The 144,179-nt window shown below is 32.8% G+C and overlaps 7 protein-coding genes, 2 non-coding genes and 1 pseudogene across 9 annotated transcripts; 3 read left to right on the forward strand and 7 right to left on the reverse strand.

Moving 5' to 3' along the window:
* The first annotated feature begins 2,686 nt into the window (after nucleotides 1-2,686).
* LOC125817154 (dnaJ protein ERDJ3A) lies at nucleotides 2,687-8,276 on the forward strand. Its single transcript, XM_049496715.1, is given in 9 exon segments — nucleotides 2,687-2,882; nucleotides 4,054-4,109; nucleotides 5,551-5,624; nucleotides 5,998-6,027; nucleotides 6,030-6,550; nucleotides 6,634-6,975; nucleotides 7,103-7,340; nucleotides 7,343-7,455; nucleotides 7,568-8,276. Coding segments are annotated over 9 exon segments (1,752 nt in total). The 5' UTR covers nucleotides 2,687-2,792; the 3' UTR covers nucleotides 7,856-8,276.
* Nucleotides 8,277-27,702: 19,426 nt separating this feature from the next.
* LOC125817153 (pyruvate decarboxylase 1) lies at nucleotides 27,703-30,455 on the forward strand. The gene is made up of 6 exons (XM_049496714.1): nucleotides 27,703-28,221; nucleotides 28,343-28,506; nucleotides 29,048-29,698; nucleotides 29,797-29,914; nucleotides 29,998-30,186; nucleotides 30,285-30,455. The coding sequence occupies exons 1-6, from the start codon at nucleotides 27,703-27,705 to the stop codon at nucleotides 30,453-30,455; spliced, it is 1,812 nt and encodes a 603-aa protein (XP_049352671.1).
* A 9,358-nt stretch (nucleotides 30,456-39,813) lies between these two features.
* LOC125817078 ((-)-camphene/tricyclene synthase, chloroplastic-like) lies at nucleotides 39,814-43,136 on the reverse strand (annotated as a pseudogene).
* A 3,985-nt stretch (nucleotides 43,137-47,121) lies between these two features.
* Nucleotides 47,122-52,152, reverse strand: LOC125817141 (transcription factor bHLH140). Its single transcript, XM_049496704.1, has 6 exons — nucleotides 52,043-52,152; nucleotides 51,772-51,908; nucleotides 50,326-51,236; nucleotides 49,011-49,635; nucleotides 48,752-48,922; nucleotides 47,122-47,572 (listed from the first exon to the last, which is right to left on the reverse strand). The coding sequence occupies exons 1-6, from the start codon at nucleotides 52,068-52,070 to the stop codon at nucleotides 47,237-47,239; spliced, it is 2,208 nt and encodes a 735-aa protein (XP_049352661.1). The 5' UTR covers nucleotides 52,071-52,152; the 3' UTR covers nucleotides 47,122-47,236.
* A 1,570-nt stretch (nucleotides 52,153-53,722) lies between these two features.
* LOC125817079 (pyruvate decarboxylase 1-like) lies at nucleotides 53,723-56,045 on the reverse strand. The gene is made up of 6 exons (XM_049496656.1): nucleotides 55,590-56,045; nucleotides 55,306-55,469; nucleotides 54,503-55,153; nucleotides 54,281-54,398; nucleotides 53,986-54,178; nucleotides 53,723-53,925 (listed from the first exon to the last, which is right to left on the reverse strand). Exons 1-6 carry the CDS (start codon nucleotides 56,043-56,045, stop codon nucleotides 53,723-53,725), a joined length of 1,785 nt encoding a protein of 594 aa, XP_049352613.1.
* Nucleotides 56,046-68,519: 12,474 nt separating this feature from the next.
* On the reverse strand, nucleotides 68,520-69,023 carry LOC125817080 (secreted RxLR effector protein 161-like). Its single transcript, XM_049496657.1, has one exon. It carries the CDS (start codon nucleotides 69,021-69,023, stop codon nucleotides 68,520-68,522), a length of 504 nt encoding a protein of 167 aa, XP_049352614.1.
* Nucleotides 69,024-84,454: 15,431 nt separating this feature from the next.
* Nucleotides 84,455-87,770, reverse strand: LOC125817054 (receptor-like protein 7). The gene has a single exon (XM_049496640.1). The coding sequence runs from the start codon at nucleotides 87,747-87,749 to the stop codon at nucleotides 84,600-84,602; it is 3,150 nt and encodes a 1,049-aa protein (XP_049352597.1). The 5' UTR covers nucleotides 87,750-87,770; the 3' UTR covers nucleotides 84,455-84,599.
* A 2,196-nt stretch (nucleotides 87,771-89,966) lies between these two features.
* On the reverse strand, nucleotides 89,967-90,066 carry LOC125817184 (U6 spliceosomal RNA). The gene has a single exon (XR_007442280.1). It is a non-coding gene; the product is annotated as a U6 spliceosomal RNA (small nuclear RNA).
* Nucleotides 90,067-92,648: 2,582 nt separating this feature from the next.
* Nucleotides 92,649-92,748, reverse strand: LOC125817185 (U6 spliceosomal RNA). Its single transcript, XR_007442281.1, has one exon. It is a non-coding gene; the product is annotated as a U6 spliceosomal RNA (small nuclear RNA).
* A 19,758-nt stretch (nucleotides 92,749-112,506) lies between these two features.
* LOC125817055 (receptor-like protein 7) lies at nucleotides 112,507-116,224 on the forward strand. The gene has a single exon (XM_049496641.1). It carries the CDS (start codon nucleotides 112,704-112,706, stop codon nucleotides 116,118-116,120), a length of 3,417 nt encoding a protein of 1,138 aa, XP_049352598.1. The 5' UTR covers nucleotides 112,507-112,703; the 3' UTR covers nucleotides 116,121-116,224.
* Nucleotides 116,225-144,179: the final 27,955 nt, after the last annotated feature.

Consider the following 144,179-nt stretch of genomic DNA (forward strand, 5'->3'; position numbering starts at 1 on the left):
TCATTTTATTCATCTTTATATTTTTCATAAGTTAATTTTTTTTTGAAGTTTTTGTTTTGGTATTCCTCTTCATTCTTTGGATATAATTTTGGATTGATCGCATAGCATTGTTGTTTATCATGATTTTGTAATTTGTGATTTTTGCAACACTTTGACATGTAATCATAATTGATTTTAATACATTTTCAACAATCTATTCAAAATTTCTCTTCATTCATACGTTAATTCTTTTAGAAAAATCACTCTATTAAACTTCAACCTTAACACTAGCACATATAGATCTCATTTTATTGTGTGTCTTTATGTTTATTTGTAAAGTCTTTTCGTTCCTAGATACCAAAAAAAAGTGATGGATGTGAGGAAAAAGAGATTCATGTAATCACAATAACGATCTCCTCCACTAAATTAAATAATAGAACTCATTTTAGAGTGCGCGTTGAATAAACCCAATTAAAATATATAATACAGAAAATAGGCTTTGAAAAAAGATTGACGTAGTCTTTCAATATTGTAACATGAATCAAAACATACACATTGCTTAGTAATCATTTGTTGCATACTTGGATCACATTTTTTAGGAGTCAGTCTACGTAACAATTATAGATCTGGCTAGCCATTTATGTAATTTTAGATCTAACAATTTGAGTTTGAGTATGAACTTGTAATTATTTTAAATTTTATGGTCTATTTATGCAATTTTCCCTTTAAAATTATTATACTTAAATTTTGTTTTCTTAACATGAGCTCAAACGTATAAAGTACAGTGTTGGACCATGTTTAACACAAATATATCTGTCTAATTTTATTTATAAGTGTATCTCAAAAAATTGTTTATACTCCTTTTAAAATTTAAATTTAATTAGAGGCACGAATAACACCTTTCAACAAAGATGCTTATCATTTACTTTAAAAAAAATTATCATCTCTACGTAAAAAGAAATTGATTGAAAATTTTAATAATTATATTTTAATATTTTTATTTCACTAAATACTTGATATCTAATAAAATGAATTTTTTTTATCCAAACTTAAATAATATCGTATTCTATATAGAATAAAAGGCTATAAGCACACAAATTCATGCATAACGTCTGTATTTGAGTTATGAGCTTGTAACCAAGAGTGTGAGTCCCACTTTAGCACTCTCATCATTTTGATTTATTCATCTTACTTTTTAATATGTTATAGGTTAGAAAATTAAGTTAAAAGTTCTATAAATTATAATGATTAATAATTTAAAAATATTCGATTATATATTTAAAAATTATGTAAAAAAGTACTATAAAACACAATAATTAAAATTTAAAATTCATATAAAAATTTAGTTGGCTCTCCAAATTTCATATGTGCCACATAAATTGAAATAAAGGGAGTAATATATATTATTTGAAATGACATACAAAATATTATGAATAAAAAATAATTAACAACTTCAAAAATCTTTAAAAACATATAATTTTTTAGGGGAAAATTCACGTATAACCACTCAAAAATAGCTTAATTACGCTTCATAGTTATAGTTTGTTGATTACGATTCGTAGCTACATGTTATATGGAGGAGAGTGGCGAGCGAGATTGGGAGAGGGAAGAGAGAGGCGAGCGAGAGAGGGCAGAGAGTGGGAGATAGGTGAATTGTATAAGTATATCGGTTAGATAATTGTATATATGTAACTACTATGTATATGTATCAATTATTGTATCTGTATATCTACATACAAATTGGAGGAGAGTGGCGAGCAGATTGGGAGAGGGAGGAAATAGGTGAGCGAGAGAGGGCAGAGAGTACTGGGAGAGAGGTGAATTGTATATGTATATTGGTTACATAATTGTATATATGTAAATACTATGTATATGCATCAATTATTGTATTTGTATATTTGCATATAATTTGAATTTGTATCAATTGAATAGAGTTAAAAAATTTGAATTTGTATTTCGTATACAATTGAATCGAGTTAAAACATTTGAATTTGTATATCCAATCTCTCTCGCTTTATACAAACACAAAATATACATGTATTTGTATAATTTGTGTTTGCATAAAGCGAGAGAGAGAGAGAGGCAAAAGAGAACTGAGTAAGGAAATATTGTATTTGCATAATTATAAGTGTATAGGGCAGAAAGATATGTATTCGTATTTGTATATCACGTCTCTCTCGCTTCATACAAATACAAATTATACATTTGTGTTTGTATAAAGTGAGAGAGAGATTGACAAAAGAGTAGTGAGAGAGAGTCTAGGCAGGGAGATGAGAGAGGCGAGGGAGAGATGACTGAAAAGGGAGGAGAGTGGCGAGCGAAATTCCAGAGAGAGGGGAGAGAGGCGAGAGAGAGGAAGAAGAAGAGAGGAGAGAGGCGAGAAAGAATGTAATTATAGCTAGAAATAAGTTCCAAATTATAATTAATACAAATTGTAGCTATATTAGATAATTAACTAGTATATATTTAGTTAATGAAATAATTTCCCCTTTTTTTAATTAACTCTCCAAATTGTTTCTGTCACATGGAAAATTTGGGAAGCAAACTAAAATCAAAATAAATAAATAAATATTTATTACAACATAATGGAGAAATCTAAAATCTGATTGGCCAAAAATCGTGTAGCGCTGTCACAAATGCCACGTCATAAAAAACAGCCGAATGATCTGGAACATTCCCCAACCCCCGCAAAATCTATTAAGACCAACTTCTTCTTTTTCTTCATCATGTATGTCTCTCAAATTCACTGCTACGATTTCTGAAGAACAATCGACCCGACAAGTTGTATTTGGATCCGAATAATCGACCCGAATATGAAAACCCGACAAATTTCGATAGCCATTGTTCTATGTGCATCACTCTTTGTTCTCAACGTACAATCTAAAACTGTTGATCCTTATAAGGTATGTATGATTTTCTATTTATTGTTTTTTCCCGTTTGAATTTATGTATGATATATGTATTTTTCATATTGGCATGAATTAGGCCCGAATATAGTGGAATTTGAAATGGATATAGAGGATTTTAACTACATTGATTGAGCATCTTGAGGGCTAATTGATTTAAATTTTCACACTTTTAGATTTTGAACTGATTTTGGTGATTGAGTTTTCATGGGTAGCCCGGTGCATTAAAGCTTCGGGCTTTGTACATGGGTCTATTATACACAGCCTTGTCCTGTATTTATGGAAGAGGTTGTTTCCACGACTTTTGAACCCATGACAGCAACTTTACTAGCTATGCCAAGGGTACCCCTTTGGTGATTGAGTTTTCGTGATGTTTTTGATTTTTTTGTTTTTATTTGTCCGTTGGTTTTGTTTGGGGTTTATTGGAATTGCTCAATTTAACCAGTTTTTGTATATTAGGATAATGTTGTAATTGAGAAATTGTGTTTTGAAACTAGGAAATAGAGTAAATGAAGGATTGTCCCTTAGAAAGAAGGGAAGCAGACGATATCCTCAAAAAAAAAAAGGAGGGAGGCAGACGTATTATTGATTTGACAATGGAATAATATCTGTTTTTATGTAATTTTCATATTTAAATGATATGTAAAAGTTTAATGAGAATGTAAAAGGAGAAACTCCCAGTATGCTGATATGCATATGATGGATTCTGAAAAATTAAAATAGTCATGTTGCATTGGGTTTCATTGTTAACCCAGATTTTTCGTAGCAGACATATACACACATCTTTGTGGCACAAAGATTAGCAGATATATACACACATCTTTGTGGCACAAAGATTAGCAGATATATACACACATCTTTGTGGCACAAAGACAATCAATGTAAAGAGGAACCGCAAAAATACCGTTTGAAGTTAGGTGTGGCAAGTACTGAAATCTCAAATTGATCACTTTGTTTATATTCTTCAAAATGGAGACTAAATGAAAAAGTTCTGATCCTCTCGTTTTTATTAGTTTTAAGAAAATAAACCTGAAATATTCGGCATTGTTAAGCCTAAAGATTTAACTATGTGACGGTTCATAATGCTAGAATAGCTATATATCCTGAGTGTCCATGCACAGTGATTACCTCATCTTCCATGGTTAACAATGATTTTGAATTATTCCAGGTGCTTGGAGTTGATAAAAGCGCAAGTCAGCGTGAGATCCAGAAAGCTTTTCACAAGTATGTTCGCTCATCTTTTTTCCATTATCATTTTTTCTTTAAATCTCAATGTTTGTGCTTTTGTTGTTTCATGCTTACCATCCAGTAGTCAAGTTTCTCTTAGCCAAAATTTGGCATAACTATATCAACCGTTATCCTACCTACATGTTTTACTGGAGGTTCTGCCATGATTGATGTCTCTTTGTTGGTAGGAATTACCTTAACTTGAGGATTTGTAGTGGTGATGTGTATTTTCCAAGTACTTCTATTTGTGCTTCAAACTTTCACGTGTCTTAGAGTACTTGTAGTTTGGCCTTCAATTCTATTCATGTTTTACATGCTTCTGGGATGAAACCCCTACAAGTGACACACCAAGAGAGTGCCGAGTATATGTAAATTTCTGGGCTCTTAGTGATGAAAGTAAAGCAGGACTCTTCATAACTTTAAAATTACAGTTTTCCTAAGGATCCAGAATCTTAGGCCTGCAATAGCTGGATGTTTTCATCAATAAGCTAAGAGCTGAAATATCAGAGACAAAAAGTATGGACAAGTGCTAGGCTTTTAAGTGCAAGCACAATTAGAATGAATGGAAAAACAAAAAATGTGGATACTTTATATAAGTAAACAATATAAAGACATATATAAATTTGATAAAGATATTATGACTATAGCTAAACAAAGTATGTAGAGTGAAAAATCATGTTATTTCTAATTTATCAACCATTTCAATTTTTTGTTTAGATGTAAAGAAGTAGTTTTAAGTTCTCATTAACTAGTTTTAATGGTAAATCTTCAATTTATTATTCATTATCAGTTTATCACTCAATAATTCATCCAAAACTTTCTGCTAATGATTTATAAATCACTTTGCCAACTACATTTATTTGTTAATGCTTCCCTCTTAAAAGCTGAGACTATACAAATAAGGCTCATCCATAGTTCCTTGGTGCCGGAGGAGAAATGCCAAACTGAACTTTACGTAGCTTTGGGGCTTAAGCCTACCTCAAATAAGCCCTTAACAACGTTGGTTGAACTTGAACATAGCTTGTTTTGCCCGAGAACAAATGACCTTAGTATTGATCAATCTGATCCAATTGGTCTTAACTACTTATTCTTGTCATTGTCTTGGAATGGGACAGGATAAGTAGTTGGAAGTAAGACTATAAATTTGAAGGTAAAGGAACATATTGACAATTTTTTCCATGGCCTCTTTACTATCAGCATGCAGTAGGTTACTGGTATTTTCCTTAAATTCGGATCCTGCAATATGAGAGTTGCAAATATGCTCATGGTCGATTAGATTCTATGGGTTTCAAGGTGAAACTTTGTCTGAAGCTGTTTTTTTTTAAAAAATTGTATTTAATTGCTGCGTTTTTTCAATTGTTGAACTTCTCTGCATTAGTTTTCCGGCAATTAATGTTCTGTCCTTTTAATCTTCTCCTTTATCCCTCTTCCTTTTCAGGCTCTCACTCCAATATCATCCAGACAAGAACAAAAGTAAGGGTGCACAGGAGAAATTTGCTGAGATTAATAACGGTATAACAGCTTCTGATTTCTATCTTCCTTTTCAGCACTCTGCCAATTATCAAAAAGAGGAAAGAAAGAAATTGTAGTTGAGGAAATTAAAAGAATCGCTTTTGCTATTTTCTTTAAAATTCTTGCTAAAGTTATCACTAGAATCTGAGATCCAAAGATGGTGTTGTTTTTCTTATCTTTCTTCAAGGTGCTAGGTAGGTTTGATTTTATCTAAGATCCAAAGATGGGTGGTGATTAAAGGTTAAAACCCATGCAATCTGAGTTATCTTGATGTGTGCAACTAGTTACAGCATGCATTTTCTTTCTCTGGGTGTTTGCTTGCTTGATGATCAATATTATTAACTATCTGTATTATTTGTCTATCAAATTTCAGCTTATGAAATTCTGTCCGATGAAGATAAGAGGAAAACTATGACCTATATGGAGATGAGAAGGGAGCTCCTGGATTTGATGCTGGAGGCGCTGGAGATCATGGTGGATATACATACTTTACAAGTGGTGGACCAGGACAAAGTGGGTTTAACTTCGGGCCAGGTGGTATGGGTGGTGGACAAGGAGGTGCAAAATCATTTTCATTTTCCTTTGGCGGTCCTGGCAGCCAAAGCTCTTCTGGCTTTGGTTTAGATGATATATTCTCCAACATGTTTGGGGGTGGTATGGGAAGTGGGAGTCAGTTTGGGGGTGGTATGGGAGGTCGGAGTAAATTTGGGGGTTTTAGTGGCTTTGGTGGTTCAGGCAGGTCTCAGTCTAGAACCAAGAACTCTGGCAAGAGCATCCCTTCCGTAAACTCGCAGATGTATAAGAAAGAAATATCTGATAAAGGAATGACTTGGCTATTACTCTCTCATACATCTACATCAAGAGATATCCAATATTATGAATCTGTCATCAGAGAAGTTGCAAGCTCACTGGATGGGGCAATGAAGGTATGCATCCTTTTACTTACATCATAATACTTCTAGACTCTAGTCATTACTGTATTTCCACTGATGTGCTCTTACTGTGATAGGTGGGGAGAATAAACTGTGAAACTGATGCATCTTTTTGCAAGGGTCTTGGCATATATCCTCACAATGTGCCAAGATTGTTTGTGTATTCATTAAAATCAAGTGGGGATGGTGCGTTGATGGAGTACAGTGATGATTTAGATGTGAAGAGGGTGAAAAGTTTTTGCCATGATCATCTTCCTAGATTCTCAAAGCGTGTAGATTTGGACCACTTTGATTTTGTTTCCCAGACTGTAGGAGGTTTACCCAAAGTGATGCTTCTCTCAACAAAGAAAGATACTCCAGTTATTTGGCGTGCTCTTAGTGGCTTGTATCGAAATCGTTTCGTCTTCTATGATGCACAGGTTAGAATATATGACTAAACTTGTCCGTATGATTAGTTAAATACTGTACCAATTTGAATTTGGATTTGAACATGACTGCATTTGTTCTTTGTAAGTTTTTTACTAAAGCCTGTGTCGTGTTTAATAGGTTCGTGATTCTTCTGATCCTGCTGTCCGAAGGTTGGGTGTTGATGCTCTTCCTGCCATTGTTAGCTGGCTATCCAATGGGGAGAAACAGATTTTGAGAACAGGAATCTCTGTAAAAGATCTAAAGTCGGCAATTCAAGATCTAAGTAGTTTACTGGACAATTTTGAAAAGAAAAATAAGAAGGCAGCTTCAGCTCAGAGTAAAAGTGAGCAGAGTGAAGCAGAGGCTAAGCAAGTACCAGTATGACAGGCTCTAATTTCAATGACATTTGTGGGGAGAAAACTCCTGTTTGTGTGATTGGTGTCTTCAGGTCATCTAAAGCAAGGGATAAGCTAGAAAAAGTTCTATTATCGGTAAGTCATCAACTATATAGACTTTGTTCGGTGATTTATGATTTGCTCTCTTCTCTGGTATGAAATACAACCAATTTTAACTGATTTGTGACTCAAATCTTGCCTACTTTAGGTCTCTCAAAAGTCATTATCAAGACGACAGAATACTGCCTATGGCTCAAGAGATACAGTTTCCTATGCACTTTTGGATGCAGCAAGGCAGCAGTCTTTCTTGAATGCATTTGATAAATCAGGATATAAATCATCAGACAAGGTCCTTCTTGCATACAAGCCGCGGAAGGGTAAGTTTGCAGTTTTTGAGGGAGAAGTCACTTCTGAAGATGCAGAGAGTTTCATTAGCTCCGTTCTCAGTGGGGACGTACAATTTTCCAACACCAGACAGAAACCTATAGCAAAGTAAAAATTAGGAGCCAACTTCAGTGGAAACGAAAAATACTGAGATCTGGAAAACATGTACTGCCAGCCCTTCGTCATGAGCTGGAAGAAGTTGATTTAGCAACAAAGTTTATTAACTGTTGCCAGAGAAGGGTTCTTTTTCTTTTGGTTAACGGAATGCACATAACAGCAGCATACAACTGAACTGAACTTACAGTATAGCATGTACGTTGTGTCAAGGTTTCTATAGTCTGGTTTCTCAAGTCTATTGCAATTTTTCATGTATAATATAATCTTATAATCAGACTAGTTAGACTTGTTACTTTGTCGATGGATAAACTATCAATCAATATTTTGATAGTTGTATTAATTAGGACTTGTGAGTAGTAAAACATGTTAAGACAAGTTTTCTTGATTTAAGATCAAAATTTCTATGAGAGAAAAAAGGACATTTCATGGTTTAGTTTTAGTTTGATTTTAAATTTTATAAATAATCAACAAAAACTGAACCCAACCACCTATATAATACATATTTAAGAACTATGATTTTGCATACACATTTGTATGTAAAGATGTTTACCCTTGTAGTAATTGAATGTTTTGCTTTTACTATCTAGTTTGATTTGTAATTTTTATTTTGATAATGTCAAGAGTTCATTTCATATTTTTTTTAAGTCTGTTAATTAATAATCATTATTGTTTAATCAAAACATTATCGAGACATCTTGATATATTACAACTAAAGCTTTAATTTTTTTCACAAAAATAAAATCATTATATACTATGATGGTAGGCAGTAAACGCGAATTTTTAGTTATTATTTACTACATTTTAATTGAGTATAACCTAATATGATGAATGTATACTCATTATGTGGGTTCTGTTGTGTAGACTGAATTTATACTAAGGTGAATATTTAAAACTAAAACAACTACTCCCTCCGTCTCATTTTATATGTCATCCTTTTCTATAAATAATTAGTCCATAATACTTGTCATTTTATAAAATCAATGTATAAATTACCATATTGTTCCTTTTTTACCTTTGTGAGTTGTTAGCCTTGAAATATACATGTGACCAACTTAGAAAAGCTAAGTAAATGATTCAGGTTCATTGGTTAAATTAATTAATCAAAATAAATTAATTCATATTCATTGATTGAAAACTTGAGTTCCAAAAAAATTAAATAAGGGTAGAAGGGTAAAATTACATCATTTCTTAATGCAAGTGCAAAGTAAAAAGGTGACATATAAAATGGGACGGAGGGAGTATTTTAGAATGTCGAAATTTGAGTAGAAGATCAAAAATTATAATGAAAGAGTTCGAAAATCAAGTATACACGTAAAAAATATGAATTAAAATATGGAAGAACTATCTAAATACACAATTTATTTGACTATATTCTCTAAATTTTCTACCATTAGTGAAAAAATTACAAAAATTCCTACTTTACGCAATATATCGGTCGGATACATCACTTTATGTCATGTATCGATCGTACGCGATATATCGGGACGTTACTGTATGCAATGTATCAGTTGGATACATCACTTTACGCGATATATCGGGACGTTACTGTATGCAATGTATCAGTTGGATACATCACTTTACGCGATGTATCGGTCAGATACATCACTTTACGCAATGTATCATTCAGATGCATCACTTAATGCAATGTATCAGAACATATGCGATGAATCGGGACGTTGAGTGATGTATGCGAAATCAAAACGCGATGTATCAGGACGTTGAGGGATATATCCGAAATTGAGATGCGATGTATCGAGACGTTATGGGATGTATCCGAATTTCATCAAATTTAAGGAATTTTTAAAAATTTAAAAATAAAATAAAAAAAGAATATAATCAACTCTTAACACTGTGACATTTACTTAAAATCTACCTACAATATTCAAGATCACAAATTGGTCCATAGAATTGTGACACTAACTTGCAGAACTTGGAAGTTCTCCAAGAATTGGCAAAAGACAATTCATCTGCCTAAAATTTACTTGGAAATTCACCAAGAATTTGTTGGAGGAGCAATTAATGGGCCTAACCAAGAATGTGAGGTTCAATTAATATTGAGAAAATTTCAGAAATAACTAATATTAGGTTTACTTACTAATAATTGGCTCCATTATAATTTATAGTTATATTATTATTTGTTTCAAATATATTTAATGTATTATTTCAGTTCCATTGCTTTCTAACTCTCTAACTACTATTGTAAAAGTATAGCTAATGAAACAATTAATATGCACATTTTATTACTATCTAATAAAGGGAAATAGCAGGCAGCAGACCGTCAACACTTCTGCTTGTGCTGCCTGCTTATTCCCCTTGGCTGCCTCTTCTTCATTTAGTTAACTGCTATATGCTCTTTATTAAAATTTTAAAAAAAAGGCTGTTACATGCTGCCTCTTCTTCATCCAATGAAAATGGAAAAAGAAAATTGTCTTCTTCATCCAATGAAAAAATGTGAAATCCATTTAAAATTTCAATTATAAACTTACTTTCTTAAGATCCTTCATAAGATGGAGTCATGAAAATATTTTATGGGCTTCATTTATATTTTATATTTATCATTTTTTTATTAATTATTTTTAATATTATCATACTTAATTCTTGAAATTCTATCGGTGAAATATCACAAATAATGGTAAAAGTACGCGGTTAAGCAAATTTATACTACTTAATTACTCATCATAGCTATAGTTTACTATAATTATCACTCGCGACTAACATTATACATTAATTACGTGGGCTGACTTCGAGTTTGTATAATTAGTCACGTTTGTATATGTATAATTCACCATAATATACAAATACATATGTATAATATACAATTATCTAACCGATATACATATACATTTCACCTCTCTCCCACTCTCTACCCTCTCTCGCTCACCTCTCTCCCACTCTCTGCCCCCTCTCGCTCACCTCTCTCCTCCCTCTCCCAATCTCGTTTGCCATATATACAAATGCATATGTATAATATACAATTATCTAACTGATATACATATACAATTCAGCTCTCTCGCTCGCTTCCCTCCTCCCTCTCCCAATCTCGCTCGCCTCTCTCTTCCCTCTCCCAATCTCGTTTGCCATATATACAAATGCATATGTATAATATACAATTATCTAACTGATATACATATACAATTCAGCTCTCTCGCTTGCCTCTCTCCTCCCTCTCCCAATCTCGCTCGCCTCTCTACTCCCTCTCCCATTCTCGCTTGCCATATATACAAATACATATGTATAATATACAATTATCTAACTGATATACATATACAATTCACCTCTCTCCCACTCTCTGCCCTCTCTCGCTCGCCTCTCTCTTCCCTATAACATGTAGCTACGAATTGTAATTATCAAACTATAATTATGGAGAGTAATTAGACTATTTTTGAGTGGCTATATGTGAAAGTTCCTCAATAAACATTACGAATTTCAGATAATAATAATTGGACCCGTGCAAAGTACGGGCTTCCCCTTTCTAGTATAACATAAATGTGTATTGCCTTTTTAGTAATCTATTTTCAAAAAAGTTTGTGGGACCATGAATGATTAATTCACTTGTCAAGTAATGAATTACCTAACAAAAATAATGTTCATTCGAAAACATGAAAACAATGAGAGTTTATTCGGTATAAAAAAAAATTTGTTTTCAATTTTTTTTATATTTGATTGGTCAAATATATATATTTTTTTAAAAAAATAAGCTTCTTGTAAAAATAGAAAAAACAAACTTAAATTCCATATTGATTATATCTTCTTCCGTTTTCTCCGTCCAACACACCTCTTCTTCACGGTCCCCCTCCTCTCAATCCTCTATATCCTTCATTCCTACCATCTGATACATAGGGATGATAATGGGGCGATGTAAGGCGGAGATGGGATGGGTTGAGCTTAACCCGTAAAATTTTCAATTCGCCTCCGCTTTGCATAACATTTTTTTCATTTTCAACCCGCTCCGCATGAATCTGCCCCGCACAATTTTTTAATATATTCTTTTTCTAGTTAAGTTTGATACTTAAAATAAAATTCATAAAAGAAATTCATTATTTCATTAAGTTGTATTAATTTAATAAGATGGTGACTTAAAATTTTATTTTTAGAGGTCAATTGGGAAACATGTAAGAAATTGAATTGTTTTTTATTGAATTATTTTCATTTACTATCTTGAATATTTTAGCAGATTTAAAGAAATTATATGAATAAATAATGTGTTCACTCTTGTAATATGTAAAAAAATTTAATTTAAATCCACATAAAATTACATATACATGCAACTCACACTGTTCCACATTAATTTTTTTTAAAAAAACATTTCAATCCACCTCGTATTCCACTCACCCCGCATCTATCCCATCCCACTTAATCTTAAATCCGCTGCACCCCGCATCGGCCCACCCCAATTGCCATTCCTACTGACATCCTTGCCTCCCATAGTATTTTCCAAAGTGAATGCATTCCATTAGTTTTCGAACCTTTTGGCATGAAAGACTGTGAAATGTGCTTCAATTAATTTGCCTTGATACATTGGTCTAGATCTAGCTGAAATAAGCTATTATAGAGTACTTACCACTAAAATCAAAATAAGAAAATAAAAAAATGTAATGATTGACATCGAAATCTACTTTTTAAAAATTATTTTTCATCGTTATAAAATAAGTGACGTTTTAACAAAATATTGTTATTCGAAAATAAGTCATGTCACCTTATTTTGAAATATCATTTTAATTTGTCAAATTAAACACACATACTAAAAATCTTATTTTATTTCATGTTATTTTCTCTTTTGTTTCTTCTTTTAGAAAGATTGTTGCTGTTTTATAGCATGATTTTTGTTAAAATTACTATTATTATTATTATTATAATTATTATAATTATGTCCACGTCAGTAATTATTCTGATTTCGTTTCCCTTTGTCTCAACAACCAAGATTCTTGAATATTCCGTACGAAGGAAAACGTCTTTTTAAGAAACCAACTAAGTAATTTAATTTATTTTTTGTATTTAATATATAAATAAAAAATATTATTTTAAAAATATTGCATATGATCTTGTAGAAGGGTAGGTGTAGGAGTGTGGTGTGGGGAAGATGAAGTTATAAAGTGGGAAAAAGATAAGGTATGTTGAAGGTGAGAGGACACAATCAATATAAAATATTATTTGTGAAATTTATTTTTTATATTTTTACTCAACAAAATTTTTATTTTTAAAAAATTATATATCTAAAAAATATTCTAATTAATCAAACATAAGAATTTTTTTAAAAAAAAATTCTTTAGAATTTGAAATCCAGCTTATTCATATTTGTTGGGTTCGAAAATGATTAGAGCGTCATGTGAAAGCTTACAATTACAAATCATGACATCGATAAATCAAATGACAAAAATTTATACTAAAACTCAAAACTAACATATTTTTACTATGAAAAGAGCAATCTCGTTCTATCATTTTCTCATATTCATATTCAAAACTAAAATACTTTTACTAAGAAAAGAGCAAATATCATTCACAATTGCACGTGGATACTAACACTTGGCACAACTATTCTTAGAGAAAAAAAGTTTGCATGGAAGACAGGTGGAGAAGTGAATACATTGAGCTACAAGTCTAATCCATCGTTTGGCCATAAATATATTTGAAAATTAATATTTTGCCATATAATTTATTAGATCATTACTTGATAAATATATTTGGTAAATATCTCAAGTTTTCAAGTTCTAGAAAAAATTAAAAATTTAGGTTGAATTCTAATATTTGAGAATTTTTAAAATTTTAAAAATTACCTCAAATTTTTATATTTTATAAAAACACCCATTATTTATAGTTCTGGACTAAATTTCAGTACTAGTTTATTGTACAAATTTATATTGTTATATTCATATTTTATACAATTTTTATCCATGCTTGCTCTCTGAGAAATCACTTTCAATTTAGTTTTTCGTATATAAATCAATGATATTTTTCTTTTGTTTTCTTCCTCTTTTTTCAAATTAATATTAATTTTGTTCGTTGTCATGACTTTTTACGAAACGTGTTCATTATAAAATGATAATACAAACTTATGGGTATTTTAAATAATTTTTAGAACTTATAGATATAAATCATATATTTTTTTAAAAAAATTAAATATTTCTCCCAAAATCTATGGTCAATCACTCAGTGAAACTTCACCCAAAATTGAATAGCCAAAAATATTTAAAAATTTGTGGTCGAATGCTAGCTAAATTATTGGACTCCACTTTGCATCCGTCAAAGGTGGAGCTACGATGACGTCATAAAATTATACTATATATATATAGAGGTTAAATCTTAATTACCCTTAAAACCAATGGAAACTTGTATTGCGACGGTAAGAATATGCTCAAAACTTACATAGCTCCCAGATTCAAATCCTTTAAAGTGATTTTTTTTATTGTATTTCTTATTCAAAATTTGAACACCCTTTATGAAATTTTTTATTATTCCACTGACATCAGCCATATTGATTCACGAGTGCTCACAAAAATTATGAAAATAAAATTTAATGAGGGGTAAGATTTGAACTTTATAATTTGTTACAGTATTTTAAATTAATTTATAATATATTATTTAATTAAAAATATTTAATGAATATTACAAATAATTTTAATTATTTTCATGATTTTAAATTGTCACATATAACAAAATATCTTTTAATCTTAAGAATTTGAACATGACAAATGGACAAATAAAACTAAAAAATTACTAAAAAGAATCATGTTTTTTAAAAATAAATTAAAAAATAGTCCGAATAAATTGAAATGAAAGAGGTGCAGATTAGTACAAGATATGTGTGATTAAAAGAAACACTGAATTCTTAAAATTCGTACATAATTATATGGACCCACCCCTGCTCATTTTTGTATCGAAGTTTATTAATTTAAAAATTTAAAGAAACATCAACAAATTAGTATATTTAAAAAACGAATTCAACAGGTCAAATCATTAAGTAGTTATTTGGTCATGCAATTTCATATCATGATATGAAATTGTGAGATGAAATTAGTATTTAGATATGCGATTTACACTGATTTCATCTCATAGTTTCATATCATAAGATTAAATCCCATATTTTTCAAAAATCATGATTTAGAAATTTCAAATCATAATTTGGAACTTTTTTGAAATACAACAATTAACCCACAAATATATGTTTTGTACAAACAACCTCACATTTATAATTTATAATACTAACCATTTAAATCATATGTAAATAAAATTTATAATTCATATCATTATTTTTTAAATCATTTATATCTCATATAATGATTATTCTCGCCAATATAAAATTCATTATTACTTCAAATCAGTTCCTTCTTTACCATTTATATTTCACCAAATTTTATTACTTTTTTAACAAATTTACTTATCAATCAAATTGACAACCAATGGCTAAAATTAACTATGTTAGTTTGTCTTCTCACTCATATGATCGAGAAATGCAAATTCAACGTGAGAAAATTATTTGTACTATTTGAGAGGATTATTTTAAAGATTAGTACACTACAACTTATGTTCAATTTTATTTTTTATTGAATTAAAATTTGATAAATAAATATTGTATTTTTTAAGAATAACTTTGTGGTAGTGTATTATGTGATTTTATAAACTTTTACTTATTCCATATGATTGCATAGAAAATTGAGATAATTTTAATAGTTTTATAACTTACAAAAATTTTATAATTATAAGAAACATATCATATAAAAAATCCAAATTACATGTTTAAACAAAATTTTAACTCCATTTCATTATTTTATATCATGACTTCATATCGTCTGGCCAACGACACTAAACATAATTATCCGTCCGATCAATAAACTACCCTATTCATGAGTGGTATTCTGATTTGGTTGGCCTTTTTGTCTACAAGCAAAGGCGTATCCAAGATTTCCGCAAGATGGGTGCACAATTACAAAAAAATGTATCTTAAATATAAATTTGATCGGTCTGACTTTTAGGATTTTAATATGAACCATTAAATTTTAAAAATTATAGGTCCAAAACATATAATGCTACTAGTTTTAAATTTTAATATACACATTTGATTTAATTATATAAAAATTTTACAGTGCTAATTATTTTAGGAATTTTCAATGTAACACACTTGAAAATTTTGAAAGATTAAAGGAAAAAAACAAAAGAATAATTAGTTGAAACGCCAAAAGTGTAACCAATAACCACTTAGAGAGGTGTTAATAAAAGACAAGATAGAAATAAGATTTAAATTTATATCTTCACTTAGAGGGGTGCACCCAATCATCATCGTATTATTATATGATACTTTGAAAGTGGGTTCACACATCTATATTTAAATATTTTATAAAAAATATAACACTACTATATATGATCTAGAGAGGGGAGCATGGGTTCACGTGAACCCACGGCACCCCCTCTAGATGCGCCCATGTCTACAAGCAAGAATCTTTGAATATTTTGTTTCCCATGTGAGGGTGGGGGCAGCTAGTTTGACTGGTAGCAGCCTATTAGACGACGACACGTAGAGGATGCGCATGTAAGACACGTGTAAATCTTTACAGAAGAGAATACCTTGACCTACAAGTCTAAATCATGAGGAGGTCATAAATAGTTACTTTTTCTGTTACCCCAACAGGGACACAATTCGATATTTAATAAATTCAATATTTTAAAATTAAAATTTAGAAATTATATAAAAAAATTATAAATCATTTTGTCATATAAATATGATTATAGAAATTATCTAAAAAATATTGATTAAAAATTCATATAATTTGACTAAAAACTATAAATATATTAGAACGAATGAAATAATAACAAATTAAAGAAAAACAATTTGTATTTCAACGATGAATGGGAGTTGGCTGTCAAATAAGGGACTTGTTGGTGAGTGAATCTAAGGGAGTAAATGGTATTTGACCTTTTAAATAAAAGAAAAAGGAAAAACGTGTAAAGCAATTCACCGATTAAAGCGAAATATAAATCGATGCAAAATGAAAAATGAAGAATGGTATGTGATAAAATATTTCTTTATTTGAATTTATTTGTCTTACTTTACGAGAAATGAAAAAATATAAAACATTAAAGTACCTCACCAATTAGAGCTAAATATAAATCGATGTAAAGTGAACAATAATATTTGATAAAAATTTAACTTTCCTTATTTGAATTTTTATGTCTTACTTTACCAGAAAGGACAAAAGGAAAAATGTGTAAAACAACTCGCCAATCAACGCTAAATATAAACGTGCAAAACAACTCACCAATCAAAGCTAAATATAAATCAATCCAAATTGAAAAATGATACTCCATTTGATAAAAATTTACTTATTTTGTTTGAATTTGTATGTCTTGCTTTAGAAGAAAGGAAAAAAAAAACGTGTAAAGTAACTTACCAACTTACTCAGTAATCAATCAAATATAAATCGATGGTTGATCATGTTTCGTTGGAAAAAAAAAGGATTCAAAGTGAAAAATGATATTTGAAATAATTTAGTGTTTTTAATTATGAATATAAATTAGAGCTATTTTTTGATTTTTTGTGAGTAATTTAAACTGAAAAAATGAAAACACTTATTTTGATTGTTTTTTAAATTTTTGAAAATTTTGAAATTCAACTTCATATTGTGTTTTGTAGTTTATGACCACATGTGAAAATTTTGAAGTCATGATTTCCTTTTTTAGAGTCAAACGATAAGAACTTTGACTAACATTTTACGATGTATTTTTCATAATATTGATATGTAAAAAATTGCAATTTATACTACTTTTCGTATGGTTTTTGAATATCTAAAGTTTTTGTTTAAAATTATGAATTAATGTAATTTAACTTGAAAAATTAGTCAAATTGACTTTCGAAAAACACAACATGACAACTAAAAGTGGACGGGCAAGAAATTGTTTGGCTCTCGAATTTCATTTATATCACATAAATGGAGACAATAAATTAACATATATTGGATTTGGGACCGTGCTGGCACGGACACAAATACCTAGTAATATGAGAGAGTTTTATGTCGAAGCAGACACATCTTCATCGACGCGTCTGTCTCAGCAAGGACATTTTAAAAAAAAATATTTTTTTGTTTTTACTTTAATATAATTAATATACAATTTTGTTAAAATTATGGGACCTGCTTTAACTATCTTTAGTTATAACTTTATTATTTTGAATGTCCTTAAAAAATCAACTATCGATAATGAAAATTATTTTAAATGTGGACACCTCAATAGACCTCTACACGTAAAAAAAAGAGAAAATTTACTACCACACAAATATATATTATAATTTATTTCAGTATAAAAATTTAAAATATTTTAATCAATACCACTTAAAATTTATAAATATTAATAATATTTATCAGGTATATATTTTATATTAAATGGGATGATTTCATATCATCTAATTAATATCATTTAAAATTTATGAACAAATATTGAGCTCATATAGCGCAAAATTTCGTAACTAGTATTTCAGATAGGCCCGTCTTTGCGCTGGCCGAAAAACGGCTACGACCCATGTGCATCAGCCAAATTCACGAGAGAAATTATGGAAATAAAATGTACTCACTTTTTTCCTAATATTATTACGTCTTTCCTATAAGCTTTTACTACTATTAGATTTTATACATATATATATATATATATTTGATTTGACGTGCTATATGAATCAACGTTTTAGAATACCATGTTCAATTTGATACGACAATTCGATTTATAGTAGCACGTATTTTTCAAACTAGTGTTACGTAGAGGAATCATCATTTTAAATCGAATGAATTTCATTCAACCGTCTTAGCCTTTTAAATTTAGGAAAAAATACTTATTTTTGACCATTAAAATGGGATAATTTTAGGGAAAAAACGATCTTGTCCCAGTGCACAAACGATATGATATGGTGATATTTGACACGAGCATTCGTTTACGAAAGGTGTTGGGATTTAAGTAGTCTTGATGATTGATGAAGAAAGATGAAACACGTAAGTCAACATGGTCCAAAGGTACGCTGTCATGAGCAGATGAATTCGGGCAAGCTTTTAAAGTGAGTAAAGACAAGAGTGCAAAAATCAAGAAATGAATAATACTAATTTCGTGATAAGACTAAACAAATATATGTTGAATTGAAGAGTTGGAGTTAGAATACAACACAAAAGAATCAAAGAGTTTGATTTAAAAAAGGAGTTTCATATGAAGTAGAATTCTAAGTCAAAAGAGTTTGAATTGATGAGGAGTTTGTACTTGTGCTGAAGAGTTGGAGTTTGACTACAACACAAAAGAATCAATGAATTTGATTTGAAGAATGAGTCTAAAGAAAAGGGTCTATTTTTTGTTTGATTTGTACATGTGCTGAGCTGAATTGTTGTGCTTAAAAGAAGCAAAGTCGTTCATAATACTTGTGCACTTACAGAGCAAAAGAGGACAATTGAAAAATTGACCTCGCAAGTGTTACAAGCGGAAGGAACACATCGAAGAACCAAATCCTATTACAAAGTTTATGTATTAAAAGTTTTTCTTATTAAGTCTTGTTGTAATCTTAGTTCAGTGAGTTATAAATTGAATTAGGAGTGTTGTCTTCAAGTTGAGATAACTCAATCTAGGAGGATTGTATTGAAGTTTAGGAATTAGAGTTAGTTCCTAAGATAGCAAGAGTTGTAATTTGAATTTATCACTTGAAGTTTAGGAATTAGAGTTAGTTCTTTAGGTCACTGAGTTTGTAATCTTAAACTATTGAGGCTTAGTGATTTAGTGAAGTTGGAGTTAAATTATGTAGGGGCACAAGTAGTGATTTTTTACACCTTTTGAGCCGAGTGTTTTCCACATAAAAATATTGTGTCTATTTTTACTTATGATTCTTACTGCTTTGTTGGAACACATTATGCCACATGTTTCACACTTAAGCGAAAAGTTAAATTAGTAACTAAACTCTAGGTCTTGTACTAGATATCAAACTACACAACAATGGTGAACATCTAATCAAAGAACAACAGAGAAGCCATAATTGGCAATTGAGAGAAACAGTTTACAGAATCTGAAATTTGAGAAAATGTGAACTCACACTTTGTGTATTGCTCGATACAGATATATATACACAAGAATGTAATCTTGACAGCTGTATCCAACTAAGCAAAAGTAGAAGATAAGAGAAGAAAATATCCTAACTAACTTTCTGATTCCCTAACCAACTTGATGTGACAGCCTAACTAACAATCTAACTAATTGACTAGCTACGGTAATTAACACTAGTTACAACTAATTACAATGCATAATTAGATTGTTAATACCCCTCCTCAAGTTGGTAGTGATGATCTCACAGCCAACTTGCCAAGGACTGCTGAATGTTTGACACCAGTAAGTGCCTTTGTAAGGATGTCTGCTAGTTGCTCAGTAGTGGAAACGTGATGAAGGGAGATGAGCCCCTCCTGAAGTTTATTGCGTACAAAATGACAATCAACTTCGATGTGTTTGGTCCTTTCATGGAATACAGGGTTGTGAGCTATATGAATAGCAGACTGACTATCACAAAAAACAGGGATTGGAGAAGGATCAGATATAGTCAATTCAGTAATCAACCTGTGAAGCCAAACCAATTCACCTACAACTTTTCTGAGAGATCTGTATTCTGCTTCTGCAGAGGATAATGAGATGGTCTCTTGTTTCTTTGATTTCCAGCTGATTGGGCTATTTCCAAGTAGAATCAAGTAGCCACTGACTGATCTTCTTGAGTCTGGGCAGGATGCCCAGTCTGAGTCACAGTATGCCTTAATTGAGCAATCAGGATCTCTGGACAAATGAAAACCCAAGGTTGGATCTTGTTTCAAGTATCTAAGAAGATGAAAAGCTGCTTGGAGGTGTGGAGTTCTGGGGTCCTGCATGAATTGGCTCAAGTGTTGAACACCAAAGGCTATGTCCAATCTAGTGTTGGTAAGAAAATTCAATTTTCCCACTAGTTTTCTATAATATGTGGGATCAGGAAGTGGAGTTCCCTCTTTGGCTCTGAGCTTGACAGTTGGATCAAGAGGAGAAGAAAGTGAGCTATAATTGAAACAATCATATTCCTTTAATAGATCCAGCACAAATTTCCTTTGAGAGACAAGAACCCCTCCTGGTATGTCAAGTATTTCTAACCCCAGAAAGTAATGTAATCAACCAAGATCTTTGATTTTAAATGTACTGTCCAAGTAGGCCTTGAGATGTGTGATTTCAGTGATGTCTGTACCAGTGAGGATAACATCATCAACATAGATTGCAACAAAAACTACTAAGGAACCAGACTTTTTGTAGAAAGAGAATAATCATGATGTGAATGGACATATCCTCTGAGTGATAAAGCTTCAGTCAACTTGGCATACCACTGTCGACTAGCTTGTTTAAGGCCATAAATAGACTTATTGAGTTTGCATACCAACCCTAAGTCATCTACAGCAAGCCCTTGTGGTAGTTTCATGTATACTTCTTCATGGAGATCACCATGAAGGAATGCATTATTCACATCAAGTTGAAACATATCCCAACCTTTCTTGACAGCACATGCAATCAAGGTCCTCACAGTGGTCATCTTGACTACTGGGGAGTAAGTTTCTGTGTAATCGACACCAGCTTGTTGAGTGTACCCCTTAACCACTAGTCTGGCCTTAAACCTTTCAATACTGCCATCAGATTTGTGCTTCACTTTGTACACCCACCTACAACCAATTGCTTGCTTTCCTGCAGGTAATCTCACAAGATCCCAAGTATTATTCGCATAGAGTGCATCAAATTCTTGTATCATGGCCTTTTGCCAAGCAGGACTTAATGCTGCCTCCTCATAAGATGAAGGTTCACTATCATGACAAATGTTTTCAACCACTGATTGACTGGTGGAGGCAATGACATTAGGAGAAATGTGGTGGTGTTTAGTGAACAAGGCATTGAGAGAAAGAGCACTGGAAATAGATTGTGTGGGAGCAGGGGTCTTTAAAGTAGGGATAGAAAAAATGTAATCCTTCAAGTGTGAAGGAAGCTTATTCTCTCTTTGTGATCTCTTTTGCAGTACTGCAGGAGGAGAAGACAGTGTGAGAGTAGGCTGATTGTGAGAGAGGGAATGAGGATGGTGTGACACATTTGAATTAGTAGGAATCATATCTGTGTTTTGATTTAACAAAGTATTATCAGGTATTGGTTCAATACAATCAGAGAAATCAGAGGAAGAAACTGTTCTAAGAACAGAAGGAAAAGTGCATTTTTCAGGAGTCAAAGTAAAAGGAAATATATTCTCATGAAATACTACATCCCTAGACACATGTATTCTTTTTGTGGCAAGACTCATCACCTTATATCCTTTTGTTTCGAAGGGGTAACCTACAAATATGTGAGGAGTGGTTCTGGGTTGAAGTTTGTCCCTCTGAACTTTGGGTAGTGTGGGATAGCATAAACACCCAAATGATCTTAGCTGACTGTAGGTTGGCTTTTTCTTATATAGGACTTCATAAGGACATTTATTTTTGAGGTAGGTTGAAGGGAGTCTGTTTATGAGATGTGTTGCTGTAAGTATGCATTAACCCCAGTATTTCATGGGAAGTTTTGATTGAAATAGGAGAGCTCTTGCTGTTTCCAGCAAGTACTTATGCTTCCTTTCCACTATGCTATTTTGTTGGGGTGTATAGGGACAACTCCTTTGATGTATTATACCTTTGGTTTGAAAAAAGAAACTTGTTTCAGTGTTATTAAACTCCAGCCTATTGTCTGTCCTGACACCTTTAATTGTGGTTTGGAACTGATTTTCTGCCATACTTACAAAGTTTTTAAAAACCTATAAGGCATTACTTTTGGTGCTCAATAAGTGAGTCCAAGTAGACCTACTATAGTCATCTACCATGGTGATGAAATATTTGTAATTGTCATGTGTGGGTATATGGTAAGGACCCCAGAGGTCAACATGGAGGAGTTCAAAAATGGTATTAGAATGTGTGGTACTTTGACTAAAAGGTAGTCTTTCTTGTCTTGCCATGGGGCAAATGGTACACAAAAAGGGTTGTTTAGCAGAAAAACTAGCTGGAATTGTAGGTATATTTCTCATCTTTGCAAAAGGCACATGGCCAAGTCTATTGTGCCACAACAAGTCTACAGTATGTGTAGTAGAAGTAGTGTAAGAGTTATTGCCTTTTAACACATTTTGATCATTATCAGAAGTGGAAGAACATACAAAAGTATCAGTGCATTTATTTGCAAAGCAAGGATAACATTCAGCAGAAATGTTCTTATCATTTGAAACTTTACTACTAAGACTAGAAAAAGAAGGATTGATACAGCAACAAGTGGAGGATTTAACATTGTTCTTCAGACATCTTGAACAAAGGAAATAAAGCCCTTCTCTGCTATTACCAAGCACCTGAGGCCTCTTCACTGAAGGGGCCTGTAACAAACAAGATGCACTAGTGAACAAAACTGTGCAATTCATGGAAAGAGTCAAAGAATGAACTGAAACTAGATTGTATTTAAAAGAAGGCACATATAATACTTTGTGTAAAACAATTTCAGATGTGATCACTGCATCACCAAATTCTGTCACTCTAACTTTGTATCCATTAGGCAAAGAAACAAGCATAGGGTAAGGCATGGTTTGGATGTTGGTCAGAGAGGATCTGTTAAAGGTTATATGGTTTGATACCCCCGAGTCAATGATCCACAAGTCAGCACTTGATTTAAAACATTCACATGAAGATTTGCCAAAATCTACAGAGGAAGAACATACTACAATACCTGCAAAGTTCACAGAACCAGCACCTGTGTTCGAGTTAGTTGAATCCTCTCCCTCGACTCGAAAATGCTGCAGGAGATTCATGATATGAGCATATTGATCCTTAGTAAGTATGGCATTTTGCTTATGATTAACCTGTGGACAGTTTTCTCCTTGAGCTGGCATCATGTCATCAGGAGATCCATGCATATTAGCCACAACTCTCTTTCCCTTATATTCATGATTGTTGTTCTGTCTAACATAAAATCCATTGTTCCTGTTAGCCTGGTTGTTGTGTCCTTGTGGATATCCATTTAACTTGTAGCATTTCTCCTTGATATGTCCCGTCTTTTTGCAGAAATCACAAAACATAACATTCCTATTGCTACTGCTGCCTGAGTGATAATTGGATCCTCCATAGTTATTGTTATTTCCTGAGGTACTGTTACTTCCAGAATAGTTGTTGTTGGAGAATGATGTCTTGTAGTTCCTTCCTGCTGGGCCCTTTCCATTACTATTGGAAGTATTTACACTCAAAGAAGATGACTCCATAGGAACTCGACTAGAAGGTCTAAATTCTCTCTGTTTCTCCTCTTGGATCAGTAAAGAGAAAGCCTGCGCCATGGATGGAAGAGGATTCATCATAAGAATGTTACCTCTTACCACAGTGTATGCCTCATTCATCCCCATAAAAAACTGTACCAAACGTCTATCTTGTTCTGCTCTGTGTAGCCCATCCTTGGCTCCACAAGTGCAAGTGCAAGTGCAAGAGCACTGATTTCTCATATTCAGAGTATTCAATTCTTCCCAAAGCTTTTTGATTCTAGTGTAATAGACAGTGATGTCCAAATTTCCTTGTGTGAGATCATTAATTTCCTTCTGGATCTGATATAACTTTGCTTCATTAGTCTGATCATACCTATCTTCAAGTTCTTTCCAAAGCTCCACTGAATCATTAACGTATTCCACACTATCTGAAATCTCCTTAGTGAGGGAATTTAAGATCCAGGAAGTTACCATATCGTCACATCGTTGCCATTGACATGACTGAAGTGAATTCGCAGTTGGTTTACCACAGCTACCATCGATGAACCCGAGCTTGTTCTTCACTGACAAAGCTCGCATGGCTCCTCTTCTCCAGGATCGATATCCTGTGCCATCGAATTGAACTGGAACTAGTACCATTCCAGGGCTATCGGAGGGATGCACATAGAGAGCACTGCTCGCATCACCACTAGTAGAAGTTCCCTCTGTTGAAGGAATATTTTCAGCACCTGTCATGGTAAAAAGTCAACTAGAAAGATGAACGAAAAATTCAAATCGAAAGAGACGAGAGCAAGCTAGGCTCTGATACCATATCAAACTACACAACAATGAGCATCTAATCAAAGAACAACAGAGAAGCCATAATTGGCAATTGAGAGAAGCAGTTTACAGAATCTGAAATTTGAGAAAATGTGAACTCACACTTTGTGTATTACTCGATACAGATATATATACACAAGAATGTAATCTTGACAGCTGTATCCAACTAAGCAAAAGTAGAAGATAAGAGAAGAAAATATCCTAACTAACTTTCTGATTCCCTAACCAACTTGATGTGACAGCCTAACTAACAATCTAACTAATTGACTAGCTACGGTAATTAACACTAGTTACAACTAATTACAATGCATAATTAGATTGTTAATACTAGAATATCAAAAGGCTAGTTAAGAAATATTGAATGGATACAAACCTAGGGATGAAGATTGACTCAGAAAGGATTTCAAAGATCGGAACCTCACTAGCATAGTCCGCTTAGCCTCGGCAAGGCAGGATTCGGGTATGAAAACAACCACCGACGATAAAGATATATAAGATAAGCTTGTCAACATGAAAATCACAAAAAAGACTGAGATTCTCGTTAGCTAGTGTGCAATTGAATAGTTAGTGGTTAAGTGGGAAACTGAGAGAGGGGAAGATAAGCTTGTCAACACCTAAATCACAAAAGAGACTGAAATTCTCGTTAGCTAATGCGCAATTGAATAGTTAGTGGTTAAGTGAAAGACCGAGAGAGGGGCGAGCCCTATAACAATTGCCTAGTTCGTTCTCTATATGAATGGTCCGTTAGACATCTATGTTAAAAGTAAATATAAACTATTTGTTAGACGATAACAACAAAGATATATATGCACCATTTCTTTAATGAAAAATATATATCAACTTTAAATTACAAAATTGAGGGACATATTTGCCTTTTTTCCCTCTAACAAATTTGAAGATGAGTATTCAAAATTGATTTGTAGAAATATGGGAGGAGAATAATTAATGTATACTCTTTGTGTTCCATTTTATATTAACATGCATTTTGTTTAATTTTTATCAAAAGAATTAATGATAATTTTTTATATTTATATTTTTTGTTTTACTTTTAATAACATGCTATTATAATCATCAAAATATTATGCATGCCCTTCCCTTGAATCGCTCACCTCAAGTCCCAACACGTTTTCCATAAAACAATAATTTAAATTAAATTCTCACTTCATCACCAACCAAGTGATATACATTTTAAATTTATGTTTAATAACTATAATAAAATGATTTAATTTGATATATTTCGTACATCTTATTTAACTGTTGCCTTAACTCTTTTTTTTTGGTTAATTAACTTTGATTAATCACCATATGAAATATTTACAAAGCAAAGAGTTTCTACGGTCTTTGGCTGTTCCTTACCACTGAATCATCAATCAGTTTTATTAAAGGGTTTAATGTTACTGGTTCGTCCAAATCCCTTGTTAGCTCCTCCCCCTGCCTACCGGAACCAAGAAAGCTAAACTCAGCTATACTCTACGTATACTAAGATGTTTGGTCACGAATTATTTTCATTTTTTCCTCAACTCCGAAAGACATATTTAATCTTAAAATTCCGAAATTTAACTTCAAGTTAAATTTTAGAACTTTCAAAAAATTAAAAAATAAATTATTCAAAATAAACTCTAATTTTTAATATTATTTTTTACTTTAAAAATAATTTTTTTTTCCAAATTTCACAATTAAAAAGCAACTCAGCAATCAAAGGCGCGCAAACTCGACGGCAAATATGATTTGAATATTCAAGTTCCACACAATTCCAGTCAGCATTTTGTCAACCAGCTTAAGCCATATTTCACAGTCATGTTACGTATATTCATAAGCCAATTTTGGATTTAAAGACTTTAAGGTGTATTAATATTACTTTTCAGCTAATTAAAATAAAAATATTGAAAAAAGCTTTAGCTAAATTCAAAACGTGATCTCATGAATAATTCCTTCAGTTTGTACGAATAACACAAGAACACTTACATATTTTTTTTGGGTGTATGGTTAATTATATTCTAATTTCTCTCAATTTTTTCAAAATATATACATAATTTTTTTTTGGCCAAAGTCATCTGCGGCCCCTTAAAGTTGTCCGCATAATTCATTTAAACACCTCAACTAGAGCCAGTACCTATTGAACACCTAAAGTATTTAAATTGTGTATCTATTAAGCACAAAATACTGATGTGGCAAAAAACGTGTTCTTCACCTTCCATGAGCGCGTATAGATACCAACAAATGATATTTTCCTCTCTTTTTTTCCTGAAAAAGTACACTTATTAGCTTTATTATCATTGACATTAATTAATAAAGAAATAAAAAAAAACTAACAATTAAAAAAAACGTCTTCATTGTTTTATTGGTACACCTGCTATGTATTTGCGTTTGAGCTACACGCGATTTTGCTTTTCAACTTATTTTCATTTTGTGTCCAATAGATATAAATTTCTTAAGGTTAAAGTGTTCAATAGGTATTAGTCCTAGTTGAGGTGTCTAAATGAATTATGCGGACAACTTTAGGGGGCCGCAGATGACTTTGGCCTTTTTTTTTAAATTAACAGTTGCACTTACACCTTCACTTATAAGTATGAATCCGCCTGTCTGTATACTCTCATTTACACTTTTTAACAATACCATGAATCTGCCCCTTGTTTCTTCATAATCCAAACACTATATAAAGCTTCTCAACTCCCTCCATTTCTCTTACTCACAAAACAAAACAAAACAAAACAAAACAAAACAAAACAATTTCTTCATAATAACCTCTCCACGAGAATTCTGATTTATAAATAATGGACTTCAAAATCGGTGCAATCGACACTTGCAAGCCCATAAATGGCGACATAGCAAATGTACCAACCAATAAAGCCGTTACAATCCAAAACTCCACCATTCCATTCAATTCCCCTGACTCAACACTCGGCCGTCACCTCGCCCGCCGTTTAGTCCAAATCGGAGTAACCGACGTTTTCTCCGTTCCCGGTGATTTCAACTTGACACTTCTCGATCATCTCATAGCTGAACCCGAACTTAACCTTATAGGTTGTTGTAATGAGCTAAATGCCGGTTATGCTGCTGATGGATATGCTAGGGCACGGGGAATTGGGGCTTGTGTTGTTACCTTCACCGTCGGTGGATTAAGTATTGTTAATGCAATTGCTGGTGCTTATAGTGAAAATTTACCTTTGATTTGTATTGTTGGTGGACCTAATTCGAATGATTATGGAACTAATAGAATCCTTCATCATACTATTGGGTTACCTGATTTTAGTCAAGAGCTTCGTTGTTTTCAAACTGTTACTTGCTATCAGGTAGGTTCATCAATTTTACTACTCCGATGGCCTAAATTATGTGGCACTGTTAAAATTTCGAAATCTAAATTGTATGAAACCTGTTGTTTGATTTTAGAGTATTTTTTTCTGGGTTTTGCAGGCTGTGTTGAATAATTTAGACGATGCTCATGAACTGATTGATACTGCAATTTCCACATCTTTGAAAGAGAGTAAGCCGGTTTATATTAGTGTAGGATGTAATTTGCCCGGGATTCCACACCCTACTTTCAGTCGTGAACCAGTTCCGTTTTCCCTCTCTCCTAGGTAAAGTATTGTTTTCTACGTCTATTAGGAGAAAATATTTACGTCAAGTAGCTCATGTTTTGAGCTTGTTACACTTTTATATACTCCAGACATAATGTTGTATAATACTCATTGTATATTGGACACGCATATTTTGAAATGTTCCCTAAAATATATTCTTTGACCTTTGGTTATATTTTTTTAAAAAAAAAATTATGTTCTGATTGTAGACTCTGTTTTCATGATGAAGTCGTTTATCTACAATCTTGAACAGTAGATGCATCCACTCTCCTTTTATGTTGTATCTGCCTCTATTTAAGCAGGCCTGAAACTAGAAGCCTTGATATGGGTTCGGTCGAATCTAATAATTTTTGTTCAAATAGGGTGTTTGTATTAAGAAGTTTATTAAAATATCAAAAACTTTTAAGTTCAGAAACTAATTATTAACACTTGAAATTATCCTATAAAATTCATCAGAATCGTAAGGTTAAAATTCTGGCTTCGCCTCTGTGTTTTAAGTATCCGAGTTTCTTATTTTTTTTTATTTTTTTTTGTGGTATAGATTAAGTAATATGATGGGCTTGGAAGCAGCAGTGGAAGCAGCGGCTGAGTTCTTGAACAAAGCAGTAAAGCCAGTGCTTGTTGGAGGGCAAAATATGCGCGTTGCAAAGGCATGTGATGCTTTTGTTGAGCTGGCTGACAGCTGTGGTTACGCGGTGGCAGTGATGCCAGCCGCTAAAGGTTTGGTTCCGGAACACCATCCACATTTCTTAGGAACTTACTGGGGTGCAGTGAGCACGACCTTCTGTGCTGAAATTGTTGGATCTGCTGATGCGTACTTGTTTGCTGGACCAATTTTTAACGACTATAGTTCTGTTGGTTATTCTCTTCTTCTCAAGAAAGAGAAAGCGATCATTGTCCAGCCTGATCGTGTGACAATTGGGAACGGACCTGCATTTGGTTGTGTTCTGATGAGGGATTTCCTTTCCGCATTAGCAAAGAGATTAAAGCATAATCCAACTTCTTATGAGAATTATCATAGGATTTATGTTCCTGATGGACTTCCTTTCAAATGCGAGCCTAAGGAGGCATTAAGAGTTAATGTTCTATTTCAGCACATTCAGAATATGTTGACTGGTGAGAGTGCTGTGATTGCTGAGACGGGGGACTCGTGGTTCAACTGTCAGAAGCTGAAATTGCCACAAGGATGCGGGTAAGAACAGAACAAATCAACGCAAATTGCTGTCATTTTGGTATTTATTTCCATCATCATAACTAATGAGTTTTGTTCTTCTTGATTGTCATTTTTAGGTACGAGTTCCAAATGCAGTATGGATCTATCGGTTGGTCTGTTGGTGCAACTCTTGGTTATGCACAAGCTGCACCAGAAAAACGGGTGATTGCCTGCATCGGTGATGGTAGCTTTCAGGTAATTAACAATAGAGAAGAATGAATAGTTGACGTTCCCGGTGTGTGTAATCCAACTTTATCGCAAATGAAATGTACTTGCAGGTGACTGCTCAAGATATTTCAACAATGCTAAGGTGTGGGCAGAGGACCATTATATTTTTGATAAACAATGGTGGTTATACAATTGAAGTTGAGATCCATGATGGACCTTACAATGTGATCAAGAATTGGAACTACACAGGATTAGTCGATGCAATCCATAACGGAGAAGGAAAATGTTGGACAACTAAGGTGAGTGAAAGTTCAAATTTTCAATCATCGCCTTTGTTTTTTACTCTGAACCTTGAATGAAAGGATTTAAATATATTGCACGTCTTGATTGTATGTAGGTTTATTGTGAAGAAGAGTTGGTGGAAGCAATTGAAACAGCAAATGGAGCAAAGAAAGATTGTTTGTGTTTCATTGAAGTGATTGTCCACAAAGATGACACTAGCAAAGAGCTGCTTGAATGGGGTTCTAGGGTCTCAGCAGCTAATAGTCGTCCACCAAATCCACAGTAAAATTTCTACTTGTTCAAAGAATATTGAATTTACTGCAAAATTTTCTTGCAATTTGGGAGTTGCCACTATATGCTGTAATATTTTTTTCCCAGTGAGGGGTTGTATTCCACTAACATGGATGGTTGGTGTTGTGTTGTATTGTATTGTTATTTTAAATACGATGTTTATTTTCATTATTACTTAAATTCTATTGTATCGTATCGTTTAGATTTATTATTAGGTAACGACCAATTTGGTGTGATCGTGTCGTTACCTTAATATTTTCCTCTCTTTTTGTCTTTATTTATTATTTAATAATTATATTTCATCTTTTATCCTACATTTTCATAGTAGCTCTACCTTGCACCTCGTTTTTCTTGTAGGTTTATCATTCAAATTGTGGATGTGTGACATTATGTAATGATGGAAAACGATACAATTTATCCAAACATTGTATTCATTTAAACAATATAATACGATACAATACTATACGATACATTATGAAACAATACATAACAACCATTCACTCATACCATTTTATGCCTTAGCATAAATTATTTAATTTTTGAAATTTTGGGACTATTTTCATTTTCTGGAATTTTTTTTAATACGGATGATTTTTTTTAAATCTTCCAATGATTTTAGAATTTTTTTTTTTTTTAAAAAGAAATTAATGATGAAGCTGAAATTTGAGATGATTTCGTGAAGAATGGAAGATGTTGAAAATTTGGGAGTTGTTTATGTTCTTAATAAAAGAAGCAAAAAGTGTACATTTGATCCAAAAACTCCAATTGAAAAGAGTTAAACCTTGTTTGGGTGTAAAAAATGATTTAGCAAAACCGTAGTTAAAAAAAGGCATGAATGAACATTTTCTTTAACAACAATGACATATATGAGCCAAACTTTTAACATATGACATAAATAAGTCTTTTTTAAAAGTTTGATGACATATTTGATTTTTTTTCCCTTAAAAAAATATAATACGATTATATATGATTTCAGGAGGAAAACATAGATTCACGTAAACGCGGTGACCCCTCTCGGATACGTTGGCCTTTTTGTCGACAAGCAAGAATCTTGAATATTCTGTTCTCCATGTTAGGGTGGGGGCTGCTAATGGACTAGTAGAAGCCAATTAAACGAAGACACATGTCATATTAGGCGTGCATGTAAGACACACGTAAGTCTTAGAGAAGAAAATACCTTGACCTACAAGTCTAAAACCATGAGGAGGTCATAGATATTTACTTTTTCTGCTGCCTCAACACTACCACAATTTAATATTTGATTAATTAAAAATTTAAAGAAATTATTACACTTGTCATATAAATATGAGTAAAAATGTTGATCAGAGATTCATATAATTTGACTTTATAAAAGAAGTATTTTCTCGGTTCATTTTTAATTGTCACTGTTTAACTTGATACACTTATTAAGAAAATAATTATTGCTATAGAAATTTTATCAAGCTATCCTATTAAATGATGTTTAGTACTTTATTTGTCTCTAATTACTTGTCTAGTTTTCCTTTTTTAGTTGTCTCTTTTTATTTGTTCATTTTGATAAATCAAGAAAAGACAATTGTTTTACCTATTATATCCTCAATTAATTAATTTTGAAAAAACTACAACTTCTTGAAAATTTTAAATTATTAATTCATCCACTTCATAATTAATAGGATAAAATGATAAGCTCATTATGTCAATCATTATTTTTTTAATAGGTGTGTCAATTCAAAAGTGGACAAAATAATTGGGGACATAGGGAGTACTACATCTTAGAGAATGATTTGGAGAACAAATATTTAATGTCGTGGGTAAAACATGAAAAAAATAATTATTTTATTTTTTCTTGATATATCAAAAGTGATAGCTCACGTGATTTTATGTCGGTTAATAGTAGCTCCCACAGTCAGACTCCTCAGTGCATTTGACCTGATTTTCAGTTATACAACAATATTCAATCTCAACATGTTATGTTAGAAATCAGCACTTGATCATTGCATTCAGTTCAGTTCATTTCAGTATAATTCAATATTATTGTTATAATTCAGATTATGTCATTGCTTAGTTATGTTTTGTTCAACTTATAATGTTTGTTCAATATTCTATATCCTGCATGCTCAGTACATTCCAAGTACTGACGCATACTATGCGCTACATCCTTTCATGATGTAGGTTTATGTCCTCAACATTCAGATCACGCGTAGATTGATTCCCGATCCATACTCAACAACATCAGTGGTAAGTCCTCATACTTCGAGGACAATAGACATGTTTTCTATTTCAGTCTTTCATTTCGGTTTCAGTTTTGGTCCCCAGGTAACCCTAGTCAGTAGAGTCTTTTTCAGACATAGTTTTAGAGTCAGCTTTAGCATTTGAGTGATTGTTTAGTATCGCTATCAGGGGCGAACCTAAGTGGAGCCTAGGGGGTTCACCCGAACCCCTCGTCGAAAAATTACACTGTATATATAAGGTAGACTTCTGATTTTAAGCTTATAGATAGTAAAATGAACCCCCTCAACAACCAAAAGAGGAGCGTGGCTCACTGTCAAGGGGGTTCATTGCTAAAATGCATGTTCAGAGTTCGATTCTTGTTGGGTGCAACATGTTTAATTTCAACTTTTTTTTTGCTTTGAAAAGGTTGAGATGAGCTCAGTTTTGGGCTTAGAATACCCAATAAAATGCTTCATTATTTTTGGATTCAATCTAAAACTATATTATTTTTATTTTTTTAATTTTTCTTTTTATGTTTTTTCTTTTTCTCAATTTATCTTTGTTTAAATTTATTAGGCACATTTTTTATATTTTTATCTTTTATTCTTCTTATTTATATTGCTCATTTTATTTCTACATAACTCTCTTCTCATGTACTAACTTAAAGAAACTCTTTGAGAAAATGATGAATTGTTATTAAATTTAAAATTGAATTAGAAAACTATTAAATAAAATAAAGTAATTAAGATTAATTAAATGGAAAACTTTAAAAGTTGTGAATATTCTTTTAATAAAATCTATTTAATTGAATTTTTTCTTAATTTAACTGTATCTCTTTCTTACTATTTTCAAGCCGATTCTAAAGAGATTAAAACTAAATTAAACTTATTTGATTGATTCATAATTTATTTTTTTTAACAAATAATTAACCTAGTAAATTGAATTAAATGAACTAAAAAAATCGATGATGTTATTTATTTATCTTCAGAATATGCACTATAATATTAGTAACTCGATCTTTACACATTTCTAAGGAATCTTGATGGTTTTTAAAGTAACATATGATTAAATGTGCACTAATTCAAAATTTAGAAAAAAAATCTAAAAAGTAGAATACTGCAAAATAAAATGAAAGGCACTAGAAATTTTAAAAGCTCGATGGACCAGGGTAAAAGTAGGAAGAACCTAAACATAATATGACAATATAAGTTAAATTTAGCAAATTAAAATTAAAATTTTCCTCCCATGTCACTCGATTTTTCATCTTGTAACTTTTACGTCTTTACTTCTTTGTACTTCGACCCCCCTCAACAAAAATTCTGGATCCGCCACTGATCGCTATACTCTTATTCCGTATTAATATATTCAGACCAGTTTTGGGTATTACCCACTATCAGTTATAAATTGATTTAGCTTCCGCATTAGTTCGTGTTTTCATAGATATATTCAGTTTGCTTATGATATGCCAGCTCAGGGTTAGTTTGGGGTCACTCGTGATCCTAGGTCCCGTATTTACTTCAAGGAGATAGCCTCGAGATGTGACATGTGGAGTCTCCGATGATGGAGATGCACAGTTTCCAGAATCTAGTCATTAACAACGACAACATTGTTGGTCACAGTAACTTCAAGATGATATTTGTAAATTTCGACTTCATAAATTTCAGCTATTTTTTTAAAAAAAAGAGTATTTTTTGTAAAATAATTCATTCATGAATTGACGGATATATATAACAATTTAGAGACTTCAAACGAACTTCTCCAAAAGCTTCCTAATTTTTTTTCCCTTAAACCCCGTTGCCTAAGATATTAATGAAAAGTTACCTAAAATGTTATATTTACACGGGATTAATATTTTAACTTAATTTTGGATATGCATTTATATTTAAAAAAAATTAAACACTTTATGTCATATATACTATTAAAATGCTATGTTTACACCCTCTATGAGAATATATCCCTAACTGAATATATTAAAAGATAAAATTATAATTACAAATAAAATATTCTTACATATTTATTTATTGTGAAATAGGTAAAACAAAAATATATCCATGTCATTGATTAGCCATTTCGTAGAAACTATCTAATTACACAAACAATTCTTCATATAGTTTGAAATAATTACATTTTATATCAATAGTTACTAATTTCATATTAGATTTCAAATCAAATACAACTAGATACATGAATTTTGCTACCATATACACTGAAATAGGGAGAGGAAAGCTAGAACAAAAGAGGAGGTGAGCAAGGTATGCTTATGTATATCAGATATATGCGAATCACACTAAATGCATGTATCTGAGATGCCAGAATCATAGGAGAATGGCAAGCGGGATTTGTCTAAGTATCTCAAATATATGTGAATCCACTTAGATACAATGAATCTAGAATAAATTACATCTAATTTTGCCCTCATGTATCCTGTAATATATGTATCTGATTTCTATTTTTTAATTAATAAGTAAATTAAAAAATGTTAAAAAAAGAATTCTATGAGTCACTACACTTATTAGTATAAATATATATTTGTCATGCTTCTTTTCCTTCCACAGATTCCTTATTTACATCTCAATTTTTTTTGTTATTATTGAAGATTATGTTTGTGCTTATGAGTTTGATGTTATATTTTTTTATGCTTTCTAACAATTATTATACAATCAATTCTTTTTACTATTTTACGTTTTGCATATTCATGTTTGAATCGAAGAAAGATTCATGACTTTTGATCGTATTTGAGTTGATCATGATGATTATTCAACATATATGTATCAGTTTAGTTTTTATTTCTTGTGCATAATATATATATATATAGGGGCGATTTTATGTGTAAAAAATGGGTCACCGGAACCCGTGTGTTGTGCCGTAATTTATCTATCACTAGAAAAAAATCACCTTTTGAAATATTCTAAGTATAAAACACTAAAAGGAAAGATACTTAGAAAGAGTCGCCACTTAATTATTTTTTTTTTAAAGAAATTAAGAAAACTTATCATTTTCAAAGATTTGAACAGAAAAAATCATTTGAAAATACCAAAGAGGGTTCGGGGTTCAATTTACACTTCGAGAAAGGTTTAAGCATTCGAAGTGTCCGCTAACATGCGGTTGACCTGCTACTTGACTAAATATTTGACTGTTTTTGGAAAAAAGTGATTTAACATAAGAAAATAATAATTTACAACATTTGATTAATTTTGAGAAAATAATTAAATAGATGACACATTTTTTATTTTATTTTATTTTATTTTTAGAGAAAAGGGACCCAAAAATGAAACATTTGACTTGAAATACAAGTGTTTAGAATTTTAATAAAACTGGATTAATTAGAATTTATTTAATTCATTTTAAAATAACTTAAACCAATTTAATATATTAAAGCATGAAAATCATTTCGAATTAATTGTAGAATAAAAGTTTTAACTAACATTTTTTGAGAAAATGACTAAGTAAGTATTTATAATAATAATTTACATTATCAGATTAACTTTGAGAAAATAGTTAAACAAAGAGCAATTTTTAATTTTTAAGAAAATGGGACCTTAATTGAAATATTTGAATTAGAGACAAGAAATTAGAATTTTAACAAAACAAAATGAATTGGTTTTTATTTGGGCCATTTTTGGTTTATGAAAAACTATTTTAAACTAATAAAAGAAAAAAGAAAGTTTTGACTAAAGATTATAAATGACAATACAAAAATTGATAAAATGAGATTTGTTAGAAACAAAACAACACAGAGAAATAGCTCGTCTTTTGGGGGATCCAACTAAGTTGATTTACGATTATAAGTTAGAGTTAAACAACAAACAATAAATAATCACAATTAAATAATTAGCGAGTAAGGGAGAAATTTGAATTTGGGCCCCCTTTTGGGCCAATTTCGTTGTTGTTTTTGGAGTTTAACACAATTCCCGTTTTTGGTATACAACTGATGTATATCAGTGTATATCGGCATATGTATATCAGCCCTTTTCATGTATTTCTTGCTTCCAAACACTTGTATTTCACTCCAGCTCCGTATTTTCGCATTTTTGGCCTATAATTCGCTGTACTGGGCCTGTATACCAGTATACATTTATTGTATACAGGCTGTTCACAGCCTGCTTTTGCCACCCGAACAACTAGTTTTTTTAACTTCCAGCCCTTTGTACACCTGTTCGTCAGTGTCTTTTTTTTATGCCGATCAGTTTGAAGGGGGATAGACTTGGAGAAATGAGTTTTGGGTCTTTACAACCCATTCGGAATGCAAAGGGAAGAAGGATGGAGTCCAAGATGAACTCGAGTTGATATCACATGTATCAAAATAAAAGGAAAAGATTAGGATCTTTCGATTGACACAAAAATACAAGCATTAACTAACTATTCTAGCATTATATAAACTCAAACAAAAGACAAAATTGAAATAAAAGAAATAATATTTCTTTACTCCCACTGTAAAGAAGATAAAGAAATACTTAGTACCACCCTAAGCTACTTGACCTCATAATCAAACATATTTGGACTAGAACAAATAATATTCAAAGATATATAACTTTGATCCAAAAAAAATCTTAGCAATAGCCATGTTAAAAGCTTGACAAACTTTGAAGCATAATTTCCAAGGAAAAACAATTTAACTCAAATAAACTGGATAAAATTCATATTGGGCTATATCTTAAGGAGAAGACAATGAAAAACCAAAGTTCATATCACTAAGCCAATGCAAATCAAGATACTGCTAATCTGTAAATCAAGAACAAAATATGACTTCAACATGTCAATTTAGCGGCAAAACTATGAGAAACACAATTCATTATCAATTCTTGATAAACTGAACTCAACCATGAAGCTAGTAAGAATTCATATTAAAATCAATAGTGGAACGTTGGTCTAAAGCAAGCCGAGAAAACACATGAAACAAACTGAAATGACATACAGTGAACAAGACACCATGGCTTCACTGTGTGGATGAGTGAATACATCCCAAATTCAGGCCAATATTCGTTACTTGGCAGACACCATAAAAAGAAATATAAGACAGTAACTACAACTCACATGACTTACTAGCAAGATGATTGAAAACCTCCTTATTTTTGGATCGAAAAAAAACAAGACAACTGGATTTAGCAATTCGGATTCGAATTAGCAGAGAATGATACTATAAGGAAGTCACCAAGACTTCAAGCAAAGAAAACAAAGAAACATTCGAATAGCAGACAAGGATACTACAATGAATCGCAACACTCGCAAATACCAACAATTAAACATCTCACAATGATCAACAAGTAGACAGTTCTCACATCAGTTTAGCAGAAAGATCACATAATCAGACCATAAAACTAAACTACTGTTGATTCACGACAAAGAGACTAAAATCATAAAAGGAGTGTTACCTTTTCGGGGGCAGCGATACTAGGATCAATACAAGCTTAAGAACAACTTCAACACCGACTTCAAACCTCGAGCAATAAAATCAAAATATCCAAACCAATCTTAGCCGAAGACCCTTTTAGAACCTAGAACTAAAAATGCATTCAAAATTTCTCAAGCGTAAAAGTCAATTGTTCAAGAGTTTTTTTTTTCTCTCCTTAATCACTGAAGGTATAGAACTACTTATAGGAAAAAAAATGGATGATTTAGTGGGGAAACTCGGTGGATTGGATAAATTTCAAATTTTGAAATTCGAAATCTTGGAAGATGGAAACAACTAGAATAGTACCAATTCTCAACGGATTGAGAGTTGTATCCGTTGATCTTGATGCCAGGATGAGTGAAGCGCCGAGATTACTCCATCTGGCACTGCTTTTTGAACAAATCATACTGTTGAAGCAGAAAAGGAAGACGAAGAGTATGGGCGAGCACCGTTGGCGCTGCTTAGAGATGCGATTGATGTGACGAGTCTGCATTTCACACTGATTTCTCACCGAATTTGGTGGGATTTCTGGGTTTCGGTGGACGCGGAAGAAGAAGAAAAATGCATATAGGGGTCTGTCATTTGGTACCCGTTTGTATTGTTGGTGTGGGTATTGAAATTGGTTTATGTATGGAGAATGGGTTGTTTTGGTATGCTGTATGTATTTGCTGGAATGGGTTTCTGGAATTGAATTGGTGGGCTGCTAATGGGATTTGGGCCGGTTGGAAGGTTGCTGAAAAGGATTGGGAATGGGCTGAAAAATGGTCCAAGAAGTGGGATAAAAAGATAGTTGGATTTGAAAATAGGAAATGGCCACATGAATTGCAATTATGGCCAATGGAAATTAAGAAGTTAGCCAAATTGAGTTTAACTTAGGGAATTTGACTAAAATTTAATTAGGAGGAATTAATATTGATTAATTAATGAGCTTCTTAGTTTCAACGAAATAAAATAACTTACTAAACTATAAACTAATAACTCAAGAATATAAGTATTAATTAACTAAACCAATTAACCAACTATTTAAGTAAAACTAAAATCTTTTGAGACGATTTTCGAATATTCATAAAATATACTAATTATATACATAATTAGATAAAACATATATATATTATCTAAAAATTATAAAAAGTAACAAAACTATTTAAAATAACTTGCGAACCATATTATTATATTTTTTTTGATTTTTTATAAAACTAATTATTTTAAATCGTTTGAGATTGAAGAAGCTCGAAATGATTAATTTATATTGTGGAGGTCCAAAATTGGGTGTCAACACCGTGGTCATCCGACTAAACTCGATATATTACTTATATAACTATTAAAGAACATATTAAATAAACACTTGTGGAGCCCATTCTTAAAGTTGCTGGATGATTCACTGGTTTGACAGTCAGATTTTAACACCAAGGTCTTGAGTTCAATCCCAGCCAGCCACAATTAACTTCAAATTTTTTTAGTAACTAATAACACTCGTTTTTTCAATTTTTCTAGTAACTAATAAAACTCGTTTTTTTTAAAAAAAAAATAAAAAATCTACTAAAGCAATGGTGCACCCGTTTTCTTGAAATCCTGGATTCGCCTCTCTCTCTCTCTATATATATAAAGAAAGTTGAATTATATATATACCATTTAAATTTATTATTTGCAATACAAACATTGTATCAAGTACTTTGAGGTAACTCCCAGAAACTAGTAAATATAAAATGTTATAAAGCATTTTAGAATAACACTCATTCATTAAAAGTAAAAAAAAAAAAAAGGTAGGATTTTATGGAATTGAAATTGTGATGGGATCGAAAAATAATTGGAAAATGCGATTTTTAATGTGCGAATTTTGAATTCCATGGCCATCTCCATGCTGGTAAATGGAGTGACTAGCTCTTGCAGAATTTACTGCACATCCAATGAATGTTTCAGAAAATAATGAATTATCCCGTTGAGTTGTACTATTGATCAGTTTCCATGTCTCTTTTATCATGAAATTGATGTGTTTTCTTGCATCTTCTTCAGAACCACCCTTCTCATTCATGTAACATTGAATCGACTTAGGAACGTCACCTTTTTTCATTTCATCCTGAAGTAATTAAGATCAGGAACATAATCATCTCAAATATACTCTAACTAATGTTAATTATAACTTTCAATAACAAATCGATATATATTTATAAGTAGTGTTAAAAGCATATATACGTACCGAGGATGTCCCCAAATCATTGTTTAAACGAATAATAGTAGCAGACCATCGAATAATATCAGAACAATTGGTTAAGCAATCCAAGACCTCTTTGGTAATTGGATTTGTGACAAGGAACAATGAGTGGACTAATATCATAGGTGCTGCAATAGTGATTAATCCATTATCCATGTATTCTTCCAGACTTGGCTAATATCCACTGTAGTACCATCTTGCTTCTCGTAAGTACGATTTACACAAATCTGCCCACTAATTTAATAGACAAATATCTCAAATATTTCGAAATTAAAACAGGGGAATCTAAATAAATATATATATATATATATATATATATATATAGACAGAGCTAAGTATTTTTACTGATTTTGTAAGGTAGGGCATGGCGTTGATCCCTTGTTCTTTGAGAACTTCGTATGCAATTTCAGTGGTTGTGTTGAAGAGTGCAAGGTAACATATTTTCATATAATCTGGAAGTTCGTTCATTGCTTTTATCTCCATTCTGAATGTAATCAGAAAACTTTTCAGCAATTCATGTATTGTTTACAAGAGAAAAATCTAATTTGTAAAGGTTAGAATTAAGTTACAGACCTTTCAACAGCATGAGTGAAGAGTTCCAACTCATCAAGAGTGCCGTAAACATCATACATGTCATCTATAACTGTAGCCATAGCAGTGACCTTTGCCAACATTATTCGACAGTATTCGTTCTTTTGAGGTACAAACATCTTGCCAGCTATCCATAAGAAAGCCTCCACAATTCTATCCCTTGAAAATGGCAATTTTTCTGCAAGTAATGACTTCTTCCACCACCTTAATTTCATGAAAAATAATGTTTCAGATGTAGGAAACTTATTGATTGATGCCCCAGATCTCTCGATTACTAAGCGTATGGACATGAATTATGGTGATAAATATTTCTAATAATCTGATACTCTGTGATTTTCCCTAAGAGTTGCTACCTTTTTTTACTCACCGCGATAGATTTCTTAGATCTTGTTGGTGTGTTGCTTGAACAATGTTGAAATCCAACTTAGCAAACTCGAGCAGAAGAGGATCAACATTTGGGATTTCCTCATAAATTTTAATGTACCACCTTGTCTCTACTCTCAACATCTTGCAATGCAAAGGAAGTTCCAGGGCATGACGCACTAGTTCCACTGTCCCATTCTCTTGATGTTCAGTATCATTTAAATTGTGCATATAGTCTTTTAGATGTGACACTGCGAATATATTGGCTGACTCCAATAAAGTAGAGGTTTCAGAATCCGTAGACAGAAATGAAGCTTCATATAATTGTAACAACCCTTTTGTATCTTCACAAAGACTTTGCTTGAAGTTACCCTGCTCATCTTTGAAATCATTCAATATATCTAGGGAAAAAAAAAGAGTAGAAATCTTATTCGTTGGAAGAACATATATATATAAAAATGACAAAACGAAGAAATTAGGAAAAAAAATAGAGAGCACCTTGAGAGATATGAAAACCATGTTGTCTGAAGAGCCTAAACTTCAAGGCTGTAGAGTATAATGAATTATCTCCTGTGGTTGTACTACTAATTTGGTTATGTACACTTCTCAATACTTCCATAATTTCATCCTTAAAGTGGTAACTTACTCCAAGCCTTTGTAAATTATCAATCAACTCCAACTTAGCATCTGATTGATCTTGTATTAATCCCTCCACCATAACCATCAATTTTTTTTTCATTTCCTTCTTTAGTTCGTTACAATGCTTCATATACTTATCTCCCTACACAACACACATTTACAAATTATATTTTGAATGATAGAATAACGTACACGAATAATATGATATAAAGAAAATGTAGGTATGTACCGCGTAAGGATTGTATAGGGAGTGAATAAATTGAAAATCCCAGATGGGAGGCTGGTAATTCCCTGAACGCCTAATGGGATTAGATGAATGATTAAGAAGTGGTGGTTCAGCTTCATGCCAGTGCCACCGTCACCGTCACCGGTGGTTGAAAGGGAGGTTAGGGATGATGATGGGCTGAATAAAGAGGAAAATTTAGGTGGAGATTTTCTTGAGATGGCCATAGGTATTAGCCTCCCCAAGTTTGCCATCAATATTGCCACCATTTTGTTGGTTTATTCACTTTAATGTGTGGGCAGATTAAGGTTTCTGAGCTCTAACATGTAACTATAAATCTAAGTTGCTCGGACTCGGGTGCGGGTATCCGAGACGGATGCGAATCCGAGAGTTAGATTCGGCAAAATTTAAATTTTAAGATTCGGGGGTGCGAATCCGAGTATGGATACGGGTGCGGAGATTCGGCTAAAATTACTCAATATTATAAAATATAGTTATAATGATAATAATAATAATAATAATAATAATAATAATAATATTATATATTATTATTATTATTATTATTATTATTATTATTAAATATCTTGTAAAATGCTATACTTAAAAGCATATCAATTATAGATATACAAATTTAAAAGTATAAATTAATTACTTGTTACTAATTAATTTTAAAAAAATTATAATTCCTTTTATTTATTATAAAAAAAATCATTTATTTATATATATATATAGAGAGAGAGAGAGAGTCTAACTTAAATTAGATAGTAGTACAATTCATTAAAGTTCTGTACTGCCCTTTCTTCTCCCAAGAAACCTTAGCCTGCTTTTTTCCTTTCCAAGAAAAAAAGCTTTCTCTCTGTTTTTTCAAGAAAAAAAAACTTTGAATTATTTATTCTTTCCCATGGAGCCCCTTCGCCTCCTCTGTACAAGAAAAAAGATTTGCCTGCTCTCTCTCTATTCTTGTAAGCTTTGCCTCTTCATTATTCTTTTCCATGGAGCAGCTAGACGTGTCAACTTCTTTGTCGTCGTCAATTTTCGCCGGCCATGAAATTGATCTCTTCCCCATTTTTTTTCTCGGCTTTGGTCAAAGTATCCGGATCGGATTGACCAATCCGACACGCACCCCGCACCCCGCACCCCGCACCAGTGTCACATCGAGACGGGTTCGGCCGCAAAAATGAAGAGTCCGCGCAACATAGCTATAAATAGATCATTCCTCCCCATAGTTGCATGCAAAACTGCATCAAAAATTATCTTTAGTGGCAATTAATTAACGGCAATAATTTAATTACCACTAAAGATGTATTTTTAGTGGCAATTAACACTTTATGTATATGTCCCTAAACCCTTTAGTGACATTAGGTCTAATGACACTTAACTAATGTCAGTAGGATTTTAACATTTTTTATTAATGTGTATATTTATTGCTGCTAAAAGTTTTTTTTGTTACAGTGCCAGCAGCTGCAGGTTGTAGCCTAGGTGAGGAAAAAACAATTAGTACATGTTGATGGTCTATTAGAGGTAGATATGTGTATTATGTTACTAAATGCAAGGCTTAATACATAACTAGCTCCTTAAATTTGTCAGAATATTTCATTTAGACAATCAAACTAAGCTCTTTAAAATTTTTTTTATCCACAGAGGCTTTCACCATCCATGGTGATAGACGGATTTGGCATAGATCCCTACCATGCTAATTATATAAACAAAAGTACAATGGAGGAGTACAAGATCCAATACTTCTGTGAGCATTTCAACAGCTAATTATAAAATATTCTAATTAGACATTTTCAGTTCAAATTTTAAATATTTTAGACGTTACTGAATATTGCCACCATTTTATTAATTATGTGTTTCCATGCGTTTGTAAGTACGAGGATGATTTTGGATATTTAATTTGGCTTATAATGTATCACTTTTTTTAATGTGTAATGGGAGTAGATGGTGGTCCATCTAATGCTTAGATAATTTATCCATTAGGGACCATGTCATCATAAAAAACAATGACTTAAGTTAGATCTTCAAGTTTGAAACTATCATGGAATTACAATCATATTATTAAAGTTTCTATTGACATAATTCATTTTCAAGATTTGGTCCACAAGAATATAGGTTTGGTTTTGTTAGAAAATGTTAGTGTTAGGCATTTGATTTTTGAGAATTAGAAAACGCAATTATTGTTTATGGTCTTTTGACCAAGTTTTAGGATTTATTTTAATGAGAGTTTCTGAGGCCTTGCAATTTTCTGACGTTAGGTAGTTGCTAAGCCCTCAAAATGCCAAATATTCAATGTTTCTAAGTCATTTGTGCAACGTTTTTTTTTATAATACATAAATATGCCCTTTAACTTGGCTTCAAATCACATTTATGCCCTTCAACTTTGGGTGTGCACAAGTAGACACTTAAACTTGTATAAAGTTGAACAAATAGACACACATGTCCTACATGGTATCCTACATGTCATTTTTTGTCTTGCATGGTGTCCTACGTGTATTGTGCCACGTAGGACTCATGTGTCTACTTGTTCAAGTTTATGCAAGTTTAAGTGTCTACTGTGAAGGACATAAATGTGATTTGAAGTCAAGTTAAAGAGCATATTTATGTATTATGCCCCTTTTTTTTTATATGGTATATCTTCTTTATAGCCTGTTTAGCAGGAAAAAAACAGCAAAAGTCGATCCAATTTATCGTAATTGATTGGTTAACAAGTTGATTATATGTAGTTTAAAATACGGAAAAAATTATTAGTTTATCAAATTAACTGTAGAGCCAACATAAATTAGAAGTGTTTTATACTTTTATAGGGTATCTACACTTATTGTTGACTTTAATTGAATCATAGAAACTTATTTTATTCTCTTCATGAGTTATTTGAGCTGATCTCAAGTATACACGCTATTTGTGAGGGCCGGACTGACAGCATACACCAATAGATAGAGAAAATAAATAATTGTGACAACTGCAACCGATAATAATAAGGAAATAACATGTCAAGAAAAACCTATGTTAAGGCATAAAATGGTATTCCCTCCGTCCATCTTACTTGTTCACTATATTAAAAAGAAAAATTATGCATTATAGCAAACTATTAATTCAAAGTAAATATTATAGCTATAATTTCATTTAATTTCAATTAGCGGCAAACTTCTTGCCATTCGCCTCTCTCTGGAATCTTGTTCGCCACTCTCCTCTTTTTCAGTCATCTCTCCATCGCCTCTCTCTTTTATACAAACACAAATTTGTTTGTATAAAGAGAGACTGTATATACAAATATAAATACATAGTTCTCCGTCCTATACACTTATAATTATACAAATACAAATAAAATCTTTCCCTGCCCAGTTCTCTTTTGCCTTACTCTTCCTCTCTCTCTCGCTTTATACAAACACAAATTATACAAAGTGCTTTTGTATAATTTGTATTTGTATAAAGCGAGAGAGAGAGATTTGCTATACAAATACAAATGTTTTAACTTGATTCAATTGTATACGAACTCAAATTTTATGTAGATATACAAACACAATCATTAATACATATACATAGTAGTTACATATATACAATTATCTAACCGATATACATATAAAATTCACATCTCTCCACTCTTTGCTCTCTCTCGCTTGCCTCTCTCATCTCTCTCCCAATCTCGCTCGCCACTCTAACATAACACAGAGAACATAACATATACAAACACAATTTTCATAGACACAGACGAATTAGCGCCCGATTTATACAAATCAGATGCTCCATAGCAAACATAATTTGGCTATGGAGCGCAAATAGCAAAACTATAACTATAGAGCACTAATATGATTTTTATCTTTATTATTCCTAAAATTTACTCCTTTCCTAAAAATAGTTGTCCAACAATACTTGTCTAATTTGAAAAATCAAGAGATAATTTATTTTTTTGTATCTATTTTACCCTTGTAATCTAGTAATATTACTCCTGCTATTTGTTGTTTCTTAAGGTGTGTGCCAAATCAATAGTGCACAACTATTATTGGACAAAGAAAATAATTAACAAATCGTCCATTCACCCACCCTTTTAACCAATGAAGGCTAATTGACACATAACTATTGTTTATGCCTGAGAATCAACGACCTTATTGGTCACGTCTAGCACCCCTCTAGGCTCCAGACCAGCAGTCCCAAGCCACAGACTCAATCATCGATCGATCTAACTCTGATACTGATGTCATAGATCAAACAAGAGAGTCCAACCCAAAAACTAGTCTACTAGGTAAGAGATCCCATTAGCTATAATTTGGCTGAAAAAAGGACACTAGTAAGAAAGCCAGAGTTTTTGGCTAAAATCATCCCTCAACTATAACTCAAATATAATGCACATCCTTATATTATCTAAGTGAGCAAAAAACATTCTTATACTATTCAAAAATTAACAAGAATCATCCTTCAGTCTAATTTTGTTACGAAACTGATTGAACCAATAAAAAAAATATTTTTTTTAATTTGGTCATGACTTAGCCACAACGAGAAGATCAAAGTTACCTAAAATGAATAAGGACATGGATAGAAAATGAATCTTTCATTCTCAAAAATGCAATTATTTAGAGATTTTCTTTAATAAAATATTTAGTACATCTGTACGTTATATACAATGCAATTCACATTTTATACAATGTATGAAATGCTGGAAATTATTTAGTGAAATTACGTAGGCGTTTAGTTATGAAAAAGAAAATACTTTACTTGAATTTTTTGAAGTTGGAGTTGTATTTGGCCATACATTTTACAAAGAATATTTAGAATTTAGAATATATTTTGTCTGAATATGATATAAACCCTCAATTTCTAAAAATTAGAAAAATCACCGAACCTGACTAGCCTAACTATGTGTGCATATATTCATTCGACTAGACACATTTTTTTTTTTTTGGTGGTGTGAATTTATTAAAAAATAAACAAAAAAATGAATCTTGCAACTTTCTGGCTAATGCAATGATCTTTTTTGTTCACTTATATAACACAAGGATGTACTTTAGGTTTAAGTCATACTATAGGGATGATTTTAGCCAAAAACTCAAGAAAGTCACCAAGTTCAGTAAATTAATGGAAATTGTTCACATAAACTACCCAACAGCCAAAACTATTTTCCAAAAAATTGTGTATATATGCTGCCAGCAACTTCAAACAGCTCAACAGTGTCTAAATTCCGTGATTTGCATCTTTACCTTCTGAGAAAACTAAACGACCATTTTGCAGCAAAAATGCAGGAAAGGGTGCTTGACAAGAACTGATATGTGCTTTAAGACGAGGAATGTTTGGATGTGCACTTCGACATCGATGACACCTTAGCTCCATAGAAAGGACATTCTCGTCCTTCAATATGGCCTTCCCATTTTGACTAACTTCATCTATTACATCAACTGAATCCCGGAAGAAGGGGGAATTGAATGAGTTCCAATGCTTCTTATTCTTAAGATGATTGGAATCAAAGTCTTGGCTTATCACGTGAAGATGCAGTTGACGCATTGAAGGAACCTACATGGGAAAAACTTCATTAAATTAAACAGTAGGAGATGTAGAAGAAAAATGACTTCAGCATTTTGACTTGATATGAGGGAAGGGACGGAAGGGATCAAGAAGAGAAACAAATGATTAGGGTTGAACAAAGGATGGATCAAGGTCAGTGGCAGACCCAGTATTTTTGACACCTAGCATAAATATATCCGTGAAAAGATACTAAAATTTCAATTAAAATGTAGTTTCAAATCGATATATTCAAAGGCGGAATGGATTAAGGTAAGAGTTTAAAGGTTGAACTTGGTGAATTTAAATCATGAATCCTCCTTTGGATCTGCGGGGAGCTTGATGGCATGGCTTGAGTAAAGAACTAAAAAGTCCAACACCCAAGACAGGCCCATGTATGTAACATACCAACCAATATAGCCAAAAACTAGTTCTATTTACTCAACTTTGTCATTTCTAATATGTTGACCTGGCCTATGTTATATGATGACCACCATTAGATGCATACGAAAACCACCTCATTCCATTTAAATTACCTGTTTCCCTAGCGGACTGGTGTAAACTTCTCATCCACACAAAGCTTAACAAATTTTGCAAATATCTTTATAATAGAGATAATGTAATGTTAAGTTACAGAAAACCCGAGAGAACAACCCACCTCCCAAAAAAAATAGAAAAGAAGGGGTTGAGGGTAAAACCAAAAAGAAAAAAAATAAGAGAGAAGTATCAAAAACACCCCTAAACTTGGCGCAAATTATTAGTTTCATCCCCGAACTATTGACAACCTTAAAAACACCCCTCTACTTGACTAACTAAACTTAAATACACCTTCGATACACTCCCGATATGCAACACGACATAGCAAGTGGTCTCAAACTCTTGTAGGAGCATTGAGTTCTTAATAAAAATCGAGAGAAGTGTTGAAAACACCCCTAAAGTTGACAAGAATTTAGGGTGTATTTCACTAATGTTGCAAGATCGGGAGTGTATTTAACTTCAATTAGTCAAGTAAAGGGGTGTTTTTAAGGCTGTCAATAGTTTGGGGATGAAACTAATAATTTGCGCCAAGTTTAGGGATGTTTTTGATACTTCTCTCAAAAAGAAATAAATAAGGGGGCACTCTTATGTACTTCCTTTCATATCTCTTAATGACTCTTAAAACACATAATATTTGGAGATGGTTCAACGTACCGAATGATATCCAAGGCGGAATGTCAATGAATTGTTTTCAGATAGAAGCTTTTCTGCCCACTTCAGGCCAACACTGTGCATTGTCTTTAATAAAGTGAGGTGCTCCTTCTTAACATCTTCAAGACGGTCAAGACCTTCAACACGTGCCAACACTAAGACGTGTTTCTGAGCCTGCACGAGAAAATAAACCATACATGTATTTTTCAAATTCACAAGGGAGAAGGGCCAAAAAGCAGGGTGAGGGAGAGAGGAGGATAACCTTTGGATAAAGATCATTCAGTACTACAACATCATCTGACATCTCTATTATATTCTTATGCCTCTCAGGATGCATTGCAGTGTCATAAAGAGCCTGAGCCCATGAGCCCCATGCCTTTCTTGACTGTCCACCAGTGTTTCCATCACCAGAACTTCCAACATTGGGTCCGAGTTCTTTCACAAAGCTTTTAAACTTCTTGTTCATGTCTGTTTCACAGACAGCTTCACGCTTGGCTTTCTGATCACCACTTCTAGAACCTTGCTCTAGTTGAACTTCTCCTTTAAATTCTTTTTCAAACTTATCCTTACATGGCTCTTCTTGAGTCCTAACTATAGATGCAAAACCATCAAAGAGTGATGAGTAAGCTTCTCGGAGTATTTTACAGCCCTTGACGTAGTCATTGTCGAGACAGTTTGGTCTTTGGGGATTCATATTTGGTCCAAGTACATGTATGACATGAGTAACTCCTTCCCCACTAAACAAGGGAGAAGAGGAAGGAAGAGGGACAACAATAGCTTTTCCAGAACTAAGGGATTCAGCTTTAGCTTTGGTTGCAGTTTCAAGGGTGGGACCCGCGGCACTAAATATAGCAGCATTTACGCCTCCACCTCCTGGTTTTAGTCGCCTGAACAAAGTTGGCTTTTAGATGGCACACAAAAAGTTAACAACACATAATATCTTTGCAATATAACACTTAAGGTGAAAACACAGAAAGAATGTGTAGACAGAATATTGTATTACAACGAGTTGGTGAGATTACAATTGATTTGTATCAAGGACCTGCTGGACATTGTACAAAAAATGAGATATCTGCAAGATATTCTAGCACCCTGCTATTTTAATGGATTGCATGCACACAACTGATCATCAAAACCACGTGTGTGTACCAAATTGACTCATGAATCATGAAAGTAGATTTCTGCTGGATATATAAATCCCCATATTGCACCTCTGACAAAAGAAGGTTATTTCAGGCACAAGGCTACACATTGTTCCATTTGTTTAACATGCCATCAACCAACCTTAAAACTGTTTATTGTTTGAAAAATAGCACTTTATCTCATTGAAATTTTTGGAATACTTCCTTTTGCATCCAAACTTATAGGTAAAATTTGGAGCCTCCCGAAAAGATGGTGTACAAATGAATTTAATGTATTACCACTTGATCTCCCTCACAACTTTCTGGTCACTAAACAAAATCTCAACAGCAGAACATTCAAACAGAAAGAAAAAGGGAAGTTTCTGGTAAGCCTTTTGCATTATTATATCAAGTTTCTCATTTTCACTAGCACAGTATCATGGCGCAGAGAATTACCAGTTAGTGGCATTAGCAATCACGTTGCAGTGCAAACCTCCTTCTGAGTAAAGTTTAGTTATATTCCCTACAAACGTAAAGAACTTTTTGGAGTCGATGTTCTTCTCTGCAGCTTTAGCCCTGACAAGGGACAGTATTTTTGAATTCTGAGATAAATCCACCAAGACAAGCCTAGCATTCCCAAGCTTATTTACATATTCCTCAACCTTTTCAACTATTATATCCGATGCTTTTTCAAGATTGAAATGGAAATCTGCTGTAGAAATAGATGGAAATGCAAGTGTGGGGGCATTTTCTAAAGAAATGCTACAGCCAACAGATGCCATTTTCGGTTCTTCACAGCTTTCAAGTACTTGGTTGGAGTCCTTTTCCTTGGTGGCATGAGATTGAGTATCCTCCAGAGAGACATTCATCATAGTATCAGAACATCCAGGAGGATCCTTTTTTTTGAGGAACTTCATTATACCAAGTTGGACTTTGGCATCTGACTTCTTCTGGCCAAAAAAACCTGGTGGAAGTTTATCTGATGGACCAAGTGCAGTGTACGTATTGATAGCAGCTTGAACATCTTTTTCATCTTGGCAAACTGTAATTCGATCATATCCTTCATTCAGCTTAGGCAGCTCTTTCTTTTGCAGCATCCTATTCACAACTGCAGCAGCTTTCCCACCTTGCAAGTTTCCTTCATGCCCTGTCCTCTTAACCGACCGAGAAATACAAAGCTTAGCTGGAAGATCAAGTGCCACAGAGTGTTTCTCAACTTCTGGACCAACAAGCTTCACAAAGTCAGCCCGCTGTTCTCTATCTAAGTTGCATCTATCTATAAATACACTTTTTCCTTCCTTCAGCGCACTAGCTGCACCTGTCAAACATTGCTTCTTTGTCCCAGCCTTACCATTCCCAATGGTATCCTACAATAGCAAATAGAACTGGTCAATTTACCAAAGTGAGACCGTAACATCACAATAGCTGGCTGTTGGCATAGTATTCCATTTAATAATCTGCGAGGTGTAGTCGCAGTACTATAAACTCCACAGAAGACAAACATCAACATGCTTCAAATTCAAATAATCAACAAAGGAAAACATTCTCAGTAAGAAAAACAAAACACATGTGAAATTGCAAAGCTAAGCTACTCTAGCCAGACTGAACAACTACAAAACAACACTTCATACAACACTTCATTTCTAGTACAAGTGATGAAGGACATTGTACAACAACCGGCAAAATTACCCTCTTTCAGCCCAAAAAAATGACAGATATAAGGATCAACTCATTTGATTTCCCCGTGAATTCGGGCATAATTTTTTTTTTCTTTAAGAAAATGATATTTCTACATACATAGTAACTCATTCAGGCATTCCATCAAACAGATATTCTACAAACATACAAAGAAACAAAAAAAAACAAAAAAACAAGGTGAGATAAATGAAAATTGGAACTAACCTGGCAAATACGAACCCAAGGCCTGGTTGAGACTCGCATAACAAGGTCACAAAAAGTGGACTTACCACTTCCTGGAGCTCCTATTAGTATTACCATTACAGGTTTCCCTTTGCCTTCTTCTTTCGCTTCATCCTTCCCTATTTTCAACAAATTAATTAAGTCTCAATCCTAAATTAGTCGGGGTCAGTCCTCTATATACCCATTTCTCAAATATAGAGGATTCGTATACAGAAAAAAGAAGAATGAATGAACAAGTTGAGCAATAATTTACCTGCAGAATCAATCTCCATTGCTTCCATGGTGTTATCAAAAGATGCAAAGGTCAGTGAGTTAGTCGCACTAAATGAGGAATTGGATCGGTTGACATGCCCATGGGAGGACTTCGGAGCATCTCAGGTTCGAATCTTACACGAAACACTTCCTTTGAAAAAAGAAAAACAAAAATGACAACGGGGTGTGTTTGGTATAATGGAAAATATTTTCCCTTAAAATTGATACTCCCTTGTTCCATTTTATGTGACATCGATTTGATATGGTGTTAAAAATAAAAAAGAAAGACTTTTAAAATTTGTGGTATGAAATAATTTTTAGATATTTGTATGGCTTAAATCCATTTCAGTAAGGGTAAAATGAATATTTTAAAGTTAAATTATTTCTAATTATGGTAAAATGACATTCTTTTGTAACCGGCTAAAAAGAAAAGGATGTCACATAAAGGCATAATACATAAGCATGATCCTTAACTTGGTGTCAGCTGACAACTAGGACCTTTAACTTTGAGTGTGCACAAATAGACACTTAAACTTGTATAAAATTGAACAAATAGACACATTCGTCCTACATGAAAATTTTATGTCCTACGTGGCTTATGCCATGTAGGACATGTGTGTCTACTTGTTTAATTTTATACAAGTTTAAGTGTCTACTTGTGCACACTCAAAATTGGAGGACATAATTAACCGTTGAATCCAAGTTAAAAATCATGTTTATGTATTATGTATAAAATGGGAATGGGACATATATAATATATAGTATGAAATACAAATTGATTTACTTCGTTACTATTTTGTCCATTACTTTTTAATGGGTGTAGTGAATGAAAGTCAGGTGTACAAATGAATATGAATGGTCAAGATTATTTTTCTTGTTATACTCACACGAAATGCAGTTTAATTAATTAATAACTTTTTTAAGACAATATTTTTCTCCGATCCCGATTTGATGGTGGGTCATGGGATACATATTTCAATTTAATTTTGAGGTTCGAAATAAGAGTCACCTAGTTGATAGTGGTAAAAACTAAAAATATTTTTGCCAGTTTCTAATATTCCAAAATCAAACAGAAGACATTTTAATTCTATTTCTATTAAAGAAAAAAAAAACTCAAGAACATTTTTTTAATTATTATTTTCTGTTTTATTTATTGTATAATTAATAATAAATCAGATCTAAGTAGAAAGGGTGAAGTACTCCTTGTAAATTTCCGCTGCGAAAAAAGTTTCAAAGAGCACCAACAGATGTGGTGCAGCAGATGAGATTGCTGCTATTTTAATTAGAGGTCTTGAATTCGAGCTTTGAATATAAAAAATAATTGATAGGAAGGCTTTTCCCCGAATGGGATCCTACAAAGGCGCAATTTCAAATTAATTGAAATCCAATATGAATACCGATCACCGAATGGTTTAAAAAAAGAAAGAATTTCAAAGGAAAAGCCATTAATAGATGATAAGCTAACAAAAGCAAGCGACAAAATACAATACTTAGTAGTCGTTCGGTACAAACATTGATAACGCGGAATTAGTAACACGTGAATTAGCCCGTGGAATACAATCCCTCCAGGAAAACTAGGAACTCAGAAAATACATTATAACATATAGTGGCAACTCCCAATATTCTTTGACATTACAACATATAGTGGCAACTCCCAATATACTTTGAACAGCTAGAGATTTTACTGTGGATTTGGTGGACGACTAATAGCTGCTGAGACCCTAGAACCCCATTCAAGTAGCTCTTTGCTAGTGTCATCTTTATGGACAATCACTTCAATGAAACACAAACAATCTTTCTTTGTTGCATTTGCTGTTTCAATTGCTTCCACCAACTCCTCTTCACAATAAACCTTCATACAATAGAGACGTTCCGTTACGAATCCTTTCATTCAACATTCGGAGTTAAGAAACAAAGGTGATGATTGAAAATTTGAACATCCACTCATCTTAGTTGTCCAACATTTTCCTTCTCCGTTATGGATTGCACCGACTAATCCTGTGTAGTTCCAATTCTTGATCACATTGTAAGGTCCATCATGGATCTCAACTCCAATTCTATAACCAACATTGTTCATCAAGAAGATAATGGTCCTTTGCCCACACCTTAGCATTGTTGAAATATCCTGAGCGGTCACCTGCAAGTATTTCATTTGCCATAAAAGTTGGATTAGACACACCGGGGGAACGCCAACAATTCATTCTCCTCTATTCAATTCAAATGGAGTCCTTTTAATTACCTGAAAGCTACCATCACCGATGCACGCAATCACACGTTTGTCTGGTGCAGCTTGTGCGTAACCAAGAGATGCACCAACAGACCAACCGATAGATCCGTACTGCATTTGGAACTCATACCTAAAGGACAATCAAGAACGACAGAACTCATTAATATGATTTGTCATGCATCCTTAATGCATACCAAAATGAGAGCAATTTGCATTGATTTGTTTTGTGCTCACCCGCATCCTTGTGGCAATTTCAGTTTCTGACAGTTGAACCACGAGTCCCCCGTTTCAGCAATCACAGCACTCTCACCAGACAACATATTCTGAATGTGCTGAAATAGAACATTAACTCTTAATGCCTCCTTAGGCTCGCATTTGAGAGGTTGTCCATCAGGAACATAAATCCTATGATAATTCTCATAAGAAGTTGGATTATGCGTCAATCTCTTTGCTAATGCAGCAAGGAAATCCCTCATCAGAACACAACCAAATGCAGGTCCGTTCCCAATTGTCACACGATCAGGCTGGACAATGATCGCTTTCTCTTTCTTGAGAAGAAAAGAATAACCAACAGTGCTATAGTCGTTAAAAATTGGTCCAGCAAACAAGTATGCATCAGCAGATTCAACGATTTCAGCACAGAAGGCCGTGCTCACTGCACCCCAGTAAGTTCCTAAAAAATGTGGATGGTGTTCCGGAACCAAACCTTTAGCGGCTGGCATCACTGCCACCGCATAACCACAGCTGTCGGCCAACTCAACAAAAGCATCACATGCCTTTGCAACCTGCATATTCTGCCCTGCAACAAGCACCGGCTTTACTGCTCTGTTCAAAAACTCAGCCTCTGCTTCCACTGCAGCTTCCAAACCCATCATATTACTTAATCTGGAAGCATTATACATAATATATCAACCTAGTATAAAAGTGTACAATAGTAGAGAAAAGGTTTATACACAAATATGGGCTAAACCGGGTAACAAACTCAATATATGAGCTACCTGGCGTAAACATAGAGCGTAATTTTCCTAATATTTTACCTTGGAGAGAGGGAAAATGGAACTGGTTCACAACTGAACGTAGGATGTGGAATCCCAGGTAAATTACATCCTACGCTAATATAAACCGGCTTACTCTCCTTCAAACATGTGGAAATTGCAGTATCAATCAGTTCATGAGCATCGTCTAAATTATTCAACACAACCTGCAAAACCCACAAAAAAATATCCAAAAATCAAACAACAGGTTTGTACAATTTAAATCTCGAAATTTTAACTGTGTCACATAAATTAGGCCATCGGAGTAGTAAAATTGATGAACCTACCTGGTAGCAAGTGACAGTTTGAAAACAACGAAGCTCCTGACTAAAATCATGTAACCCAATAGTATGATGAAGGATTCTATTAGTCCCATAATCATTCGAATTAGGTCCACCAACAATACAAATCAACGGTAAATTTTCACTATAAGCACCAGCAATTGCATTAATAACACTTAATCCACCGACGGTGAACGTAACTACACAAGCCCCAACACCCCGTGCCCTAGCATATCCATCAGCAGCATAACCGGCATTTAGCTCATTACAACAACCTATAAGGTTAAGTTCAGGTTCAGCTACGAGATGATCGAGAAGCGTCAAGTTAAAGTCACCGGGAACGGAGAAAACATCGGTTACTCTGATTTGGACTAAACGGCGGGCGAGGTGACGGCCGAGTGTTGATTCAGGGGAATTGAAAGGAACAGTGGAGTTTTGGATTGCACCAATCTTGAAGTCCATTATTTCTTCGCTTTTTTGACAATAAATCAAAATTCTCGTTGAGAATAGGCGATATACGATGATGAATAATAGTATGAAAGTTTGTTTTGTGAGTAAGAGAAATGGAGGGAGTTGAGAAGATTTATATAGTGTTTGGATTAAGAAGAAACAGGGGGCAGATTCAAATTTATTCAAGGTACGTAACACAACTATGATATATGGCTAAGTTGGTTGACAAAATGCTGACTACAATTGTGTAGAATTTGAATATTCAAATCATATTTGCCTTTGATCGCTAAGACGCCAAGTCAAATGATGCCACATAAAATAAGATATAGGGAGTAAGAAATAAGAAAGATAGGCGAACGACTTGACTATAGTATAGGTCAGATGTTTCCGTGAGCAGTAAACAATAGATCCCCCCGAATTCTTTCAAGGCAAAGGGCGGCCTGATTCGACATTGTTGTTTACTCTGATCCGATCGAGGTGATTTTTGTTCACCAACATGTAGGTGTTTTAAATTCCTGTGATCGAATCTTGTTGGCCCCTCTGAACCTGTGAAAAGTGGTAGATGTCGACGGCCATTTCATGCTAAAACGCATTTTTAGCAAAGTACAGCTGAGTTTAGCATTCCTTTGTCCTGGTAGGTTACAACTTACATGTTATAGGTTGAGTTGGTGATTAACCAAAATTACTTAATTACCAATATAAAAAGAAGTTAAAAGCAACAACTATAGTGGGAAGTAAGGAGTATATCAAATAAAATTTTTATTTAGTTATTAATATTGTTATCTAATTTGTATTACTAAAACATTTAGAACAATGACTTTGCAGAAATTCGTAAGAAACAACAAAGTTTTAGTATGTTTTAAAAAAAGTCTAAAATCACTATTGAAAATAGAATTTGTAACAAAACAAAATAATATCGAAAAAAAATCAAGTCCACTGAATGCACAATGTGTTCTTAAGGAAATTATTGTCATTAAGTATTCGAGGTTAAAGGAATATATCCTGTCAGGTAGAATGATTCTACTAACCAGTATATTGGTATATACCAAAAATAATATTGTCAACAAACCACTTAATGGAAGCAAAGTACACTAAATTTATTTGTGCAGAAGAAGAAGATTAAAAAAATTCTTGGTTGAAAGTATGAGGAATCAAAAGTATAACTTTATAGTTCAAAGTATTGTTTTCGAAAGTCTGCAACCTTCCAGAATAGTCACTTAAGTACGATTGTTTCTGAAAGTTTGTAACTTTTCAAAAGAATCACTTAATGAATGATGGAAATCTTAAATAAATCTGCGAAAGAGACTAAATCAAGTCGCGTAAATTCTATTCGGAACTGAGTTGTTCGGATTGGCTAATTTAGTAATCAAAATAATCTCTCGATCAATCATTTTTCAAACTCAAAGCTACAGAAGAAGACGAAGACGGGCCAAGCAAGGAATGGGGATGACGACACGAAGGATCCCTCTTTTCGACCCTTTTAAGAACAAGCAAATGTGTTTTCTTATTTAAACACTTGAATTTTTCTTTCTATTATTAATGAAGGAGAAATATTTTTCTCTCAATCATAGAGAAACACTTCATATTCTTTGCTTTCATATTCCCTTCATTTCATTTATTTTTACTATACTCAATAAATATAAAATAAAAATATATGTCATATAATTAATCATGAAGTGAGAAATATGAAAAAACATATATTTTATATTTATGAATTTAATATTATATTTTTTTTAATCGAAAATGTGCTTGGGACTTGGGGTGAGCAATTGAATGGAAAGACGGTATGAAAAATGAGTTTGATTAGAAAGAGTGAAGAGAAATATGTTCGGTTGGATTTAAGCCACAAATGAAAGAATTGTGGACAACTTATTATAGAGCACAATTTATAAAACTCATATAGTATAATTTTTATTGATGAATAATATATTTATAAAATATTTAATACACTTATAATACATTGTGTTAATCTCTTACCAAACAAGCATAATATATTTTAGAAGTAATTATAATATATTTATATCTGAAGTAATTTTTCCAAGTAATAATTATATTGTTAAATGTTCATAACTCTTTTGTCCATTTATTTAAGCTAACACCTCCTTTAAATACATAGAACTTTTAATAAGTTGAATAGATTTCCGACATACAATTTACTTATACATATAGTATTGAGAGAAATATTGTTGATGTCATTTTCTATTAATAATGATATTTATATATAAATATAGATAGATAATATGTGAAAATTGATAAAAGAAGAAGGAAAAGAATTATAGATGAAAATGAACAAGTCAAGAATACAAATCAAGTTTTGATTGTTATCTCAATAGTCAACACAAGTTATCTTTATACGGAAAAAAAATATAGAAGTTGATATCAAATTGTCACATTAGGGCTAGAAGAAGTTGCCCGGATGGTAAGTACCTCTCACTTTCAATTATGTGATTGCTAAAATTAAATTAGTTTATAATTTGTTTCACCAAAAGGAAGGATCATTAATATTTTGTGATTTTATTTTTGTTATGAGTTACTTAATGTTGATTATCATTGTAATTCTTTTCGTCTTCTTCCTTTGTATCTTTGTAAATATATCGCTATTCTTAATTATCATTGCATCAACATCGTTCATGTAACTTTTTGAACAATTAAATTTCTTGTAGTCTCTTACTAATCTTGATAGGATATATGAATTTTAGTTTTATTCATTATCATATTAATTACAGTGTACTTCTCTTCCTTCTGCAATATTTGATGTATGTATCTATCAAAATACACGTATAACAGGAATACGGTTAATTATAAGTTTATTGGACTATTCAAATTGTAAGATTATCGTAACAGGAACGAGAATGTGTACCTGTTAACAACAACTGAATGATAATGAAGTCTTGTGAAAGATTGCTCCAAGTTCAACTTTGAGACTCAAGGAATCATAGTTATGTTTCCACCCCTTTTTCAAATTGGTACTTACCTCTTTTTCAGAAAAAAATCGGGTTGATCCACATGAGCGATCCACAATCCAAAACTTACATCTCCCATTTCGCACATGGTGGACAAGACCTAAATCAATATGATATCAACTAAACACACAATTCATACGACAAATAGTTCGTGCGACTTGTGAGTACCAAGACTTACTCCAAGATTTTTACAACCCTACATAGGAATTCAATCACATGTGGAAAGAATTCACTATTAATTTAAGGACACTATTACTCACAATACCCCAGACTTCGTTCACTACTTCAGTAGTTACTCATTCGACCCCTCATCCTCTTAAAAATGTTAACTTGAGTTCATGTTTAGCTTTATACACATAATTACACTTAATATCAATATGGTTAGTGCAATAGCTGGCATGTGTATATAAGTTTATTATTCAATTAATTGTCTTTTCTTTCTACTTGAATCTATTTGTTCCTATTCAACTGTTTTCCTAGACATGCACTGCGTTGCCGAATCATTCATGGCTATTAGTAACATGCTAAAGTAGCAACATCGATTGAAACTTCAAGAAATAGCAAAAGGTCAAAGGATATTTCATTGAAAAGTCATTTTAACTTTTCGGGGTCTCACACAATGAAGAAGCAGAGAACCATTCTTTCATTGACCCATTAATTGCATGACACACGTGGTATGAAACACATGCTACGATGTTTTCACCTTATATTGGTGTATGAGTCTCATTCTTTTGATTATCCAACATCGTACAGACCTTGGTCTAAGCATCTCCAGATGTTTAACCCTAGCTTCTCTCTTCAATGATCCTTAAGCTCTTGTTCTTAGAGAAACACTTGTCTGGCTCATAAAACAAGTCAAATATGGTGCCAAAACTCATCTCTTCACGTTCCTCGACGTAAGAGGCAATTGCTCGTTGAGAGAGCCAATCTCGTGACTTATTCGACAAACTTTATTTCTTACAAAATATCACATGCATACCGCATTTGAACATAAATTCAATAGATTATATAGAAGAGAATATCATAACAATCAAGTTCTTTTACAATACTGAAATATCATTAAATCCTACGCAAACCTAGAGCCTTAACATGTTTTTCAAACAAGTCTGTAAAGATGACATTCGTAAAAGGATCAACTATCATTTCACGTGTAGGAATGTATTGCAAAGTTATTTCTCCACTTGCCACTACGTCTCTTACAAAGTTATACTTGATGTCAACATATTTGGTCTTGCTGTGATACTTAGGATCCTTCGTGTATGCGATAGCCGCTTGATTATCACAATATAGAATCATGAGACCCTTAGAATTCTTTGCAATACTCAAATGTTCAAAGAATCTCTTTAACCAAACAACTTCTTGTACTGCATACGCACAAGCCACGAATTCAGATTCCATGGCTGTGCAAGTTTTCTTCTTACTTTTCCATGAAATATATAGTCTGTTTGGAATGATCTATTTGGATCTTAACACCCAATATATAGTCTGTTTCACCCATATCTTTCACATCAAATGATTTCGAAAGCCATTACTTGACAATTTTCACATACTTCAAATTATTTCCAGCTAATAAAATATCATCTACGTAAAGAGAAAGAACTACAAAATTTCTATTAGGCTTTTTCACATAGATGCAATGGTTTTCATCGATCATAGTGAAATCAAATGACATCACCTCTTTATGAAATCTTAGCAAGATTTGCTTTAGGCCATACATTGATCTTTTCAATTTACAAACTTTCTTTTCCTGACCTTTAACAACGAAACCTATTGGTTGTTCCATGTAGATTTTCTCATATAATTCTCCGTTGAGAAAAGCGGTCTTCACATCCATTTGGTGTAATTCTAGATCTAAATGTGCAACAATAGCTAAAAGTAATCGTATGGAGGTAAACTTTACAACTAGTGAAAACGTTTTCTCATAGTTTATTTCAACTTCTTGAGTAAAACCTTTTACCACCAATCGTGTTTTATGTCTTTCTATTGACCAATCCGATTTGCATTTATCTTTGAGAATCCATTTATTCCCAATAGCTTTACGTTCATTAGGAAGGTCAACTAGATCCCAAACTTTGTTGATTTTCATGGACTCTAATTCTTGTTTCATCGCTTTTAACAATTCATCCCTTTTAGGGCTTGATAAGACCTCATTTACAAAATTAGGTTCATCCAATTCTGTAGGAGATACCCAGAAAACATAATTCTCAATATCATAAGATCGTTTAGGTACACCTTTTCTTATACTCTTATGTAATTGAAGTTCATATTCCTCTATAGGATTTTGGGATTCATAACTCTCACTTGGACCAGGTATCATTTCTTGATCATTTGAGTTATCAAGTATATCTTATGACACTACCTGATCTTCTGAATTCAACATTTCGTAGAGAGGCTTACCTTCATCTATTTCACTTTTTTGAGAAAATCATTTTCCAAAAATCTGACATCTCGTGATACTATTCCAGTAATACTTCCATCTTTTAGTTCATCAATGCACACATATCTTTTGGAGCGTTCAGAGTACCTTATAAAAATGCATTTCTTTTCTTTTAGACTTAGTTTACCAAACTCACCAAAATGATCTTTAATATATGTTGCACAACCCCTATGCTTGTAGATCATTCAGGCTTGTTATATGACTAGTCCAAAGTTCATAAGGAGTGATAGACACTGATTTAGAAGACACTTTGTTCAATATGTGGGCCGCAATCAATAATGCATCTCCCCAGAAAGAGATAGATAAATTTGCATGCGCTATCATTGACCTAACCATGTCTAATAATGTTTTATTCCTTCTTTCAGCTACACCCTTTTGTTGGGGTGTATAAAGAGTAGTTAATTGTCTGATAATACCATTTTCAGTACATAATTCTTTAAATTATTTTGACAAATATTCACGTTCTCGATTGGTTCTTAAATGTAATGAAGTCTGTAGCACCAGACCTAATTGCCTTCACATTCATTGGACCACAAATATCATAATTGATTAATTGAAGTGAAAACTCTGCTCTTTTAGCCTTTCCAAATGGTTTACGTGTAATATTTCCAGCAAGACAATTTTCACAAGTTAGCATATCAATTTTGGTGAAAGAACCTAAATGCTCTTCCTTTGCCAACCTATTCATTCGATCTTGCCCTATGTGACCTAATATTGCATGTCGTATAATAACATCAATATCATTGTTACTTGAATAACATGCCATTACACAACGGTCAACATAATAGCCTTAAGTTGAAGGATTACAATCTAAAACGTTAAAATGATCATAATGAAGTCTAAAATCATATAAAATATTATCTAGAGTTATTCTAACACCATTACGACTAAAAAAATAAATCAAAATAAACATTTAAAAGAACAGACACAAATACTAAGTTTCACTGAATCTCTGGAGCATATAGGACGTCGTACAACATCAAAGAACGACCACTACGCAAGTCCACTTTGCAAGTGCCTATCCCTTTGACATCTAGTTTTACATTATTTCCTACGTAGATTCACTTTGATTTAGATGAAACTCGACAAAACTCCACTAACGCTTCTTGATCTCGACTCACGTGGTCGGTGGATCCTGAGTCTACCATCCACATATGATAAGATTCAGTTAGTAAATAAGTGTTAGAAACATATATAGCACCCAGAGATGCATTTAGAAATGCTACCTTTTCAGCTCAATACATTCACGAGCAAAATGCCCCAACACTTGACAATTGTCGCACTTCATTTAGCTATTGTCTCTTTTCTTGAAAAAACGTTTTCCCTTCTTGGAATTTAGCTTCTTATTTTTCTTGGAGGGTCCTTCTCCGGTCTCTTTGTCTTTTTCATTTCTTTTCCAATTCTTCTTCCACTTGAAGTTTGAAGATTTTGTACCACTTGACTCCGCCACAAGGCATTAGAAACAGTTTTAGTAGCACCAAGCCGCTCATCTCCAAGTTCAATATGACGAGCAACATCAAAAAATATTTTGATACTATCATAGGTCAAGTTGACCTTTAAATGTTCCTAATTATTGGGAAGAGACCGAATCACTGTCTGGATTTGTTGTTCATCTGAAAGAATATGACCAACACTCTTGAGTTAAGCTATCATGTTTGATATCACCCTAAGGTGTTGTTTGATATTTTGATCATGACACTTCTTGTAAGTGTCAAATTTGATAGTCAACTGTTAGAGGCGGCTACTAATGTACCCCATATGTTCCTCACAGATGTGCCCACATAACATGAGCAATAGGAAATTCCTCAAATTCATGTATGAGGTCATCAATCACAGAACTAACTGTTATTCCGTGTGCAGTGGAATTAGCCTTTTTCCAAGCTTTATAAGTTTCAAGGTCTCATCTGTGTTGTGCATTATTTCTCTCTTCTGGTTGAGTCAAAACATGATCTATATCTTTCAGAGCATTTTGCTCTTCCAGTACATACCATATTTCACAACTCCATATGTTGTAATTGTCACCGTTCAGTTTTTCACCTTTGTTTAAGTTAGCTATAATGCTTTTTGATGCCATGTCTGTTTGGAGAGATAAAAGACAAGAATTCTAAATCAATTTTGCACGTGACATACACATTCAAGCAAATTAATTCTCATAAAGGTTTCATATTTAATGTAAAATCGAAAGGACACGTAATCATCCAATCATCGCCTACAAATTAAATATTTAATTAAAAATTGTAATTGATTTCTTAATTTGTATTCTAATATATTTAGGCCCATAATCACAAGTATTTATATGTTTAATAATTACCACCATATGATAATGCATAAAAAAATAACAACACATCAATTCAAAATAGGATGGAACACATATATTCATATTAAAACATATTCAACGGTGTTCATTACATATTATGCAAAACCAAAATAAACACTTAAATACTAGACTGCGATTCTATGTGATCTCGCTGGCCATCTAGCTTCAAAATTCACCGTGAACCTCCATAATGGTTCGTTAGGACCAAATTCATGATAGATGTCTGCTAGTTCCTTCTTCCAATAATCTAGTAAGGAATTATACAAAATACCTAATCCAACATAATTTTCAACATAGATATAATAGTTATAAATTTGATTAATTTTAATCCAATTTTTTTCGCGGAAATTGGGTAATTGGTCAGACAAGTCCATTTTGATATTTTTGAACTCTTCAAATAATCTTTTTCCTTCTTTTTTACATGCTCTTTTATTGTTATGATTTTGCAGTATCCTTGAGTCATTTCTTATGACTTTCGGCTCCGAATCTACGTCATTTTCTATTTTGATCCTTTTGTGTCGCATCCTTCTACCATTTATTTTTTCTCCTCTATTAATACCACTCTCACTTGGAGAAATTGGAGCATGTTCCCGTTCATCCATATCTGAAATGAAAACAAAAAATTAAAAAATATGGTTAAAAACCATTTAATGCGACAACATATGTTAGAAATTTCTGGTAGAGGGCAAAGTGATTTATTAAAAAAGAGTTTACTCCTAAGAGAATTATTACAAGACCAATTTAATTATTTTTCAAAACCATAATATATTTCCACACATATATATACATATGGTTATTTATAAAGTACAAACCCTATCAATATTATATTAATCCCCTTAAAAAATAATATATAAAAAAATGAAGTGACTTGATGTATATGAGATTTTCAAAATAAATAATACTTAAAGTCACATTAGATACTATATTATTTCTTTATAAAAGGAGAAATAACACTTCATATTCCTAAAAGAAACTGAACGCGTTTTTTTTCAAAACTAAATATTTTAATGAACAAACATGTCACATCACTCTTTTTGTCCCTTTTTAATTAGTATTTAAAAATAATAAATAAAGCCCATGTTGACTCTTTCAACAAATACAAAAAAAATAGAGAGTACTAACTACTTTCTCATAACAAGTACAATAAAATCAATTACCTTTTTTCTTTTTTTAAGAGGCCACACATTTTTCTTCCTTTTTCTAAAATGAAGAGTTGTACTACAATTTGAAGTAGTACTACAAGTCAAAAAAGAATTTAAGAAAAATAAAGGAGAATTGATGAGTCCTAGATTTGGACTCATTTGGGGATTTGTTTATATAGATTTAGTGTCCTCAAATGCTTAATTTGTGCCATATACTAATGCTAAAACCTTGATTTTCAAGTATATGGATTGAGGAGCAAAGCAAGAACACTAACAGGCCAAAAGGAACAAAACAAGCTGAAGGACTGAAGAACGGCAAGCCTGAGGAATGCCAAGACCACTTGGCCTGTCGCCGAATGGCTAATCTAACCGCCTAAAGTTCCAGTGTGCCAAATCCTGAAGGAAGAAACCAAGTTGGTGATGAAAAGTAGCAGTCGGCGGATCGCCGAGCGGTTCCGCGATGCATAAAGAGATCTCCCAAAGTTACAGAACTTGAGGATGCTGAGTGCCAATGTGAAAAGGCGATGTAAGATATCAAAGGGCGGCTCGCCGAGTGATTCGACGATCCCGACTTACTTCACCAAACGACCCTTTGCGGCTTATTTTTTGCACCTATAAATTAGATTTTATTTGAGGAAGAGAGGAATGTTGAGTAAGTTTTGAGTGTGGAACAATACAAATTTAGCTCAGAACACTTTTCTCTATAGGTTTTGATAGTTTTGAAGAGTTTTAGAGATTCAATTTGGAGATTTTGGAAGTGGGTTTAGAATATTCTACAAATTGAAGCATTGTAAAGACTAAATCACTCTTACACAGTTGATGGATAATCGATTCGGTAAGTGTTTTTACTTTTTTATGATGCTTGGCTAAAACCCAATTCTTAGGGTGTGATCATGTGATTATGTGTTGAATTAGTTTATGGGTATTGTTAATTACTAGTTTAATTGCTATTTTGAAGTGAGTTTAATCATTAATTGTGGTTTAATTTATGAATTGTAGTTGCAAATGCAGTTCTAATTTTGTGTTCTTGGCCTGCTCGAGAGAGGTTCTAAAACTAAGATTATTGATTAATAATTTGTGGGCCTTGGGTTGAGCTGGATTTAGCTCGAGAGAGTAAATCTTATACCCAATTCTACCCATCTAGCTCAAAAGAGTGGATGAATTAAGGTGTGGGTTGTTCTTCATTGTCATGCTTGTTGATGTTCAAAATAAATCACCTGCTTCGGGCTAGATGTTCGAGAGAAAGCTATCACCCTTATAGTCTAGCCTACTCACTGATTTTTAGTTGTTTACTAGTAGTTTCAACTACCCATGTATCGTAATTTGCCTATAATCGATCACATCCCAAGAATCCCTCTCCCTATTGTTATTTTAATGTTTTTGTGACTGCTGTGTAGTTGATAATTGCAAACTCAAAACCCCCCATCTGACACTCGTGTCTCTCCTTTAATTTGATTAATGTCTTTTTCAATAATTTATATTCCTATGACTGATTAGACCACATTCGTACTTCTTGATTGAATTTGAAATACGTACCGCTCCCTGTGGGATTCGACCCCAACTCAATTGTTGGGTTTATACTTATTTACGATCGTTGACACCTAGAGTTGGATGAGGTGTGCCTGAAACGTTAAATTAAGAATTCTTGTTGGTAAAGGATAACTTTATTTATTTATTTATTTATTATTATTATTATAATCATTATTTATTTATTTTAAATGACTATTAACTTCTTTATATTCAACAAAGTCATTCTAATTTATATCTCGTAGAAATTAGACTATATCTTTTACTTCCTTTTCTTCACCATATCTGTTCGACTCTTATGAACAAAAAAAACTTACTGTTTCTTCTCTACGTTCAAACAACTAATTTATAACAATAAATTTGATTCTCCAATTTTTTTTAGAAGGAGTATTAAATCTACTATCAGATACTAAAACTTTCAACTAGCAAACAAGTGAGTTCAAGCTGTGAACAATTATATTATTTAAATATAAAACAATTAACCTTGGTTCTGATATCATTGTAAGATTATCGTAACAGGAACGAGAATGTGTATTTGTTAACAACAACGTAATGATAATGAAGTCTTGTAAAAGGTTGCTCCAAGTCCAACTTTGAGTCTCAAGAAATCAAAGCTATGTTTCCACAAACTAAATTTCACTTTTGTTTTGTTAATATCACTGAAGAAGATATAAATTTCTTTTTTGTTTCTCCCTTTGTTTGTCTGTTTTTGTGTTCCTCACTCTCATTTTCTGAAAAGTGTTCAACACCCATTTAAAAAGGGGAAATCAGTATACATTGGATTACAAAGTAACTGTTCCCACCCCTTTTTCAAATTGGTACTTATCTCTTTTTTCGGAAAAAAACTTCGGGTCAGGTCATATCGGGTCGGGTCGATCCACATGGACGACCCACAATCCAAAACTTACAACATTTATGTGTTGTGATTAACAATATTTAGTTTTAAGAATAAATAATTTTCATGGTAAAATGAGAAAATTTTAATTAATTCTATTTTGATTTTATATGTAAATTTACAAGTATTTTTAGTAACATTGACAAGTAATATATGAGACATAAGAAGTATTAGCATTTAAAATTAAAGTTGGAAAAAATGTATTTAAAAATTAAAATTACATTTAGACATAAATATCATTTGAAAAAAGAAGAAGAAACAAAACGCTAAAGTTTCGTGAGTAGGAACAAATCTTCAGTTGAAAATTTGATTGAAAATGAAAACATCTTCTTAATAACTACACCAAAAAATCACTTGAAGACATAACAAAATATTATTTTGAAAGTAGTTTTTTCGATAAAAAAGAAGGAATAATTATGCCCTGTTTTGAAATAACTAGCTAACGAACTAATATTAATAAACTAAATTGAAAAGAAGAACACGCAAAGAGAGAGGGTAATCTATTACAATCTCTACATATCTTGATTTGTGAATCTTAATGGCTATTTATAGCCAATAAGTAATAGACAAACCAACACTTGGCCAATAAGAAGTTATCCATTTGGCCAAGTGATGACACTTCTCAAATGGGTGGCCCCACATGACATCCATTTAGCATGACAAGTGATGACAATTAAATGGGTGGCCTCACATGACATCCACCTTAGTTTTACAACACTCCCCCTTGGATGTCCATGTAAAAGAAAAGTTGAAGGAACAAAAATATAAATAGACATTTATAATACGCATTACTTGATGTCTCATTAAAAACCTTTCTAGAAAAACCAAGTGGAACAAAACCTAGACTAAGGAAAAAAGGGTGCAACGCGTATTTTACTCCCCCTAATAAAGACCACAATTCAGATGCTAAAGTTTTTGCATTCCAATCTTGTGTACCATGCATCTTCTCAAGAGTTGAGGCTGGTAAATATTTGGTGAATAAATCTGTCGGATTATCACTTGAATGAATTTGTTGTATATCAATATCACCATTCTTCTAAAGATCATGTGTGAAAAATAATTTTGGTGAAATGTGTTTCGTTCTGTCTCCTTTTTATAAAGCATCTTCTTAGTTGAGCTATGCATGCAACATTGTCTTCAAAGAGCACTATAGATACCTTGACATCACACTTCAAACCACATTTTTCTTTGATGAAATGTATCATTTATCTCAACCATACATATTCTCTACTTGCTTCGTGAATAGCTATTATCTCAGCATGATTTGAAGAAGTAGCGACAATGGATTGCTTCGTAGATTGCCATGATATAGTAGTACCTTCGTATGTAAACAAATAGCCTATTTGAGATCGAGCTTTATGTGGGTCAGATAAATAACCCGCATCTGTACGACCAACAAGATATGTACTATCTTTGTTAGTATAAAATAGACCCATATCACTAGTCCTCTTTAGATATCGCAATATATGTTTAATTCCATTCAAATGTCTTCGTATAGGGAAAGAACTATATGTTGCTAACAAATTAACATAAAATTCTATGCCAGATCTCCTAGCATTAGCAAGATACATAAGTGCACCAATTGCATTAAGATAAAGTACTTCAGGACCAAGAGGTTCCTCATTCTCTACTTGAGGTCGGAACGAATCTTTACTCACTTCAATTGATCGAACAACCATGGGAGTACTGAATGAATGTGATTCGTCCATGTAAAATTGTTTCAAAATTTTCTCAATATATGCAGATTGATGGATGAAGACCCCGTCTACTAAATGTTCAATTTGTACACCAAGACAAAGTTTTGTCTTTCCAAGGTCTTTCATCTCAAATTATTTTAAATATTCAATTGACTTTTGAACATCTTCAAGGGTTCCATTGAGATTTATATCATAAACATAAACGACAAGAATAACAAATCTTGATATTGTTTTCTTAATAAAAATTCAAGGAAAAATTGCATCGTTTATATAATCTTCTTTTATCAAGTACTCACTGAGGCGATTATACCACATGCGCCCTGATTGTTTTAAGCCGTATAATGACTTTTGTAATCTGATTGATCACATTTCCAGAGATTTTGAACTATATGCTTCTGGCATTTTAAGTCCTTCCGAAATTTTCATATAAATTTCATTATCAAGTGAACCGTAAAGATAAGCTGTAACCACATCCATTAGATTTATTTCAAGATTTTCATGTGCAGCTAAACTGATGAGATATCAAAAAGTTATTGCATCCTTAACTGGTAAATATGTTTCTTCATAGTCGATACTGGGTCTTTGAGAGAGTCCTTGTGCAACAAAGCGTGCCTTGTATCTTATAATTTCATTTCTCTCATTTCTTTTTCGTACAAAGACCCATTTATAGCCAACTGATTTACCATCATTAGGTGTTTGAAATACTGGTCCAACAACCTCATGTTTAGCAAGTGAATTCAAATTTGATTGAATTGCCTCTTGCCATTTTTGCCAATCACATTTTCGTCGACATTCTTCGACAGATAGAGGTTCAAGATCTTCACAGTCTTGCATAATATTAAGTGCAACGTTATAAGCAAAAATATTATCCACCATAAGTTTTGATTGATTCAACTTTATCCCATTATCCGAAGAACTTATTGATAGTTCTTCATTCACTTGAGTCTCGGGGTCATTGATTTCTTCAGAAATATCATGACTAATCAAATCTTGAATCTCTTCGTGGGATTCTTTTATATTGTCATTTTTTGTACTTCTTTTTCTAGGATTTTTATCCTTTGAACCCAATGGTCTGCCACGCTTCAGGCGTGTATGAGATTTAGAAGTTATGACACTATTAGATGGTCCTGTTGGAATATCAATTCAGATAGACACATTTTTGCAGGGATATGTGACTTAGTTATCCTTTTCAAATCAGTAAATGCATCTGGCATTTGATTTGCTATATTCTGCAAATGGATGATCTTTTGGATCTCTTGTTCACGCATAGGGAACATGGATCAAAATGAGATAATGCTGAAACTTTTTATGCAATTTCACTTATAAGTTCCTTTTTCTCTCCCCCTAATTCCAGAAACTTTGTTTCATCAAATCAACAATCTACAAATCTTGTAGTGAATAAATCTCCCGTTATTGGCTCAAGGTAGCAAATTTTGGAGGGTGAATCAAACGCAAAATATATTCCTAACCTTCTTTGGAGGCTCATCTTAGTGTGTTGAGGTGGTGCTATTGGCACATATACAACATATCCAAAAATTCGTAAATGAGCAATATTTGGTTCATGACCAAACACTAATTGTGATGGAGAGTATTTATTATAATGAGTCAGTCTGAGACGAACAAGTGATGTTGCATGACTCTGCAAGGCTATTTTGAGTATGAACATGAGGAACATGATGTTCAATTCTTATCCCAATTCATAAGCAATAATAATCAAAAGCTTGGGGTTCAAATTCTCTAGCATTATCAAGGCGAATGACCTTAATAGGATAATCTGAAATTGCGCCCTTAATTTTACTATTTGTGCCAATAACTTTGCAAATGCCAGGTTACGAGATGATAAAAGGCACACATGAGACCATCTTGAAGATGCATCTATTAGGATCATAAAATATCTCAACAACCCACTAGATGGGTGAATAGGTCCACATATATCCTCGTGTATACGTTCTAAAAATTGAGGGATTGAATGTTAACCTTCGTTGGTGATGGCCTAGAAATCAATTTGCCTTGACAACAAGCAACACATGAAAATTTATCACTCGCAAGAATCTTTAGGTTCTTTAATAAATGTCCATTTGAATTTTCAATGATTCGTCTCATCATTATTGATTCAGGATGACCTATTCGGTCATGCCATAGCACAAACGTATTTAAATCAGTAAACTTTTGGTTTACGATTGAATGTGCTTCGATTGTACTAATTTCTGCATAATATAGGCCAGAATATAAGGTTGCTAATTTCTCCAAAACACATTTCTGGCCTGAGACATTCTTGGTTATTCCAAGGTATTCAATATTCATTTCATTTAGTGTTTCAATATGATATCCATTTCGACGGATATCTTTGAAACTTAACAAGTTTCTTTGGGATTTAGAAGAGAAAAACACATTTTCTGTAACAAGTTTTGTCCCCTTAGATAGAAATATAGTAGCTTTTCTGGAACCTTCAATCAATTTCAAATTATCGAAAATTATAGTAACATTTGTTTTTCTTCTAAGCAAGTAAGAAAGTATTTCTTATCTTTAAATATGACATGTGTTGTTCCACTGTCAACTACACATATATTCGCATGATCGACTATTGATCCAAACGAGATTTGGGGCATATCCATACTTTCTTCAAAAAAGATACAAACAAAGTAAAATATTACTATTAAACAAGGCTATTATATTTACAGAGATTAGAAAAACATAAACATACCAACTAGTACAAACAAACAACCATAAAAGGAAACTTATCTAGATTATCGTGGGCTCTTCACTGATCATTTTTCCTTCAGGGAATACAAAAAAATCAGCTACATCCAGATGCATAGGCTCAACATTATCTTCAGAGATGAAATTTGCTTATGCATTAGTATTCATCTTACGTATGTGCTCAATATTATCTTTAGAGATAAAGTTTGTTTTGGATTATTATCACCTTTTTCAAGGATGTCTGATAGAGCTGAACTAGACGCTTAGATGATCGATAGGTACGTAGTGCCCCATTCCTCCACATTTATGACATACACTTTCTGAATTTTTCTTTTGCACCACTTCTTATTTTTCACCCTTTCTCTTGTATTGCTGGTCATTTTTTGGTTCAAGACGACCATCATGATTATAATTTATTTTACGACCACGGTCACGACCACGACTAAGGCCATAGCCATGATCGAAGCCACGGCCTCTTTCTCGCTAGTGATAATTTGCCTGATTCACTTCAGAGAGTGACATAGAACCAACGGGTTAACTTTCTTGATTTTTCATCAATAGATCATTATGTTGTTCAGTAATAAGAAGATGTGAAAGTAATTCAGAATAATATTTAAGACCCATTTCTCGATATTACTGCTACAGGAGCATACTCGAGGCAAGAAATATGGATTACGTTTTCTCAAGCTTAGCATGTTCAGTGACATTTTCTCCGCATAAATTTAATTGTGATATAATTCTATACATGGAAGAATTATATTCAGTTATACTTTTAAAGTCTAGTAACCTCAAATTGAACCAATCATGACGTGCCTGTGGAAGAATGACCAACTTCAAGTGGTCATATCTATCTTTGAAATTATTCCATAGTATAAGGGGGTCTTTAGTAGTGAGGTATTGCATTTTCAACCCCTCGTCAAGATGATGGCAGAGAAAATATCATAGCTTTGGCATGATCTTGGCTGGATGCCTGGTTATTATCTTTGATGTTGTCTACCAGACCCATCGCATCCAAGTGGATTTTAGCGTCTAATATCCATGACGAGTATCCTTCGCCCAATATATCCAAGGCAACAAATTCAAGTTTAGAAATATTAGACATTTTTAGAAAAATAAAATTCTTACCCTTTTTATTACCTATTTATAGTAGCGCGAATTGGCGGAGTCTCATGCTGATAACATGTTATGAAATAACTAGCTAACGAACTAATATTAATAAACAAGATTGAAAAGAAGAACAAGCAAAGAAAGAGAGAGTAATCTATTACAATCTCTATATATCTTGATTTGTGAATGTAGTAATGACTAATTATAGCCATTAAGACGTTATCCACCTTGGCCAAGTGATGATACTTCTCAAATGTGTGGCCCCACATGACATTCATTTAACATGACAAGTGATGACAATTAAATGGGTGGCCCCACATGGCATCTACTTTAGTTTTAGGGCTAATCCATCGGTGGCCCCCTAAACTTGGCACGATCTTTCACTTAGACACCTCAACTGAAAGATTTTCATTTTAAACACCTAACGTAGGGTTCCCATGTGTTACTTTAACACTTTTTGCACAGGTGGAGTGTCGCGTGATTTTCACTGATTCAAGGCGCGTGAACATCAAAATTTCGTCTGATGTGGCGTCCCCAACGGTAATATTACTCCATATCATCTATTTATATTATTTTTTCTCCAATTGTACCCTAACTAAGACCCTAATTTTTCTCTTCTTTTCCAATTTCTCTCTTCTTCAGCCTTTCTTTAATTCTTGGCCCTTAATACTTTCATGTCGAGCTTCTCCAATTCTTCCATGGCATCTGTGGATGAAGGTCGATATTGTAGGTGTGGTAATGAAGCACTATTAAAGACTTCATGGACCCAATTAAATCCAGGGCATAGATTTTTTACTTGTAGAATTTCAAAGGTAAAATTCTTTGTTTCCCTTATTTTTTTCAAGTCAATTAGATGATTAATTGTTGGTGTCTAATTCTTTTTGATTGGTTTTATAGAAAATGGGTGGTTGTGACTATTTTCTTTAGTATGAAGATCGACACCCTCCACAAGCAAACAGGGTAATGTGGGGATTGTTGAAGAAAGCCAATGCTTTTGATGAAAAATTAAAGCGAGCAAGAAATATATTTATTGTCGGTGTCGTTGCTAATGGGTTGCTGATGTTTGGAATATGGAAATTAAAGCCTAATTGTTAGTGTTCTTGAGGTGTTCGGTCTAGTAGTATTTTGATGTTGTATTTGGTGTTCGATCTAGTAGTATTTTGATGTTGTTGTTGCTGTAAATTTTTTATGTAAATGTGCATTTTGGATTCAATGAAATTCTATGTTGTTGTTGCAGTAAAATTGGTTTTTTGGCTACATACAAATCTCAAATTCGTTCTCACAATGTAACACCAAAAGCAAATAGCCAAATTACACAATTGGTCATATTCGTCACAATGTAACACCCAAATTACACAAAACATAGACATTTATATTGCATGGTCCATAATGAGCTCAAAGTTAGCATTATGCTACATACCATTCAAGGCTACAACCTTCAAAAGTTTGTACCAAAATAAGGTCCCCAAAATAAAGCTAGCATAATCAAAAGCTACATACAACCTTCACAAAAGTGTTTACTAGCACCAAAATAAAGCTAGCATGCTCCAAAAACATTAGACAGCAAAATAAGGGCCCAAAATCAACCTATTCTAAGTTGGTGCTACTTCTTCTTTTTGTTTGCCATTTGCTGCAATTGGGAAGTGGTGACAACATCCTTGTTTTTCCATCTCAAGCCTCTAGGCTTAAAGCCAAGGTCTATACCCGTTAAACTTGCATCCTTATAACTTAAACTTGTTGGTAGAATCCTTTGACTTGAAGTCCCAGGCTGTTTTTTGAAGAAAAAACCAAAATTAATATATAAACTTGCATTCATTTTAGAGACAGTTTGTGACAAACTTATGTTTAGTATTTGGGTTCCACTTGCACTTGTGTAGATGCCAAATCCAACATTACTTGATCCACCATTAATTGGCCTCTTTGGTCCCCCTCTTGCAGAATCTTCTCCAGTTGCAACTTTTCCACTTTTTTGTCTAGCAGTTTGTAAGTAGTTGACTGGTTATTCCTCTTGTAATATGAATACTTGTATCCACAAATGGTGGTGGTTGGCTTGTTTTTGCAGTTTCCCTTGTCCTCTTAACTCTACTAGTATCACCACAAACTGTTGTTGAAGAAGCATGACTGTTTGATGTTGTTGAAGCAGGTTGGTTGAATCTTGTTGGTCCAAGTTGGAAGGAGCTTGTTGGTTCAGGATGGCAACTTCCTTGTGAACTTTTACCAGCAGTAAATTGTGAACTGTGGCTATAGCTGGTTGTGAAGTATGGACACCAACCTAAATATCAAACATAAAGTTTGTTCATTACATTCAACAAGAATTTTAAAAGGCACAAACAAATAATAAGTTATTTTACCTTGCAATATTTCTTGTTGTGGCCTTGTTGTTTACACTTGGAACAAGTAATTTTCAACCCTTGTTTGGACATCTTTCCATACTTCTTTCTTGGTTCATCTTTACTCTTTCTTCTATTTCTTGGAGGTCTACCAGGCATTTGCTTAGGTTTAGGAGGCACAATTCTTGGATTGTTAGTTTCAGGCCACATCTTCATATTTGAAATTGGTTGAATGAAATGACTAAGCCTGTAAGAAGGTATCCTTCCTATACCAATGCTCCACAATTGGTTCAGGTTCCTGTTCTATGTGGTAAAAAGCAGAAATAGCATGTTGGCATGGAATGTCTCTCAATTGCCAAGTTCTACAGCTACAAACTCTATTAGTCAAGTTGACTGTATGCCTATACTGCCCTTCTCCAATCTTAAACCCAACATCAACATTCCAAAGCACCTTGCATGCCCTAGACTTTTCCTTATTCTCCTCCAACATAAGTCTAGCCATAGGTGCAATATCACATATCCATGTGTTAGCAAACTTAACCATATCCACAGTTCTAGTCATTAATTTTCTCCTAATTTCCTCCAACATAGTTATTATAGATTTGTGTCTACATGATAAGATCCATGAGTTAAAGGTTTCACACATGTTATTTTCAACTGCATCACATTTGGAATGCTCGTGAAAGAATGCTCTAACCCATGACACTTGTGGATAATTTCATAAATCATCATTAATTTCATTACCAAGTCTGCTCATTTTGTAAAGCTCCTCACTGTACTTCACTTCAAAAGTTGCTTTGGAACATCTCCAGAATTGTTTTCTCCTTTCCTCTCCCTTCCATCTTTTACTTCAATTAGACCAGATGTGTCTAGCACACATTCTAACTTCAACATTTGGTAGCAGTTCACCAACAGTTGCTTGAAGACCCTACAATAAAATACAATTCAAGAAAGAAAATACATTTTTATATATATACAATTATCAAAGTAATAGACAATTACCTTCTGCATATCTGATATTATAGTAAGACCCTGTCCAGTACCCAACTACAGGTCCTCTTTCAAGTAGTTGATAAAGAAACTCCAGCTATGTTTAGTCTCCTTGTCCACAACTGCCCAGGCTATAGGAAACATCTGATTGTTTCCATTTCTTCCAACTGCTACTAGAAGTTCACCCTTACAAGCACCCTATAAGAAACATCCATCAAATCATATTATTCTTCTACATCCTTCCTTCCACCCTTTCTCCAATGCATCCAAGCATACATAGAAGTACACAAACAAATTCTTTCATGATACAATTTCTCTATCCATCCTTACCCAAACAGAACTACCAGGATTGGTTTATTTTATGACTTCAACATAATCACATAACCTTGCAAATTCCATATTCCAGTCACCCATGTTTTCTCTAAGAATCATCATCTTTGCTTTATAACAAATTGTTCTACCCACTTTTAGTCCTAACTCCTCCCTGCACAATTCTTGTATTTTCCAAATCCTCAAAGATGGTTGTTTAGTTATTTCATCCTTGAATCTACTTGCTAGGAACTTAGTTGTACACATTTTGTTCGTATTTGATGGTAAACACTTGTGTATAGGATAATAATTCTTAATCATAAAGTTACCAGAATCCCTATCAATAGCACCATATCACAACCATTTGCATTTTTCTTTGAATTTACATTTAGCTCTCACTCTATGAGCTTCATTAGGCCTTAACTTAATCTGATAATTTGTTTCAACAACATATTTTGCCAAAGCCTTTCTAAATTCCCTAACATTCTCAAAAATCATTCCAAGTTCAAAAATAGCAACAGTACATTGATCATCATACCTGACCTTTTTGCTCTTTCTTCTGCCTGGTAGATCAACACCTCCAACAGCTTTTGCATCTAGCATATCAGTGCTATCATCACTATCACATTCTGAGCTATCAATATACTTCTCATCTTCTCCCAATCTGCCAACATATCTATCCTTCTTATTTATTCCAATATCTTCAAAACCTCTATCCACACCAGCCCCACCTATTGGTACTTCTTTAGTTATTGTATTCTTCTCCCTATCTATTTTCTTCCTAAGTTTAGGATTTCTTTTGTTTCTCCTTTCAGCCCTAAGGGATCTCAATTCTTCATCAACATCTGGAATAACATCTACATCTGTGTCACTACTAGGCAGATCTGATTCAGCTTCATTCTGATTTGTATCACCTCCAGGCAGTTTTGTATCAACTCCATTCAAATATGAATCATTATCCACAGTTCCCTCAGTATTTATACCCACAGATTCATCAACAGGATCAGACCATAGTAAAAGACCAGTTGGAGGAGGCAATTCTTCCAATTCATCAACTTCATGGACCATATACACATGAAACTCATCACCATCTACCAAGTCTTTCACAAATTCTAACAATTGAGTATCAGAAGTAACTTGAACTAATTCATTGTTATCTTCACAGTAAAATCCCTTCACATTTGTATACCCAAGGTCTTTAGTGTAGGAAAGAAACTCGACAAGACTAAAATGGTCTTTATCTATGCCAACACCAAATACATCTACTTCTCGTTGGTAAGTAGGGTTAGGGTTTCCAACAACACCCCCCCCCCCATGATGAAAACGAGTTAAAATATAGTTGTCCATATCTCGAAAAGAAGACCCCAATAAAAGGAAATACCCAAAAAGCCCCTTACTTTACCAGCCAAAACCTATATTAAAAATGAAAATAAAGAAAGCGGAATCAACAACAATATACACCTTCTTGAAGAAAACAAAAACAAAGGTGGAAAACAAAATACACCATTACCTTTAATTACTTCAATTTCTCCAATGTCGCACAGCCTGATACCTCGTCAATACAACCTTAAACCTGTAAAATGGCGACATAAAATACAACAATGGTTATTACTAACAATGAATTGAAGGAAAAACAAAGAAATACATGTGAAGAGAAGGGAGATTTACCTAGGGTTTTCATCGGAGAAGAGAGAGAATCGTAAGAAGGAAGTTGAAAAATCACAAACAATGGTTCCATTTTTCTTTTAGTTTGAAAAAAAAAACGACGTGTAAAGAGGTTTAAGAGTTGGCATCATATAATTGGTCAGTTAATCCACATATAACGGTTGTCTTGCACACGCTTATGGTCAACAGATGTCTGTGCAAAAAGTGTTAAAGTAACACATGGGAACCCTACATTAGGTGTTTAAAATGAAAATCCTTCAGTTGAGGTGTCTAAGAGAAAGATCGTGCCAAGTTTAGGGGGCCACCGATGGGTTAGGCCTTAGTTTTACAACATGTCCAAATTAATGGCCTAATAATTAATGAATTTGATTTTTAATATATAAATATAATATTTTGATTATTATAATAACATGTTATTAAAAGTGAAACAAAAACTATTGGTCCCAGATATTCATGTTGCCAAAGAAAGTTGTGAAACAAATATAGAACCTTCTTGTGGACCAGAAGTATGGAGCTATCTAAGAAGGCCCTTATATCATGGAAAAGACTTTAGCTTATCTATGAATGTTGGAGAACTAAATATGTTGAATGTAGGCTTGTGGAACAAAGCTGCTTTGGTGAAGCTGTTGTGGAATTTGAGTAATAAAGTTGTGAGTCCAATTAGAGGCGGAGCTAGGCGGGGTTCATGGGTTCGAACGAACCCCTTAAGTTTTTCGTAGATACTATTTTTAGATTAGAAAATTTAATAAATACATATGTATATTTACTTGTAAACCCCACTCCCGGACAAAATTAATTGAGAGTTCAGTGGTAAGGAAGGATGGTGAAATGTTTTTCAAGGTTCAAACCCAATATTTTTCTCTTCTATCCTAAAATTTAGAGCTCCAAATTCGCTCTGCCTCTGAGTCTAATGGGCTTATCAATACTACACGAGAAGGTCTACACCAAAGACATGTTGATCAAATGGGAGACTGATGTGAAACTTTTGTGCCCTACGTGCAAAGGGAGTGTTGAAACTCTCAAACTTTTGTTTCTACATTTAAAAGGTTAAATAAATTAAAATTTGCTCAATATAGAAATGCTGAATCTTCTAGGTTACATACTGTTTCAGAAAATACGTACCGCTATATATATATATATATATATATAGATTGATAATCTAATTATAGTAATGGTTTATAAGAAGACGTAATAATATAAGAAAAGTGAGTAAATTTTATTTGCGCAATTTATTTTTGAAAAATTGTCTCAAAATGATTACCATTATTTTAAGACTTTATTATTGGGAAACATTGAAAAATTACAATAATAATATAATAATTATTAATTAGCAAATAGTAGTACTTAAATTAGATATATTACTATTATTTATTTAGTACTATAATATTTTAAACAGTATACAATTAATACTTGAGTCATGCTGCTTGTCCTAAAAATTTATTTCAACAAAAAAATTTTCAAAATTAAACAAATCTTCTCAAATTAATTAGAGGACATAAAAATCAACAAAATTAAATCATGCTAGCAAGTTTTAGAAGGATGATTAAAGAACTACAAAATGATAATTAAATAAGATAAAAAAAAAGGCTAAAAAAAGGAAAATGAAACGTGAGGGAGAGTAGGAAATGTGAGATTGTAGCAATTTTGTTTGGTCTGTTTTCGCTGGAGATTTTGAGGGATTATTTATAGTTGAAGGAGTGGGTTTTACACTTTGACCTCCAACAATAATATCAATTGCCATTACTAGCTAAACATATAGATGACAAGTAGGGGTACAAAATCGAATCGAAAATCGAATCAAACCGCAAATCGAGTCAAACCGAGAAAAAAACCCGACTAGTGGTTGGTTTGATTTGGTTTGGTATTGGAAAAAAAAACCCCGACTATATTTTGATTGGTTTGGTTTTAACTAAAAAAAAACAACCCGAGACCAAACCAACCCGACATTATATATATAATTTTAAAATTTTATTTTATACATAAAAATATTTATTTTGATATAATTTTTAAATATTTCTTATACTTTTTCATAGTTTTTATCTTTTAATATATTATTATTTCAAGTTTGAAACTTAGAATTCTAAATGGTTCAATAAAGATTATAGTCCACAGATATTGATAATTATAATAAAGCTTAAATCAAAATTAAATTAATACTAAAGCAAAAAAAATAATCAATTCAACACTAAGAATGACAATAATATTGAATATTTGTTCTATGGTTTTACATTGGTTTATTCAAATACATAATCTAATTTTAACTTCCTTTAATATTTAGTCATGTAACTAATACTTATTAAACTTATTTTAGCATGATTTAATACTTTTAAATTATGATCATTTTTATTATGACTTGTTAATTGCAATATTTGTTTTACACAATTTCATTATTATTATTTTTTGTTGGATATTTTAGTATCATTACTCATATAATATTTTGTATTATTTTTTAAAAAAACACCTTAGATAGTTGTATTTTGGTAGGACTAAAGAAATATTTGAAATACAAGTAAATTATATGTTTGTATGAATACTTTTCCGGAAAAAACCTGAAAATCCGAAAAACCCGAAAAAACCCGAAAAAACCCGAAGTTGAAAAACCCCGAGTTTTATTGGTTTGGTTTGGTTTATAGATTTAAAAATCCGATAGAAATGATTTGGTTTGATATTTGAAAAATTCAAACCAACCCGGCCATGTATACCCTTAATAACAAGTGGTTGTATTAGACTAGACCTAAGTGTTAAAATATTTTAAATAACACTTCAATCCCTCACTATTTTAAATTAAAGATCTTATAGAAAGATGAGTAAAATTTGTTGGATTTAAAAACATCAAAAAATGTAATAGGTTTGGTGTCTTTTCGACTATAAATCAAACTCAGATTGATAATATTTAACTTATAGAAATATGTGTGCTTGGTTATTCATGAAAGCTCTAGAGACTAGGCCAAATATTATAAGAGCGGCCTCATGGCACTTCTCATACAATTGCTTAACAACGTCATGTCTCATGATAGTAGTCGTGATCAATAGCCATCAACTCTCGGCTTGTTGGTAAGGTGAGAGCTTCAACCCCGATTTCACATTTTATGTTATAAAATTTATTCTTCAAAATAGCAATTGTAATTTGACAAATACAATACATAAACACCGAAGGAAATACATCCTTTATTAGAAGGATTTTGCTAAAAAAAATTCTCAACCTCAAAACCAACTTTGAACTCCATTTACCGTAGATATTAAAATTTCATAACTCTTTAATGTATTTCTATTCCCATGTATAATATTACCCGTCCTATGTTTGTAATTGTAATAATGTGACATTGTTCCATCCAACAGCTGAGATTTGTAGTGTTTATTATTACTCCCCTATCCATCTTTACTTGTCCAAGAGAGAGTATTAATAATAATACTATCTCTATTTTATTATTTCACAAAAAGAAACATGTACTTCAACAGAAAATATTCCACACATCTAGGGAGGAAAACGTTTCAATTGATCTTCAACAACTGCACAAGATGTGCAAAGCAGAGTAATGTCACATTTGCAAATCTCACACATTGCAAGTATAATGTAGGTTCATTTCATTTCAATAATCCATCGACCACATCTCAGTCACAAATTAGTTCAACCTCAGCTACATGGAAATACTCTGTAGTATTCCAGCCTATTTAGGTCCATTTCATTTCAATACTAATTAGTGTATGGATAATGGATCTCATTACAATTATGGAGTCGATAAATCCATCACTCACTCCTACACAGGCAACAAATTTGTTCCTAATTAATGGATCATTTGCTCAATTGTAGGAAACATCATATAGCATTTCACTGGTTAACTTCTTAATCAGTCAGCTAGTACCCATCCTTGAAGAAGGATGATTCACAAGGTTAGCCCATTGAAGTACCCGTCCTTCAGACAAGATACCTTGTGGAACTATATCGGATATGTTGTTGCACCTAATGAGTAGCTACCAAAACTTGAGAACCAAAACTATCCTATATCAATAACTTGTTTTAGAAAGGTCGATAAATAACAAGAATCTATAACATAAGACAAACACCATCCAGGATGGCAACTAAAGGTTCTAGTAAAAGTACTTGCGAAAGTTGAGCATTTTATGTCCTCTAAAGGGAAGACCACTAATCATAATCCTAGAAGGAGAACTTCTATTAAAAGCTAAAGGTTCAATCCCTAAAGTTGTACCATGAAATAATTTTAGCTTTTCTTTCAAGAGAAGCCAGCATCCATCATCTAACGAGAAATACATTCGTTAAAGCTCTAGAGCATCAATCATCTAACCATGAAATACATCCATTAAAGCCCTAGAGATTCCAGTATCAATCATCTAACAATGAAAGACATCCGTTAAAGCTCTAGAGAATCCAGTATCAATCATCTAACAATAAAATACACCCGTTAAAGCTCTAGAGAATCGAGCATCAATCATTAACAATGAACATCCGTTAAAGCTCTAGAGAATCCAGTTCAGCGTTTATCAAACTCCTACAGCAGACAATAGATGGCTCCAACATGACCTTAATCAAGTAGCCTAAGTTCAATACAGGCCAACTCCAAAAGAGAAGCTTGCACAGAATTCAATTCAAATCACATTGGATACACTACTCAATTAATGGAGTAGCTAAAAGCTGCCAAAGAGATATCGAATAACCGAAGAACTCCGATAAAAACTTCCAAATGTAAGAGAAATAACAAATTCAAGTTTTTTCATCAGTAACTGAGAAATTTTAGGAACAAAATAAGATTCAAAACCCTAGAACAAAAGGCAATCAAACGCCACGAACAAAGTAGGAAAGGGACTACTTGGATCTTTGTCTCATCTTTCGGCGCTTCCTCTTCAACCTCCTCATTCTCTTCTTCTTCCACTGTAAATATTATCACACAATTTTAATTTATCAATCGATAAAAGACATTATACATACAAACATTGAATTATCAGTTAATGCGACGAACATAGAAGCAATAATGGATGATTTAGCTTTCACATAGTGAAAAATGGTACCTTAGCTCTCATGGCGACAGAGAAATTGAACGTCTGCTAACCTTTGGAAAAACCAAACCCTAATCGTAGTGGACAGTGGGGCTGGGGTTCAATATATTTATATTTAATTTAATAATAATAATAATACTAAGCTTGAGGGCCTGGGCCAAACATGAAGCGTGACTTATTGGGCTTTTGCGATGTTGGGCTTTGATTTATGCAATCCCAATTCCCAGCAAGGCGTAAGCGGCAACTCGTGTGCTTGTCAAATACTCACTTTCCGAATTTCGATATTCAAACGGTTTAAAATTACCACGTAAATTGGATATTGGAACAGAGGAGTAATTTTTTCAGAAATGCAGTACAAGATTTGGTGAGAGCAGCAGCAGCTCAGAGTCATTTGCTTATTCAATCTTCAAGAAGCAACCCGCATAGGCCTATTTGCTTCTGAGAATATGTGAGAAATTGATTGATTGACGGAATTCAGCCAAACAATTTGTTGAATGATAAATTCAGATATGCTATGAATTGTGAGATTTTCAAGCTCTGCAGTGATTTCTCCAGATAGCTTGTTGCAGGACAGGTCTAGTCATTCAAACATTTTTAGCTTCCCAATTGATTTTGGAATTGGTCTCTGTAGGGCATTGTGTGACAAGTTCAGAACGTTAAGTGAGCTGAAATTCTCTAGAACCTTGAAAACTGTTTGAAGAGAAATCAATACATGTGTAGACTCTGAGAATTTGCACAAACTTCATCTTCAACAATCATTCCTTTCCAATTCAGTAAGCATTCTGCACTCAATTAACCAATAACCAGTGATTTTTGCTCAATTAGGTCTAAAGTTTGTAGAGAACAACCAGTTGGAAATGACAATTAACCAATAACCAGTGATTTTTGCTAAATTAGGTCTAAAGTTTGTAGAGAACAACTAATTGGAAATGAATCTGGTATTAACACCATAAAGACTATTTTGTTCCCTAGATTTATAACTCCATGATTTGTACTATATTCCAGTAGATATGGCGGTGTTGCACTCTACAATATGGTGGCTTGGAAACTGTATATGGTATCCAACTGGTTATAGTTTAGTGATGTATTAAGTTAATACTCTTTTTATCCCAATTAGACATGGTCATTCATATTGCACTACTTTGATTGTCAAGGGGATGTGATAGTTCATTACTAACATTTTCATTGCCTTCTAGCTTTTCTCTTCGACAGATTCACGTCACTTGCCACAACGTCTTCATTTTCTCTCTTTTTTGTGTATACAAATATAGAAGAATATGTCGGCATAGAGCTAATTTATCAATGTGTTGCAGGCAATGTGGGAAGCTATTCAATCCAAAAGTGGGTGCTGTTTCTGATATTAGAAAATTTTATACATTCACCAAGGGAAATAACAAAGTGACTTGAATTTGGATCTTGAATGTTATTATAACAAAGCAAGGATTAAATAAACTCATCATTTTGGGTTTAAGGATCACTTTCTTGAAAACCAAAGCAAGCATTTTTCCATATGCTTATCAAACCATTTCTTCACTGGCTCGTAAAACCACAGAAGTGAAATGGTGTTTGCTGCCCCTACTACGTATCCAACAGCTGCGAAAATGAACTTCCATTCATCATCTGAGTCTGGTAGCGAAGTTGGTGGAGGCAGGGACTCTGAGCCATTGCTTTGACAACTGTTGTTGAGAGGGAGCCCGCATAGGCCACTGTTTCCTTCAAAGGAATCTGCTGAGAATGTTTGAAACTGATTAGTCGATGGGATTTTGCCAAACAATTTGTTGAACGATAAGTTCAAAGCTGCTAAGAATGTGAGACTTGCAAGCTCTGATGGGATCTCCCCGGATAGGTGGTTTGTTGACAGGTCTAGTGATTCAAGCATTTGTAGCTTCCCAATCGATTTTGGAATTGGTCCTTCAAGGGCATTGTGTGATAGGTTCAGAACATAAAGTGAGCTAAGATTCCCAATAGTATCTGGTATCACTCCTTGAAATCTATTTGAAGAGAAATCAATAGATGTGAACACCCTGAGAATCTTCACAAGCTCCAGCTCCATGCCTTTGATGGTTAATGTCACAGTGTCCTGATAGTACAAGTTACTTAGTTGGAGGAACTTATACTGGATGTGATTGCGTCCTGTCTCCACGTAATCATTTGCTACCATCATTCCTCTCCAATTTGAAAAGAATTCTGCATTCAACATACCAGTAAAATAGTTGGAAGCTATATCTATGATCTGGAGATTCTTCCAACTATTTCTGGTTTTATTACACGTAAGATTTCCATTGAATTTATTGGAGCGCAAGACTAGGACCTTCAGGCTGGTTGAGTTCCTCAACATGCATGGGAAACGATCAAAAAGACGGTTATTTCCAACATTCAGGACCTCCAACAACGTGCAGTTGACGAGCGATTTTGGTAGCTTCCCTTCAAAGGTATTCCTACTGAGGTCTAAAGTTTTTAGAGCACAACCAATTGGAAATGAATCTGGAATAACACCATGGAGTCTATTGTTCCCTAGATTCAGCACTCCAAGAGTTGTACTATATTCCAGTAGACATTGTGGTATTGTTCCACTCAAGGCATTGTTAGAGAAATCAAGAACTTGAAGGTAGCTGACATTGCAAATGGATTCAGGAATTATTCCAGTGATGCTATTGTTTGCTACCGATAAAAAGGAGGCAAGAGCAAGAGAATATCCAATATCTAGTGGGATGGAATTGTTTAAATTATTGCTCGAATAGTCCACATAGATAGCAGAGGAAGGTGGAATTGGTAAGTCACCTTTTAAACGGTTGGAATGCAAGTCAAGGACAACAAGATTGCTGGAAGCATTGTAAGGCTGTTCCATGTACTCCAGCTGATTGAAGGAAAGATTCAGGTGAGCCAGATTTCCACTGCCAATTCCCCAAATCCAATTTGGTATTGCTCCCCTTATTTGGTTGTCTGAAAGGTCTAAGTGGATCAGCCTTGACTGGTTCTTGAGATTAGGGAACTTTTGCAGCCTACAAGAAGCTAGTTTCAATATGTTCAACTGGGGAAATGTGAAAGAGGCTGAATTTCTGCTACTTGCATCAACAGTCAAGTTATTGTAAGAAAGCTCCAGTCTTGAAAGGTTGCTCAGCCTCCCAATGAGGTCGAGGGGCACGATCCCCCTAAAGGAGTTGGAAGAAAGTGAGAGGACCTTAAGCCTCCCAATTTCAAACATGGACTTGGGAATCGATCCATTCAGGTGGTTGTTTGCCAAATCAATTCTATCCAACAGAGAGGAGGATGCATTGCGGAATTCGTCAACCTGGCCGACAAATTGATTGCTGTTAAGAAAAAGCTGCTGCAAGGAGGGGAGCTCAAATATATATTCAGGAAGGTTCCCGTTGAGTAAATTGTTCCCTAAATTTATGTAAACAAGTTCTGAGAGTCCTTCAAAATGAGCTCTAGACAAGAGACCAGTTAGACCATTACGTGACAGGTCTAAGTAGGTGAGTTTCTTGGACTGTCGGAAATATGGGATAAAACCAGTGAAGTTGTTGAAGGAGAAATCCAAATAAACAAGATTTTTAAGGCTTGCCATTGTGGAAGGTATTGATCCATTGAAATTGCAATTGGAAAGCTCCAACCTGGACAGGTTCTGAAGGTTCGAAATGGACTCTGGTAATGAACCAGAAAAGTTTGTGTAGCTTAGTGATAGCTCCATCAAGGATCCATTTCGAGGAAAATTTGGAATTCTGCCACTAAGCAACTCGTTATCTGAGAAGTCCAAAATCTCTAGAGCTTGTACCTGAAAGATTCTTTCCGGAAATGTTCCATGCAGATTACAAGAGCGGAGGGTCAAGGTAGTCAAGTTCGAGAAATAGGCAAAATATTCAGGAACTGTGGTAGAGAGATTGTTCCCGTCAAGACGGATGAAAGAGAGAAAGAGAAGCTTAGAAAGTGATTCATCAATAGGGCCTGAAATTTGACAAGCACGCAAACTCAAGATAGTCAATTTAGGCAAATATGAAGATAAAGATTGACACCACTCAGTCCTCTGAGATGAAAGATCAACCCCATCAAGGTAAAGCTCTCTAAGCTCTGTTGAGTTCTCAATGAAATGTCTCAAATTGGGATTCTCAAGTTTAAGTGGATGATCAAAGTCAGGGAAAAGAGTTGAGAGATCAAGAGTAACTAGCCTTTTTAATCTTGGTAATGACATAGGAATTTGCCCGACAAAACCAGCATTGGATAAATTGAGGTACTTCAAGTTCGTGAGGTTGCCTATACCAACTGGTATGCCAACACTGAACCTGTTGTAAGCCAAATTTAGCTTCTCAAGATACTGGAGACTGAAAAGAGAACTTGAATTCTCAATTCCACCAGAAATTGTCTCATAATCCAGTTCCAAGGCAATCACATGACCAGAGAGATCGCATGTAACCCCATCCCAATTGCAACATTCACTTGTCTTCTGATTCCATTTTGCTAATTTATTTGAAAAACTAGAATCATACTGAAGGCTGCCCTTCAACTGCAGCAACAACGACTTTTGATCGTGAAGACATTGAGAGGAAACCAAGAAAATGTGATATCCTGATAAGATTTGAAACAAGGGAATCAAGAAAAGCCATAGAAAGTACAGAGTTGTCATCATTTTAATGCAAATTGTTAGGTGGATATGACTCAAAGTATGCAATTAGAAGGAACTAAAAAAGGATTAACTACGCATTTATATGAACTCCTTCTACTTGTTTGATGTGTTAGTCCTTTTAGTTCATTCTGTGGAAGACTTTGAAGTCTCCTCTTTGGTCTTGCTTCATTTATGAAATTGTTAAGATGATTGGAATTGTATGGTTATAAATTTCATATCTACTATTCAACCAAAATATAGTCATTTTCCATTACCTAATCGTTGAAGGAGCTAATTAACTGTCAAATCGACGACATAGCGGTACCCATTGATAGGTAGCTCAATTTCTAACCAGTATAATGTGGTCTACTTTGCTCAGGCTATATCATTATGTGAAAAGAAATGCTTTTTTAATAAAAACTCATTATGAATCTGCACTCATTGAATATGTTGTTGTTGTAGTATCCGACAATTACCTGATTGACTTATCAATTTTTTTTGTGCCAAAAGAGGTCTATTTCTCAACTTTTTTTATATATAAAAAAATATTTTAAAACCTCTGATTAAAGATAGAAGGATCCTCGGAACGTCTATGAAAAAAATACTCAAGATGCAATAAGAAAGTTGAACTTGAATCTACCAAAAGACCAGAGGAGAAGGAAAATTAGGGAGACTTCCACTAGAGTAACACTAAGGGTGTGTTTGGTATGAAGGAAAATGTTTTCCTGGAAAACAAGTTGATTTTTGACTTATTTTCTCATGTTTGGTTGGTGAGTAGAAAATATTTTCCAGAAAAGATTTTTAGTGTTTGATTTATGAATGTAAAAATATTTTTTATTTTTACTAGAGTAGAAAATAATTTTTGAAATTGAAAATAGTTTTTAAAAACAAACTTAAATTTTTTTTGGGGGTGGGGGTGGTAGGGGGTGGGTGAAGGGGGGGGGTCGAGGGTAGGGGTGAAAAATTGAAATTTTGAAGTTGAAATTATTTTTAAAAAACAAACTTAATTTTTTTTTTGGGGGGTGGGGGCTGGGAGATGGTAGGGGGGTGGGGTGGGTGGAGGGCTCGAGGGTTGGGGTGAAAAAATAAAATTTTGAAGTTGAAAATATATTTTAAAAATAAAATAAAATTTTTTTTGGGCGTGAGGGGGGGTGTTGGTAGGGGTTGGGTGGGGTGGGGGGACTGGGTAGGGGTGAAAAAATGAAATTTTGAAATTGAAAATATTTTTTAAAAACAAACTTAAATTATTATTTTTTTTTTTGGGGGGGGGGGGGGCTGGGGGGGGCTGGGTAGGAGGTGGGTTGGGGGGGGGGGGTCAAGGGTAGGATGAAAAAAATGAAATTTTGAAGTTGAGAATATTTTTTAAAAACAAACTTAAATTATTATTTTTTTGGGGGGTGGGGTAGGAGTGGGTGGGTGGGGGGTCGAGGGTAGGGTGAAAAACTGAAATTTTGAATTTGTAAATATATTTTAAAAACAAACTCAATTTTTTTTTTTTGGGGGGGTGTGTGTGTGACCGGAGAGGGGCGTGGGTGATCGAGGATTGGGATGAAAAAAATAAAAATTTGAAGTTGAAAATATTTTTTAAAAATAAATTTAGTTTTTTTTCTTCTTTTTGAAGGGGATTGGGGACTGATAGGGGGGTTGATGGGGGGGGGGGGGCAGGGTAGTGGGTGGGAGTAAAAAATTGAAATTAGAAATATCTTTTAAAAACAATTTTTAATATTTTTTTTTGCGAGGGGGTGGGGGTAGGGGTGAGAGTGGGGTAAAAAAATTGAATTTAAAAACAAGCTTTAAAATTATTATTTTTTTTTTTTTGGGGGGGGAGGGTGGTTTGAGGGTAGGGACAAAATAAATTGATTTTTTCAACAAAAAAGTAATTGTAATTTGAAGTTGGAAGAGAGTTTTGGAAAATGTTTTCCTTAAGTTTAGAAGGGAAGTTATTTTCCTTAAATTTGAGGAAAATGAGTTGATTTGGAAAACATTTTCTAAAACATTTAGTCTAACCAAACATAAGAAAATTGGAAAACATTTTCCGGAAAATGTTTTCCTTCATACCAAACACACCCTAAGTCAACAAAAGAAATAACAAGAGCCAAGATGGGTTCGGTTTAGTTGGAGACCAAAAACTAAAAAAAGATGTAGAAATTCCACAAGAAAAAATGAGAAGAAAAAGAATATTCAACCCTCATCAACCGTGTAGAAAAATAGTAGGCTTATTTCTTTCTTCTTTGTTTTAATTTTTTTTTGAATCATTTCTCAATTTGTAAATGTCATCTTTGAGTAAAGGCCAGGCTAATCTTCTTTGTATTGTTCCAACTTTATTAGATATTTTCAAAAGGTTGTAATTGCAACCGCTGAGGCGGAGCAAGGATTAGAAGTTTGGGGGTTCTAAACTTTAGGATAGAAGAGAAAAATATTGCAAAACATACTTTCTTTTTTTAAAAAAATGAGAAACTTTTGTTGAAACACTAGTGTGGAAAGTATTCTACGACCCCTTCCTTACAATTAAGTCATCAATCAATTTTGTTATGGGGTTCACAAGTTAATATATATATAAAATTCTTCTAATACAAATATAGGATCTACGAAGAAACTACTGAATTTGTCCGAATCCACGAACCCACTTTGATTCATTTTTCTATGCTCGTGACTCAAAACTTTCATATGAATTTCGTATCCTTATCATTTCACTCTTCTTCTTCTTCTTCTTCTTTTTCTACTCATAATTAATGTTGTGTTTAGTACGATATTTCTACAAAGCTACAATGTAATTTTGTGTATTTTGCTATCAACAATCTGTCATTTTTTGGGCGAGACTTTTGTTCTATCAACACTCTACTAAATTATCACTTTCAAGTGTTAAAGAAGATATTTTTAAAAATACTATGAAAATTAATTACCTCATTTATGGCCTATGAGCGGAAGCTATTTTTTCTATAACAGTTTAACTATATCACGACTTCTAGCTTCATATTATTAAGATTTGAGCTAAAATTTCTATTTTATTTGAATTATATCATAAATTAAATTTCTTCAACGATTGAGTAATGGAAAATGATTATATATTTTGGTTGATGAATAGAAGTAGATATGAAATTATTGTTGGAATTGTATGGTTATAAATTGTTGAAAAGATTGATTAGATTTCTCCTCAGACTACAAAAGAAAGACACTCTTCTTCTTAATTCACCACCAATTAGTTTTTAACTACTCGCTCTGTTTATTTTTTCATTTGACTTAATATGAAGTTTATACATTGAAAAATATAATTTCAAATTAAAGTTGTTTGTATATATAGAGTAACAATAGACAAGACATGCGGACCAATAAAGTCATGACATGTGGAGAGCATCAAAAGTTATGCAAGGCACAATTAGATGAGACACATACATGATCCAATTAAAAAGGGAGACGTGGGTAATAACTAAAGTAACAATATCACTCCGAAAACTACTGAACACAAAACGGATTAAAGCTTGGCATGCTCAAAGGAAAGACCAATAATCAACATTAGTCATACAAAAATCATTCATAAGAAAAGTTGGATGTTACTCTTTATTCTTAGAAGTCATTAGTTGCATTATTTATCATGAGTAATGAGGATTTAGTACGAACAATCACCTCATAAAAAATGCCCCTTAAAAAAGTTGTAGGGTTATTATCTTGTAAAGGAAATCGATCACGACTCTACTAAATATTATTATTTTTCTTTAACAACTTCATTATTTGTCTGATTAAATTCATAGCATCAGTAAGCTTGTTATGGAGTACCTCCAGGCTCCAACACAGTGATAGAGTCAAAAAATTTACTAAGAATTTCAAAATATGAAGAATTAAAGGTTCAACATCTTCTATATACACATAAAATATAATTTTAACCATGTATAGAAAGTACAAAAAAATAATTATGCATTTATTGAGATTGAATTACCTCCTTCTACTTGTTTGATGTTAGCCCTTTTTGGTTCATTTTGTAGAAGACTTTGAAGATTCTCATTCATTGACTCCTGCACAACACTTGTGGAAGTCTCCTCTTTGGTCTTGCTTCATTCATTAAAATGATACACCGATTTAGAACACACTTATCTGAATAAAATAGTGTAATTTAATATCGAATAGGGTTCAGATGAACTCCTGGCCCATGTTGCCTCCGCTCCCGCTCTAGCATGTAACTGCATATATTGAATTGCTTTTCATGTTGACAAGGGACTGCTGAAATTGCATGCTTCTGCCAGTTAGTCCGTCGGTTTCTATAAAACGTTGAGATGCAAAATTACATTATATATATATATATATATATATATATATATATATATATGTATATACCCCATCTTTGCTTTTAAAATCAAATTCCCCTTAACTTTGGACAATAATCAAACTCTCTCCTTTTTCCTATGCATTATCCATTTTACTCTTGTTATATCACAATATGAAATACCTTTTTATATTATATGTAATTTAATTTTTAACCTAGGTATTTATAACTTTTTCTTTAAGTTCATTAACATTATAAGTAGAATAATATATTTATGAATTTGTCACAAAATTAGTATTATTTTTATGATCAGTATTTCAATATAATATGCATACATTCTCTAAAAAAAATTAAAAATCATTTTAAAACCTCTAATTAAAGATAGTGGGATCCTCCAAACGTCCATAAAAAAGACTCTAGATGCAGTAGGCAGTTGAACTTGAATCTATCAAAAGACCAGAGGAGGAGGAAAATTAGGGAGACTTCCACTAGAGTAACACTTAGTCAACAAAAAAATAACTAGAGCCAAGATGGGGTCGGTTTAGTTGGAGACCAAAAACCAAAAATAGAAGTAGAAATTTCACAAGAAAAAATTAGAAGAAAAAGAATATTCCCCCCTCATCAATCGTGTAGAAAAATAGTAGGCTTATTTCTTTTTTTAAAAAAAAAAATTGAACCATTTCTCAATTTGTGTATGTCATTTTTGAACAAAAGTCATACTAATCTTCTTTGTTCCAACTTTATTGGATATCCGAATGAACGACTTATTGCTTTCTAGTTTTGCACTAATTAGTATTTTTGTAATTGCAAGGTATTGTTGCAGATCAAACATCTTTATTTCTGTTACGTCGTAATTTTACTATTTTTAGAAAAATCACTTTTTGAAATGTTCTAAGTATAAAATAATTTGAGAAAAATACTTAGAAAGAGTCGCCACTTAATTTTTTAAAGAAATTAAGAAAACTTAATTTGAAAAGACTCTAACAGATTAAGTCTTTAAAATTTTAGAAAAAATGGTAAAAGGTTCTTATTTATGCTTCAAGAACGTTTTTAAGGCATTTGAAACGCCCGCTAACATGCAGTTATCCTACGACTAAGATTAAATATTTGACTATTTTTTTTGGGAAAATAATTTAACATAAAAAATAATAATTTAAAATATTTGACTAACTTTGAGAAAATAGTTAAATAAATGACACATTTTATTTTATTTTATTTTTTAGAGGACATAAAATGAGACATTTGAATTAAAATGCAAGTGATTAAGGTTTTAACAAAATTAAATTTATTAGAATTTATTTGTATTATATCAAAGATAATAACTTAAACCAATTGAATTAATAAAAGAGAGCATCTTTTAAATTAAATAAAGACAAGTGAAAGTTTTGACTACAAACATATTTAAATATGTAAAAAAAAATACAAGAGTTGATAAAATGAAATTTGTTAAAACAAAACAACACAAAGAAATAGCTCATCTTTGGGGAATTCGATTAAGTTAATTAACAATTCTAAAGTTAAAGTTAATAAACAGCGAACAATAAATAATCACAATTAAATAATTTAAGAGTAAGGGAGTGAAATTGAATTTGGGCCTTTCTTGGGCCAAATTCGTAGCTACTTTTGGGGTTTAACCCAATTCCCCTTTTTGTACACATCAATTGTATATCGGTGTATATAGATGTATACAGCTCATTTTTCTGCTTTCCAGGACCTGTACGTCAACTCCGAAGACTTGTTCTTTGATTTCTCAAGGTTGGCTGACTCGATAAAAGGATTTTCAGCCTTTATGGCACTCTCAAAATGCGAAGGGAGGAAAGACGGGTTCATGCCAAGGAAGAGAATAATGGATCAGTCAAAGGCTTCACAATTCATATCAACTTAACTATAAAATTTGATAATTATTCATTGCTATAATATAAAATAACAAATCCAATCAACTAAGGAGCTTTTACAAAGATAACAATATTACCCAGATTTATGCAAATATTTCAAGTTAAAATGTAACCAACTAAAATGAGTAAGATATACTAATCACGTAAGCTTAAACTATTTTATTTGTTACTAGTGAATGAACTCAAACCAAAGCTATTTCACGATTTAATCAATACAAACGGAGAAACTAACCAACAGCCTAAGTTGATATGTTGTAATCACAAGTTAGATTTAATCGAAAATAGCACGATACTCTACTGTACAAAGCAACGGAAGAAAGTAATGCAATGCTCCAATGGATTCACATCAAAGAAGGCTCCTAAAAGAAGCAAGACCAAAGAGCAATATACTCACTTTCGTTAATAACTAACTACATTGAGAAAATTAATTATAATCACATAAACATTGCAGAGAAGATACATAACTCCACATATGGATCCATTTTAATAGTCTTAGAAGGGAGGGTGAGGACTTTAACACATGATTCTTCTCCAAAATAATAATAACAATAAATAGATAAATGAATAAATTAAAAATGCAACCAACATCACAGATCATCTTTTAAAATGCATAGCTACATACATGATTATAAGACTATCACCAGACCCTTAAGGCAGGATTGATCATTCCAAGAAATTGCATCTTCTTCATAAGAAATATAGTAACTAGAATTAAACAAAAAAGTAACGTATGTAAATTGAACTACATTAACAAGCATAGAATATTAGACTAGAAATTTGTTTTAAGCAAGAATCTGAATACTAGGTGTTTTACTCGAAAATATAAATAAAATAAAAATGACTTAGTTTTCGAAAAGTCAATTAAACTTATGGTTTAAGAGAAATCGAATTTCCAAAAGAACAGAGTCGCCACTTAATTTTTTAGTAAAAATCAAGAAAAAACCTAAGGTTTTCAAAACGATTTAAACAGATAAAATCAATTGAAACATAAAAGGGTTCAAAGTTCAATATACATTCCGAGAAGGTGTTAGGCCCTCGAAATGTCCGCTAACTTGCGGTTGACCGACGATTTGACTAAAATGACTTTGACTAGTTTTAGGAAATATTAACTAAGTAAAAAGAAATTCCTTTTTTATTTATTTGTTTATTTATTGCTTTTTTAATTAATGATTTAAGGGGAAATAAATAAAAGGGGGTCATTCTAAAGGGAAATAACTTGTAAAGTTCAAGTCAAATTAAAGAGTATAAGCAAAACTAAGTGGTAAGTAAAAAATATTTATATATTTAAACTAAGTATAAGAAAAGAGGAAATGATTTCTCTCGGGGAATTTAATTAAATAATAACCAAACACAAAAGAGTTAGTCGACACAAATATAAATAAATATAAGGGAGAAGAAAAATCAAATTCGGACTTTTGGCCCAAATTCGTGAACCTGTCCTAATACTAGAAATACCCAATCATGGGTTTGGGCCTATTTAAATCCAAATTTTTCTGCTGGACCTTCCCTTTGACCTCTTGGGCCCATTTCCACTGTTGGACCTGTTGACAATTTCTTTGGGCCTATTTTTTTTTAACCTTAAGAAAGTCATATACACAGAGTGTATATCAATGTATACGGAATGAATTGGAGCCTGAATCCTTGCATTTGTTCATGTATATCTGTATTTAAACCTGTACACCTGCATTTTTTGCGTGTTCCAGCCTGCAACTCCGAATTTAACTTGTATCACTTGTATTTTTATTTTTATTTTATTTTTTGTATACCGTTGTATATATCAAGTATAGCAGTGTATACAACCCCTTTTTCAGGCTTTTTGGAGTTTGGAAATTCGAATTTCAGCCTCTATTTGTTGCTTTCAATCTATACACCAACTGTTCAACATGGGGGCTGACTCGAGAGAAGGGAGGAATTGGGGCCTTTATGGCCTATCTCGAAATGCAAGAAAACATATGGGAGTTCATGGTGAACTCGGGCAGATGTCACATAAAAAAAAAATGAAAACTTGTAAGTAAGGAATCATGGTATAATATAAGTAAATACCAAATAAGAATGAATTTATGTACTACCACATTTCAATGTAAACATTGTAAGAAGACAAGGTGTATTACAAAGGGACTTAAATCAATACAAATGATATTTCAACAACCTTAAACCACTAAGAGCAAATGAATTAGTGCCTTATCCTAAGATTTCCAACTAACAATAATAATAACAATAATAATAATAATAAGCCATGGCCAACTAATGATTAAACGACTTTGAATAGACCATGCATGCCTAACTATAATCCCAACAGTAAGTATTAAAAGAGTAAATATTCTAATAATAGTGATCAATAAGAAAAGCAAACGGGTCAAGGCATACTTCTCCTGGCGTGAATGGATATTACCGAACTCAAAAATGGGACGACATGAGGTTAAGAAGAACTAAAATCCCAAAAACAGCCCATAATAAACAAGCATTCAACTTATCATAAAAAAGTAATATGCATAAACAACCATTTTCTTCATAACCAACCATTTTCTTCATAACCAACAGCGAACTCTAAATGAAATAGAAAAGATACGTATCTTGCTTTCTTATTCAACTAGAGAGATAGCAACCAACGCTATAGAAAATTGCATACTTCAAACATGAACAAACCAACCAATAATAATAACAAAGTAAGGCCAGAAAATATGTAATCTGCAGATCCGAAACTAGTGATCCACTACAATGTCAACTAACAGCAAACAACCACAACATAAAGGTTTTCTAACATCGAAATGCCACTTTGAAATAGCAGAAGAGACAACGAGGATATGATAAAGGAGAAGACATTACCTTTTTTGGGGCAGCGAACCGGGAAGACGAACTAAACACAAAGAAACTTCCACCACTTTGAATCAAATGCCGATGAGCTTTGGTGAGCAAAATGCTGGAAAGAAACCCGAAATCTAGACTCCAAATTTATATGGTTTAAGAAGACTGACTCTCGCTTAATTTCGACCCTCTATTTTGTGTCTATTTCATATGTATTTTTATATATTTTCCTTTGAGCTATTTCTTTGCATCAATGGAAGCCAAAACCAAAAAAAAAAAAAAATCTTCCGGAACAAGAGTAAGAAGAGAATATATATATAGGGGATTATTAGGGTAGATTGTGGGGGGGGGGGGGGAGGGTGGAAAATCAAATAGGAATGGATCCCCTCCAAATTTAAAATTCAAAATTTTTCACCGATCAGGGACGACATTTTTTTTCTGGATTTTTCTCCCTATTTCGGAAGAGGAAAGGGGAATGGATGGCTAGAATCGATCTCCCGTCCTCGTACTCGACGTGGCGCCAATCCAAGAGAGCCGAGGACGCTGCTGGCAGGACCAATTTTGCAGGCGGCTCTGCCTTGCTGCGACTAAAGTTGTTCGAGTATGAAGGGGACGAGGCACAGCTGTACGGGTCACGCGCAATTGACGCCGTTTGAGACCGTTACTCGATGTATGCTCACGCGTCAGGCTGCTGCTGTTGACGGAGAAGACACCATCTGTAGAATTGTGGATGTCGGTTGTTTTTCGTCTTCTGGCGTTTGGAAATTATTGTTGTATTCACACGTCTGAGCATCCTCTTGTCTTGACCAAGGGTTTGGGCCAGGTCATTGGGATTGGGTCGAGATTGTTGTTGACACCCAATTTTGGACCTCCACAATATAGATTAATCATCGAGCTTCTTTAATTTCAAACGATTTCGAATAATTAGTTTTAGAAAATAAAAAATAAAAAAATAAAAAAATAAAATAATATATATATATATATATATAAATATTTTCAAGTCATTTTAAATAGTTTATCACTTATTTATAATTTTTAAAATAATATATGTGTTACGTATATAATTGGTACATTTTTTATAAATATTCAAAAGTCGTCTCACAATATTTTGTTTAATTAGATATTTGGTTAGTTTGTTTAGTTATTTAATAGTTTACAATTTTGAGTTCATTAGTTAGCTTATAATTAAGTTAATTATTATATAGTTATGTGTCTAGTTAGTATATTTTATGAATGTTCGAAAATTGTCTCAAAAAAGATTTTAGCTTTATTTAAACATTTGGTTATTTAGTCATTTATATTGTTAAGTTAATTAGTTTATAATTAAGTTAATTATTTTATTTCGTTAAAATTAAAGAGCTCATGAATTAATTATATTAATCCGTACTTTTCTAACTCTAGCCGATCTTATTGCTACATCTTTAATCTTCAGTTGGTTTTAATTTAAATTGGTATGGCCAATTTAAAGTCAATTCTATCTTGATGAATTTTTAAAGACCAAAATGTTGGGCCTTTTTCCGTTTCCTTCAGATGATCCAAATGCTCAAACCCCCTTTCCCATTCTAATTCCATTTCAATTCCTTCAGCCAACCCCTCCTTTTCCAATCCCACCCTTTTAATTCACAGCCCACTCCACCCCAATCCCCCGACCCGATCCAAATTATTTTCCCTTCACAAAAGGAAGACCCATCTAATGTTAGCAGTGATAAAATGACAATAATCCCAGCAATACATATAACGTACAGCAGCTACACCGACCCCACCCCTGTTCATCTTCTTCACTCCAATGACAAGGATCTCAGAATATCGTACAGTAGGCAGCGATTCAGTCCTTGGGGCTGTGGGATCGATCCACGTCGCTCCCCAAGGACAATCGAATCATCTCAGCCGTCTGTCTCCCTTTCCTCTTCCGGAATGGGCGAAAATCGCAAGAAAAAGGTGCTTCACCGAATTGGTGAAAAGATTTTGAATTTTGATTTAATGGGCCTTGTTCTCATCCTAAAAACTCCCGCCTGATCCCCACTTTTATGCCCTAATTCCATTCAATATATACTCTCTTTTTTTTATTGAAGAAGGGGAGAGAAAAGATTGAAAAAAGGGTCGAACAGTTTTGAGTCAAGAAAAAGGGAAAAATTGGAAAAGGGTAGAGTTTTTTGTCGATATAAAAACATAGAGTGAAAATCATATAGGAAAAGATAGATATATAAGAGATAAAAAATAGCAAGAAGGACCATTTTCTTATCCTTTTTGTTGTTATTCGCTTTGCTTGTTTATTGGAATTTTTCGAGGTCCAAGCTTGTGGTGGTGGAAGTTTGCGTCTTTGGCTCGTTCGGTCTCCATTTCGCTGCCCTCGAAAAGGTAAGCTTCACTTTGATCTTAGCTCATTTTGGTTGATGTTTGCGTGAGAGTTGAAGGTTTCTATTGACTCTCCTCTCATTCATTTGAATGCTTCAGTTCTGTTTGAGTTACTGCTAATGTCTGATAAAAGATTTTCGCATCACCAATTGGTGTTTTAGTTAATTGAAGCGTGGAGTATGTTTATGTGTGTGATTTATGCTCGGAATGCGGTGATTAATGGTTTGGCTCGCCTTTGATTTTTATGTCCAAGTTTATTTCCTTGTGCTTGTTTGGCTACTGTTAATGGCGCTTTCCTTCTCAAAAAATGGTGGTGGAATTTTAAACTAGTTAGTATGAAAGTTGCTTGTCCTTTTTTTTTTTTTTTTTAGCTATATTTTGTTGATGTAGTCACTATTTTCTCCCCCATTTTGAATTTTTGAACTGTCTTGCTGCCCAACATGCTTTGTTTAAATCGAGTTTATGTCCTATTTTGTTTAAATTTAATTTGAAAGTGCTCACCATTTGTAGTTGAGTTATGAAATGCAAGGTTTTGATTTTTTCTTTAAGATACAGTTTGTTGCAATTCTTGTTTTCTTTCCAAGTCGTTTATTTCTTTTCTTTCCGAGCATCTTTGCGGATTGGCATACACATGCTCTTAACCTCTTTTGATGTTTGGATTTGCTAAAGAAGCGAGTTCGCATAGGAATATCGGTTTAGTATGTGTTGCTTACCTTATTTGGTCGCTAAATTCGTTAAGAAGATTGTTAAATAGCATGTTCAACATTCTAAAAAAAAAAATTCATCACTGCCTCCCCATCCATTACATGGAATATGATCCCTATGTTCATTAGTATAGCTACTGGTCCAACTTTCTATTTTTATTTTATTTTATTTTTCTTTCTCATTTTCATATAATTGATCCAATGATTACTTGTTTACTATTTTGGTCTTAACTTGGTTAAGACTTGTATCATCGCTCTTGTTGTTATTTCTTTTGATGACTCATTTGCATGTTTGAAGTAATATAATTAATGCCCCATTGACCTTAACACTTGGATAAGTTTGGAGCAGTCGATTGGTTTTATTCCATTTTTTAGACTATATACGTCTTCCTTGCTTTGGTTGATTAGAGTAGTGGCCTCTTTTATATTGTTTTATTTTATCTCATTAATTTATTATTTATTCCATGTCTCTTTCATTTGGCTAATTTGTTCCTCTTTTTCTGTATCATGTGATTTCGTATGGAGTCTGAGTTGGATTCAAATCCTACACCTTTTCGCACTTCGAATCGGGCCATGAGGGCCCAATTTTCTTTTTTCGAGTCGGCCAGTCATAAAAATCGATGAACAGGGTTGAAGGGATTTGATGTCGAGGAGAATTGAAAAGATTGGGCTAAATGCCCACTCTTTATTTAAAAGAGATTGTATTTTGTTATTTTGGGCCTAAGCCCTCGTCATTTCATTTATTACTATCTTATTAGAATTTAGGACAGGTGGAGGAATATTGGGCCTTTAGGCCCCAAAAGAAAATAGGTCCTATATTATGCTAGAATAGGACAGGTACAAATTACTTAAATGGGCCAAAGGCCCAAAACGAAAATGGGCCCAAATACTGGCCCAGGCGGACAGGAAAACCAGATTTGGGCCCAACTCTCTTTCCCTCTTTACTTTATTGTGTTCATTTTACTTGTCAATATTTGCTGTTAAATCTTAAGGTTTTAAAATTCAAATCCCCAAAGATACCCGTTCTGATTTTATAACTTAACTAAATCAATCATCTTCAACGAGGCCCTAAGAAATATTTTTGCGAAATACTCCACTTGGATAATATCTTAATATTTTTTCCTTTTTCTCCTGAAATGGTCCTAACTAACAAAATAGTTCAATTTTGCAAGTCAAGCTAAGTTAAAATTATTTTAGCCAAATAAATTAGTTGTCGGATAACCACATTAGCGGATATTCTAGGTGCTTTAAAAACCTTCCTAAAATATTAATAGGAACCTCGAACACCCTTAATAGTTTTCAATAGATTTACTGTTTTAGTCTTTTGAAAAAAATAGTTTTCTTGATTTTTTCTTTAAAAATTAAGTGGCGACTCTTAAACCAATCAAAATGTATTTTCCTAATAAAACAATTGTGGGCAGGGAATTGGAGTGGGTTGCTGCTGGAATTGAGAATGGGCTGGAGGAGTTAAATAGAAGCTGGCCCAAAATTTTGGTCTTACAATTTAGTTGAAGAATCACTAAGATTGCGATTAATAAAATGACCGTATGAAATTTCATCGTGGCCAATCGGAATTAAAAATCTAGCCAAATGAGTTTAATCGGTGATTCGGCTAAAAACTAAATGAAAGACGAGTTAGTAGAAATTAATTAATGAGCTTCTTAATTCTAACAATATAAAATAATCAACTTGATTACAAAGTAATTGCTTTAAAATACGAACTAATATTCGAAATAACAATTATGATTTTAAACTAAATTAATAACGTACTTATCTAAAAAAAAGTAAAATCTTGAGGTGATTTTTGTTTATAAGATATATTAATTATATATATAAAAAATACACATATTTATTATTTGAAATGTTTAAAATATTGTGGAAAGTAATTAAAATCCTTAAAAGTGACTAGAAAAAATATTTGAACCTCCTAAAGCTAATTATTGCAAGTTATTGGAAATCAAAGAAGCTTAAAATCTAATTCCTATCGGGGAGGGTCAAAATTGGATGTCAACACTAGGTATAACCATAAACAGAGGGTTCTAAGTTATGGAATCGTCATGAGATGATTAAGATTCTTATCCTACATAACTACATATGAACAGATAAAGTCACATGACAAACTAAACTAAAACTTCACACGGGGATTAGAAAAATACCAAGTAATACACAAAATTTGAACCATAAGGCGAAAAACACTATTAACAGAGATGAACGAAGATCGAGAAAGGATTTTTTACCTTCTTCGGAGCAGCGTTCTGGGACGACAAGCTTGACCATGAGCCGATTTCGATGAGCTCCAGAAAATAAAACAACTTCAAATTCGAATAGAATAGACTCAAACTCTTTTTTTTCTCTTTCAGGCTGTGTTTTTCTCTCCTCTCCATTAAAAAAAAATTCTATTTTTTAGAATGTAAAAATCTCTTGTCCCCAACTTCTCCCCTCCAAACTTCTCTTAATCCTCCTCCATTTAAACACAGTGAATAAGAGACTATTTATACAGAATTGAGATCAATTTTGGAGGGAAATTGATTGATGATTTGGAATGAATTCGAATTTGAAATTTAAATTTTCTTTGCTCTTTGGCAATAATGGAAGGGATGGAGATTTCTTCTGAAAAAGGGGAAAAAGGGATGTGACGACTGAATTTCTTCGCGGATTTTCTGGGTTTGCAGCGTGATTTGCTCACTGGTGTTGCTGGGTCTAGTCGCGTAGGGAAGAGGCTGAGGCAATGGGGTCGGATCGCGTTGGTATGTTGTACGTGTATTGATGTTGTATGTATGTTGGGAATTGTTGTGGAGAATTGGGTTTCTGGATTTTGTTGGTGGGCTGGGGTTGTTGTGTGGAATTGTTGTTGATGGGTTGATTTTATTGGGCTTATGGGAATTGAGGAGAGTAAATGACATATATATACAACTATTATTGAAAATTAGCAATATATAGCCCATAATTAAAATGCATTTAATAGACCAAAAGATAAGGAGCACAAAATAGCCCATTATTAACATACTGCAACTAATAGGGTTTTTTTTTTTTTTTTTTGGAGAAACTAGCCGCCACACTCAACTGGCATTAAAGATGGAACGTGGGAAACCACATAACTCCCAGAGATAATAAGCGATTCAGCGTCCATAACTTCATAAATTCATAAACTGCATGTCCAATACAAAAAAATAAAAAATTAACGAGGTTCTACTACAAATATCAACAAATAAATGGCGTCTTTGATAGTGTTGATTCATCATAGCGGAGAATGGGATAGCACAAATAATTTTGTAAATTATTCCATGGATGGGGTGGTTATTACAACAAACATTGATTTCAACGGATTCACTCTCTTGATTTCAAGCCATCTAAATGTCGATACTTCCTTGAATTCGTTTGAATTTCATTATAAAATTGATGAAAATTCTATGCCTATGTGGATACGAAACACTATGGGATTACAAGTATACATCGAATTGAAAAAAGGTTCAGGAAACTTCAAAGACTATCCATTGTGCATAACTTGGAAAGCTATAGATATTCATCATACACTTTCAATTATTGGAGAAGAATATCAGGAGGTCGATACCCAAATCATACCACATAGTAACACCAACGCAGACAATTTGAGTGTGACTGAATATAATGACATGGCTGCTCGGCAGATTACATATTTTCAACAATGCAATATTATTGAAAGTGATGCTGCTAACGTACCCTCAGAAGGTCAACTATATAAGGATAAGAAGATTTTGAAGTCTGTCATTGAAAATTATGCAATTCAAATGAAGTTTCAATTTAAAGTGAACAGATCAAGTTCATCAAGGTATTATTCAATTAGTATAAGTAGAATATGAATCTATGATATCTACTACAATGTATACCTTTTCAAAAATGGTATACTTTATGAATCCAATTACTTATAAATTTTACAAGTTGACTGAAATTAATATTATCAAAAGATTGATTTTTATCACGTGATTGAATAGAAATGTATACAATGCATTATTGTATACATATTCATGTATTCATTCACTCAAAAAATTAAACTGAGTATCGAATTATCTTTTATCATGACTGGGTTTTTATCACGTGAATGCACATTCATGTATACATATCCGTGTATTCATTCAATAAAACTTTGTATATATTTCAGATTTTTCCTTCAGTGTATAAATGAGGATTGCACTTGAAAATTAAAATGCTCAGCATTGCACAAGTCAAAAATATTCAAAGTGAGACGATTCATTGCTAAACACACTTGTCCTGCAAAGGATAGACTAATGTCGCAACGAGTTGCTACCTCAACTATACTTGGAATAGCAATACAGTACAAATATCATGATCCAAAGTTGTATACAATGCAAGAGACATAATTACTGATATGAATAAACAATTTGGACTTGATTTGACATACTGAAAAGCACATCGAACAAAGTTAAAAGCATTGAAAATGGTTAGAGGTGATCCCACAGAATCCTATGCTGAGATACCAAGATATTTGCACATAGTAATCCCACTCCTGCATAAACAATAACAGATCTTAAATATAATAAAAAATTATATGTACAATATACATAAATCAATCTACAAAGCATATACATCAAAAATCATACAAATGATTAAAATAAAACAAAAGACAATGCTTACTACATATCACTTAACATATGTATACATGATAAAATTTATTACAAAATAATATTAACTATTGGACTAACAAAAAAATTGCTCACTTAAAAAAAAAAGTTGACAGTATTAAACTATTGGACTAACAAAAAAATTGCTCACACTATAATCTATCATATTACTAAAATATTAAAAAAAAACATAAGAACAAAGTCAAAAAAAATCAAAGCTTAACTTCATAAAATAATTGAAAGCAATTAATACTAATGAACACAAAAAATACCTTCAAGACACGATTATCAACCACACTTTCAACAACTTCTCCTCTTCGAGCCTTACCAATTTTAGCATTTTTCTTTTTTCTTACAGTTTTTTGGACAGACTCCTTACGATTACAAACCAAAACTTTTGCTTCCTCAGATCTGTCATCATCATCTTCCTCATCTTCACTATCTATAATCCTTCTCCTTCTAGCAACCTCAACTGAAATAACTCTTTTCTTGATCTTTTTATCAACAACACCGATCGATTCACGTTGTTTACCTTTAGAATTATCCTTACTACGAATCGGATACCTGGAAGTACTTGCATGGCTAAAATTTGAAGTTTTGGGTGGAGAATCCACAAAATCAGAATCAGAATCTCCTTTTTTAGGAGTACTTTTAGGAATTGTTTTCTTAACCATGACAATTGCTACCCACAAACAATTACTATCTCTTAAATTTTCACCAAAATATATAAACCCGAATCTTTAAATCTTAAAAACAATGAAAAGAGTTGAGAACAAAATACAAAGATGAAGAAAAAATAGACACATAGTATATTTTTACGGAATGAATTCTAAAAAGTAACATCAACTATTGTATAAGTGAATGGAAGAATAATGGTTAAATATTTACAATATCACTAAAAGCTAACTAAAATTAACGTGGAAAAGAGGAGAAAAAAAAAAGGAAAAACTGACCCACTACCCAATAAACTCAAATAACTTCTCATAGAATAACGTGGGCTAAAATATGCCAATTTCAATTTTAAAAAAAGCTTTTTTTGTTATAAAAATAAAAAAGGGCTAAATATTGCCAATAAATAAAAAGAGATTACATGCTGTGCCATTTGTTCGAATTTGAATTGGGCCTTTAGGAAGTGGCCCAAAATTGTTCTTAAAAGATGGGGTAAGCACTTGACTAAAAATTGTTATTAAATAATAGCCAAATGGATTTCAATTATAGCCAAATAAAATTTAATTAGTGGATTCTGCTAAAATTTAAACAAAATGAGTTAATATAAACTAATTAATGAGTTTCTTAATCTTGACGAAATAAAACAATTAATTTACTTGTAAACAAATTTACTCAAAAAAATATAAATATAAATTAAACTAATCAAACTAATACTTAATTAAAGTAAAAATCTTTTTGAGATGATTTTTGAATATTCATAAAATATATTAATTATATATAATTATATAGAACACATATATTATTTAAAAAATATAAAGATGACAAACTATTTAAAATAACTTGCAAACTATATTATTTTTTATTTTTTAAAATTTTTTATAAAACTAATTATTTTAAATCGTTTGAAATTTAAGAAGCTCGATGATTAATTTATATCATGAAGGATCAAAATTGGGTGTCAACATATACAACAACCCCTTACTTAGAATTAGGAAAAAGGACAATATTGAATTTCACCTATATTATTGAGATTCACATGCATAAGAAAAAAAGAAAAAAGAGGGGGGGCCGGAGGGTGGGGACAAAACATCAACTTCAACTTCAACTGGACTTATAGGGGGGACCTTTAAAAATTGCTTCAATTTCTTCTATTTGATTCATTTTTCAATGCTTGGGACTCAAACTTTCATATGAATTCCGTGTCCTTATCATTTCACGTTTCTTCTTTTTCTACTCTTGATTAATGTTGTGTTTAGTATGATATTTCTACAAAACTATAACATAATTTTGTGTATTTGATTATCAACAAACTGTCATTTCTTAGGCGAGGTCTTTGTTCTATTAACATCTCATCACTAAATGATCTCTTTCAAGCGTCGAGAGAGATATTTTTATCAATATGGGGAAAATGAATTACCTCATTTATGGTCTATGGTCAGAAGCTATTTTTTTCTATAACAATATCTTGACTTCTAGCTTCATATTAATAGGATTTTGCGCTAAATTGTCTAATTTATTTGGATTATATCATTATTGTATTTTAGTTCCCAATGGATTTCTAATGGAAAAAAAACCCTTCCATGAAAATTTTTAGACTTCTATAAATAAGATTGTTTATTTTCATACCATAGCACAACAACATCCATAATATAGTCGTTTAAATTAAAGAAATTTATTTAGGAGGAAATTTATTCTACCATTATCTTTAGAATTTTTTATATTAGTAATTATCATGATACGTAGGCTAAGTAACCAAATTCATATCATAAAATCTTTTTTATGGTTTTTCTTTGTATATGATTTATCGTCATCAAAATTTGTAATTATGGACTTCCACATGATGCTCAATTAATTTTGATCCCACCAAGTACAACAAAAAAATTATCAGTTGGGGAATCTTTTTTACAAGGTAGCTAGTCATGGTAAAGGCAGGATAGAAATAGAAAACAACTAATTTATGACAAGTTATATGGCCAAACACCAGTTCTCAAATTTTTTTCAAGTTTTTCTCAAATATATTTGTGGTCAAACAATACATTATAGTCTTGCCTTCTTCTTCCTTTATGACCAATGGTTCATATATCGATGTTGAAGACAGGTTCAAAGCAGATTCAAATCAAGTTACAATCAATTTAACGATAATATAATTTTTTGTCTACATACTAAATGTGGAGAAGAAGCTTCAACAATATCTCTAACGCATTTCTGTTGTGACATCTTTAGAAGTAAAAACAAAATAATTATTTTTAATCATAAATATTTTAAATCTTATTTTTAACTATGACAAGAACTAGTGATGAATATTACGTGAAAAAAATGAGAATCAAGATGATTTTATCAGAAAATTCAGGCCAAATGAAGTTTTGTTAGGATTTGCCCAGAATTTCCTAATTGAATTCCAATACAATTGTATTTTATTTTTATTTTTTTTAAAAAATCTTGAAGGAAATAGCTTTTCCAATCTATCCTTTTTATTAAAGAAGAAGTCTCGGACTTCTATAAATATCTGTTATTTCAATACAATAATCCTATAACATCAGCAATGTGATCGTTTAAAGATTTTTATTTAGGAAAATATTTATTCCTCAATAATTTTAGAATATTTTTATATTAGTATTCAATAGACCAAACTCATATTAATCTTTTTTATTATTTTTTTATTGTGTGATTTATCATCGTCAAGATTTATAATTATTAATTTTTGCATGATATCCTGACTCCCCCCCCCCCCCCCTTTAAAATTAGGGTAGAAGGCCATTTTATTAATCCCAACACGTATTACTTGTTCCAATTAATATTTGCCTCAATTTGCACTTTAATGAAGGTCTGAATCTTAATCCTTCATTTGATCCCATTAAGTCCATTTGTTTCTTTTTTTAATAAAACCTCTAAATGGCTCTTAATGAGTCTGAATGAATCAAATCCATAACAAAGTCTTAATACCATTCAGACTCTAGTAAAATAATAAGCGTTCTTTCTTAAACAAATTATTTTTTTCCTTGCTTCTCTTCTGAGCAAGTTTCAAGTTTCTTCCTCTCCTTTTCCAATCAAATATCATTTTTTTCTTTTGAATAAGTAAGTTTTCATAATCTTTTACACAAATTTGTCTAATATTTTTAATATATACATTATTGAATTGATATTTATGAAGAACTCTTCTTGTCACAATTCGTTTGTGGTCAAAACTTCTTTGAAAGAAGTTATCATTGTTTCTTGAGAAAAAATTGTTTGAGAAAATAAATAAGTTTTTTTTCTGGGTTGGGTTATAATCTTATTCTTGAAACAATTTTTTGGAAGAAGTTATCTTGGGTTTGGATTATAACTTTTATTGATATAATGTTTAATTTCTAATTTTTAAAAAAATTGTGCGCATTCAGATATTGAAAACAAACAATCTTAATGATTCAGTATTCAGACCTATGTGCATTCAGATTGTTCAAACTTATGTGCATTTAGATTCAGACGTCTTAATCTTAATGAAAACAAATGAGGCCTTAGAGCGCCGGTGAGATATTCCATTTTACTCTACGCCAACGGCCATATCTATTCTATTTTTTAGAAGTCAATGTGAAGCAACTACAAAAAGATACATTTAACATAAATGAGTAGAATTTGCCAATTTTTTTTAAAAAGAAAAATTATAGTAGGAACTTTTTTTTCTTAGTGATTCGAACTCACAATCTTAAAGTGAAAAGTATTTACCATTCAAATTAAAAATTTAAAACTTTAAAATCTTTAGAAAAATATATTGAAATCAAGTCAAAAACCTAAACCTAATACCTTTCAAAGTGATTCATAGCCGGTAAATTAATAATTTTTTCAATCCAGAATAAGTTTACACTAAGACAAATATTTTTATATCATTAACTATAAAAATTGTTTTACTAATTTACTTTTTATATCACTTCAATTATTCTTTATATCTTCTTATATTTTTTGGATTGCTTATTGGACCAAGTGTACATCTGAAAAAAAAAATAGTAAATGGCTGCTTCTTGATTTCCTAATAAGCCAAGACTTTTAGTTCGATCAAGAAAATTATTCACTTTTTCTCGAATAATTTTTCATTTTACTTCAAAATTAGGGTTTGATTATAATTTTTTTTTAATCCAACTTAAAATTGGATTCTAAATTTGAAAAAGGGCTTGTTTTCTAACTCTATCGTCATAAATTCTAAATAAAGTGCTACTTTTTCTCCTTTGTAAAAATAAAATAAAATTCAAACATAACTATATTTTCTTTAACTAAATAAAAAGTATTTGGAATCTCTTATCACACACCCACTTCGAATCAAAATTTATTCGTAAAAGCGACACATATTTTGAATCAGCTGGAGTACTTTTTATTGTTATTATTTTGCTTTACATTTTTAGTTTGTTTGCGCCAATTAATTATATGAGATAATTCTACTATAATAAATAGGAAATCATTCAAATTATGTAATGTTATTTTCGGTTTAATGAATTTTGTTCTAATCTTCTGTTAATTTGGTAAGAAAAAAGTTTTTTTCACTTTAAAAATCTACAAGTACATTAATGGTTTAAACTAATTAAAATGATGTAGAAAAACTAAATTAAGAATATTACTTAAAATCATAACAACCAACTCTCTATCTCACCTATTAAATTCAATTTTATCGGCTAAAGCATAATTGGAACATGTTTGGTAGAACACAATTAGTCTATATAATCAATTATAAAATATTTATTTAATTAAATTATTCAAGTTCGTTACAATCCAATCAAACTTATTATTTATTCTTATAATAAGTTTACTTATTCAATTTTATCACACCTTCAAAATTAATTACCATTTTCCCATTCTGAATAGCAAAACAACTTGCCATATTATTTTTCTCTAGAATTTTCATCTTTTTCCTTCTCCGAAATTATTTCGTAAATTATTTATGTGATACTCTTTATATGTACATTCATTTTAAAAAGAGGATATATTTTTAAAATTTCTTATTTCATCCTTTTTGATACTCTATTATTTGGCTAGGAAATAGTTATCCAGAGATTATTAGTTTTGGATTCGGAAGAAGTTTTCTTGTATATGTGATATAAATTATCCAAGATTGTTTAATACATCCAACCAAACAAAGGATAAAATAGTCCTGCATTTTATTCCTGAAATTATTATATCTTATACCTTACACCAAACAACTATGTAACTAATATTATGACGTATTTTATATTTAATTTTTTAGTTTTTTAGTTTATTTTTTTTAAATTTCGTGTCAACGTAACATTTTTTAGTCGGTAGGGTCGGCCACAATTTTCTAAGGAAGATGGTTGGCTGTCTGGCAATTGCTTCCTCTAGACAAATGGATTTGCACATGTAATTTCCCTATTTTTGAAAATGGACTGCTATTGACTTTTAGTTTCTATTTTTAATATATATATATATATATATATATACACACACTTTCTACAAACAAATATTGTAATAATTATTTCAATGACTTCAAATCACTCCTGTCCATACCTCTTCTTTAATTTATTATTAATTTATATATGCTTACAATTACAATAGGTACATTTTTAATATTATTAATATTAATTTATTAATCAAAATAGGAAAAAAGACAAAAATAAATAAATATGGTGAATGATTACAACTGCTACTATGTTCTAAAAAAAATAAAAATGGCACAAGTCACATCTGTTCATAGTATGCAAATTCAACACAATTCTTGTTTTTGTTACTTAGAATCTGTTTGGTATTATTGTTGGGGTGTTAAAAATATTTATTTTGAAAAAAGTATTTTTTTAGAAAATTAAAATGTTTGGCTAATCAGAAAACTGATTTTAAATGGAAGTAGAAATATTTTTTCTATTGCTGAGAAAATGCTAAAAGTTTCTGCTTTTTTTTAAAAAAAAAGTAGAAAAAAAAAATATTATTTTCAAGACCAAAATATCTCTGTCATATATACATATTTACCAATATATCTTTTAATTTATTTATTTTTGTAATTTATTTTCCGTATGTAGTGATTTAATTTATGGAATGATTTTTAAATTTATTTTGCTTCATTATTTAAATTATATAATCATCATATTAATATTTAATTTTTGTTATTTATCAATACATAATATTGATTAAAAATTTGAATATGTACATTTTAATTTAATAAAAATAAAACTTTAATTAAAACATTTATAATAGATCTCTTTTAAAATAATTTTAATATTAAAAGTACATTGATATTTATCTTTTTTGTAATTTGACTCTCAAAAACGATTTTAAAAAAAGAGTAGTCAAACATAATATGTTTATCAAATGAACTAGCCAAAGACAATTTTATTTTTTTTCAAAAGCATTTTTCTAAAAGCTATTTCAAGAAAATACTTCTAAAAATTAACAACCTTTTAGCAACATGCAAAACACACTCTTACCCCCCCCCCCCCCCCCCCTCTTTTTTTTCTTTAGTTTAAAAAAAAGGAAAAAATGGAAGTTCATTAATGTTATTGGACATATTTGTTAGCCTATCCTAGTTTATTCCCAATTCGGTGGTTGATATGATTACAAGTGAAATAGACTAAGAGGACTAAAAATGATATTTTTTATATTAAAAAAAAAAAAAAGGGGCTGCGTAGACTAACAGATTTAGACATGGATTACGTAGTTCTAGTGGTAAATGAACAAAAATCATAAAATTTTAAGATTCAAATCTTAATCAAAATAAAAAGAGTAATTTTTTTTTCCAGTTATTTATATTTTGATGTGCAAAATTAACGTAGTTCTAGTGGTAAATGAATAAAAATCATAAAATTTTAAGATTCAAATCTTAATCAAAATAAAAAGAGTAATTTTTTTTCAGTTATTTATAGTTAAAAGTCCAAACGAAGAAAATATATGCAAATTGCCTCAGACACAACGCCATAGGAAAAAAAATAGACATGGAAATTTCAACTATTGACTAACAAGATAATAAAATAAAAAGAGAAATCCTACAACATCTTCAACAATAATAATATACTCAATGTAATTCCACAAGTGAAGTCTGATATTGACAGATCCATCTTTTCTAGAGATGTCAATCATCATCGAAAAATTACGTTGCTTTGCTAGGTTAAAATTTCACTTTTATGTATAAACACTATATATTGACTCCCCTAAAAAAAACTACACGTCTCTTTCTTTGTAATATTTTGACACTTCTTAGTGAAATTTTTAACTGCGCCATTGAAAATCTTGGGAGGGTGATGTGTATGCAGATTTTACCCCTATCGTTATAAAGTAGAGATTGTTTCCGATTGACTTTCGGCTAAGTAAAGTGAAATAAAATAATTGTGGTCAAAATCTTGCATGTGAGAGAATCCAATGGTAAATAGCCAAACCCACTCTTAGAATAGAAACTCCTAAATCATAAAATATAAATTCAAACAAATGCAAAAAAGGTCAAGGTTTTGATTAGTATTTTCTGTATATACTAAAGTATATTCAAAGTCACCCAACCAATAAACAAATAGGCCCGACATAAAAACGCGTAGAAAGAAGCAATACAATCTGCAAATACATAATTAAACAACCAAGCACTTGTCCTATTTTTCTTTTGACCATTTCTTCCCCTCATTTTCATCTTCTTTTCTACCTTGTCCCTTCACTTCAATCACAAAGTGGAAAAAACAACAAGTTTGATGGATTATAATTCCTCCAAGACTTGAGAAATGAGATTTTTACACTTTCTATGGATCTTCTTGATACCCTTTTTGCAAATTTTATTAGGTAATGAGATTTTCTTGGTTTCCTCTCAATGTCTTGATGATCAAAAGTCCTTGTTGCTGCAGTTGAAGGGAAGCTTCCAATATGATTCTACTTTGTCAAATAAATTGGCAAGATGGAACCAGAACACAACTGAATGTTGCAATTGGAATGGGGTTACATGTGACCTCTCTGGTCATGTGATTGCCTTGGAACTGGATGATGAGAAAATTTCTAGTGGAATAGAGAATGCAAGTGCTCTATTCAGTCTTCAGTATCTTGAGAGGCTAAATTTGGCTTACAACAAGTTCAATGTTAGCATACCAGTTGGTATAGGCAACCTCACCAACTTGAAGTACCTGAATTTATCTAATGCTGGTTTTGTTGGCCAAATTCCTATGATGTTATCAAGATTAACAAGGCTAGTTACTCTTGATCTCTCAACTCTTTTCCCTGACTCTGACCAGCCACTAAAACTTGAGAATCCCAATTTGAGTGATTTCATTGAGAACTCAACAGAGCTTAGAGAGCTTTACCTTGATGGGGTTGATCTTTCAGCTCAGAGGACTGAGTGGTGTCAATCTTTATCTTCATATTTGCCTAACTTGACCGTCTTGAGCTTGCGTACTTGTCGGATTTCAGGCCCTGTTGATGAATCACTTTCTAATCTTCATTTTCTATCTATCATCCATCTTGACCAGAACAATCTCTCTACAACAGTTCCTGAATATTTTGCCAATTTCTCGAACTTGACTACCTTGAACCTCGCCTCTTGTAATTTGCAAGGAACATTTCCTGAAAGAATCTTTCAGGTACCAGTTTTAGAGAGTTTGGACTTGTCAAATAACGAGTTGCTTCTTGGTAGTATTCCGATTTTTCTTCCAAATGGATCTCTGAGGAGGATAATACTAAGCTACACCAACTTTTCTGGTTCATTACCAGACACCATTTCGGACCTTCAAAACCTATCCAGGTTTGAGCTCTCCAACTGCAATTTCAGTGGACCAATACCTTCCACAATGGCAAACCTTACCAATCTTGCTTATTTAGATCTCTCCTTCAACAATTTCACTGGTTCTATACCACATTTCCAACGGTCCAAGAAACTCACCCACTTAGACCTTTCACGTAATGGTCTAACTGGTCTCTTGTCTAGAGCTCATTTTGAAGGACTCTCAGAGCTTGTCTACATAAATTTAGGGGACAATTCACTCAACGGGACCCTTCCTGCATATATATTTGAGCTCCCCTCCTTGCAGCAGCTTTTTCTTAACAACAATCAATTTGTTGGCCAAGTCGACGAATTCCGCAATGCATCTTCCTCTCCGTTGGATACGGTTGATTTGAGAAACAACCACCTGAATGGATCGATTCCCAAGTCCGCATTTGAAATTGGGAGGCTTAAGGTCCTCTCACTTTCTTCCAACTCCTTTAGGGGGATCGTGCCCCTCGACCTCATTGGGAGGCTGAGCAACCTTTCAAGATTGGAGCTTTCTTACAATAACTTGACTGTTGATGCAAGTAGCAGAAATTCAGCCTCTTTCACATTTCCCCAGTTGAACATATTGAAACTAGCTTCTTGTAGGCTGCAAAAGTTCCCTAATCTCAAGAACCAGTCAAGGCTGATCCACTTAGACCTTTCAGACAACCAAATAAGGGGAGCAATACCAAATTGGATTTGGGGAATTGGCAGTGGAAATCTGGCTCACCTGAATCTTTCCTTCAATCAGCTGGAGTACATGGAACAGCCTTACAATGCTTCCAGCAATCTTGTTGTCCTTGACTTGCATTCCAACCGTTTAAAAGGTGACTTACCAATTCCACCTTCCTCTGCTATTTATGTGGACTATTCGAGCAATAATTTAAACAATTCCATCCCACTAGATATTGGATATTCTCTTGCTCTTGCCTCCTTTTTATCGGTAGCAAACAATAGCATCACTGGAATAATTCCTGAATCCATTTGCAATGTCAGCTACCTTCAAGTTCTTGATTTCTCTAACAATGCCTTGAGTGGAACAATACCACAATGTCTACTGGAATATAGTACAACTCTTGGAGTGCTGAATCTAGGGAACAATAGACTCCATGGTGTTATTCCAGATTCATTTCCAATTGGTTGTGCTCTAAAAACTTTAGACCTCAGTAGGAATACCTTTGAAGGGAAGCTACCAAAATCGCTCGTCAACTGCACGTTGTTGGAGGTCCTGAATGTTGGAAATAACCGTCTTTTTGATCGTTTCCCATGCATGTTGAGGAACTCAACCAGCCTGAAGGTCCTAGTCTTGCGCTCCAATAAATTCAATGGAAATCTTACGTGTAATAAAACCAGAAATAGTTGGAAGAATCTCCAGATCATAGATATAGCTTCCAACTATTTTACTGGTATGTTGAATGCAGAATGCTTTTCAAATTGGAGAGGAATGATGGTAGCAAATGATTACGTGGAGACAGGACGCAATCACATCCAGTATAAGTTCCTCCAACTAAGTAACTTGTACTATCAGGACACAGTGACATTAACCATCAAAGGCATGGAGCTGGAGCTTGTGAAGATTCTCAGGGTCTTCACATCTATTGATTTCTCTTCAAATAGATTTCAAGGAATGATACCAGAAACGGTTGGGGATCTTAGCTCACTTTATGTTTTGAACCTGTCACACAATGCCCTCGAGGGACCAATTCCAAAATCAATTGGGAAGCTACAAATGCTTGAATCACTAGACCTGTCAACAAACCACCTGTCCGGGGAGATCCCCTCAGAGCTTTCAAATCTCACATTCTTAGCAGCTTTGAATTTATCATTCAACAATTTGTTTGGCAGTATCCCATTGAGTAATCAATTTCAAACATTCTCAGCAGATTCCTATGAAGGAAACAGAGACCTATGCGGGCTCCCTCTTACTGTCACCTGCAAAAGCGATGCTCCAGAGTTGAAACCAGCACCAAGTTTTCAAGATGACTCTTATGATTGGCAGTTCATATTTACGGGTGTGGGATATGGAGTAGGGGCAGCAATCTCCATTGCACCTCTGTTGTTTTACAAGCAAGGGAACAAATACTTTGACAAACATTTGGAGAGAATGCTTAAACTGATGTTTCCAAGATACGGGTTCAGTTACACCAGATTTGACCCTGGGAAGGTTGTGGCTGTGGAACACTATGAAGATGAGACCCCAGATGACACCGAAGATGACGATGAGGGGGGAAAAGATGCATCTCTAGGGCGTTATTGTGTCTTCTGTAGTAAACTTGATTTTCAGAGAAAGGAAGCAATGCATGATCCTAAATGCACTTGTCATATGTCATCATCCCCCAATTCTTTTCCTCCTACACCATCCTCTTCTTCACCTTTATTAGTCATATATCACAAAAAGTTTTGATTCTTAAGCTGCTTCATATCTGCACATTTGTAATCTGTATATAGTTACAGGTAGCACAGGATTGATCCAAAGCAAATTAGTGTCTCTTTTGAAGTCATTTATTATTATCTTTTATTGTTCAAAATAGTTTGATTATGATGATCATTAATTCATTCAAACATGTACACCTAGACACACACTATGAACTTGAATCGAGCAAACAGCTACATACCCAATATATTCCCAAGAGTGAGGTTTGGGGACGGTAGAGTGTTTCTGATAGGCCCTCAGCTCAAAACAAAAACAGACTAAAGAAAGACGTAATGGAAGTACAAGATACAATAGGTAGGAACAGAACAACAGATAGTACCAGAACAATACTATAACCAAATAAATATTACAAACGAACTACACGAAACAACAAATATCAACAAAATCAAAGAACAAGAAACTACATGCATAGCACTAAGACTACTAGCAAGGGCACCAAGACACTGCACTACTCCTACCTACTAGCATGATACCCTAATTTGCGTCCTCCGTGCCTTCTTACATAAGGTCATGTCTACAATTACGTTGTGTCCTGTCTAACCACCTCTCCCCACTACTTCTTCGGTCTACCTCGAGTAATTTGGAATTGATGCATAATTAATTATGAAGCACAATAATCTTCATTATGGTTCTTATAGTTACCAGTTTCACAGTGGTTCAGACATTTTATCGAACACCAAATATTCAGTTTATTCAATTAAACTAGCGGATTATGGAAAGACAAGATACATTATACCGAATCAACAGCTTAAAGTTTCAATTAAACAAAACAGGGCGAAATTACCTGTGACAGTAGATGCATATGAACCAAAATGCAAGTATAATTGTGAATGTTCATGGGACAAATATACATCAGTTCTTCACAGAAGTGGTGCCTAATATTGATGATCACTCACCAATTTGCCAATCAAAGTCAAAATTGTCACAATCTTCAATTATTCCAAATATATCTGTAAATTTTATTTTTCTGACGAAAAGATTCTCAAACAGATTTAACTAATACATTGCTAATCATAGTGTTAAGGAGTTCTTAATGTATCTACTGCAACTGCCACTCAAATCTTTTCACATATTTTTTATCTGTTTTTTTTTTATAGATATTATATGTCATCGATACTACATAAGAATTTAATAAAAATAACATTAATCACATTAGATTTAGTAATACCGATCTCATCTCTGGAGGTCAGTATTTTATATTGTTTTATTTTTTATTTTACATAGTCATCTTACAAAGGATGAGTTATTTAAAAATCAAAAATATTATTTTTTATGTTCAGTGTATTTTTAATTGCACGGAAATTAAATTGCATTCTTAATTTTCTAATCCAGTATCAACCATTGGAGGTCGATTTGAATAATAGTAATTAAATAAAAATAAATATGCCGACCTCAAATGAATATTTTAATGAAAATAAATTTAATTATGTAAAAATTGATATTACCGACATCCGAATGTCGGTATTATAATTTTTTTTTTACCTTTTATTTTATACATATACATAATCATATTCCGGAGGACGGTGTAATTGAAATTTATTATAAATATTTTCTTTTTATATATATTTAATTGAGATAAAATTAAATATTATTATTTATTTTATTTATTAATCAAATACCAACTACAAGAAGTCCATTTTTCGTATATTTATTTTTATCGGGAATATTTTCGACCTTTGGAGGTCGATATTTGATTTTCTGCATTCTTTTTTTTTTGCCAAAATACAAAATTAAAAAATATATATATTTTAACACTATCGACCTCCGGCGGTCGAAATTATAGATTTGCATTGGAGGTCAATATTCACAGTTTTTAATAGTGTGTTCTTTTATCTTTTGGCTATGACATCGAAATTCTTTGTTAGCCAAATCACCGTTCTTCCCCAAATCCTTTTAGTCGGATATCAGGATGTTTTCTACTTATCACGTTGTCACATGTCCGTCCTTTCAACACACAATAAGTGTATGTGATCGCAAGTAATAAGTGATTGCTTTCACAATCGAATTTATCGATTCCTCAAAGATTTAATTGCTCACAAAGTATCAATTTTTCTCATGTATTTATTAGAACTAGTGTTGTTATTTTGGTGATTATTCTACTAGCTAATACTACTATTGAATTTGACTAAAGCAAACAGGGCGGATCCACATGCACCCGGCAACTTTTATATATATATATATATATATATTCTAAAAAGATAATATATCTAAATGTGCACCCAAACAAACAAAATGATTTTGGTGTGTTGGTTAGAGGCTGAACTTTAGAGGTCGATGTCCTGAGTTCGAATCTTGCAAATTGTTTGTGATTTTTTTGCCATTAAAAATCTGCCTTTTCTTAACATAGATTAAATACCTAGGTTTATATATATATAAACCTATTACCGAATTTTCAACTACACATTTATCCTTCGCGGGAATCCTATTACCCCTTGAACTATTTTAAAATGGAATAAATAATCCCTTAAGTGTTGAGTTCGCATAGAGAGTGTATTTCACTCTCTTTGAGAGAGTGAGTTGCCTATTTTTTTCTTAATTTCCATTTTTTTCTGATTTTCTTTTTTCTTTCTCTTTCTTTCTTCTTATTTATCTATATAACTATACATTTTTCACCACTATCATTGTTGAAGCTCTTTCAATGGATGTTTGATATAAAAATTATCAACAACTAATGCATTTTATGAATAAATAATCTTTCAATAGACTTTAGAACATATCTAACAAATTAAATTTATTTTTTAAAAAAAACATACCCATTAATTAATTTTTTTAAAGTCATGGACTCAAGAGTAACAAACGAGCTGTTGGCGGAATCTTTAGGGGCTAAATCAAATTTATATATATTTATCATATTTGTATATTCGCAAGAGAAATATACAAACGAGTAGAAATATACAGCTACAACCTTCATAGCAAAAAAACTACTCCCTCTGTCCACTTTTATTTGTCATGTTGCGTTTTTCGAAAGTCAATTTGACTAATTTTCAAAGTTAAATTAGATTACATTAATTCAATATTTTAAACAAAAAAAATAAAATTAGATATTCAAAAATTATACAAAGAGTACTATAAATTGCAATTTTTTACATATCAATATGATGAAAAAATACATAATAAAATGTAAGTCAAAATTTTTTATCGTTTGACTCTTAAAAAAGGAAATAATGACAAATAAAAGTGGACGGAGATAGTATAACTATGAAGCGCAATTATCAAAACTATAACTATAAAGCCTTATTATATCTGTTATGTTTGCTGTTTTTGAATTTTTTTTTTTTTTTACAAAAGAACATTTCATAAGCAAATTTGCCGGCTTTCAACAGATTTAGGCCCATGTTTGAAGATCCACCAGATAAAGGGGGAACAAAGAAAAAAGTTGAGCCATAAGAGTTTCGTGTCTAGTTAAATAATCTCACATAAATTAAAATGAAAGACATACACAATATTGTCATGCAAAGGAAAATTCACATTACTTATATAATTTAATCGGTTAATTAAATTACATTATTATATTTAAATATTTTAATTGTATAAATATTATCTTAAAAAATTTAATTGTCTTTTTGTTTCCTTTTCTCTGTACATTAGATAAACTGAACTTCAAGATGGCCCCTTCCACAAAAGTCACTTGATTAATTGATTAGTACTAATAAAAAAACTTACAACATACTTAACATCAACTAACCAACACACCTACAATTAACTACTCATAGTAGTGATTAACACACACACACACACATTAATACTAAGTACATACATTTTCTAATTAATTACTTAAGCAAACATAATAATAATAAACTTAACTATATATATACCTAATTATAATACATAAAAACATCACCAGAAATATTAGTTTCTTCTTCTCTGTATTCTGAAAACGGAAACTCAACTTGTTGAAAGGCATTGTTATCATAACTTGGTACTTGTTGCATTTGCTGATAGTCCATCGAATTAATCTTATTCTTGTGTATATTCTGATCATCATCAACAACGAGAGGGTAATATTCAACCATTTCATGATTAATATCGACTAAATTAACCATCGTCTGATGAAGCCAAATTTGGGTTTTGAGAAATTTGACATACTGAATCGCTTCTTCTAACATAGTAACAGTGTCCATTTTAGAACCACCAGGGACTAAACTTTGTAAAATTTTAAAACGATCACTTATTCTGTGCCTTCTTTCGCGTGCTGCGATGCTCTGTGGATCAGTTGATAGCTTCATAACTTTCTTCGGTGCTGACGAGTAAACTTTCTCTTTCTTTTCTTTCGAATTAATTTTGGTTGAAGAAGAAAAACAAGTAGTAGAATAATGTTGTTGATGTTGATGATCCATTGATAGTTATTTTATTTTTCTAAAGATGTGTTTATGATGTTTTTTAGAAAGGGAGATTGTTATTGCATGGTTTATATAGAGGAAAATGATTGCGTTAGGTACGTGGGACATGAATGAAAAGATCTTGATTTCACTGACAATACAATGTAAATTTTTTAATATTTTTTTTACACTGCCAGATCAATTAAACTATATACAAATAATTAATGTGTTTTTTAACGTGTTGGTTCAGGTTTTTTAAATATCAAATCAAATTATTTGTGCAGGATTTTTAAATTTATAAATTAAACCAAACTAATAAAACTTTGGGTTTTCGGGTTTTTGGATTTTTTTCGATACAGTGTTCATACAAACATATAATTAACTTGTGCTTCAAATATTTTTTTAGTTCTTTCAAAATCAACTATCTGATGTGTTTCTTAATGTCGGATTGATTTGGTCTCGAGCTGATTTATTTTTTAGATAAAATCAAACCAACCCAAGTATAGTCGGATTTTTTTCAATACCAAACCAAGTCACACCAAACCAGTATTCGTACTTTTTTTTATTTAACTGAATTAACGACTTAATTCGATTTTTAGTTCGATTTCGTAGGGCTCCTAATTTTTTATGTCATCAGTTTGATTTTAAGGGGTTATACCTTAATTCCTTTTTAGTTTCAAGTGTCATATTTTGTTACTTTCTCTATTTTAATTTATCAGTCCTGATTTGATTTGACATGACCTTTTTAAAATATATATATTTTTTGAATCTTATTGTAATAGTGAAATTAGCAATTTTACAAAATACTAAGACATAGTACATATTATAATAAACTAAACGGTATGATAATACTCCTTCTGTCTCAATTTATATGATATATTATTTGAATTTTGAGAGTTATTTTTTGTTTTGACCCTAAATTATGTCGTAAAATTTTTAAATGCTTTCTAAAATAAAATTTACGTATTTGAGAACTACTTTAAAAAAATATTACAAACCACATGAATAACTGATACAATTCAAAATATTTAAAATGTCTATGAAAAAAATATTGAAATTCGAAAAGTATGGTAACTTATTTTTTTTTACATTAGTTGTGTGTATATAACTTAAATAAAAATGAGAAGATCGAGTTGTCGTCATGTGATTGGAGTCCCCCAATTTTTAGAGGAAGATACGAGTTTGTTGGGGTTAAAAATATATCTACAATTTGTAGGGTCAATATTATAGGACAGCAAAAAAGGTCTTCCATACAAAATTACCTAACATTTCTGATAGTACTTAAAAGTATTTCTATATACGCAACGATTTGTTGTAATTGGATGTTTATATATTTATCAGAAATTATGGAACTACTTACGAAATTTATTGAATTTTTTTAATTAATTCATCGCTCAAAAGCTCACAGTTAATTTTTTTTTTTTTTTGGAAAGAGAAGAGTCAGTCTGCTTTGCACCTCTGTCTTGTATTGGGTTAACTGGAGCTTAGATAAAGCGATATAATCCATCATTACTCTACAACTAAATGAAATTAGTATGAAATTTTTGTTGTTTGGTTATGAAATTTTACATGTCGTTATTTTTATACATTCTATTAGTCTCATCACCATATTTTCCTTTAATTCTTATATATGTATTTAGAAATTTATTAATATATAAATATTAATATATTTTAAACTCACGTGTAACTCAAATGTTCAAAGAATTTAATAAAAAATTTCGGAACCTATAAATTTCAAATATTGAATTTATTTCTGTTGAGAAATTGTCTCATAAATTTTAAAAATATTAATAATTGTACTAGAAGTGAAGATCACCAAATGTATCGTTTGGAATTGTTCTTATAGTTGACTAAAATATAATACTCCCTCTGTTTTAATTTAAGTGGCATCTTTTAAATTTTGAGATTTAAACAAGTCAATTTTTTATCGTATATTTTTCACATATCATTTAAATATTTTGAATTGTCATGACTTATAGTACTTTGTACATAGTTTACAATTATATAAATTTTATTTCAAAAAAATTTAAAGATTTCATGAACAATTTCTTGATCAAACTTAAATTGTATGGCTCTTGAAAAATGAAAATCATCACATAAAATTGAACATAGAGAATATATAATGTGCGTCCTTAATTAAATATTCAAAAAGAAGTTGGGAGTTGGGACTAGACGCAAGAGGAAACCATAAAGGAGATATAACTAAATGGTAACCGACTATTTTTAGGATACACTAATATTTAGTCACTATATAGTATATAGTATTAGGAGCATATATAATTGCGCCAATTATGTCACAATAAATAAATATTACTTCCTAGTTAGACGTAATAGTTTAAAGCAATAATTTTTTTTAATTTCTACGTACACAAAAAAAATCGATTAGTAATTAGATAATACTCATATTGTTTATTTCTACTTGTTAAGTATTGTTTTGACAATTTTTTTAAGAAGTAATAAATAAAATGACAATTTTATCATACTATTCTTTGAATTTAATAAATTCAATGCATTGGGAAATAACTATATAGAATTAATAATAAGAATAAATTAGAAATTAAATGATAAATTATCTCTAAATTTTCTAAACGGAACAAGTAAAAATAAAATTTTATTTTAATAATAATAAACGAATAAAAATACACAGAGTGGAATCTCAGGATAACCCGCAACTGCTACAACCTCTTCCACAGTCTCTACCCTTTGAGTGAGCACTCTATGATGAGCACCTTGTGCGCACTGGGTAAACTTTCCACTGTGTAATAGTCTGCAAACCACACAGAAAATGTAAACTATATTACGTAAACCCTATGCGATAGACTCGACTCAAAAGATATTGAGAAGAATTGATTTTGAGTCTTTTGTGTGGATGACCACCCATCAAACCAATCGAGCTAGGAAAAAAAATACACAGAGTGAGTAGCCATATTCTTTGGAGAAAATTGTGAAGGAGACAGATTAAGAGTCTTTTCATACTACTAGTGGAAGAGACATGAGAAAGCACTGAATTCTAAGTTGCTAGATATGAATGTACTGCCTATATATCTACTACCTAGGGGCCAAATCCAAACTATAGATAACTCACATTAGAGTTCAAAATTGTACCTAACTGAACGATTTTTATTTTTTTTGAAAAAAATAACTTTTTAATATCATTAGTCGAGTGTTGTCAAATTTAAGGTCTAAACAAGCTAAGGTGTAACAAAAAATGGAATAAATATCAAATGTAGCCAAATTAAAGAGGCAAGAGGATAAGGAATCATTATTCATATAATAAGCATCTCTTACCTTCGAATCATAGTTGCGAGTTAAGTAGTTCGAATCACCAATGAAACAAAATTGATAGCCGAAACAAAACACGGGGATGGGGAGATTAATTTTTAGGAAAATATAAAAATCAGTAAATATAATTTATGAAAAGTTTTTAATTATTTATTTAAATTGTAATTGATCATGAGAGATAATTTATGTCGTTGGTTATGTCACTTCTAGAACCAAAATCTTCCTAGGAATATGATTATTCATTTTGCAGAACAAAGTGTTTTTTTTCTCTTTATTAGCTCTTCTTTTTAAAGTACAATTTGCATGAATAGTGCTCTTAGCATTTCAAACTTCTTTGTACCTAAAAGTTATTTTAACATTCAATCTTTTGTTATCTCTTCATAGTATTGGCATCTTAGACATCCCTTGAAGTTTGGAATTTAACCAAATCCTCTCTTTTACTTGTCAATTCATAACCAACACACCATACCTTTAAAATTGAGGGATAATTATTAATTACCACCTTAAACACGTCGGTCAACTGGTTTATAAAATATATACAAAGTATACATATTGTTTATACTTTATATTTACAAAGCATATATTATCAGTATATGTTGTGTATATTTCGATCATATTGATAAATCAGTTGAATATTATAAAAAGATTAAATGGTGCACTTGATTGGATGTAGTGTTACTTACTCAGAGAGTTAGGAATCAATTCTCACTTAATACAATTTTTCTTTTTTTTAATAGTGTACCATGTTCTAAAAATCGTAGATTCGCCTTAGTGAAGTCCGGTTTATTTCCTTGTAACTCTTATCATTCAAGATGATTTATAGAATTCAACAAAAACCTAATTTCTTTCATCCAACTAATTGTACTTATAGTAAGGGCACCTGTCATGTTACCTTACTTATAATTAACTTCACTACTTAATTAACAGTATGAAGTGAAAAATTTAAAGCTTTATGTTTATTTTTTGCAGCTTTTAGCACACCTTAAAGAAACGAAAAAAGTACCTCGTTTAACAAATGTCTGAGATTAGTTTTGATTTAGCTACTGCCATGCAAACAGTAACTAGAGAAAGAAGCAAGTGTGTTGTCGTGTCTTTTCTTTTATTAAAGATGTTTTTTATCTTCTTTTCATAGTAATTTTAGTTAAAGAGTCGAATCATATTGTCTAATAATATCAACAACACTAGGTTTTTGCAAGTACTTATTTTTGGTTTCTCCAGCTATATCGAAGCCCGACAAAATCCAAATTCATTTTTTTTTATCTTCTTTTCATAGTACGTTTAGTTAAAGAGTCGAATTACATTGTCTAATAATGTCAACAACACCAGGTTTTGCAAGTTTTTTCTTTTTTGGTTTCTCATCTGGTGTCTAGTGGCCATATTGAAGTCCAACTAAATTTAAATTCGTGTCGGAAAGTTCCATATTGGGATAAAGCACTCCTTAACAAAGGCGACTCCATAACAAAAAATGACTCAAACCCGAGACATCTGGTTAAGGATCCCTAACAAGGCGACTCCATACCCAGAATGACTCCAACCTACATCTGGTAATTAAGGATGAAGCAGTACTTACCATTCCACGTCTCCACCACAACCCTTATATGCAAGTAGTTAAGGATGATGGAGTACTTACCATTTCACGTCTTGACTAGTACAACCCTTATATGCAAGTATTTTTATTTTTATTTTTGTTTTCCGCCCGGTGTCCGGAGCCCACATTGGAGTCTCGACTAAATCTGGATCGCGCACCGCAAGGTCCATTCGGGGGTGGCGCTCCCAACATGATTTTTTCCACACCCAGGACTCGAACTCGAGACCTCTGGTTAATGGTGAACCTGTCCCACTACTGCACAACAACCCATGTTGATTTATATGCCAAGTATTATTATCTAGAAATACTCTTTTCACCAAATTCTAAAGGTAATGAAGGACGGCATACTTATGTTGATTCAAGGATATATGGTCAATCGAACATTCTTTATTAAAAATTAGTATTATGTATATAAATCTTTAGAGATATATTTATATATTAAAATTTTGAACACTCTTGATAAAATTTCTAGCTTCGTCAAGTGAGGTAACAAAGGAGAAAAAAGAAGAAGATATATAATGATTGATGTGAGAAGATAGGTTATAAAAAGCAGGTAATTTGAGCGGTACAAGAAACAATAATAAGATTTACCCACCCTCTTCGTGAAAACCGGAACTTCATGTGCACATGTCCCATTGGAAGAATTATTTTACAATCACCAAAATAATAGAGAATTCTTTAAACTTTGAGTGGTGTATGACATTGTTTTTAAGAATATTTTATCGATAAAGTTTCAATTTTTACTATTAGACATAAAGGTTTTTTCTATTGCGAATTGCGAATTAATGAGAAATTTGAAATATTAAAAATGAATTATCCATCTTATTTCCATCAAATCAACTCATTAGAAAATGATAAAGGTGAAAATAAGATTTCCACTGAAATAAGCTAGTAATTTTTTTTCGTTTTTACTGATTCAATCATAATATCTATGAAAATAGCCATTAATATTTTTCACTGAAACTTTTTAATAGAAAATAGTGTTTTTTTAGAATTGTTTCAACAAACTCTTCTAACATATATTAAGATAAGAAATAACAAAATAAAAATATTATAAAATCTAGCAAAACAAAATTTGAAAAGGAAGAAATTGACTCCTTGTTTCGCTATATCTTTTCCTGGCCAATTAACATAAATAATGTATTGTATAGTCTTACTTATAAATTATAGCAAATCTAATATATATACATATATATATATATATATACAATTGGGCTTGTAGAATGAATTTTAGAAACTCAAAATTTCATCTTTCTACGGATTGGATCTACAGTTTGTAGATCAAACAACGGATCATAAATGACCCTCGTGAATTGTTCCGAGTTTTTCAGTAAGGATTCTTTTGATTTTTAACTTCAATTAGGGGAGTATATCTTATCAAGCATTTAGTTCTCATTATTCTATGTTCTCAACTCCTCAAATTTAGAACAAACAATAAGAAAGACTAAGAACTAATATTACAAGACTACCAATCAAGATTCTCTTTGATATCATTTCCTTAGGTATGTAAGGGGTTCAATAAGGGAATCTTTTCACTCTCATACCTAAATTGTGTCTAATTTCAAGATTTCTATAAATTGTTAGAAGCCAAGTTAGGATTTTTACGTTATTCACGATTTTCCTCACAAGATTATGTTCTTGATTAGTTCACTTCAGTTTTTTAAACCTTATTGAACTAGTTTAGCATGTTTTTTAGGGTTCTTTGATTTTGATGGATTCTGTCATATTTATGAGCATTAACATATGTATATTATTTTGGGAGGGAAATTTAGTGTCGAAAGGATACATATTTAGAAAAATCTCAATTCATAACTACGTGCCACCGTAGGATTATGTTTCACCGCTTTGTCGACAGATTATATGTCAGGACTCAAAGTTCACCCTAGGCGTGACATGACATATAAGATCCTGAGAGGCCCTACACAAGCCACTTGACATACATACAACACAATCTAATACAAAATATGAGAATTTAAGTAGGAAATATCATATCATAAATGTAATTAATGACATGGCTCCGTCGTCATAAAAAAGCCAACGGGGAAAAATTTGGGGTCGGAAAACTTTTTCGTAGTAACTTGAAGTTTCTCAACCTAGTCCAGATTTGGACAAAATCGGAGTCGTTGAAGTGTAGGGAAATCTGGTAACAACCAGGTGACTTATTTATGATTTTGATTACATGAGTATTTAAATAAGTTGTTAAGGAACCCGTACGACTTTACGAAATTGAATTTGGGTGAGTAGAACTCCCGAAATCGATCTTAGCGTGATCGGTATTTTCTTAGCGTCGTTGGTTAAAGGTGTGTTGTGAAATGGAGGTCTTGGAATTATTAAAATAGCTCACTGGTTTCGTGCAAGCCGTTGGGGCGAGATTTTTACCGCCAGGGAGGGGCCGCTGTAGCGGGGTGAGGACCGCTGTGGCGGGTTCGACGCGACTTAAGATCTTAAATAAACCCATGTCTTTATTCTACACTCTTCAATTTTTATAGCTAAGGAACAAACCCCATGGGACTCTTGACAGTTTTCCACCATTCTTGAGGCTAAAGGTAAGTTTTTCACTCCCCAAATTCATTTTTCGATCCGTGAAACGTAATAGAATGGGTAATTATCAATGGGGGAGAGTTTTGAATTGGAAACCATGGTGTAAAAAGCCCTAGTTTGGATACTTGAGATCAGGGGTATGATCTAGGGTTGTTAGAATTGCTAGTAATCCGGGTAATTAGTGATTGTTTATTGATTTCCGTGTTATTATGATTGTTTGTAGACCAAGAACAAGTGGAACGAATCTGGAAAAGGAAGGATCAAGTTTCTTAGGGTTTCAAGCTTGTTTCGAGGTAGGTGGTGGTTGCGATTCTATGATTGTGTGATGTATGTTTGTTCTTGCTTCATTATGATACATGTATGTATGCGAATGTTGCATTATTGATCACACTTGTTGTAAATGAGATAAATGAATAACTATATGCCATGAATCACTTCTTGATTGTGTGATTATTGAGAATGTACTTGTGATTTTGATTGTGGTGTGTTGATTGGATCGGATACCGTGTTTCGGTATACTAATTGGGATCGGTTGTCACATTTCGGTATAATTATGGGATCGGTTACCACGTTCCGGCATAAAAATTGGATCGGGTACCACGTTCCGGTATGCTAACAATTTGGTTTTGAGTTCCATGTGAGGACCAATGACTTGTTATAAATGTATATTATTGCGCATGTGATAATCGATATTGTATATGTTCGGTATGTTGCATGTTTGTAATGTTGTATTGACTTGCTTATGTTACACTTAGTGGGATAGCTGTGTGATCCTACCAGTACACTGTGGTTGTGTACTGACACTGCACTTGCTCTTTATTTGTTGAGTACATGACATCTTCAAACGGCTATTGACAGACCACGCTTAGAAGATCAGTGATTGCCGATCGAATTCAAGGGTGAGCCAGTTCTTTCAGGTTGCCATGAGTTCTTCTTTCTGTCTTTGTCCACATTTCGAACTTAGATATTCTAGTTAGTTGTTAGTTCATTAGTTGGGGTTGTATCCCTTCTTGTTTAGACTTTGGTTCATTGTTAGATGTTTTGGTACATTGACTTTCAGGTTCTAGGTGTATTTTCCACATTGTTAGTTGTTAAATTTTTTGGAAGTTTATGGGAACTTCAGTTTTTAGATATTATTCATGTTTTTGTATCCTTAAATGCTTTAGTTTTTGGTTTAGTTATTTGGTTTGAGTTGTAGTAGTGGTTCTCCCAAGGGAGGGTTAGTGTGGGTGTCAATCACGATTATATGGGTCGTTACAAAGTTGGTATCAGAGCCTAGGCTCGTTGATCTCGATGTACCAAAATGAGTCAAGTAGAGTCTTGTGGAACGGTACGGGGACGTCTTTACTTTTCTTCAAGAAGCAATAGGACTTTAGGAAATCTCTTTGTTTTCTCTTGTCTTCTTCCGTGCAATGACTTGATTCCAATTGATATCTGGCGATTCAAATTGGTATCTAACCTCCTTCACTCTTCTGTCCACAGATGGTTAATACTAGATTCAATGGCGTCATGCCTGTAGCTCCCGTCAATGCTCCAGCTGAGGAATCTGCAGCGAGAGGTCGTAGTTGAGGCAGGGGTAGAAGAACAGCTAGGGGTAGAGGCCGAGGTAGAGTGACACCTACTAGAGATTTGGTACCGATCTGAAATGCTCCCCAAAATGAGGCCCCTCTTGTGCATCATGAAGAGATAGAAGAAAATATTAAGGTTGAAAATGTTAAGGAGGTTAGACAAGAGAAAGAGGTGCAGACTGAGACTACCAATGTTCCTCCCATAGACCCAGTGTTAGCTCGACAAATTATGTCATTCTTGAAAGGGTTGGTTGGTCCTGGAGTGCTTCCTTCTATTCAAGCAACTCAAGCTCCTGCTAATCCCCCTGTTGCTAGCACTGCACCCAAGACGAGTGGAACGGGAGGTAATGATGCTTTCTTCCGTCCTTTGTTGGGTTCTATTATAACTGATAATGAGCATGAAATATTGACTAAGTTTTTGAATCTAAAGCCTCCCGTGTTTCTTGGTTTTGTTATGAGTTCATCTTAGACTGCTATGAGAGGCTTCATAAGTTGAGAATTGTCCATCAGCATGGGGTTGAGTTTATGACTTTCCAGCTTCAAAGTGAGGCTAAACAGTGGTGGAGAGCTTATATGGAATATAGATCTTCAACTTTACCTCTACTAGGGGTGTTGCATTCGGTCTTTCATTTTGGTTTTGCACTATTCGATTTGCATTTTTTGGTTTTTGGTTTTGTAAAAGTGTAATCCAATCCGATCCAAAATAAATTTGGTTTGGTTTGGTTTTCCTCTATTTGGTTCGACTTTTTTCGGTTTAGTTATTCGGTTATGTCAATATTTAATAACATAACCAAAGTAGTAATATTGAATCTCTTAAATATACTTTCTAATATAAATCATAAGTAGAACTTAAAACACAATACTTATAAGTATATCTATTATAGATGTTCAAACATAAAATATAGATGTAATCATCATGAAAGGGAATAACCAAAAAATAACAAAAGTGGTTAACTCCAACTTAATTCTAACCCTAAGCATTATATATATATATATATATATATATAATTTGGTTTTTTCGTTTTTTATTTTTAAAATTCAAAATCAAACCAAAAAATCAAACAAAGTAATTTATTAATCCAAAAAACCAAAAACCCAATCCAAATAAAAATTCGATTTGATTTAGTTTGGTTATTCGATTTAATACGAATAGTGCACACCCCTAACCTCCACCCTCTTGGACCCAGTTTCATGCTCTGTTTTTGGTGAAATATATGCCTAGAACTTTGAGAAATCGCAAAAAAGATGAGTTCATGGCTTTGGAGCAAGGTGGTATGTATGTGGTTGGTTATGAGTCCAAGTTTCATATTTTGTCTAGATATGCTACTCAATTGGTGACTACTGAAAAGGAGAGGATCCGTTTATTTATTAGGGGACTAAATTCTGAGTTGCAGGTATTATCTAATCATATGACGTCTGCATGGAGGAGCTTTAATGAGGTAACAAACTATGTTAAGAAAGTGGAGGGGGTGAGGTGAGACGGTCAAGCTAAGGCATTGGCAAAAAGGGCCAATAATTCAGGCAACTTTCAAGGTTCTTATTCCAGAGGTTCAGGGAGACCAACGCTTGCAGCCAAGCCAATTCAGTATGTTATGCCCGCCTCTACAGGTAATAACTCAGGAACTCCATCTCATAATTTGATTCAGGATAGCCAGGGAGTCGCGCCTTTAGAGGGCAGCAAGTTATCTTTTGATCATACATGTTACAACTTTGGTAAACTTGGGCATATGAGGAGAGATTGTCCCCACCCACCATGCAGCAGCATGCTAGAGCAGTGGTACTCGCGGGAAATTGTAATAATGGTAGAGGACGTCCACAAGGTGGGCGATGAGGTAATCCGCAAGGACGTGGAGGTAGAGGAAATGGTAACGAAGGCAGGGATAACGTGCAACCAGGCAGGGAAGTAGCTCATCAAGATGATAGGGCTCAGTGTTATGCCTTTTTGGGAAAGAATGAGGCAGAGGCGTCTGACTCAGTGATCACATGTATTATTCTTGTCTGTGACCAGATGGCTAATGTGTTATTTGATCCGGGTTCTACTTATTCATATGTATGTGTGCGATTTGCCTCAGAATTTGCTATGATTTGTGATATACTTTATTCCCCTATCCATGTTTCTACCCCAGTTGGAGAGTCAGTCATAGTCACCCATGTCTATCTTGCTTGTCCTATTTTGTTTATGGGTTTTCAGACTTGGGCTGATTTGGTGATTTTGGATATGACCAATTTTAATATATTCTTAGGTATGACTTGGTTGTCCCCCTATTATGTTGTGCTCAATTGTAATACTAAGTCTGTAACTCTAGAAATTTTAGGAAGGGAAAAAGTTATAGTGGAAAGGGGTTTACAAGCCTAAGCAAGCTAAGATAGTTAACTTCATTCGGGCCAGTAAACTAGTAAGGCAGGGTTGTTTGGCTTCTTTGGCTCATATTTGAGATGTTGATATTGAGTCTCTATCTATTGAGTCTATTCATGTGGTGTCAGAATTTAGAGAAGTGTTTCCTAATGATTTGCCTGGTATGCCTCCGAATAGAGATATAAACTTCTACATTGATTTAGAACCTGGTACTCGTTCCATTTCTATCCTTCCATATCGCATGCTCCGACAGAATTAAGAGAGCTTAAGGCTCAAATCCAAGAGCTTCTTGATAAGGGATTTATTCGTCCTAGTGCTTTCCCATGGGGTGCTCCAGTGTTATTTGTTAAGAAAAAGGATGGTAGTATGAGAATGTGTATAGATTATCGGCAATTGAATAGGCTCACAATTCGAAACAAGTATATTTTGACTCGAATAGATGATATTTTTGACCAATTACAATGTGCATCAGTTTTCTCTAAGATTGATCTAAAGTTTGGATACCACCAGTTGAAAATTAGTCCTGAGGATGTGCCCAAGATGGCGTTTAGGACTCGTTACGGGCTCTATGAGTTTTTGATTATGTCTTTTGATTTGACCAATGCGCCTGTAGCTTTCATGAGTTTAATAAATGGGGTGTTCAATCCATTTGTTGATTCTTTTGTCATAGTCTTTACTGATGATATTTTGGTCTATTCGAAAAGTGAGGAAGAGCATGCCAACCATTTTCACATTGTTTTGGGTGTTCTTGGGAAACAAAGGTTATATGCGAAATTTTCTAAGTATGAATTTTGGTTGACTTTGGTTGCATTTTTGAGGCATGTAGTTTCAAAAGAAGGGGTAATGGTAGATCTCCAAAAGATTGAGGCGGTTAAGAATTGGGTTCGGCCTAGTTTTGTGACGGAAGTTAGGAGTTTTGTGTGGCTCGCTAGCTATTATCGTCGATTTGTGAAGAACTTTGCTTCTATTGCCACTCGCTTGACTAATTTGACCAAAAAAGAGATACCATTTGAATAGACTGAAAAATATGAGGAGAGCTTCCAAAAGCTGAAGACTCTCTTGACCACCGCGCCTATTCTAGCATTACCGATTGAAGGTAAATAATTTATTATCTATTGTGATGCTTCACATTCTGGTTTGGGTGTTGTGTTGATGCAGGATAAGAATATTATAGCTTATGTCTCACGTCAATTAAAGGTGCATGAGAGGAATTATCCAACAAATAATTTGGAGTTGGCAGCGGTAGTGTCTGCTTTTAAGATTTGGCGTCATTACCCCTATGGCTGATCATCGTAGTTTGCAGCATGTGCTCACTCAAAAGAATCTGAATATGAGATAACGAAGGTGGATGAAGTTACTCGAGTATTATGATGTGACCATTCAATACCATCCGAGCAAGGCTAATGTGTTGGCAAATGCTTTGAGTCGAAAAACTATGAGTATGAGTAGTTTAGCTTGCTTGAGGTTATCCAAGCGACATTTGGCTAAGGAAATTTACGCTTTAGAGTCTAAGTTCATGCAGTTGGACATTTCAGAAAGAGGTGGGGTGTTAGCTAGTATTGAAGTAAGGGTCATATTCATTGAGGAGATCAAGGCAAAACAGTTTTAGGATGAGAATTTGGAGGAGCTTTGTAAAAAGGCTGCGATTGGTAAGGCACAAGACACCAATCTTGATGCGAAAGGTGTGCTCAATGTTAAAGGGAGGATTTGTGTTCCTCGAGTTGATAATTTGATTCAAAAGTTGTTGATAATGTCCCATGGTTTTCGATATTCTATTCATCTGGGTGTGACCAAGATGTACCGAGATTTGAATCTAATTTGTTGGTGGCCGGGCATGCAGAAAGGTATAGCAGAGTTTGTGGCTAAGTGTCAAAATTGCTAACAAGTGAAATATGAACACCAAAGGCCTGCAAGTTTACTTCAAAGAATATCAATTCCGGATTGGAAGTGGGAAATGATAGTCATGGATTTTGTGATTGGTCTTCCCAAGACTTTGGGGAAATTTGATTCTATTTGGGTAGTGGTTGATAGATTGACTAATTCAGCCCATTTTATTCCGGTAAGAATAGATTATAATGCTGAACAATTAGCTAAGGTGTATGTGAAAGAGATAGTGAGGTTGAATGGGGTGCCCTTCTCTATCATCTCAGATCGTGGTACCCAATTCACATCCAAGTTTTAGAGAAGATTACATGATGAATTAGGCACACAACTCACTTTTAGTACAACCTTCCATCCACAGACAGACGGGCAGTCAGAGAGGACTATTTAAGTGTTAGAAGACATGTTGAGGGCATGTGTGATTGACTTTAGAGGGCATTGGGATAAGTTCCTGCCATTGTGTGAGTTCTCCTATAATAATAGTTATCACTCCAACATAGATATGTCATTATTTGAGGCACTCTATGGGAAGGGGTGTAGATCACCCAATTGATGGTTTGAGGCTGGAGATGTGAAACCTTTGGGGTTTGATTTAGTGAAGGATGCTCAAAATAAGGTGAAGAGTATTCGAGCTAAACTTTTAGCAGCCCAGAGTAGACAGAAGAAGTATGCAGATCATAAGGTGAGAGACATGACGTTTCAAACCAGTGAGAATTTTCTTCTTAAGGTATCAATCATGACAGGGGTGATGAGATTCGGCAAGAAGGGCAAACTAAGTTTGTGATACATTGATCCCTTTGAGGTTCTTGAATGTGTAGGGTTGGTAACGTATATGTTGGCTTTACCTCCTAATCTATCGGATGTTCACCCGGTATTTCATATGTCCATGTTGAAGAGATCTCATAGTGACGAGGATTACATCATTAAATGAGACTCAATTGTGTTAGATAAAGACCTCCAATATGAGGAGGAACCGATTGCAATTCTTGATCGTGATGTGCGCAAGTTGAGGACCAAAGAGATTAAGCCCGTGAAGGTTCAATGGAAGCATCGTCCAGTGGAGGAAGCTGCTTAGGAGACCGAGAGGGACATGCGAGACAAGTATCCCCAATTGTTCGTCGATTCAGGTCCTACTTCATTCCTTCCTTAGCCTATTTTTCCTAAATTTGTCACTTGGAAAGAGTGATGGATAAATTGGTATCTATTGTAATGACCAGGTTCCATCGTTATTGAAAAGCCAACGAGGAAAAATTTTGGTTCGAAGAACTTTTTGGTAGTTACTGGAAATTTCCCAATCCAATCCAGATTTAGATGAAATAAGAGTCGTTGAAGTGTAGGGAAATTTGGTAACAACCGGGTGACTTATTTATAATTTTGATTACATAAGTAGTTAGATAAGTTGTTAAGGAACTCATACGACTTTACGAAATTGAATTCAGGTGAGTAGAACTCCCGAAATCGATCTTAGCGTGATTGGTATTTTCTGAGTGTCGTTGGTTAAAGGTGTGTTGTGAAATGGGGGTTTGGAATTATTAAAATAGCTCATTGGTTCCGTGTAAGCCACTGGGGCGAGATTTCTGCTGCGAGGGCGGGGCCGCTGTAGCGGGGTGAGGACCGTTGTGGCGGGTTCAACGCGACTTAAGGTTGTAAATAAACCCCAAAACATCTTTATTCTACACTTTTTGATTTGTAGAGCTAAGGAACGAACCCCATGAGACTCTTGACAGTTTTCCACCATTCTTGAGGCTAAATGTAAGCTTTTCACTCCCCGAATCCATTTTTTGATCCGTGAAACGTAATAGAATGGGTAATTATTGATGAGGGACAGTTTTGAATTGGAAACCATGGTGGAAAAAGCCCTAGTTTGGATACTTGAGATCATGGGTATGATCTACGGTTGTTTGAATTATTACTAATTTGGGTAATTAGTGATTGTTTATTGATTCTCGTGTTATTATGATTGTTTGTAGACCAAGAACAAGCGAAATGAATCCGGAAAAGAAAGGATTAAGTTTCTTAGGGTTTCAAGCTTGTTTCGAGGTAGGTGATGGTTGTGATTCTATGATTGTGTGATGTATGTTTGTTCTTGCTTCATTATGATATATGTATGTATTTGAATGTTGCATAATTGATCATACTTGTTGTAAATGAGATAGGTGAATAACTACATGTTATGAATCACTTCTTGATTGTATGATTATTGAGAATGTAGTTGTGATCGGTTGCCATGTTCCGGTATAAATATTGGATCGGGTACCACATTCCAGTATGCTAACAATTTGGGTTCGGGTTCCATGAGAGGACCAATGACTTGTTATAAATGTATATTGTTGTGCATGTGATAATCGATATTGTATATGTTTGGTATGTTGCATGTTTGTAATGTTGTATTGACTTGCTTATGTTACACTTAGTGGGATAGGCTCGTGGTCCTACCAGTACACTGTGATTGTGTACTGATACTGCATTTGCTCTTTCTTTGTTGAGTATAGGGCATCTTCAAGCGGCTATTGACAGACCACAGTTAAAAGATCAGTGATTGTCGATCGAATTCAAGGGTGAGCCAGTTCTTCCAGGTTGCCATGAGTTCTTCTTTCTGTCTATGTCCACATTTCAAACTTAGATATTCTAGTTAGTTGTTAGTTCATTAGTTGGGGTTGTATCCCTTCTTGTTTAGACTTTGGTTCATTGTTAGATGTTTTGGTACATTGACTTTCAGGTTCTAGGTGTATTTTCTACATTGTTAGTTGTTAGATCTTTTGGAAGTTTATGGGAACTTCAGTTTCTAGATATTATTCATGTTTTTGTATCCTTAAATGCTTTAGTTTTTGGTTTAGTTGCTTGGTATGGGTTGTAGTAGAGGTTCTTCCACCGGAGGGTTAGTATGGGTGCCAATCATGATGGTCTGGGTCGTGACAATAAAAGAGTTTGACATAAAAACGGAAATCTACACTTAGGGTGTGTTTGTTAGGAAGGAAAATATTTTCCTAGAAAATGTTTTCATGTAGAACAAGTAGATTTTTCACTTATTTTCTCATGTTTGGTTGGTGAGTAGAAAATATTTTCCGAAAAAGATTTTTTAGTATTTGATTTATGAATGAAAAATGATTTTGAGAAAATATCTTTTATTTTTACTAGAGAGTAGACAATAATTTTTGAAATTGTAAATATTTTTTAAAAACAAACTTAAATTATTATTTTTTTTGGGGGGGGGGGGGGGGTTGTAGGGGGCCAGCCGGGCGGAGGGGTCGAGGGTAGGGGTGAAAAAATAAAAATTTGAAGTTGAAAATACTTTTTAAAAAAAACTTAAATTTTTATTTTGGGGGTGGGGGGATGGAGGGTCTAGGGTAGGGGTGAAAAAATAAAATTTTGAAGTTGAAAATATTTTTTAAAAACAAACTTATGTTTTTTGGGGTGGTGGGTGTAAAACCATAAAATTTAGAAGTTGAAAATAATTTTTAAAAACAAACTTAAATTTTTTTTGGAGGGGGGTGGGGGCTGGTAGGGGTGTTGATGGGGGGTCGAGGGTAGGGGGTGGGGTGGGGTTGGGTAAAAAAATAAAAAATGGAAATAGGAAATATCTTTTAAAAATAACTTTTAATTTTTTTTTTGGGGGGGGGGGGGAGGGAGGTAAGGGGCTGGGGGTAGAGGTGAAGGTGGGGTAAAAAAATAAAAAATTGAAGTTAAAAATATTTTTTTAAAACACTCTTTAATTTTATTTTTTTTGTGTGTGTGTGGGGGGGAGGGGGGGGGGGTTGGTTTGATGGTAGAGACAAAAAAATTGTAATTTGAAGTTGAAAGAGAGTTTTGGAAAATGTTTTCCTTAATTTGAAGGGAAGTCATTTTCCTTAAATTTGAGAAAAAATAGTTGATTTGGAAAATATTTTCTAAAACATTTAACCCAACCAAACATTAGAAAATTGGAAAGCATTTTCCGAAAAATATTTTACTTCCTACCAAACACGCTCTTAGTCTTGACAAGCCAATCTAATACATCAAAAGAGTGGTTGGGACGTAATCTATACACAACATACAACGTCTAAAAACTAAAGACATAAGAAAACCATAGTAAAAGTGTCATAGTCTTCGGAACAAGAGGACTCACCAAGTTTTCACGGTCAAGCGATCAACTAGCCACGAGCGGGAGAAAGAGAAGCGCCAGACCCTACATTATAAGAAAATGTAGGCACAAATATGCATTAGTACATGAAATGTACTAAGTATGAGAAATATGCATAAGAATGTAAAACATGATCAAAAGAGGACATAAAGGAAACATAATATGCATGACCAAGCTAAATCATAGTCAAACCTTTAAAGAAGAAACATAAATCATGAACATGGTCAATGCACCTTAATATCATATTGAAAGCTTTATAAGCCTTTGAGAACAACTTAGTTCGTTTTGTGAGATATTTATCGTTAACCGACATAGACCATGTGAGCTATAACGTGGAATTTGGTGTCTTGCTCCTGTTATACCCCATTTTAACTGAATCAAAATAGTGTACAACATTTTGGTGATTCCTAAAGTAATTACTAAATCAAGGAGTCGTCACCTAATTATTTACGGTGAATCAGGGCACCTAAAATTGATTAAAGTAAAGTCTAAAGTTAACTCCATTTTAAGGTCTACTAAACATAAGATTCTAGGTAAGGATTCAACTAATCTAAAGGGAAGGGATTAGGCATCCTTTAAGATCCATTCAAAATGATTAACCGGTCGAACTTAATTAATTAATTAGGCTAAGTGTAAGAGAGGTAAAACATCAAAATGTATAAATACTACATGTAAAGTAACTTAAATAACGGTGCTTGAATAACAGTTTTGTTAAAAGTCCTTGTTGAAAACAAACTACAATTAAAAGGATTTTGAAAACATAAGTTTTTATTGTTGGTTGAAAAGGGGAGCAGATGTGATACAGACCCATTTATATTCAAAGCAAGATTCATGGAATTTGTGGTTTTTCAAAGACATTAGGCAAGTTTGATTCGATATGGGTAATTATTGACAAGTTAACTAAGTATACACACTTCATTTCAGTCAAGGTAACTTATACTGCAGAGAAGTTAGCCAAACTCTATATTCACAAAATTGTTCAATTGCATAGAGTTATTATTTTCATCATATCAGACAGAGGTACGTAGTTTACTTCTAACCTTTGGAGAACCTTGCAGGTTGAGTTAGGTACTAGGTTGAATCTTAGTACCACATTTTACCCTCAGACAAATGATCAGTCTAAGCGGACAATTCAAGTTCTGAAAGATATGTTTCATATGTGCGTGATAGATTTTTTGGTGTTAATTGAAATCAGTTCTTATCCTTGGCGGGGTTTTCATACAACAATAGCTATCACACAAGTATTGATATGGCTCTATTTGAGGCATTGCATGAAAGGAGATATAGATCTCCCATTGATTGATTTGATTCATTTGAGGTGAGACCTTGGACACTGATCTTTAAGGGAATCATTAGAGAAGGTGAAATTTATTCAGGAGAAGTTTTTAGCAGCTCAAAGCAGGCAGAAGGAGTATGCAGACCGGAAGGTCATGAAGTTGAAATTTATGAAGGGAGAGCAAGTGTTGCTGAAGGTTTAACCCATGAAGGGGGTGATTAGGTTTGGTAAGCGAGGTAAGTTCATTTCGAGGTATATTGGGTCGTTTGAAGTACTTAAGCGTGTGGGAGAGGTGACACATAAATTGTCTTTGCCTTAAAGTTTATCTGGGGTACACCCGATGTTTCATGTGTATATGCTGAAGAAATATCAGGGTAATGAGAACTACATTATTCACTGGGATTCGATCCTTCTTGATTATAACATAGCTCATGAGGAAGAGCAAGTAGCTATTCTAGCTAGGGAGGTTCACAAGTTAAGGTCAAAGGAGATTGCATCTGTGAAAATCCAATGGAAGAATTGTCCGGTTGAGGAGTCCGCTTGGGAGATTGAGGCTGATATGCACAAAGATATCCACACTTTTTTGTCGATTCAGGTACCTTTCTTACCCTCGGTTTCTTTTGACCGTTCGAGGACGAGCTGTAGGTAAATTGATATCTGATGTAATGACCCATTAGGTCATTTTACGTACTAAAATTATTTCAACTCTTTCCGTAAATTTTAAATGGTGATTTTGAACTATTTACTAACTATTATTTTTTAGTTGATGAGTATTTATTAAATAATTAATTTTTAGTTGATTATAATTGGATCAGGTCTGAAATTTATTTAATACTCTATGTCACTTGGCCCATATATTGAAATAAAATTAGTGAAATTCAGCAAATTTAACTGATAATTATTTGAGAGGAAATAAATTAGGCGAGAAGAGAAGACATACATGTACGAATAACAGAAACAACCACAAATCTTCAGGTAAAGCTACATTTGAAGTTTAATGCTGGATTTGGATTTGGAATGTTAATTGCTAAGATAAAGGATAGCCTATTATTACTATATGTTGGTATATACTGGAAAGTATTAAATTTTCGTATAAATTGGTGGAGGCAAGGGTGGTTTCTATTGGTTAATTATTGATAAGGTTTAGTTTCTCAATATTTACTAATGATTACTACATGTGGGTAATGCGTAGGTATTAGATTGATATACAAGGGTATAGTGCATATGATTTTGAGGTTTTGAGATTTTGGTTTTTCGTTAATAGTTTGTAATTGGCTTATTCTCTTATTATTAATCGATCATAATTCAAGTTTTATTATATTGAGATATGTAATTAAATCTTAGGTGTGTTGTATTATATGAATATCATTAAATTTATGATATTGGAGGAATTGAGACTTAACCCTTGACTTGAAAATTTAGGAACATGTGAGATTTGGCAAATTGATTGGCATCAAGATTAGGAACTTTATTATAGAATTGAGCGTGTGTACTTACAGATTATGCATTCTTGATAGATTGAAATGTTTGGAGGCATTGAAGAAATGAAAAACATTAATGAATTAGCTTGCTTGACTTCGGTTCTTCAGTTGAGGTAGGTTATGATTTGTTTTATGTAATAGAGATACTCTTAATAGTGATTGATAGTCATTGATCAATGTTGTGAAATTTTCTATGTACTTAATGGTTGTGGTTTGAATGATGTTTATGTTGTTGTGATTGGTTTGTAATCCTAAGACCACGAAATCCATAATCTTGAACTTGCTCTATCAAAATGATGTCTTGAATAAAGAAGGCTTGATGAAATATTGTTACTGAAGTGTAAAGTGATGATAAATAATGGTGAATTAACTATATTATTGTATCGGGTACCACGAGCAGACACAATATATTTGGATCGGGTGCCACGAGCCGACACAATATAACTGGATCGGGTGTACGTTCTGACACGTTAACATTAAAGGAAAACATATTAAAATAACTTAATGTACTCAATCTCAAAGAACTCATTTCTCGAAAGAATGTGGTGTGGAGGCCTGATTCCTCATGTGTGTTCTTGATATTGTTGACTAATTACGTACTTGATTCATTGTTGTCATCACTTATTCATGTTGCTTGTTCCTTTGCTTGTTCCTCGCCACCTGCTAAGTGCTATAGTTGATTTTATTATATTACGTTATGCATATTAGTTTCTATTTTGAGTCGACCAATGATACTTACTCAGTATATGCATGTAGCCCTATACTTACCCATACTTTCGTGTTCCTTTTGTGGAGTGCAACAAGTGTACCACATACTTCGTCTCGCTCTCAGCTCTAGTCAGTCTCCAACACATCAAATTCTAGGGTGAGCTATTTCTTGTAGCTCGTGTTGGATTCTCTCGGTCATAGCATGATGTACTTAGTTTTCAAACACAAACTATTATATTTATCTATTATGGTGTCTTTGATACTCTCAGACTTGATATTTGGGGATTAGATGTCCTTGATGTAATGACTTTCAGATTTTGCTAAGATTTGAATTTTCCGCATCATTGTCATATTGCATAAGTTCAACTAAGATAAGTTGGAATTTGCACTCGTTGGTTCCTCCACCTAAAAGGTTAAATGTGAGTCACTCATGACCTGTTTTGATTCGTGACAAAAAAGATCTTCAATTTATAGATTTTCAAAGCCTTTTTCTCCAAGAAAAGGCTTACTTGTCCTTTCTGAAATAAAATACACTTACGATAAAATTCAAATAAGATAAAAAATTCAGAACAAGTCTTAAAAGCATTTATATTTCGTGTGTACATTTTATTAGCAAATGACAAAAAACTCGGATTTTAATTTTACGAAGAAATCACATATTTACATACCCTAATTTTAACCTATAAATTCGCCCCTATTGATATCAATTTTAACTAATTAGAGTCGGAAAAGTTTAATATTATCTTTTCCATAGAAAATAGGATTATAGTCTTACAGTATCCTTGTTCTAAACAAAACTATCCTTAATAATATAATTTTTTTAAAAATAAAATAAAATTCTAAAGAGAAGTGTTACTCTTCTCTCTTTCAAATTGTTTCAAAGAAACAAATATAAAATTTTAAAACTTGTGTTGGTGTGTTTACAAGATTATTGAAACATATTACCTTAAATATGTCGATATATTTGTGTGACTATACACAAATCTCATTAAAAGTATAAAAATAAGTCATTATTTTCGAGATATATATATCTACTACTTATATATAAGTGTGGATAACCACACATGTGGAGGTCAACATGCCTACTTCACCTGTGTGGTTCCACATTTATATATATATATATTTTTTTTTATTTTATTTTATTTTTTTTCCTCCGTTTTAATTTATTTGTCTTATTTTTTTTATTTTTAATATATTTAAAAATCGCATAAAAAATACTATAAAATTGACAACTAAAATTAATATATCCGTGTCACATAAAATGGGACAAAAGAAGTAACATGTATTATTTAATATGAAAACTATGTAAAAAGTATTGTAAATCTCAATAATTAACAACATATTGACTCTTAAAATTCTATTTGTGCTATATATATTGGGATAAGGAAGGTAACATATATTATTTAAAAATTACGTAAAAATTACAATAATTAACAACTTAAAATATTTATAAATCATATCAAAATTTAATTGACTCTCTAAATTTTATCCCTGACACATAAAATGAGACAACAAAATCTACTGCTTATATATAAGTGTGGATAACCACACATGTGGCAGTCTGCCTGCTTCACCTGTGTGGTTCCACACTTACATATATATTTGCCTACTATTTTCTCCGTTTTAATTTGTTTGTCTTTTTTTTTTAAATTTTTTATATATTTAAAAATTGCATAAAAAATACTATAAATCATGATAATTGACAACTAAAATTAATATATTCGTGTCACATAAAATGGGACAAGAGAAGTAACATGTATTATTTAATTTGAAAACTACGTAAAAAATATTGTAAATCTCAATTATTAACAACATATTGACTCTTGAAATTCTATTTATGCTATATATATATATATATGGAGACAAGGAAAGTAATATATATTATTTAAAAATTAGGTAAAAATTACTATAATTAACAACTTAAAATATTTAAAAATTATATCAAAATTTAATTTACTCTTTAAATTTTATCTATGTCACATCAAATGACACAAAACAAATACTCCCTCCGTTCCAATTTATGTGACAACAATAACTCGACATTCTCAAGTTCACCAATTGAGCAAGTCCGGCATATCGTCGCAAAGTAGTACACTCAAGTGGACTCCACCTAATGGACGGATACAGAGATAGTATCCAGAAAGATCTTGGAAAATCATAAGGAAACATTATGATTGTGAAAAGAAAAATCTTACTAAAGACATTTCGCTTTTCGAGAGTCAAACAGTTTAAGTTTGATTGAGATTTGTTCATGGAATCTTCAAAAAAATTTTAAAAAATGAAATTTATATATTTGTAAACTACATAAAAAGTATTATAAGTCTCAATAATTGATAATTCAAAATAATTAAAAGATATATTAAAAAATTATGGTAAAAAATAGACTTATTTAAATCTCAAAATTCAAAATGTGTCACACAAATTGGGAGGGAGTAAATATTGTGCGGGCACTTATATCTAGTTATAAAATATTGTGAATCAAAGTGGAAAGGAGGAACCAATGAAAAATGTTGTTTTGGATGGGACACTGAATTGAAATATTGACAGCCCAACGCATGTGATAACTCACAGACATGTCCAACAAATTCATCCAATATTTTCAACATTTTTTCCTTTAATTACGGTGGCATTTGAATTTTGTTTTGGTCCACTATTGTGAAACTAATCTTTGAAAATTAATTTCTTGGTGGTAGGGCTGTGTATCAGTCGGTTCAATTTGGTTTTAAAGTTTATCGATTTGGCTTATTGGTCATCGATTTATACAGATGTTAAATCGTTATAGAACCATTAAGATATTGACTTATCGATTATTGGTTTATCGGTTTTTGATTTTTATCGGTTCGATTATCGGTTTAACCGTTAAGATTTGACATTTAAAAAAAAACATTGAAAATCACTTAGAAACAAAG

This window comes from Solanum verrucosum, unplaced genomic scaffold (assembly GCF_900185275.1).
Source record: "Solanum verrucosum unplaced genomic scaffold, falcon-dt-bn FXZP01000094.1, whole genome shotgun sequence".
Lineage (NCBI taxonomy): Eukaryota > Viridiplantae > Streptophyta > Magnoliopsida > Solanales > Solanaceae > Solanum > Solanum verrucosum.

Coding starts and splice junctions, on each gene's coding strand:
- LOC125817141 (XM_049496704.1), bottom strand. CDS start 52,070: ATGGAAGCAATGGAGATTGATTCTGCAG. Junction 51,237..51,771: donor CTTGGGTTCGTATTTGCCAG/GTTAGTTCCAAT, acceptor TTGCTATTGTAG/GATACCATTGGGAATGGTAA. Junction 47,573..48,751: donor TCCGCCTTGGATATCATTCG/GTACGTTGAACC, acceptor TTTCCCATGTAG/GTTCCTTCAATGCGTCAACT.
- LOC125817080 (XM_049496657.1), bottom strand. CDS start 69,023: ATGGACGAATCACATTCATTCAGTACTCCCATGGTTGTTCGATCAATT.
- LOC125817153 (XM_049496714.1), top strand. CDS start 27,703: ATGGACTTCAAAATCGGTGCAATCGACACTTGCAAGCCCATAAATGGC. Junction 28,222..28,342: donor AAACTGTTACTTGCTATCAG/GTAGGTTCATCA, acceptor TGGGTTTTGCAG/GCTGTGTTGAATAATTTAGA. Junction 30,187..30,284: donor GAAAATGTTGGACAACTAAG/GTGAGTGAAAGT, acceptor GATTGTATGTAG/GTTTATTGTGAAGAAGAGTT.
- LOC125817055 (XM_049496641.1), top strand. CDS start 112,704: ATGAGATTTTTACACTTTCTATGGATCTTCTTGATACCCTTTTTGCAA.
- LOC125817054 (XM_049496640.1), bottom strand. CDS start 87,749: ATGATGACAACTCTGTACTTTCTATGGCTTTTCTTGATTCCCTTGTTT.
- LOC125817079 (XM_049496656.1), bottom strand. CDS start 56,045: ATGGACTTCAAGATTGGTGCAATCCAAAACTCCACTGTTCCTTTCAAT. Junction 55,470..55,589: donor AAACTGTCACTTGCTACCAG/GTAGGTTCATCA, acceptor TGGGTTTTGCAG/GTTGTGTTGAATAATTTAGA. Junction 54,399..54,502: donor AAATTGCCACAAGGATGCGG/GTGAGCACAAAA, acceptor ATTGTCCTTTAG/GTATGAGTTCCAAATGCAGT.